Source organism: Canis lupus, chromosome 16 (assembly GCF_011100685.1).
Source record: "Canis lupus familiaris isolate Mischka breed German Shepherd chromosome 16, alternate assembly UU_Cfam_GSD_1.0, whole genome shotgun sequence".
Lineage (NCBI taxonomy): Eukaryota > Metazoa > Chordata > Mammalia > Carnivora > Canidae > Canis > Canis lupus.
In genome coordinates, this window is record NC_049237.1 from 1218347 (window position 1) to 1340242 (window position 121896).

Sequence of the window (121896 nt, forward strand, 5' to 3'; positions counted from 1 at the left end):
AAGAAGCAAATACATGAATATCATCATCGAAACCATAAACCATATCTCTTGCCAACTCTGAACTATCTGGGCAAGGAGCCTCCGAAAGGAAATTTAAACACCAGGACTGACTATAAAAGGCTAAAAAAAACAAGAACAGAACATAGATTATACCAGCCAACTGCAAGGAAGACAGCAACAGGGTTTTGCCTACAATGGCCTTGGGTGGTTAAGAGTCTAGGAGGTAGAACCAAATGAATAGAGGCTCCAAATGCACAGATGACATTGAGAATTCTTTTTTTTTAAGATTTTATTTATTTACTCATGAGAGACACAGACAAAGGCAGAGACACAGGCAGAGGGAGAAGCAGGCGCCATGCAGGGAGCCAGACATGGGACTCGATCCCAGGACTCCAGGATCTGACCCTGGGCTGAAGGCGACTCTAAACCGCTGAGCCACCTGGGCTGCCTGACATCCAGCATTCTAGGAGCATTCTTCAGAGGTGTGTGGCATGAAAAGGTCTGCCTTTATGCATAAGTAACACAGCTGCATCCAACTATTATTAGCACTATCAATTTCCACCCCTATGCCCAGGCTTTTTTAACAGGAAACTGCTTGTGGACCTGTTAGAAGATCCCTTTGGAATACTTCATATATCCCTCTGGATAAATCCCTGAAGACAGATTTTTTTACGTAATATAAAAGAACAGCCCTATACTGATACCTATTGACCTTGCGTGGATCCACATGGGCCACAGAGACAAAGCTTGAACCACAGCTGATCCGAGTCTTGGATGAACATCCTGGATCCTCCCAAAACATTCGTGCATAGAGGCTTGTGAGGAATAAGACCACTTGTCAATCACTCCCGTATCTACCAAAGAGGCTGAAATGCTTTTTCTCAACTCTTCCCAGGTTCTGATGAAGCATGAGGCTTTCTGTCTTCTCTTGTGGAGCAGCTGCAGGGTAAAGAGTGGCTTAGACAAAGCAGAGTGGTGACTCCATAGCAGCAGGAGGGACCATCATTCATGTTGCAATTATCTGGACCCTTTGGTCTTGGTGTTGTCTTACATGAGATAATTAAGAAATGAGATTATCCTTGTAAGAGATATAGAGACTGAAAAAATGAGAGTTTATGTCATTATATTCAGAAGAAACTCATAAAATAACTTAGATTTCAGTAATAATTTTTCCCTGAGGGTCCTACTGATATATAATTATATGTCACTGTTTCTTTAACAGATCAATATTCTTATAAATACCAATGTCTCTGTTTCCATTCTGCTGTTTTATCATACTCGCAATTCTAACTTACACAAGAGTTGATAAAATTTCCCATTTTATAAATGTAATTTTTTTTTCAGGCAAACACATATCTCATCTACCTCTAGGAAAAATAAATAAAAAATAAAACTTAAAAATTTTAAAATCTGACACATAGTTATATAGGGGAATGTTTTATATAATAATCAAGAATGATTCCTTGGGTAAATCAGACTGGTGTAACACTCTTGGCTCAGAAATACCTCTTCTCTCTGACTTTACTAGTATAAAATTATTTTGTGTATTTTCTTGCATTTATTTTCTAATAAAAAGGCTAATGAATTTGAGTTATCTAAATTTCCTCTACTGATTTTATGGTCAAATAAGCTAACTCATACAAGATTATAAAATATTAAAATTATGTGTCAAACTAGATTAAATTACAATAGGTAATTCTTTACAAGAGAGATCCTTACAATGCTATAAATCTTACAGACTTAATATGCCAGCATAAATTATAATACCCAACTCTACGTAAAAATTTAAGCTAATATTAAATTGAGTTAATTATTGAATTATCTTTGAATACCTAGAAATTTTCTAAGTGAAACCACAACAGGCCCAAAACCACAACACAACAACAGGCCCAAAATGGAGTCTCTGATGTCAAGCCTCACCTCAACAAACCAAGACTTAATTACAGTTTCAGCTTTCTCAGAAGTGAAATCTTAAACCAGTCAATCAGGAATCCTCTGATTAGCAGTAGTTAGGTAATCTGCCTCACAAACATCCCCCAACCATCCCCATCCCATCTACTTTTTTCCCTAGTACAAATTCCCTTTTCTTGTTCCCTTCTGCCTATAAAAGTTTTTCATCTTGCACAACTACTTGGTGCTCCTTTCCACCTACTAGATTGGATGCTGCTTGATCCATGAATAGTTTAATAAAGCCAATAAAATCTTTAAAATTTAGTCAGTTGAATTTTGTTTCTTAACCTAAGATAAAATACAGCTAATTGGTCACTAAACATCATTTTAATAGGCCCATCTTATTTTACAAAAACTATAGAATGGTCATCAATTAACAAATTAAAAGATGAAAATGCCTTTCAATGATAATGAGGTCTATTTTTGCCAAGATAAATTTGATAAGATGACAGATAATTAGTATTCATGGACAAACATAACTAGATAGTTCTTATTTTTCTGCCTTTTAATCTTCTCTGTCAGAAGGATACAATAGTTGGTTGCTATAGATGAAGATTTCAAAATCTTTCTCCTGGAAACCAGATCCTCAGTAGGTCTTTTCCTTCCTTAAACAGATACTGCCGCAACTCCCAATCTCTGGCAATTTCTAATGATGCTAAACCTCTTTCAGTAGGGATCCCTGGGTGGCTCAGCAGCTTAGCCCCTGCCTTCAGCCCAGGGGTGTGATCCTGGAGTCCTGGGATCGAGTCCCACGTTGGGCTCCCTGCATGGAGCCTGCCTTCTCCCTCTGCCTGTGTCTCTGCCTCTCTCTTTCTGTGTGTGTGTGTGTGTGTGTGTTTCATGAATGAATAAATAAAATCTTTAAAAATAAATAAATAAATAAACCTCTTTCACTATGCATAAACACTTCTGTTCAGAAAGTTATCTGATACCCAATCATGCCACATTATCAGAGGCTTAAAATTAACATCTATACTTAATAGTAGATATTGTGTCTTCAAAGTTGTATATGAAGTTGCCATGCTATGAAAATCAGGGATTTTTCCCAATTTCTCTGTGAAGTTCAATAAAAATTATTGGAGATAATCCACCATCACCAAAAAATGTCATTTTTAAGCTTAAAACCAGTGAAGAAAATGCATTGATTCCTACTAGTTTGTACCAAACACAGATTAAAGCTTTATAGCCAATAGAAAGACAGTTACTTAATCTAGATTCTGGAAGAAAAAAAAATCTCATTCAATTATTGTCAGAATCTTGCCTTATTCATAATTTTTAGAGACCCCTAAAAAATTGAAACTGTAAGCAAGAACTGAAGCCTACCCAAAAAATAGTTTGAACATTCATAAATGAATATCATATTATTGTTTCAAGCTTTGATATCTAACTTAATCATTATTTATAAGTGAATATCCTTTTTTTTAAGATTTTATTTATTTATTCATGAGAGACACACAGAGAGAGGCAGAGACACACGAGAAGGAGGGAGAAGCAGGCTCCCTGCAAGGAGCCTGATGTGGGACTCAATCCCAGACCCCAGGATCAAGTCCTGAGCAGATGCTCAACTGCTGAGCCACCAAGGCATCCCTATTAAATGAATATTCTGGTTGAATTAAAGTAGTCTCTTGCCAAAAGACTTACATGCTATTATAAAATTTAATATATTTTGTTTTCCTGCCTGGAAATATCTTCAATAATCAAGAAGGATGAAAACTGACTTTACAGATAAAATCTTTTTTTAATGTATGCAAAGTACTCACGCTAAACTGAAACATCCACATCATCCCTGAAGCTCCAAGAAGAAAAAGGCACCTTGTGATATTTTGACCTCATAGAGTATTATTATTTAACTTATTTACGTGGTTCATTATATACAGCAGGTGCCAGCCACATATCCAAAAGGGACACCAACAATACACCTCTACAGATGAGCTATCTAGAAGTACTACAGCTTGGATGAACCTTGAAGACATTCTGCTAAGTGAAATAAGCTAGTCACAAAAGACAAATACTGCATGATTTCACTTACAGGAGGTTCCTAGAGTGGTCAAATTCACAGAAGCAGGAAATAGAATGGTGGTTACAAGGTACTGAGGGAATGAGGAGTTAGCATTTAATGGGTATGGAGTTTCAGTATGGAAAGATGAAAACGTTTTGGAGATGGATGGTGGAGATGATTGCCTAACAATGTGACTGCGTTTACTGTCACTGAACTGTACACATAAAAGTGGTTAAAATGATAAATTTTGTGTTATATGTACATCAGAAAGGAGAAGGGGAGAGAACAACTTAAGATTTTACAACCTGGCCATACAAACTGGCTAGAGACGTGATCCAGAGGCCAACTAAAAGGCCCCAGAAACAGACCACCAGCAAAGAAAACTTCCTGTGAATTCTAGAATTCAAGAATATGTGAATCGGGATGGAAGCATTCCACCACAGCCCTCAAAACACAATTCATAATCAGAATACAAGATTTACATTTGAGTTTAGGTTTTATTTGTTATCTCAACTCCCTTTTCTTCCTTCCTTTCCTTTTTAGCATGGGCACATCACAATTTCCAATTGTTGAATTTATTTTTGGCCTTCCCAAGTACTGAAAACAAAGCCTAACATTGAAAGTTACCAAAAAGGATCTAAGACACTAGATTTCACTGATTTCTACCAAGATTTTACTCTGATGAGAAGTTTCAAAATCCAAAATGTGTGATCCATAAGTTAGCTCTGATGGTGAATCAGGTAAGCAATTCCATTAAGGCACACAAAAAATGGCTCATTTAAAGGTAGGGAAGTTACTTATCTTGCCAAACCATAGGCCCCTGATTTTCTCTTAATATTTATGGTAGTCCTCATACTTTTGTGTCCACTGCCTAATAGCCAGACCCTAAAATGTTACTCCACAGCCATTCCATTATCCCAAGCTAATATCCATAAGAATGTGTCAAGAAGAGACTAACCCCTTCCAGCCAAATCTGCTCCTTTTGGAATTTGGCCAAAATCGGAAGTTGAGAAATTCCTCTGAGCAAAGTGGTACATCCCTGGCCTAACTAAGGGTAGGGCTAACAGGATGACCCAAGCAGACATTACGCATACACAAGGGTTGTACCTAAACTCCCAAATTCTTCTGAAGAATCCACAAACCAGTGAAGTTATTAGATACCCAGAGTTGGCCTTCTCAAGGATGAAACACCCAGACTGACCCCTAGCTAGAGCAAAAACAAAACAAGTTCACTTTATATCTGTTAATTTAGAAAAATTGGGGAAAATTGGTCTTTATGAACTGCTGATACAAGTGTATTGTGCCAATGCAGTCATTCTGGAGAGCAACCTGGAACTTAACCAGATTAAGTCTGTGCACACCCTGTGATCCAGCTATTCCACATCTGAGCATTTATCCAAAAGAAATTTCCACCCATGTCCATAAGGTCATATGCACAAGAATATTCATGGAAGCATTATTTGTTGTTAGTTGGATATTGTAGGTAATCTGAATGACCTTGGCAAGAGACGATGAGTAAAATATGGTAAATACACACCGTGGAGTAACTAGAAAAAGCAACAGGCAACTAGAAAAAGCAACAGACAAATTGGAAACATAGCAATATATGGATCCTTAAAACACAGCACTAAGTGAGAGAAAAAAAGGAAGAAAGAGAATGAGATCCAAAATGTGATAGAGTTTGCATGGGGCCACCCATCCTAAACAACATTACCCATTTACAGCAATGCAAACAAAAGAACATGCATTTAAAATATGTGAGTAGTGGCTTATCTATGTGAGAGAGTCAGAAGATACAAAAAGGGATAAATGACAATACATAAATATAAATATAGTTTTTTAAAAAGGAAAGCCTCATCCACACTAACAATAATGAGCCATAAACTGAAGCATGATTAACTCAATCTCCTATACATGAAGTCCAACTTATTTTATAATAATATATATAATAAAAAAATATATATATATATATAATAAAATGTTATATAGTCAAAACTATCAGTATTTTCCTTTAGATATACTGACATTTTTACCCTATCCTAAAATTACGTTAAAAAACTCTAATTTTTAAATCATCTCTAGTTGTTTTTTTTCTTTTCTTTTCTTTTCTTTTCTTTTTTTTTTTTTTTTTGCTCTTACACTTAGATTTTTATCTCATATGGAAATACTCTTCTATTTGCTATGCAGTACAGTTATAACTTTATTTGTTTAATGGAAATCCAGTTGTCCCAATGCCATTTATTCAAGAAGCCATCTTCTCCTCCCTGATTTTAAATGCCTCATTTATCATATGCTTAACTTCCATATGTACATAAGTCTATTTCTGGGTTCTTTTTTATTCCTCTGATCTACTTGTTTATTTCTCTAACAAAGCTACCAATTACTGTGGCCTTATAATGAATTTTAGTATGTTAGGTCCTCCCTCACTATTACTCTTTTTTTTTTTTTTTTTAGCAATTTTTTGGTTATTATTCTGTTTGGGATTACATGAAATATATATATTATTTATATGTGAGAAATACTGTCAGATTTATTATATTAAATCTTCCCATCTAGAAACATAGTATGTCTCTGTGTTCAGCTTTTATGTCCTTCAGTAAAATTGTGTAGTTCTCCTCAAGAAAGTGTTTCACAAAAAAAAAAAAAAAAAAGAAAGAAAGAAAAGAAAAGAAAGTGTTTTACTGGGAGGTGGGCGGGGGGTTGGGGTGACTGGGTGATGGGCACTGAGGGGGGCACTTGGCAGGATGAGCACTGGGTGTTATGCTATATGTTGGCAAATTGAACTCCAATTAAAAAATTAAAAATTAAAATTAAAAAAAGAGAGTGTTTCACCTTTCTTGTTTAATTTATTCATGATTAATTTATAGATTTGTTGCTACTATAAATTTTCTTCTTAATTTCCATTTCTAACTGGGATACTATTATAAAGAAAAGTCATGATTTTTTACTGCTTTGTATCTAGAGATCATTCTAAATTATCTTTTCATACATAATAGTGTTTTTAAAATTTTGAATATCTTGACATTTCAATTACCAGAAAGTATAGGGTAATTGCGTTGTTTTTTTTTTTTTTTTCAGAGTAGGCAGGAAAAAAAAGATTTCAGAGTGATGCTTTTCTATTTCACACATACACAGGTGAGCAGAATGCTTACAATATTGCTTAAAATTGGAAAATTTTAAAACATTTAGTTCACCGATGCATAAAGTAAATGCTGTATCCAGAAGTAAATATAAACAAATATAAACATAATGAAATGAGGTATTCAGGAAAAAGAAATAATCTATATATAAAACTAAGCAACTTCTATGAGCCAGACACAACAGAAGGTGGAAGTTTAAGGTAGAAAACCAATGACGACATTAAATTCACTTCAATAAAATAAATGCAAAAAAAAAAAAATAAAATAAAATAAAATAAAATAAAATAAAATAAATGCACATAAATGTATACCAAGAAACAACATTATATCAACTATAGGCAATCTTCCCTTTGCATGTGGGAGTTTAGAAAAAAGGCTATGCGGGATCCCTGGGTGGCACAGCGGTTTGGCGCCTGCCTTTGGACCAGGGCGCGATCCTGGAGACCCGGGATCGAATCCCACATCGGGCTCCCGGTGCATGGAGCCTGCTTCTCCCTCTGCCTATGTCTCTGCCTCTCTCTCTCTCTCTCTATCATAAATAAATAAAAATTTTAAAAAAAAAAGAAAAAAGGCTATGCAAAGTGAAACTGCACAGCAATCTTAGTAATCAAGAGAAAACTGATATTCAGTTGTTTGTCAAAACACTTAAAACTATCATACTCTTGATTAAAAATGTATTGCGAAATTTTAAAAAGGAAAACTAATATTTATTCACTAGGCTGTAATTTAAAATTTTTGAAACTTTGAGAAGTAAAGTGTTTTCATTTCTTTGTGAAAACCTTATCAAGAATACTTTGAACAGGTTCTACCTAATTTATTAACCAACAGTTTTCACACCTACTTATTATACAAAGCAAACATCTTTTCTGTTCTTTGGAAAACTGTCATATTTCTTTTAAGTTTGTAACAGATACCAACATTCTATTCTTTGTGATTTCAATACCATAAGATATCTCTAAAAGTTCATTCAATGTGAAGTTTTCTGCTAGCGTCACTTCCTCTGGGATATCTTCAGACTTTTCCTCACAACCACTTTCCAGATTTATGTCAATAAATTTATCTTCACTGAGTTCCTCTGGCTGCATGTCTAGAAGCTCTCATATGGTGACAGTAGCAACAATCCCACTGTCTGATCTCTTTTATAACTCCATTTATGTTTGATTCAAACTTCACTTCGGCATTATCACTTTCGTTTGGTTGTTGGTTTATTTTCTCCATTCATCTTTGTTGGCCGGTTCCCTATTTTAATTTTCCAATTTTGTAAAATGTTGCATGGGTTTATCAGTGGGAAGCAAGGAGGCAATATAATTATGTTTTGCAGTCTGTGTATGATGGGGAAGAAAAAGATGCACAATAACCCATCACTGACTGGCTGATAATAATTATTGATTATGATACACATCTGCTATCAATGTAATGATTTGTGGACTGAAGAACTAGCAGTGAAGTTTATACTTTATGTAATCATTCACGGTTTATTGTATTACCTGAAATTTGGGCCATGTTGTTGGGTGCTGGTGCTGGCTAACCTGTAGTAAATGAAATTTGTACATTTCAGAACCAAACAAAGAAAAGACTGCCAGGATATCTATATCCATTCATGTTTTTCTATCAAAGTACATTCCCAGAGTGTTAAACAGAGTCAGGGAAGTTCAGATCCATGGAGCCTCAGTAAATCTGTTTAAAAATCTTATTGTAGGGGATCCCTGGGTGGCTCAGCAGTTTGGTGTCTGCCTTTGGCCCAGGGTGCAGTCCTGGAGTCCCGGGATCGAGTCCCACATCAGGCTCCCAGCATGGAGTCTTCTTCTCCCTCCTATGTCTCTGTCTCTCTCTCTCTCTCTATGTCTATCATAAATAAATACATCTTTTTAAAAAAATATTATTGTAGGGGATCCCTGGGTGGCTCAGAGTTTAGGGCCTGCCTTAGGCCCAGGGCATGATCCTGGAGTCCCGGGTTCGAGTCCCACATCGGGCTCACTGTATGGAACCTGCTTCTCCCTCTGCCTGTGTCTCTGCCTCTCTCTGTGTGTGTCTCTTGTGAATAAATAAATAAAATCTTTAAAAAAAATCTTATTATAATTTCTTTGAAGAAATTGACAAGCTGATTTTAAAATTCATATGGAAATACAAAGGACTCAGAATAGCCAAAACAATCAAAAAAGAAGAACAAAGTTGGAGGGCTTATAATTCCTGATTTCAAAACTTACTGCAAAGCTACAATAATCATGTGTGTGGTACTGGCCTAAAGACTGACAAGCAGGGCAGCCTGGGTGGCTCAGCGGTTTAGCGCCACCTTCGGCCCAGGGCCTGATCCTGAAGACTCAGGCTTCCTGCATGGAGCCTGCTTCTCCCTCTGCCTGTGTCTCTGGCTCTTTCTCTCTCTCTCTCTCTCTGTATCTCTCGTGAATAAATAAATAAAATCTTAAAAAAAAAAAAAAAAAGACTGACAAGCAGATCAGTGGGATAGAATTGAGAGTTGAGAAGGAAACCTATACATTTATGGCCAGTTGATCTTCAACAAAATGTCAAGTCAATTAAATGGAAGAGGAACATTTTCAACACAGTGATAATACAACTAAAAATCCACATGCAAAAGAATGAATCTGGACCCTACTCCATATTAGCCACAAAAATTAACTCAAAATGGATCAAAGACTTAAATGAAATGGCAAAATCTATTAAACACATGGAAGAAAACACAGGCATAAATCTTCATTATCTTGTGTTCAGGGGTTGGCTTGGATTATGGGGATTGGTTGGCTATACAAGTCCAAAATCCATAGAGCAGGAAGTCAGAAAAGGCAATAGTTTTTTGACATGAAACCTAAGGCATAAGCAATAAAAGATTAATCATTTGGACATCATCAAAATTCACAATTATTGTGCTTCAAAAGACATCATCAAGAAAGTGAAAAGTTACAGAAATGGGGAAAAGCCTTTGCCCATCACATCCAATAAGGGACTTGTATCTCGAATGTAGAAAACTATTATAAGCCAATGAAAAAAAGACAAATAATCCAATTTTTAATGGGTGAATCATCTGAATAAACAATCCCCCCAAAAAAGATATACAAATTGCCAAGAAGTTCATGAAAAGATTCTCAACATCAATAGTGATCAGGGAAATGTAAATCAAAACTACAAGATATCACTTCATACCCACCAAAATGGCTTTCTCCAAAAGATAGAAAATAATAATTGTTGACAAAGATATGAAGAAAATAAACCCCTCATACACTGCTAATGAGAATTAAAATGTAATTATTTTGGAAACAGTTTAGCAGTTCCTCAAAATGTCATAGACTTACTATAGGACCCAGCAATTTTATTCCTAACTATTTAGATAAGACAAATGAAAACAAGTATCTACAGAAAAACTCATACATGAATGTTCATAACAACCATTACAAAAGCCAAAAAGTGGGGAGAAATCTGTGTAGGTCAGAATTCCACTAGAGAAACAACTAGTATGTATACATGTATGTTTATGAAAAGATTTATAGCAAGGAACTGGCTTACTCAATAGTGGGGCTGCCTGGGAAAGTACAAAGTCACTGGGGAGGCTGTGAGGAAGGATAGGCTAGAAACTCTCAGGCAGAAGCTAGCATTGGAGTACCAGAAGAACTTCTTCCTCAGAGAAACCTCACATAACTGACCATCACACAACCTGACTATCCATCAACAGATGAATTGATAAATGTATCAATGGAATATTATGTGGCCATGAGAAGGAATGAAGTATTGATTCATGCTATAACATGGAAAATGGTATGCTAATAATCTAGGCATTGGAGTACCTGGGTTGGCTCAGTTGGTTGAGCACCCGACTCTTGGTTTTGGCTCAGGGTTGTAAGATCAAGAGTATGACAGGCTCCATGCTCAGCAGGAAGTCTCTTTGAGATTCTCTCTCTGTTCCTTTGCCCCTCCCCCCCAACTCACATGTCCTCTCTCTTAGAAATAAATAAATCTTTAAAAAAATAATAATTAAAAATAAATAAATAAATAAAAATTAAAAACTAATAATCTAGGTACCAAAAATCATATATAATTCCATTTATATGAAAAGTTCCAAGTAAGCAAATCCATAAAAACATAAAGTAGATTAGTGGTTGCCTAGAGTTGGGAGATTTAGGAGGGAAAAAAGGAGTGACTACTAACAGAGTTTCTTTTAGGGGTGATTAAAATGACTCCTACTTCTATCTGGACCAGAATAGAAGCAAGATTCCCTGAAATTCCCTCAAATGGTTTGTCTACTGAGACTGGGTCAAATTGCCTCAAAAAAGGTAATTTATGGTCCTTATGTCAATTCTAGTGATTTTCAGACTTCTTTTTAACAGTATTCCATTTTGGGAAAAAAAGATTATATTTTGGGACTCCAATATATAAGAGAAATAAAACCTATTTTCAGTTGGCATAATGCAGTTTACAAATTCAAATTTAGAAATATTATAAATTCAAAACTTATTATAATAAAGACAATTAATTAAAACAATGTGGCTGTTTTGATAAACACCAAAATTTAAAAGGATACTAAATGTTATCCTTACTGTTGCATAACAACAACCTGTGAACATTCTCAAGGAATCCCAAGACAAGTGCCCAAAATCTCTATCTTCCATTGTGAAACAATATAAAAATTTATATATAAATATATAAAATATTTCTATACTTAAATATATATAAATTTTAAATTGTATATAATTTATGTATAATTTATATTTAAATATTAAAATATGTTATATGAAATAACTATATAAAATTCTATATTTTACATAAATAAAATTTGGACACAATTCAACTTAAAATAAAGCCAAAGAGCTATTCTTTGCCATACAGTACTTCTAGAAGGATATAAGAGTACTAAAGATTCTGGATGCCTGAGAATTGATATACTCTAATATTTGGCAATCATTGTACCCAACATTTTGAGTTTGTTGCTATTGCAATATTATATGACCTAGCAGATTTGGGTAGAAAATTTGCTCTGAAAAGAGGACAAAGATTAATCTTTGAGAATGAATGTACATATAGCAGTGTTTCCATGTGAGAATAATTCTTCTTAAAGGGCATATGTTTGTGTTTTCCCCAACTGAACCCCCGCCTTAAATGATAATTCTTAAGCCCCAAAATCTCCTGTCGATGAATAAAATAACACAAACACAGGCCAGTACTGTTTCTCTCAAGAACTATGGCCATCCTAGCTCCATCTCCAATCAAGGACACCACAGACCTGCTTTTTCAGGCTAAGAACACCAGGTGGCATATGGTGGCTGAATCAGAGCCTTGGTAACCATGGTAACCAGCTACCATTCCAGCTCTGCAGCTGCCATCTTTTATCCAAAGCAGTGTTTTGTGCACACTGGGGGTTTTGCTTTGAAATGGCTGTACTGTGTGCTTTTCATTCTTCATACAGTCAGGGTTTCCACTTCTAAGATGGGAATTCCGGTGTCAGAGATAGATAAAATACCTCGGGGCAGTTGCATTAATTTTATTGTCTGCACATTATTTATTTCCTCTACATAAAACAGTCTATGTAAGTGATATTTGAGAAGACCACGCCTTCCACAGCAGGCTTTCTCTAGGAAGGCTAGACTTCATTGGAGGGAAATGCATAATGGAGTGAGTGTCTCCTCACTGGACCAAGGTTAAGAACAAATGTAAATTCCAGCTTAATCCTGGAGGCAGTAGTAGGTACAATGACCCTCAGAGCTGCCTGTACCTCAGGGATGTCTGCTATAACTATCACTGACCTGTAGACGGAAGATGTCTGTCTGCCAACCTATTGGAAGAATATATATATTTTTTTTGGGGGGGGGGAAGAATATATTTGACACACACAGTGTCTTTTTACAAAATGTGTTTTGTGTTTGCCATGCAATAATAAACCAAATATTTATAGATTGGAAACCATCCTTTCCTTTTCTATCAGTCAAAAGCAATAAGATTCTCTAAGTTAATTGTCAGGCATTGCCTCTGGTGATTGGCAGTATATCACAAGCTGAGCTGCCAAAATCCATTCTCTTTGCCATTGGGAAGAAAGCTGAAATGAGTGATGTTATCCAAGTATCTTCCGTAAATTCCAAAAAGGTTCTGGATAGAACAGAGACTCACTTATGGACACATCTATTTTAGCATGGTGTTCTTTCTGGCTGTTAGATAGAAGGGTCGTATCTCAAATATGCACTATTTGGATAAAAGATACTTTTCATAGAACTAAAGTTCTGTTAAAAATGTATGATATCAGAGATCCCTGGGTGGCGCAGTGGTTGGCGCCTGCCTTTGGCCCAGGACATGATCCTGGAGACCTGGGATCGAATCCCATGTCGGGCTCCCGGTGCATGAAGCCTGCTTCTCCCTCTGCCTGTGTCTCTGCCTCTCTCTCTCTCTCTGTGACTATCATAAATAAATTAATTAATTTAAAAAATGTATGATATCACATGAAAAATGAATTCACATTGTACAAGTAATGTAATAATATTCATGGAGGATAAAGGAGAAGGACCTCTGCTTAGAAAATGAAAAGAAATAGAATAAATATTACCACTTGTGAGACTTTGAATGGATTTTTTCCCTCTTTTCCACATTTATGTTTTTTTGCCTTTTAATCAGGAGAATTTACTTTTTTTTAATTTTTATTTATTTATGATAGTCACACAGAGAGAGAGAGAGAGAGAGGCAGAGACACAGGCAGAGGGAGAAGCAGGCTCCATGCACCGGGAGCCCGACGTGGGATTCGATCCCGGGTCTCCAGGATCGCGCCCGAGCCAAAGGCAGGCACTAAACTGCTGCGCCACCCAGGGATCCCGAGAATTTACTTTAATCAGGAGAATTCATTACTATGTCATCAATTTATAAAAACATTAAAATTCTGTATTTTAGAATGCATTTTGGGATCCCTGGGTGGCGCAGCGGTTTGGCGCCTGCCTTTGGCCCAGGGCACGATCCTGGAGACCCGGGATCGAATCCCACGTCGGGCTCCCGGTGCATGGAGCCTGCTTCTCCCTCTGCCTGTGTCTCTGCCTCTCTCTCTCTCTGTGTGTGACTATCATAAATAAATAAAAAATTAAAAAAAAAAAAAGAATGCATTTTAATTTCAGTAAAGCAACCTCACTGCTTTATTTCACTTGTTACATGAATATAACATGTCAAATGCAAAGCTTTTAACATTTTGAAAAAATCATTTGAAAAATCATTTGAATTTCCCAAATAAAATTTTAATTCATTTTAATTAAATTAATTTTTTTATTTTTTTTCATTTTAATTAAATTATTATAAATTTTAAATTATGTTTGCTGTAAAAGAAAAACAATGCTTACAAAAATCTATCAATAAAACTATTCTTAAAATGAGTCTTATCTGAGATCTCTCTGAATTAAAGGATTATTTAAGGGTATCAGGAGAAAGGAGTTATTATATTTGTATGTAAAACTCAGTTTCTTGTTATTTTATGAAAATATCTCTTGACAAGAAGGATGATATCTGCATTTATTGAGAAAGCTGGTTATAATTTGAGAAAATTTATCATGGAGTTTTCACACATTTACTGGTTTCACACTATTTTGTGTTTTTTCACCTTCTGCTTAAAAGGAAAAAAAGAAGAAAGGATTTATTGAATCTGAACCATGGGAAGTAGGCAATACTAGATCATGAGACACAGGCACACCATGCAGCCTCAATATTTGTCTAGCATTTATCTAAAGAAGCCTGTGTGTATCTCTGACTGGGAGAAGGATAGAGGAGGGTCTTTGATGACAGCTCAACTTAGTCTTCTCCCAGAGCAGTGCTATTGCAGTAGCTGCAAATTCTATACCACACACAGCACAGTGGAATTCTGATGGGCTGTTAACAATTATGTTCTAGGAGCATACTTAATAATATGGAAATATATTCAAATTATGTCATTAAATGAGGAAAAATTACAATATTGAAATAGATGACAGATAGACCCACCCTCCAAGTGATTAAGAACCATCATCTCTGTCATCATTTAATTAGTACAATTGCAAGTAATTAATTTTTTCTGATTTTTTTTACATGTTGCAAATATTTTCTGCCAGATTGTTGCTTTTTAACATTTTTCCTAATACCTTTTGTCATACCTCAGTGTTTTGCTTTTATCTAATCAAGTCTCTCAATCTTCTGTTTTTATTTTTTTTTATCCTGGGTTTTATGTCATATTTCAGAAGGCTTTCCTGCCCCCAAGATTATTATAATACTACTAGTTTCCTTTATGACTTTTTAAATTATTTATGTCTATTCCTTCAATACATGGAGAATGTATTTTTGTATATGCTAAGAAGTAGAATTAATTTTGCAATAAGGAAAAAGCTATTATTACTGATGAAGAGGTACAGAACATGCCACCCCAAAATATGCAACTTTGGCAAGTGAATTATTTTGAGCTAAAAGCAATCAAGAAGCAGCATGACAAAAGAAGCTCTTACCCACCCTTTAATTGCCTAAAAATATTTCCCATTTGTAGAGGAAATCTACATTAATAAAGGAAATTTCCATTTGAAAAAGAACCTGTACCAGAAAAAGAGCTACCATCAGAAATACCTTTTTTTCACCTGGGACACTGAAATGCATGACAGGGTAACCTTTGTTTACCATATATTCCCTCCTCTCACCCTTCCATGAATTTTACACTCCCTCCAGCCTCCAACTCTTATCCCTTTCCTTACTTGGCTAAGGAAGGTATAAAAATCCTCTGGCCACTTTTGTAGTTTCTTATCTTTGTATGGCTTTTATACATACATATGTAATTAGATTTTTTTTTCTCCTGGTAATCTGTTTTATGTCAATCCCCTATGCCATTATTATAATAATAATTATTATTGTATTAGTCCTTCTCTGGATTTTCTTTTTCTTTTTTTTTCTTTTTCTTTTCTTCTCTGGATTTTGATCTTTCTCTAATTCTATCAGATTCCATGAATCAGATACATATATTTATTTTTTTAAAGATTTTATTTATTTCCCTATGCCATCATTATAATAATAATTATTATTGTATTAGTCCTTCTCTGGATTTTTATCTTTCTCTAATTCTATCAGATTTCATGAATCAGATACATATATTTATTTACTTATTTTAAAAGATTTTATTTATTTATTCATAGAGACACAGCTAAAGGGAGAGAGGCAGAGACACAGGCAGAGGGAGAAGCAGGCACCATGCAGGGAGCCCGATGCAGGACTTGATCCCTGGTCTCCAGGATCACGCCCTGGGCTGCAGGCGGCGCTAAACCGCTGCGACACTGGGGCTGCCTAGCTACATATATTTAAATTCTAGTTGATGCCATGAAGGAATAATACGAGAAAGAAGAAATTACCTTTAAAACAAATGCAAATATTGTAGATATTAATCTAGTTATCTGCATGCATTTGTGGCCAAACACCATAAACTATATAATGAAGGAGCTGCGGTGCTGTTTCAAATCACTCAAGCCAGTTTGGTCATGCACAGCGATCAGGTGCCTTTTGATAGGTATCCATGACTTCCAATAATTAAAGGCAGGTGACAAATACAGGGTCCTCATTTTCAGATAGTATGTTATAATGAAAGCAGTTTCAAATCTCACTCTGACACATGTATAAATATTTAATAATCAGGCCCCCAAACAATCAAATGGTTTAGTAAGTTTGATGAAGTCTTGGCTTTTCAGCTTTAAGATGCTCCAACTGTACCCTAAAGGCATTAGAGGCAGGAAGAACAATGTTCCAGCTTTGGGGCAGGAGTGAGCTAATTTTCAAGTCAGAATAAAAAATCCTCTCATTACAGCCTTAGATACATTATAGCATTTCAAGCATAGAGAGATAATCCAAAGTGTATAAACTGTTAGTCTGGCTCAATTTTTCTTTACCTCCATTATACAGGGGCAAGAGTATCTGTAAAACATTTTTTTTTCCAATCCACATAAATTAAAACTCATTTCACCAATGAGAAATTCTTTCTAATCTCATTATGCTAATTGCCAAAGCCTTTGGGATAGATATAAATAAAGATGGCTGAAGCCATGACATAACCCCTTTGGAATGTGGCTTCTGAAATAAAAATTTCAAATACTAACCTGCAGTGCCTGCAATGTGTTATCCCAATTAGGGATCTTCAAATATCAAGTAACCATTCCTAAGAAGAGAATAAAACTGAATGAGATGCATCATACCAGTGTTGGGAAGGAAAAATTTTCCTGTTACCCTTTGAGGTTCTTCTGGCTGTTTTAAAAATTAAATTGACAGGTGAAAAGTTAAAAGGAGAGACCCAAACATAAGCTTAATTACATACTATGGCTAATCGACAGAAACATGAAAGATTCCAGAGAGAGGCAAAGTGAAATTTACGAAGAGGTGTAGAAGTCTAGGGATACAAAGGGAAGGGAGACCATTCATAGGAAGGAGAGATGTTTAAAATATGAAGACTACACTGTTATACAGAGAAGTTTCTTAGGTTTAAAGGAAGCTCTGGTAATAGCTCTCATCGTGGTACAGACCCTGCTTTCAATGTAAATTTAGGCAGCTAAGGGAGAGGTAAAGTTTCCCCTCAACCTGTTGGATTTTTGTTTTTAACTCAAAATAACCTTTGCCAAAATGGCATATTCTGGGAAGACCCATCCTGAACCCCTTCAGCCCTTTCTTTAAATGTAAAGATAATCTAATCACGAATGCTCATTTTTCTCTCTTTCGTTTTATATTTCCCAGTCTGACTTAAGCAACACAGTATTTTGGGTCACTACAGAAGATGAGACACATCACCTGCTCTTAAGAAGGACATCTATTTAAGGGCTGGGGATCAATAGGGAGTCCAAGTCCTTTTTTGTCTTATAAACAACACCCTCTTCTCAATATAGTCCACGATTCTCAAAAGGAGGTAGGATATTGGGGAAGGATCCCTGCCAAGTTTGGTTTGTCTGAAATCCTAAAGAAAAGATCTCTCAATCCAGGTAATCACCGCAGGAGGGAAAACAGTTATCATTTTCCCAAGCTCCACCCTCTTAGACTACACATCCATGGGATTACTCTCTGCATTCTATATTTTATCATCCCCTTGACCTTAATAACAAAGGCCTTTGCAGTCCTACCATCACATTGCCCTCAACCCAGGTTTAGAAACTCCTTAGCTCCCTTGCCTCTGGGCAGGTCTGCCTATAGCGTCTCACAAAAGAAAAAAAGAGTTGAAAAAGAATGTCTAGCCCTAAACTTTCTTTTGCATCTGTATGCTTGCTGGCCTCAGAATCCCTGAAGCAGTGAAAGGTAAATAAGCCTCTGGTCTATTCTTCCTTTGTTCTTTGAACTGGGACTTCACTCCCAAAGAGATTTTCTTCTCAGATTAAACTTGAAGAGGTCTTTTTTCTTTGCTTAGATGATTTGAACTGACAATTTGCATCTACAAAGGGAACTAAGAAACACTGAATGGCTACTAGTCCTATAGAAGACGCTGAGGAGGTGCTCTTTATGATAATCTCATCTCTACTTTTAGAATGAAGAGATCTCAAAAGTGAATGGAAACCCAAAAGTAAAATTTTCAATGCCAAATTTTTTCTAATATTGTCTCTGGATGACTCTATGTCAAACAAACTTTAAGTTACCAGCCTTAAACCAGCACTCCCTCTTCCCTGGAAAAAGAATCCAGATAATTTCAATAAAAATAAACAAATAAAAGCATAGGATGAAAAACAAATTAATCTAATATTACAAAATTAGCACAGTAGTACAAGTAATAGAAGAGCAAGATAACAAACGCTTAGTGAAAATCTCTTGCGATTCCACCTCCAATAGAGTTCCTACAAACAGCACAAGATTTCTTAATAAAATAGATGCAGTTTATTCTCAGTGCGGTAAAGGAAAGCAATGCCTTCCTTTATTAGGCCAGAATAGACTTTCATAAGAGAAATAATATAACAAAACACACAGGAGCTGAAATAAAAAGGTAAAATAAAGAATTGATAAAAGTGAAAGAAAAGCAGGCAGTTACCAACGAAATCAGAACAAATAGAGCAGTAGCAAAATCAAAGTAATAACACACACACACACACACACACACACACACATACGCACACACCATTCTATCAAAAGCAAATAGATAATGGATTGGAGAGATCACCATGTTATAGGGGAGGGGTTGTGAACAGAGAGCAATGCTCACACATACCTTGGGAATAGTTTTAAATTCCAAACAAAGGCAGCAGGGACTCAGCCTGCAGGTTTCTATGGAAGAATTTATGAGGTTCCTTAGCCCCTTCATCTAGCACCTAATAACAGAGCCAACTTTACCTGGAAACTCTCCTGTTTCCCTCACATGCAACCATCAGATATATTATAAAAGAAGAGCTTTAGGCTTCAGGAAACACTAGATAATGACAGAGGTCTGCAGAAATCAGAAAGTATTAGCTTTGATTTCCTTAGACTGACAATAATAATAGGTATAAGTTACAGTTATATTTAATAAGCATAGTGAAATCTGAAATGCTGGGTTGGTAGTACAGTGTAAATGAAAAGGAGTTGGCTAAATAATATTGACCTGCCAGTGATAAACATTAAAAAGAAGAAGGAGAAGAAGAAGGAGGAGAGTATGGAGGCTGAGAACAATTAAGGCCATTCCACCTCAAGTTTAGCATTAGCACAAGTACAGCCATCTTAGGCCCCTGTGACTAAGAGCTGAACTTTAAAGGGAAAAACTGCAGAATGTCCTCAGCAGGGAATCCCATATTAGAATGAGAATAGATCTCAATGCCCTTGAAAGCCCCATATCAGAATGTAAACAGAACTTGAGAAATTCCTCCACCCCTTCTGAAAATTGTTGTGCCCAAGACTGCTAATCCGAAGAAACCACCAAGGAGCTGACACTGATGTAAACACACAAGGGTTTATTCACAAGCTCAAGCTTGGGTCAAGTGTACCCGACACAGCAGAGCAGGGACTTGGACCCCGAAGTGGGTTACAGATGGGTTTTTTATAGGCTGGTCTAGGGGATTTCCAGAAGGGATGGAAGAATTAGGCTGGTCTAGGGGATTTTCTACCATGGACATGGGCTCTGTTGTCTTTCTGATATGGGATTCTCTGCTGAGGGCAATTCTGAGCTCTGTTGTCTTTCTTTTTCTTTTTTTTTTTTTTTTTGAACTTTTTTTTTTTAATAATAAATTTAATTTTTATTGGTGTTCAATTTACCAACTTACAGAATAACAGCCAGTGCTCATCCCATCAAGTGCCCCCCTCAGTGCCTGTCACCCATCCACCCCCACCCCCTGCCCTCCTCCCCTTCCACCACCCCTAGTTCGTTTCCCAGAGTTATGAGTCTTTATGTTCTGTCTCCCTTTCTGATATTTCCCACACATTTCTTCTCCCTTCCCTTATATTCCCTTTCTCTATTACTTATATTCCCCAAATGAATGAGAACATACACTGTTTGTCCTTCTCCGATTGACTCATTTCACTCAGCATCATACCCTCCAGTTCCATCCACGTTGAAGCAAATGGTGGGTATTTGTCGTTTCTAATGGGTAATATTCCATTGTATACATAAACCACATCTTCTTTATCCATTCATCTTTCGATGGACACCAATGCTCCTTCCACAGTTTGGCTATTGTGGACATTGCTGCTAGAAACATCGGGGTGCAGGTGTCCCGGTGTTTCATTGCATCTGAATCTTTGGGGTAAATCCTCAACAGTGCAATTGCTGGGTCGTAGGGCAGGTCTATTTTTAACTCTTTGAGGAACCTCCACACAGTTTTCCAGAGTGGCTGCACCAGTTCACATTCCCACCAACAGTGTAAGAGGGTTCCCCTTTCTCCGCATCCTCTCCAACATTTGTGGTTTCCTGCCTTGTTAATTTTCCCCATTCTCACTGGTGTGAGGTGGGTTCTCATTGTGGTTTTGATTTGTATTTCCCTGATGGCAAGTGATGCAGAGCATGTTTTCATGTGCATGTTGGCCATGTCTATGTCTTCCTCTGTGAGATTTCTCTTCATGTCTTTTGCCCATTTCATGATTGGATTGTTTGTTTCTTTGGTGTTGAGTTTAAGAAGTTCTTTATAGATCTTGGAAACTAGCCCTTTATCTGATAGGTCATTTGCAAATATCTTCTCCCATTCTGTAGGTTGTCTTTTAGTTTTGTGGACTGTATCCTTTGCTGTGCAAAAGCTTCTTATCTTGATGAAGTCCCAATAGTTCATTTTTGCTTTTGTTTCTTTTGCCTTCATGGATGTATCTTGCAAGAAGTTACTGTGGCCAAGTTCAAATAGGGTGTTGCCTGTGTTCTCCTCTAGGATTTTGATGGACTCTTGTCTCACATTTAGATCTTTCATCCATTTTGAGTTTACCTTTGTGTATGGTGCAAGAGAGTGGTCTAGTTTCATTCTTCTGCATGTGGATGTCCAATTTTCCCATCACCATTTATTGAAGAAACTGTCTTTCTTCCAATGGATAGTCTTTCCTCCTTTATCGAATATTAGTTGACCTATAAAGTTCAGGGTCCACTTCTGGGTTCTCTATTCTGTTCCATTGATCTATGTGTCTGTTTTTGTGCCAGTACCACACTGTCTTGATGACCACAGCTTTGTAGTACGACCTGAAATCTGGCATTGTGATGCCCCCAGATATGGTTTTTTTTCTTAAAATTCCCCTGGCTATTTGGGGTCTTTTCTGATTCCACACAAATCTTAAAATAATTTGTTCTAACTCTCTGAAGAAAGTCCATGGTATTTTGATAGGGATTGCATTAAACGTGTACATTGCCCTGGGTAACATTGACATTTTCACAATATTAATTCTGCCAATCCATGAGCATGGAATATTTTTCCATCTCTTTGTGTCTTCCTCAATTTCTTTCAGAAGTGTTCTATAGTTTTTAGTGTATAGATCCTTTACCTCTTTGGTGAGGTTTATTCCTAGGTATCTTATGCTTTTGGGTGCAATTGTAAATGGGATTGACTCCTTAATTTCTCTTTCTTCAGTCTCATTGTTAGTGTATAGAAATGCCATTGATTTCTGGGCATTGATTTTGTATCCTGCCACGCTGCCAAATTGCTGTATGAGTTCTAGCAATCTTGGGGTGGAGGCTTTTGGGTTTTCTATGTAGAGTATCATGTCATCTGCGAAGAGGGAGAGTTTGACTTCTTCTTGGCCAATTTGAATGCCTTTAATGTCTTCTTGTTGTCTGATTGCTGAGGCTAGGACTTCCAGTACTATGTTGAATAGCAGTGGTGAGAGTGGACATCCCTATCTTGTTCCTGATCTTAGGGGAAAGGCTCCCAGTGCTTCCCCATTGACAATGATATTTGCTGTGGGCTTTTCGTAGATGGCTTTTAAGATGTCGAGGAATGTTCCCTCTATCTCTACGCTCTGAAGAGTTTTGATCAGGAATGGATGCTGTATTGTGTCAAATGCTTTCTCTGCATCTAATGAGAGGATCATATGGTTCTTGGTTTTTCTCTTGCTGATCTGTTGTCTTTCTGATATGGGATTACCTGATGAGGACATTGAGGACATTCTGCAGTTTTTCCCATAAAGTTCAGCTCTTATTCACAGGGGCCTAAGATGGCTGTACTTGTGCTAATACTAAACTTTAGGTGGGATGGCCTTAATTTTTCTCGGCCTCCATATTTCCCCCTCTCAGAGGAACCTAAGGAAGGACCCAATCATGGGTCCAGGTTGGTCTCAGACTGAGCCAGTGGGAATGATTAAATCATGATTCAAACCAACCTTGTTGCTGTTCTCGCTCCCATTTACATCTAGCCAAACCTTTTCTGACTTTTGCCATAGATTCCCAGACTATTCCTGAAGTGGTCAGTAAAGAAGCAACACTCCTCATTTGGGGCAACACATAACCCCCCCCGCCCTTGCTTGCAAAAGCGTCTCTATAGTTAAGATGCTCCTATCTTTTTAAACCTTAGAAGACTTTAAAAGCAAGGGTGAATTGGGTGCACATTTTTAAATGGCTAATGGGGATTGGTTCTGACACGAAGAGGACAGAGCATAAGGGCGCAGTCTTAACAAGTCCTTGCAGCTGGCCCGGCGTGGGTGTAGTGGACCCAGGGAGTAATCCTGTGACCTTGAGAGCAGTGGGAGTGGTCAGGATCACGAGGTAGGGTCTCTTCCAGCGAGGTTGAAGTGTCTGGTGTCGGTATCTCTGCACGTACACCTAGTCACCCGGCCAGTATCAATGGGGGCCCCGGGGGTGGCCCAGTCTCTAGAGGGCCCTCAGCTTAGGCCACACCTGCTCATGGGTTCCTTTTAACATTTGGAGAGAGAAAAGGAGTTGGTGATCAAACTCAGCAAGCACCTCAGGTTTAGATATGAGTATGGCCCGGCGCGAGACTTACACCCTGTCCCCCGGATTCTCAAGGGCCAGCAAGAGCTCCCCGGGCGCCGCCGAACAGCGACGCTTCCAAGGCACGGTCCCCTCTCTCGGGGGAGCCCATTCCAGGGCGCCCTGCCCTTCACAAAGGAAACAGCTCTCCCGGGGCTCCCGCCGGCTTCCCCGGGATCGGTGCGTTACTGCACTGGACGCCTCGGTGCCCATCTCCGCCACTCCGGATTCGGGGATCTGAACCCGACTCCCTTTCGATGGGTTCCAACATGCCAGAGGCTGTTCACCTTGGAAACCTGCTGCTAAACTGGGGATAACAGGTGGAGGAATACGGAACATGGCCTCACAGGGAGTCAGTCCCATCTTATATGGGGAGTTCCTCACCCTATATAGGGCGAAGGGGAGGAGAGTCACCCAGTCCCCGCCGGTCTCCAGGGCTGATTTAGTTAAGGTCTCCTTTAATGTTGTGTTCATCCTCTCTACCTGTCCTGAGCTAGAGAGGGCCAATGTGCACGATGTCATTTCCAATCTGCCCCAAGTACTAGGGCCATTCCCTGTGTTACCTTAGAGACGAATCCTAGGCCGCTGTCTGATCCAGTCTTAACAGGAAAACCATCCCTCGGTGAGATGTCTTCCAGCAGTTTCTTGGTCATGGTCTGTGCTGTCCTCTGTCTGCAGATCTGGGCTTTTTTAGCTGAGGCCCAGTATCTTAGAGCCACTATGGTTTGTAGCAAGTCCCTGGTGCTTCGCAGGCATGTGTCCTGTTCCTCCACGCCAACAGGACATCAAATGAGGGTGCTGGGAACGGAACTCACCCAAGTAATCATTAGAGTGCGGTTTCCGAACCGGCAGCAAGGGAGTGTTCCATGCCGATTGGCAGGGCCTCAATATGCCCGAGTCCAGTAGTTGCCGTATGTGGGGTGTGATTCCCCTACATGCTACGAGAGGCATGGGGTATTGGCGGACCCTGACAGGGTCTGCCCCTGGCTTTAGTTCTATGTATATGGCCGGTCGATGCTGGGTCAGCCCAATTCCCCCAGTTTCTGCCCATGCTTGGGGAAATTCCCACAGCCAACGGTCAATGTCAGTCATTGGGGCTGAGGGCATTTGGTGGAGACAATATCCATCTTCTAAACTCAGGAGAAGCACCTGAATAGGGTGCCCCTCCTTGTTTAGGATTTTTGCCCCTTCGGGTGGAAACAAATTTGTACCCCCATCTTGGTGAGCAAATCCCAACCTGACCATGAAGGAATGGGATACCCAGCCCATGCTGAGATCCACAGTTCTTCGGGTAGTCCATGAGTACTGTTTGGTGCCCGTGGCCCCTTGCGCCCATGAAGTCTTGTTTGCCAATTTCCCTTGGGGTTGTAATAAAACCGAATGTTGTGCCCCAGTGTCCACTAGGAATTCAACAGGCTGCCCCTCCACTCTGAGAGTTACCCTGGGCTCGGGAAGGGGTGCTGAACCCCGGCTCCCCTAGTCGTCCAGGTCCTCCATCTCCCAAGATCTTGGCAGGAGCCTTAGGTCTTTTGTTAAGACAGTCTTTCACCCAGTGGCCCTCTTCTTTGTAGTAAGCACATTGGTTTTTGTTCGGCTTAGGGCACTCCCGACAGGGACCAGGGCCATCCTCCTTACCTGTCCCTGAAGCCAGCTTCTTGAGGTGCCTCCGTCTTTTATGTGGGTCATCTATGGTTGTGGCCAGCAGGATCTTGGCTAGGATTCAGGTCTGCTGGTCACTTAGTTTGGTTTGTTGCTCTTCCGGACTTTATTATTATTGACTCTTTCTGCTACTATAAGTCCTGCAAGCTCTTCTCTCCTAGTATTCTCTCCAAGAAGGTTGTGAGACTCTCGTCCTTACCCTGTCTTACATAACCATACCTCGGCCAGATTGGTAGGCTTGCGTGGCAGCCTGGAGACCTGCCCCTAGAGTCTGGCGGTGGACCCAGAGTCTCTCCTTACCTTCAGCCGAGTTGTGAGCTTTGGGGAGTAAAAATGGTTTTAGCCAAGGAGGGGAATTCTTGATCATGTCCTGCCAGACCAGGATGTAGGGCACCTGGTCAGGGTGGCCGTCTGGTTTGTCCCTGAAGATCATGGCCTTAACCTGTAAGATAATAGGTAGGTGAAAAGTTCCTTCTCGGGGCCATCCCACGTCAAAGGTTGGCCATTCTGATATGCAATAAATTTGGAATCTCTCTCTCTGTATGTCTATACTCAGAATACGAGCTCTTTCCCTAACATCCGAGAAGTGGGAGAGCGTAAGAGACAAGGGTGTGGTTTGCGTCTACCCCATTATGTCCCCCGTCCACACCAAGGCACAGACAGTTATGACAGTTAAGAAATAACACAGTCAGGGGATCCCTGGGTGGCGCAGCGGTTTGGCGCCTGCCTTTGGCCCAGGGCGCGATCCTGGAGACCCGGGATCGAATCCCATATCGGGCTCCCGGTGCATGGAGCCTGCTTCTCCCTCTGCCTGTGTCTCTGCCTCTCTCTCTCTGTGACTATCATAAATAAATAAAAAATTAAAAAAAAAAAGAAATAACACAGTCAAATGCACAGTTAACAAGAACACAGTAACACAGACCAGCACACAAACAGTCAACACAGATCAGTGTGCAAACAGGTAACAAGAACACAGTAACAGACAAACATTCCATTGCGGCTCCAGAGACAAGACAGAAATCCGAAGGGCTGGCAGCCGGCCCTCCTTACAGATGAGGACCCCCGTCCTCCATACAGACGAGGACCCCCATCCTCCTTACAGACGAGGACCCCAATCCTCCTTACAGACAAGGACCCCCATCCTCCTTACAGACGAGGACCCCGTCCTCCATACAGACGAGGACCCTCGTCCTCCATACAGATGAGGACCCCCGTCCTCCATACAGATGAGGACCCCTGGGTTTTTTATAGGCTGGTCTAGGGGATTTCCAGAAGGGATGGAAGAATTAGGCTGGTCTAGGGGATTTTCTACCATGGACATGGGCTCTGTTGTCTTTCTGATATGGGATTACCTGCCAAGGACATTGAGGACATTCTGCAGTTTTTCCCTTTAAAGTTCAGCTCTTATTCACAGGGGCCTAAGATGGCTGTACTTGTGCTAATGCTAAACTTTAGATGGGATGGCCTTAATTTTTCTCGGCCTCCACAAAAATCCCCTAGACTAGCCCATAAAAAAACCTAGCTGTAACCCACTTCGGGGTCCAAGTCCCTGTTCTGCTGTGTCAGGTATACTTGGACCCAAGCTTGAGCTTGCTAATAAACCCTCGTGCGCTTGCATCGGTGTCGGCTCCTTGGTGGTTTCTCAGATTTGCAATCCTGGGCACAACAGAGACCAAGATTCTCTCCTTGACTGAACTTGGGTGAGGCTTCTCTGAATCCTCCATAGTTATACCTGCAGACCTTGGATTGATTTGTCTGTCTTTGAATTGCCTAATTTTAGCAAGAATCCTGTGAAGTCAGTTTGGGCAAAATCTCCCACCATTGATATCTAATCACTCTATATCTGATCAAATTCCTCATTCCCCTCAACCCCACCACACCCCCACTCCACCCCTCCACCTACTCCCCCCAATCCTTTCAGGGTATATTTTATTACCCTAGCCTGCCTTCAGTAAGAATCCTGTTAGGTCAGTTTAGGGGTAAATTACCTTCTCTGTTGTAGTTTTCCATCTATCATTTATTATCTATAAATCCCCTCATCCTCACTTCATCCATTTCTTGTCTATAAATCCCCATTCTTCCTGGTTGTCTCTCCCTATTGCAAAACCCTATTGCAGTAGCACCTGTACCTATCATGATAGTTCTGAATAAAATCTGCCTTGGTGTCTGTAACAAGTGTCAAATTAGATCAACAAGGAGGCCATTAGACTGAGGTGGTTTTGTCTGTCACCAGCTAGATCCCACATTTTTCCTTAAACTCTTCTTTCCAGTTTATCTCTTAATTCAAGCAAAAGACCTAGCAACCTGTGATGAGAACCAAAACTACCCTCAAGCAATAATGACCAACCTGATGAAATGCTCTGGCACTCCAGAAAAGTTGGAACTTAATTCCAAACTCATACTTATGCAAATAGACCATGGAATGGCAGGTAGTTACCTTTACCTCATTATAATACAAAAATCTCTATCAAGGAGGAGCACAATCTTCATTAACATAACATACAATGTATGTACAGGAAAGTTTCCTTAAGGTTCATGCACCACCTTAAGCCCACCTCACACGATGACAAGGCTTCCCTTTCTAAATATTCATCCTAACCCTAAATTCACTCTTGCTCAGGGAGTCAAGGCTTTGGAAATTATTCCCCGTAATCTCCTTATTTGCTGCAAATTAAGTTTATTTATTTATTTATTTTTGTATGACATCTCCACCTGGTGTAGTTTCTATTTCTATCTGTAACTCACATTAGTTTGATTACAGTTTTAATGGCTTTGTAGCTTACGTAAGTGATAGAAGGCAGAAGAGAGTCAGTAATGTTTCCTCCAGACTGAGAAGGCACTTAAGACAGGTAGAGGAAGCAAGCCCCTCCACACTACTCACACCAAGTTTTATTCAGGGTAACTTACTGAGAGATGGACAGAGGATCCAAAGCTAAACAGCTATTCTAAATCACTCTTCTCCACCCAGACCAGACCCCAAGCCACAGTTTTATAGATGGAGGGGCTTTGTGATGAGGTCAGATAGTTATCTAAAGTAGCACTACCTGTGTGCCAGTCATTTTCACTAGTTACCTAAAGCGGGGCCTTCTGTGCACCTGTAAACACTACTAGTTATCTAAAGTGGAGCCTTCAGTGCACCACATTATGGAAGACCAAGCTTTCTCACATTCTGGTCAGGACATACATTAAGCTCCACAGAGCCTGGAACACATAGCTCCAAGGGAGGTCATTGGGTAGGCATGAACAAGATGGAGGACCAAAAATGGAGTCAGTATTGTTAATACTCCTACAATAAGCAAACCAAAACCTAAGCCTAAAATGCCTGAAGGTTAAGAAATCAAAACTTAAGGACAAACAACCAACTAGGCTTTTCCAAATAAAATAAACACTTAAGCTACAACCAATCAGATAATTTCCTTGCTTTGCTTCCACCTCCTCCCTATAAAAATTTTTCCCCAAATCTTGTTGCTCAAGGGCTTCTGACCACTTCTGGTTTTGGCATTGCCTGAATCTAGTTGATTTTTGTTCAAATAAACTGTAAAAAAAAATTCAATATACCTCAGATTATCTTTCAATATAAAAATTCAATATACCTTAGTTTATCATGTACCATGAATCATTTTTTTCTTTGATACTAGGTAGGGGAAAAACATTTCCAATTGAATACATATTTGTCTTTGCTTATCCAGAAATTTTACTGAGGATAACAGTAAAGGAGTACAAGTCATAAACTGAAAAGGGCAAAGGGAATAGGAAAGTTGGGAGTGGGGAGGAAGATGCCAACCAAGCTTTGGGAGGTGGAATGAAGATGAAAGATTGGTAACTGGCTTACTAGACCAAGAGAACTGAAATCAAAGTGTCAAAAGGAATACAGGTAGGTATATGGATATGGAAAGGAAGCTAATAAGCAAGATGATTCATGATACTGAAACCCAGAGTCACAGGTATTTGTGGCAACAGGACTTCCTCCCCTTTTAGGTGGGTCTAAAAACAAGAGGATTAGTTGAAAGTCTGTTTTAAAAGAGGTTGGAGGAGGGACAACTGGGTGGCTTTCATATTTTTAAATAATTTACCAAGTCTCTTTAAAAAGGGTGAGGGAGGGATCCCTGAGTGGCTCAGTGCATGTAGCACCTGCCTTCAGGGCGGGGCATGATCCTGGGGTCCCAGGATCGAGTCCCAGGATCGAGTCCCACGTCTGGCTCCCTGCATGGAGCCTGCTTCTCCCTCTGCCTGTGTCTCTGCCTCTCTCTCTGTGTGTCTCTCATGAATAAATAAAATCTTTTAAAAAAAATAATAATAAATAAATAAATAAAAGTAGTTGCAAGAAAACACATTTTTTTAAATTAATAAATAAATAAATGTAATTGGGTAAAATCAAGAGAGCCCAAAGTGAACTAGCAGCCTACATAGGTAGGCTACTACTTGTGGAGTTTGCCTCAGTTGTAAGCTGTAATACAATCATGGCTCAGAGCCAGCTAGAAGATGCCTACTATATGGCAGAGAGCTACCTGGAAATGGAAAGAGCCCTAAACTCCTACTTTGAGCTACCTATGAATGATAGAGTCTTGGAAAACCACCTGCAGATGCTCTCAGAACCCAAGCCATGTAAAAGGTGACCTCAAAAGGAAATTGATAGTAAGATTTTAAGACTGAAAAAATACAAACCTTTTTGGTTTTTGTTCCAATATGTAAGGAAGCTTGGAAGTCATCACTCTCATTCTCAGAACAAGAAAAAGTCTGCAGGGCAGCCCCGGTGGCTCAGCAGCTTAGCACCACCTTCAGTCCAGGGTGAGATCCTGGAGACTGGGGATCTGAGTCCCACATCAGGATCCCTGCATGAAACCTGCTTCTCCCTCTGCCTATGTCTCTGCCATGCTCTCTCTCTCTCTCTCTCTCTCTGTATCTCTCATAAATAAATAAAATCTTAAAAAGAAAGAAAAGAAAAAGTCTGCAGAAATCAACAATTCTTCTTAGAATCATCACAAAATTGAGGCCATAAGGCAAATTCCCACTCTAAAAAGAGAACAGGTGGATCACGGCTTACACAGAGCAGAAGCCATTGGTGATGAAGCCTATAAGAACACTTAAAATGTTATTCCCTAGTTCTTAGAAATTGAACAAAGACTAGTGTGAGAGTTAAAAATTCCTTGGGGGCCCAGTCCTAGGATGGAGCCTGATACTTTCATAACTTTACTTCCAAGAACTACATCAGGTTCTGAAGATGAAAATCATAGAAAAACCTTTTCATGCTTAGGGCAGGAGAAAACTAACCACTATGAAATGCACCCAGAGAGTTCTGTCCTCCCTAAAAAAAAGTCTACGCTCAGAGAAAATACTTAATCAGAAACTAATTTGAGTTAGGAGAAGGGAAGTTAGACAAAACAGCCCTCTCTAGCCTTCTTGTCTCACATGAAAGGAGATAGAAAGGCTAAAATAAAATTTCTGAAGGTCATAACCCAGGGACACCATCCCATTTTTTAAAACCTGAGATTTAATTATAAGATTATAGAATGCTTCCCTTCTACAATACTTTACCACCACATCAACACAATTCCAGTATAACAATAGTGAATTACAAATGACAGAGATGCAAAAAGCAGCCTCTATTTAAGAAGGAGCTTCCAAGGAAGCTCAAATGCAACAGGGTAGACAGAAATAAGGACACTAGAGAAAATTGAAGTCTCTGGCACCTCCAGCAACAGCAGACACTAAACACAACCTAAGTCCTAGCCAGATAACATAAAAAATCATATTAACGACAATTTATCTTACTTCCTATTATCCAATACATCATATCCAGTTCAACAAAAAATTACAAAGCATGGTAAAGGCAAGAAAATACATAAAGAGACAAAGCAAGCATTAGAATCAGATTCACATATGGTAAATATTTTGGAATTGTGAGGCAGACATTTTAAATAATTATGACTCATATGCTGTAATGGAAAAAGTAAACAACATGCATGAAGGATAATGTAAGCAGAGAAATGAAACCTCTAAAAAATAACCAACAAGCCATGTTAGAATTTTTTTTAATGTAACAGAAATGGGAGCCCCTGGGTGGTTCAGTCAATTAAGCATCTGTTTTTGGCTCAAGTTATGATCCCAGGGTCCAGAGATCAAGCCCCATGTAGGAAGTCACTTATCAGGAAGTCTGCTCCTCTCTCTCTCTCTCCTGCTCCTCATGCTCTCTCTCTCTCTCTCAAATAAATAAATAAAATCTTTAAAAAAGACCCTCACAGAACTGAAGATTGCCTTTGATGAGGCTCACTGGAGGCACAACCAAGGAAAGTGAGCTTGAAGATGTCAATAAAATTTCCAAAACTAAAAATGCAAAAAGAAAAAAATATAACAGAAAATCCAAGAAATATAGAAAATTTACAAAAGGTGTTGCATATGTAAAATGGAAATATCAGAAGGAGAAGAAAGAAAAGAGCAGAAAAAAATACTTGTAATAATATCTGAAATTTTTCAAAAATTAATGACAATCACCAAACCACAGGTCCAGAAAGTCTCAGTGAACATCAAACAGGATAAATACCAAAAATCTACAATGAGGCATATCATTTAAGCTACAGAAAACAAGACAAAGGAAAAAAATCTTGAAAGAAACCAGAAAACAAGGTACCTTTCCTACAGGGAAACAAGGATAAGAATTGGATCAACTTCTCTCCAGAAACCATGCAAGTGAGAGGAGGGTAGATGAATATTTAAAATGTTGAAAGAACAAAAAAACCAATAGCCTACAGTTCTGTTTCCAGAAAAAAAAAAACCTTCAAAAGTGAAGGAGAGGGGCACCTGAGTGGCACAGCAGCTGAGCATCTTTCTTTGGCTCAGGTTGTGATCCTGGGGTCCTGAGATTGAGCCTCACATCAGGCTCCTCACAGGGAGCCTGCTTCTTTCTGCCTATGTCTCTGCCTCTCTCTGTGTCTCTCATGAATAAATAAATAAAATCCTAAAAAAAAGTGAAGGAGAAATAAAGATTTTCTCAGGCAAACAAAAACAGGGAATTTGTTGCCTGTAGACCTGCCTTTCAAAAAATGTTAAAAGGAGTTCTTGAGAGAAAAGGACATATTATTTATGTCATAAACTCAGATTTACATAAAGAAAGGAAGGTAAAGAAGAAATAAATGAGAAAATAAAATCTTATTCTTATTGGTCTGATAGATCACTGTTCATTTAAAATTATAATAGCAACAATGTATTAAGTGATCATAGTGTATGGATAAGTGAAAAAGAATAACAGCAATGTTATAAGAGAAAGGAGGGAGAAAATGGTACATATATCACTTATGAAGTGGCATAATGTTATCCAAAAGTGGACTTAGACGAATTGCAGATGTACTGTGTAAATTCCGGGCAAGCCCCAAAAAGTTTTTGAAAAGAAAAAGCATAATTGATTTTCTGAGGAAGAAGAGAAAATGGAATCCTATAAGAAAAATTGTATAAAGCAGAAAAGACAGAAAAACAGGGGAAGACAAAGAAACAAGGAAAAAGTACAATGAATATAAAACAGTCATAAATATGGTAGATATCAATCCAACCTAAACAATAACTCCTTTAAATGTGAGTAGTCTAAAATATACCAATTAAAAGACAGAGACTGACAGAGTAGATTAAAAATCAGACCCAACTATATATTGCATACAAAAAACCCACTTTAAAGAGAGACACAAAGAGATTAACGAAGGAAAAGGAAAAGATACATCTTGCTAACACCAATCAAAATAAAAACTGGAGTAGACATATTAATTTCAGACAAAGCAGATATCAGAATAAGAAAAATTATCAGGGATAAGGAAAGGCATTACCTAATGATAGAGGGATTAGTTCTCCAAGAAGACATGGCAATCCTTTATGTGTATGTAGCTAATAACAGAGCATCAAAATATGTGAGACAAAACCTGATAGAGCTACAAGGAGAAATAGACAAATCCACTATTATAGTTGGAGACTTCAACACCCCTTTATCAGGAATTGACAGAAAATCAGTAAGAATATAGTTGAAGTGAATAGCACCATCAATCAACTGGATCTAACTGACAGTTATAGACTACTTCATCCAACAACAGCAAGATGATACATTCTTCTCAAGCTTACGTGGAATATTCACCAAGATGACTACATTCTGGGCCATTAAACATAATTCAACAAATTTAAAAGAATAGAAATCATACAAAATATGCTCTCAGATCACAATGAAACTAAAAATCGGTAACAGTAAAGTAACTACAAAATCTCAAAATATTTAGACATTAAACAACACACCTCTGAATAATAAATGGGTTGGGCAGCCCAGGTGGCTCAGTGGTTTGGCGCCTCCTTCAGCCCAGAGCCTGATCCTGGAGACCTGGGATTGGGTCCCACGTCGGGTTCCCTGCATGGAGCCTGCTTCTCCCTCTGCCTGGGTCTCTGCCTCTCTCTCTCTCTCTCTCTCTCTCTCTCTCAGTGTTCTCTCATGAATAAATAAATAAAATCTAAAAAATAAATAAGTGGGATCCCTGGGTGGCGCAGCGTTTTAGCGCCTGCCTTTGGCCCAGGGCGTGATCCTGGAGACCCAGGATCGAATCCCACGTCGGGCTCCCGGTGCATGGAGCCTGCTTCTTCCTCTGCCTGTGTCTCTGCCTGTCTCTCTCACTGTATGCCTATCATAAATAATAAATAAAATAAATAAATAAAAATTTAAAAAATAAATAAGTAAATGGGTCAAAGAAGAAGTCTCAAAAATTTTTTTCAGTATTTTGAACTAGATGAAAGTGAAAAAATATTTGAGTCTCTACATGTCCTCCCACCACCCCTCATTCACACAAAGGTGGGACATCATAATTCCTCCACCCTGTCAGAAGACTGGAAATGTACTCTGGATGTTGCCTTGAACTCTGGACTTAGGATAACAAGCATAGCTAAGGGTGCTATAGAATAAAGATAACTAATATGCTACACACCACTTTTCTGCTCCACTTCCAAAACCCCTTCTCCTATATTCTACAGAATTATAGTAACCAGAAATATGTCCCTGTAGCAGTGGAAAAATGCCTCCCCGCCCCAAAGATGTCTGTATCCTAATCCACAGAACCTGTGAATATGTTATGTTACATGATAAGAAAAAACTAAGGTTGCTAATAAACCTGGATTATTTGGGTGGGACCAATGTAATGAGAAGGATCCTAGTAAGTGAGTGAGGGTGGCAGGAGCATCAAGATAAGATGCAATATCAAAAAAACTCAACTGACCTTTGTGTCTTTGTAGATGGAAGGGGACCACAGCCAAGGAATGTGGGACAACCTTTAGAAGACACTAGAAAGGGGTGCCTAGGTGGCACAGTTGGTTAAGTGACCAACTCTTGGTTTCAGTTCAGGTCATGATCTCAGGGTCCTGGGATCAAGTCCCACGTTGCGCTCTGCACTCAGTGCAAAGTCTGTCTCTCATTCTCTCTCCCTCTGCCCCTCCTACTCATGCTCTCTCTCTCTCTCTCTCTTTATCTCTCTCTAAAACAAACAAATAAAGCTTTGAAAAATTTTTGAAAAGAAGCTACAGAAAGCCAGAAAATAGATTCTTCCCTTGAGCCTCCAGAAAGGAGCACAACCTTGCTGACACCTTGATTTTAGCCCAGTGAGACTTGTCAGACACCTGACCTCCAGAATTATAAGATATAAGTATATATTGTTTTAAGACAGACATTTGAGGTAATTTGTTACAACAGTAATAGAAAACCAATACAGGGATCCCTGGGTGGCGCAGCAGTTTGGCGCCTGCCTTTGGCCCAGGGCATGATCCTGGAGACCCGGGATCGAATCCCACATCGGGCTCCCGGTGCATGGAGCCTGCTTCTCCCTCTGCCTGTGTCTCTGCCTCTCTCTCTCTCTCTCTGTGTGTGTGACTATCATAAATAAATTTAAAAAATTAAAAAAAAAAAAGAAAAGAAAACCAATACAGTCCCCTTTTCAGAAAGTGTAGACTTTTTCTCTTGAAAAACTGACCAGTCCAAGGGGAAATTTTTATACTTACTGACATTTTGAAGTCTCCTGAAAAATAGCCAAGGGCCTTGGTGATTACCCTATAGTGAAACTTCCCTCTTAAAAGCCACACTCAGCCAGGCAGTACCTAAATCTGAATATAAATGGACAGGTTAGGATCACTAGAACCTTGGGAAAAGCTTTTAACATGAAAAAGATTCTAACAAATACACAGAAAGAAGGAATTTGAGGGAAATAGAGACTGTGTGGAGATAAAATTCATATCAAAACAAACAAAATTGATATCCTCCAAGAGATAAATTATCAAATTTATGAATTAGGATGCTGAACTAGCACAAAGGATAAGCTCATCAAATCAGACATCTTAAAATTTCAAAAGAATCACAGATTTTAGCCACTATCAAGGTTTATTAATGATTGAAAGGATGCAGATAATTATGACATGCAGGCAAAGCATGGAAAAGTTTGAAATGGACAGTGCAGGTCCTCAGGTTCCTCTTGCCACTTCAGGGCACGCTTCAACAAGATTTAACATATAAATTTTGAGATTGTATATACAAAGCATCAGTTACCACAAAAGCTATTTTATTCCCCCCAAAATCTCTGTTTTATATGCTGACAATTTCATAGCAGACGCTGACATTTTCAAGCAGGCCATGCCCCCATAAATCCACATATCCATATTCCATTTACCAAAAGCAATCCAGCCAGACCAGGTATATCCTGGTAAAAAGCATTCCAAAAATGATCGTTCTTTCTGCTTGTTGATACCATCCCATTGGCTTGTTCACAAGAAGATTTGACATGGTCATTTTCCCCCTTTCTTCTGGCATGTCTGAGGAAGGTTGGATAAGTAACAGACCAGCTGCTAACCCTTTTTCTTCCCAGATGGTATAAAAAGAAACATTCAGAAAATCTTGGAAATTAAGAATGTGATAGAGTGGAAATCCTATTTCAACAGAAAGATTGAAATATAATTCCAAGGAGGGCAGCCAGGGTGGCTCAGCAGTTTAGTGCCACCTTCAATACAAGGCCTGATCCTGGAGACCCAGGATCAAGTCCCATGTCAGGCTCCCTACATGGCGCCTGCTTCTCCCTCTGCCTGCATCTCTGTCTCTCTCTCTGTGTATCTCATGAATAAAAAAAATAAAATCTTTAAAAAATAAAAAATAAAATAAAATAATAAAAAAGAAAGAAATATAATGCCAAGAAAATCACCCCTAAGACAGAGCAAGAAGTAGAGATGAAAAATAGAACAACAAGAAATTAAATGATTGACCTAGGAGGCAAGCCAAGTAATAGGAAATCCAGAGAAAGGAAACTAAGCATTAATATGAGGAGGTGATATTGAAATGACAGCAAGTTTTCTTCTAACTAAGGACAGTAAGTTTCTAGCTTGAAAGGGACCTCCAAGAGACCTGCACAATGAATTGGAGGGAGAGATTTTTAAAAATCACATCAGGAATCCCTGGGTGGCGCAGCGGTTTGGCGCCTGCCTTTGGCCCAGGGCGCGATCCCGGAGACCCGGGATCGAATCCCACATTGGGCTCCCGGTGCATGGAGCCTGCTTCTCCCTCTGCCTGTGTCTCTGCCTCTCTCTCTCTCTGTAACTATCATAAATAAAAATTTAAAAAAATTTAAAAAAATAAAAATAAAAATCACATCAAGGGTCATTGTTATGAAATTTCAGAATACCAGAGATAAAGGGAAGATCCTAAAGCTTTCAGAGAAAGTGGGGGGAGGAGGAGAGGATTTGAAAGTGGGAGGAAGGAGAGGATTTCAAATACAAAGGATCAGGAATCCTGATGGCACCAAACTTCCACAAGAACACTGAAAGTCAGAAAACAATGAATCGATGACTTCAGAAATTCTTAGGAGAAATGATTTGCAACTCACAGGCACAAAAAATATTAAATATGAAGGTAGAATGAAAATTATCTCTATGGGACGCCTGGGTGGGTCAGTGGTTGAGCATCTGCCTTTGGCTCGGGTGTGATCCTGGGGTCCCGGGATCGAGTTCTGCATTGGGCTTCCTGTAAAGAGCCTGCTTCTCTCTCTGCCTGTATCTCTCTCTCTCTCTCTCTCTCTCTGTCTTTCATGAATAAATACATAAAATCTTTAAAAAAAAAGAAAAAGAAAACTTTCTTTATATGCCAAATCTTGAAGTGACTAGAAAAAAATCCATCTAAACAGAGAATACTACTGAAAAAAAGACTTAGGGCTTCATAAACTGTGGAGGCCGAGAAAATTAAAGCTATTCCACCTTAAGTTCAGCGTTAGCACAAGTACAGCCATCCCAGGCCCCTGTGAATAAGAGCTGAAATTTACCTTACTTCAGTTACAGGAAGAAAACAGCTTACAGCTTAATGCCCTAGAAAGCCCCATATTAGAATGAGAACAGAGCTCAAGCCAGTGGCAGGAAGACCCATATTAGAATGAGAACAGAGCTCAATGCCCTTGAAAGCCCCATATCAGAATGTAAACAGAACTTGAGAAATTCCTCCAGCCCTTCTGGAGGTCCCCTTGACCAGCCCATAAAACTAAGCTGGAACCCACCTCAGGGTCCTAGTCCCTGCTCCGCTGTGTCGGGTATACATGGACCCAAGCTCGAGCTTATAAATAAACCCTCGTGTGTTTGCATCTGCGTCGGCTCCTTGGTAGTTTCTCGGATACATTAACTTGGGCACAACAAAACAGAGAATCCGGCCCAGAAGAGAGACAATGAAAATTCTGAAAATGATGATGTTGAGACCTTCTAAAATAACTATGAAACAAGTGAGAGAATAAGTCACACAGAATGGAAAAGGAGGAAGGAAAATGTTGGTTTCAGGAGAAACATCTGCAATATATATCTCCAACTGGATATACAGAGAAATGATGGATGGATGGGTGGATAGATGGGTGGTTAGAGACAGAGCAAGGGCAAGAGAAAGAGAAAGGCTGGTAAACTAATCAATATTTATCAAGTTTTATTTTATAGGATAAGTTCTGCATTTGTGTATGTATTATTATGAATTATAATAGGTAGCACATTCATATGATTAAAAAAAAAGCAGGTGAATTCATCAACCCTGACCACCCCCTCCCTCCATATATAAAACTATTTTTATTAGTTTCTTGCATGTCCTCCTAATATTCCTTCATGTAATGAGTAATTTTATATATTTCCCACTATATATCTCTAGGATAAGTTCTTAAGAGTAGGAGTTCCAGGTCAGAGAATAAATGCATCTGTAATGTTGATATTGCCAAATTACCCTGCAGAGATTTTAACATTTTGCAATCAGACTAACAATGTCTGAAAGTGCCTATTTCCCCACAGCTTTGCCAACATCATGCATTGTAAAACTTTTGGATTTTTGCTGATCTCAGAAGTGAAAATGGTATATTCAGCTTTAATTTGCATTTATTGGGACGCCGGGGTGGCTCGGTGGTTGAGTGTCTGCCTTTGTCTCCTCAGGTTGTGATCCTGGGGTCCTGGGATCGAGTCCCATATTGGGCTCCCCACAGGGACCTGCCTCTCCCCCTGCCTATGTCTCTGCCTCTCTGTGGGTCTCTCATGAATAAATTTAAATTTTTTTTACTTTTCATTTATCTAACTATAAATGATATTTACCATCTTTTCATAAATCTTTTCACATTTATATTTCTTTTCTGTGAAGTAACTTTTCATGCCCTTTGCCCTTATTTCTATTGTGTCACTTTTTTTCTCATTGGCTTTTGTGTGTGTGAATGTATTGAGAGAAGATCTATTCTTCTGCAGTGTTCGGACATTAAATAATATTATTTGGGATAGAAAAATAAAATAAAGTGGGGTGGAGGTGGAAGGGTTCCCAGGGCTCTTCCACAATAAGAGGTCAATAAATAATACCTAAAAATCCTAAGTCATTAACTAGAATTATTCCCTGCTATTTTAAAAAGTAGGGAAAAAACATTACACAACAATTGAATGAGTTGAATATGTCTTCCTCTAAAGAATTTGGAAATCAGAGAGAGTGCAAAAATGAAGCTGAAAATGACCATATTCCATTAAGAGATTTAAAAATGAAATGATTTTTAAAAAATCCTTTTTAAAGTTTAATATTTGCATGTTCTCTTTCCTTAGATACAAAATCCTCTTCCTGGGGATCCCTAAGTGGCTCAGCGGTTTGGTGCCTGCCTTTGGCCCAGGCAGTGATCCTGGAGTCCTGGGATCGAATCCCACATCGGGCTCCCGGCTTGGAGCCTGCTTCTCTCTCCTCCTGTGTCTGCCTCTCTCTCTCTCTCTGTCTATCATAAATAACTAAATAACTAACTAAATAAATAAATAATAACTAAATAAATATTTTTTTAAAATCCTCTTCCTATGTTTACTGATAGTTATTGAGAACTGATGAATGTGGTTTGCAAAATATAAATCAGTAAAGAAATGTATCTGCAGGGGGAGGTGGAGAGGGATGGGAGAAATGCATGTTGATAGTCAAAGGGTATAAATTTCCAGTTATAGATGAATAAGTTCTGGGGATCTGATGTACAGCATGGTGACTATAGTTCTCAATGCTGTTTTATATGCTTGAGAATGGCTAAGAGAGTAGATCTTGAAAGTTCTTACCATACACAAAAAACTGGTAACTATGTGAGGTAATGGATGTGTTAACTAACCTTGCTATGGTGATCATTTTGCAATATATATTTACATCTAATCATCATGTTATACACTCTAAACTTACACAATGTCATATGCACTTTTAACTCAATAAAGCTAGGAAAAAGAAAGAACTGCATATGACAGGTCCAAATACAAACATGGTGCAAACTCTCATTTTTCACAGTCTAAATCATGTCATCCAACCCCCTCTCATGGACTTCTCTTCATTCTATTCTAACCCACTGTACTAGTTTCCTAGAGCTGCTGTAACTAAGTACTACAAACTGGGTAGCTTAAAACAATAGAAATGTGTTGTCTCACAGACAAGGAGGCTATAAGCTCCAAAGAAATCAAGGTGTCAACAAGGCTCTAGGGAAGGACCTTTCCTCCCTCTTACTAGTTTCTGGTGGTTGCTGGTACTCCTTGACTTGTAATACATCAATCCAATCTCTGCCTTCATCAGCACATGGTGTTCTGTGGGTCTGTATGCCTAAATTCCCTCTCATTATAAGGACACCAGTCACTGAACTGGGCCCATGCTAATTCACTATGACCTCATTTCATCTTAATTACATCTGCAGACTTTATTTCCAAAGAAGATGACATTCAAAGGTACCAGAGTTAGGACTCGAACATGTTGTTTCAATCCACAATACTGTCCTAGCTAATCATGCTGTTGATTCTGAAGTTTTTTCTTTCTCTTTTCCCACAGACCTACCCCAGCCCCTGCTTCTCTGAAGCCAAACTAGGCTTCTCTCAGTACTACAACTGCTTCAGGAAATACCACTTCTGAATATGCTCCAATCCATCTGTCCCAGGAAATTGTTCACTCCATTAGACTGACCTAGTTCCTCCAAGTGGGCGCCCCACAGTACTCAGTAATTGCCTATTGGATTTGACATGCAAACGATACAAAGATCACAACATAGAAATAGAAGAAATAGTAGTGTAATTGAAAGAATACAGGGTATTAAATCAGAAAACCTGAGCTCCAATTCAGATACAGATACTTAAAAAAAAAAACAAAAACAAAACAAAAAAGGAGCAACCCAGACCTTCTAAATTTTAGTATAATAGTATAATGTCCGTCCCATGATTTAACAGCTAGACAGCCTTGATTGCACTCAATGCAGCAACATCACTGAACTGGAAACATCTGAGGGGAAAACAGAGAGGAAAAGGAGGAGAAAGAAAGAAAAGGAACAGGAAAAAGAGGAAGAGGAAAATAGCAAAATATAGTGTCCACAATGTCTGCTTGAATGATTGTTAAACAAATACACAGAGAAAAATCCCAAAGTCCGACTGCCTCTGAGAGCTTGCCTAAAGATGAATGTAAAGATCTTGACTGCAACCAGTATATGCTTCATGCTATTTTGGTTTGTGGGTGAGTCATACGTGCTGGGGAGCAAATTTCTTAGGCTTTCAAATTTATTTATTTATTTATTTATTTATTTATTTAGGCTTTCAAATTTAAATGGCAGTAAATAGTTCAAGGCATTCACGTCAGCATGGAGTGTTTTCTCCTAATGTTCACAAAAAGAATCCATTGTGTTGTGATTAGGTCATGCTTGATCCACCTTAGAAATGTTTTCAGAGCCACAGAATATTTACTTCTCAGAGACTCCACCAAGGTTCAAGAAGATCTGGTCAGCATATTTACAAAGCTCCTGTGATCCTAAAAAGGCTAAGGCGAATCCTCCCCCTCCTTTGTCCGCCCACTGTTACTGTTATTCCATCTGCACTTGGGTAATGATGCCCACCTTTCCATTTTAAACATAAAAGGAAAGAGTAATTAATAGAGCCTAATTGCACTGAAAGAAACTCTTGCTTTATAAATCTTGCTTCAGAATAATTGTGCCTCACATGTGTTTTGAACAAAAATTTCAGAACTAGAATTAAGCCTATTATTAATGACAAATTGCTATTTTTCTCAACCTATCATAATTCCTCAATAAATACATAAATTTTAACTTTAAATTACATCTAGGGTAATAAATGTACAATAAATGGATTGTACTGCTGGACAGAACCACCACATGTGGTACTATCACAAATTTTGTTGCCAAAACTTTCAAGGATTTATCTCCTAAAAACCAGCAAATCCAGGGCAAAATCAGAAAACCAGCAAATCAAGCACTGAGCTTGACCCAGTGGCTCTGCAGTCACAGTTTGGATTTACACGCAAAAATCAATTATTTCTTCCTAGATTTATTGCCTCGAAGGGGCCTCAAGTCAAAGATTTTTAGATGTGAGTGTGGCAATCAAGTATCTATTAGGGATTAACTTGAATAAGGTGAACAGGATGTTAAAATATCAAACCACAAAAATTGACATATTTCTTGAAACAGAAAACAAAACAACCTTAAGGAAAATTTAAGTTTAATACCATCAATTCATATTTTCATTGTTTCTGTATAAGAATTTTTTTAGATAAGAAGTGTAATTAAGTAACACCCACAATTGACCTAAAGAGAAATGTATGTAGGGTTCCTTTCTTTCACAATAATCTCCTTTAGAGGCAGATCCCTTGGCATAGAGCAACTAAATACAAAAAAAAAAAAATTAATAACATTGTCCTTGGTTTTATAGTAATCAATAAAAAATATTTAGGGGTGCCTGGGTGGGTCAGTTGGTTTAGTGCTCAACTCTTGGTTTCAGCTCAGGTCCTGATCTCAGGGCCATGGGATAGAGCCCTGAGTCAGGTTCCATGCTCAGTAGGCAGTCTGCTTCTCTCCCTGTCTTTCAGTCCCTCCCCACCATTCTCTCTCTCTCTCTCAAATAAATAAATAAATCTTTTAAAAATATATTTAAATTTTCCAATCAAACAAGTTTTCGCAAGGATTATTGCTAGCATTATTTTGTTAAACAGTGATTACAAAATAGCTCAGGGGAAATATAAAGGAGAAAAGTGAGTACCACTAATGGACAAAGCAGGGTATTGGGGGTATTTTGGTTTTAGAGTCTTGTGTTTTCCTACCCATCTCCATTTGGTCAAAATACAACATTGGGCATTTAATTTTAAAAGGGGATTGGGAATGGAGGAGGAGACACCACATCTGCATCCGTATACCAGTTTCTCTCTGTATATTAAAGGAATGGGAGTGGGAGGATGAACGACTAAAGAAAGTTAGTCTGGAGTAGTCAGGATCTCACAGGAAGTTGAGTACATGTCCTTTGAGGGAGCACAGCCTAAAGATATTAAGCCTTCTTTGCAGCACACATCTCCTGTCTGTTGTGGGACATAGCTTCCTAATATCCAGGGTTTTCAAGGGGACAAGTGATCCTTTACATGGATTGTTCCTATCAATCGGTCTCAGTGACAACCTGTGGCATTCTCAATACCTGTTAACTAGTTAATGATTCTGCCTTCAGTTCCTGTGTGTGTGTGTGTGTGTGTGTGTGTGTGTGCGCGCGCGCGCGCACGCGCGCATGGTTTTGAGGAGAGGTCTGGGAGGTTTCTATACCACTGAGCAGTTCTCTGTCCTGTAATTCAACTCGATTCTCATACTACATACCTAGATGTGGCTTCAGATCCCACAAGATCCCCACAAGATGCCGCCGCTCATTTCAGTTGCCAACTGCAAGTCCAGGCTGTTCAGAGGTTTCAAGGACCCCCTCCTTAGATTCAGTTAATGTGCTAGGGTGGCTCATGGAGCTCAGGAACAGTAAGCCCAGTTTACTTACTAGATTATTGGTTTTTTTTATAAAACGATATAACTCAAGAACAGCCAGATGAAAAAGGTGCATAGGGCATGGTATGCAGAAAGGGCACAGAGCTTCCACGCCCTATGAGTGCACCAATCTCCCCTAATTTCCATGTGTTCACCAACCCAGAAGCTCCCTGAACCCCATGCTCTTGGGTTTTTGTGAAGGCTCCATTACACAAGCATGATTGATTAAGTCACTGTCCAATGGTAATTAAACTCAATATCTAGCCCCTCTTCCCTCTGCAGATGTCAGGTGAGTGGGCTGAAAGTTCCAAACATCTGATCACATGGTTGGTTCCCCTGGCAACCAGCCCTCATCCCTCAGTGACCTAGGAGCTCCCCTCCCCCCCCCCAGAGTCGCCTCATTAACATAACAAAGACACTTTAATAGGGCTCTTGTAGAAAATCTGAGTTTTAGTCTGTTTCTGGCAGAAATGGGGACAAAGATCAAATATATGTTTCTTATTCTAAATCACAGTATCACACTAGTTCACTTCATGTTATATACCCTCTGATTTTGGATGGTACCACAAAATCGTCTTGTCCTGTGTTGGCTCACAAACTGCCCTGCACATAGAGAACGAGGACAGACCCAAGAGATTGAGAGCACCCCACGGTAACTTACTTTTGAGGCTTGTCTTGGGCTCCGCAAAAGGAGTAGGTCTTCATACCCACTCAACAAAATCTTAAAAGTTCATATAGGGATCCCTGGGTGATGCAGCGGTTTGGTGCCTGCCTTTGGCCCAGGGGCGATCCTGGAGACCCGGGATCGAATCCCACGTCGGGCTTCCAGTGCATGGAGCCTGCTTCTCCCTCTGCCTATGTCTCTGCCTCTCTCTCTCTCTCTCTCTGTGTGACTATCATAAATAAATACAAATTAAAAAAAAAAAAGTTCACATAGAGGCCTTAACGGGGCTCAGTCACATATTCAGGATATGTGCTCTCAAGGTGACCTAAGTCCTAGAAAAAACAGCTCCCACTGTGGAAACTGTGGGTGAACGCACACTCCAAGGACAGGGGATGGTGACAATCCTCGGATTCTCTGGGTCCAGCTTGCAGGTCGCCCAGGGGTCCTGTCCTTTCAATGACTTCCTGCAACACCCTACCACTTTTGAATTAATATGATCTCTGCTCTTCTCCTTTGTTGGGTTTTTCCTGGGCTGTGACAAGTGCCAGACCTCCCAATCATTTCACAAAATGGGAACCAGGATCACACCCAAGGAACACACATAAGCTGCACCCATGGCAAGCATTTTAAAATACTAATGAGAACAATTGTTATCATATGTTTAGAATAAGATTTAAAGGGATCTCTGGGTGGCTCAGTGGTTGAGCACCTGCTTTCGGCCCAGGGCGTGATCCTGGAGTCCCTGGATCGAGTCCCGCATCGGGCTCTCTGCATGAAGCCTGCTTCTCCCTCTGCCTGTATCTCTGCCTCTCTCTCTCTCTCTGTCTCTCATGAATAAATAAATAAAATCTTAAAAAAGAATAAGATTTAAGGAGATAAAAATTACTCTTAGTTACCTTGCTCTCAATCATAGGATGTTTAACTTGGAAGGGTGCTTGGTGATGAGAGAACAGAGAGATGGGGTGGCATGTCCTGGGTCACACTGGGTGGGTTATGGCATCAAGTGAGCACCCAGGCTTCTAGCCTACTTACCCATTGTTCGCCACCACTTACCTTCTGTCCCATCCACTGCCCCGGATCTTAATCCTCCTCTTGTGTCTTCATGACTTTAAAGAAGAAAATAACCTTCTTCTAATTTAATTCAAGATTAAAAGCCCACCAAAGTCATGCTCAGGTCTTCATATTTAACCATTAGAGTAAAAGGAGAAAAGAAAAAAAAAATGAAGACCCACATAGTGACCTAAGTCCATGCCTGGATATATAGTCCCTGGAGAAAATTGCTCTCATCTGTACCAGGATACCTCAGGAGCTTTTTATGTCTTTTGGCAGGAGTCACACACAGCCGATGCCTCCTTGGCCTCTGCTTCCTCGAGAGGAGACCACAGGTGTGTGCCCAGGCCCGAATCCCAGCTGGAGTCTCACGACTGATCCACAGGTGGATCCTATGGCCTAGAGTGGCTACTACCCTGCTGCAGGACACAGCAGCCTGCTAGTTCCAGCTCTTGGTTTGGTAGCAGCCCTTATGTTCATGATTCCTGAATTGGACAACATCCCATCTAGAAGTAAAAGGGAGCTCCAAAGAGCTACAGAAAGGGAAAAGGCTTTAAAGGCAGAACAAGGAAGCCATAAACAAACCCCAAAAAACATTATTTTGGGTGAGGTCACCTTCCCATGAGGACACAAGGGTCTTACTAGGTAGATGACTTCATCTGGCTTTGGGGGATAGAGAGAGAACCCACGTGACAGATTACCTTACTGGCGCTGACCAGAAAATTCCTGACTGACCAGCTAAAACTACATTGCTGAGAGAGGTTGCAACTGTACTTATGTTAGGTGTTAAGCCCCAGTTTGGTGACATGGCCTAGCATAAGTGACTTCATTTTGGGTCTGTGGTTTTCTTTCCGACAAGGGAAACACATAATCTGGTGGCATATCTGTGGGGATTGGTAGGGTTCCAGAAGTGCCCCAGGTTTCTGGAAAATATGGTAAATCATGTTCTACTGGCCAGTAATTATAATTGGTTGCTTTGTATTAACTTTATGAGAAGAGGTCTTTTGTTTTTCCAATCTTTAAAGTGGCCATGAGATTGAAAATGCCAATATGAGTGAAATCCTTTGCAGATATTTGATTCCACATACACTGTCTTGGTGATTCTCATAATTATTGGATTATCGACCCCATTTGACATATGCAGACACAAAGCTTTGGAGAAATTAAGCGGTCCACTGATTGCCTCTGGTCCCTTAAATAGGCCACCCAGAAAGAGAACCAAAGTCTTTTACTTACCATCCTGAGTGTGTTTGCTTTCTCCCTTTGTCACTTAATCTATGTTTCAGTGCAGCCAGGGCAGCAGGGGTGCCCGAGCACCTGGCTCTGGGCGTCCCAAACAGATCAGGTTCCTCCAGGCAACACTGACAAAATACAAAAGCAGAGAGACAGTGGTGGTGGTGAAACAAGAAAAGAATTTATTTCAGCGAGGCCACCATCAGGAAGATGGCACACTAACATCTCAAAGATTGTCTCCAAAGTGCTGAAAAAACGTACAGGTTTGTATAAGAAAAATGAGGGACAAAGATTGGTGGGCACCTGCAGCTGGGCAGTATAGGTCAGGTCAATGACTGTCTCGGGGTCAATCATGCAGGATCTCGTTGGCTCTGGACAGTCCTTATTGCTTGATGGGGCAGTTTCAGTTCTCAGCAGGATATGTTTTGCCCACAGGGTCTTTTGCCTGAGTTAAGAGATAAGTTGAAATGAACTTAATTAGTAAGTACAGAATGAGGCCATGATGGAGGTCATGTAAGTCCACTTTCATCAACACCGTTATGTTTATAGTTTACACTAAATAGGACTTAGATCTAGTAAGACTTCCCCAGCCACTCTCTAGGCTTCAGCCAATAGCTCAGCTCAAAAGAAGGATCTCTCATCTCACACTGGCTCCTGGTATACATACCAGACATTGTCCAGACAACTAAAAAGACTCCAACTAGGGGATGCCTGGTGGCTCAGTGGTTGAGCATCTACCTTTGGCTCAGGTCGTGATCCCCAGGTCCTGGGATCAAGTTCCACATCAGGCTCCCCATGGGAAGCCTGCTTCTCCCTCTGCCTGTGTCTGTCTTTCATGAATTAAAAAAAAAAAAAAAAAAAAAAAAAAGATTACGACTAGACCAGGATGATTTTTTTTTTTAAGTGAAGAGGACATAGAGCCTCCCCTTTTTAACATTCATTTATTCATTCCTTGGCTGATTCCTTTTCATTCATTCATTGACTCAAATAACTCAAATGATTGACTTAAATACTTATTTGAAAGTCAGATAAGTATAATATTTAATGCCTGTCCCCAAGAAGTTGGCAATCCACACAGGGAGTTTATGTACATACAAAATTTATTAGTAGTATTGTAACCAGGGCCCAAAGGTGTAAGAGCACCTTCATCCCGAAGTCGGAACAGACCAGGTTCAGCCACTCACCATTGACAGAACCAAAGGTCAGAGACATGAGTGGTGGTTGAAACAAGAAAGGAATTTACCTCAATGAAACCTGCCACCCAGTAGACAGTGGACTAGTGTTCCAAAGGCAGTCTTCAAAGGGCTGAAAATACTGCCAGGTTTATATAAGAATGCAGGACAAAGGTTGGCAGGTATGAGCATCTGGGCAGTAAAGGTCAGGTGGTTCACTGTCTTGAGGTCAATCAAGTGGAGTATTTCTGGTTCAGGGCAGCCCTTATTGCTTGAGAGGGTAGTTTTGTTCCCCATCATGGGACTCTTTGCCCGCAGGGTCTTTTGCCTGAGTTAAGAGATGAGCTAGAGAGAACTTAATTATTTAGAAAAGTATGGGGGGAGACTATAGACAGGGGTCAAAATGAAGGTAAAAGTGACAACTGTGTCCTATTTCAGTATCTTGTATTTCAGAGTGTGTAATGTGGGATTTTATTAGACATGTGGATTATATATTTTTTTAAGAGTCTTGGGGCACCTGGGTGGCTCAACTGGTTAAGTGTAGACTCCTGATTTCATTTTTTAAAAAGATTTTTATGTATTTATTCATGAGAGACACAGAGACACGGGCAGAGGGAGAAGCAGGCTCCATGCAAGGAGCCCGGTGTGGGACTCGATCCCGGGACTCCAGGATCATGCCCTGGGCTGAAGGCAGGCACTAAACCACTGAACCACCCAGGCGTCCCAGACTCTTGATTTCAGCTCAGACCATGATCTCAGGGTGATGAGATTGAGTCCGTATTAGGCTCCCGTGCTGGGTGTGGAGGTTGCTGGAAATTCTCTCTCTCCCTCTTACTCTGCTCTTCCCTCCAACCATCCCTCCAACCACTCATGAGTGCACACACATGCTCTCTCTCCAAAAGAAGATAAAAGAATCTTCTCAATGCTATATACTGAGTAATCTTGTAATGCTGTCTTAATCTTAAATTAAATTTGCCTCTGCCTGAAGTTCATTCATTTTCATTCATATATGGTATTTCATTGTATGTATGTATTATAAATACATCAGTGTCTACACTGTATTCAGGAGAGATATTTGTGTTATTTCCAGTTTGAGGTGATTAGGACATAACTCAGTGCTTCCTCTTCCATTGCAGCTCTCATGTTAGGGTACACTCTCCTCAGAGCTCTCTCATGCTTGCTCTGAAATACCTGAGTGTTGATATTTCACACTCTTTTTGCCAGGAATAGCGTCAGCCCCTTAGAAACAGAACCCATTGAATTGTCTGGTTTCCCGGATGACACTCCCACATCCACCAGCTGCCCAACAACACTGGCCACACTGGAAAGAAGTGTGTCACTGGTGAAAAGCTGTAACCCAGGGGACCTTGAATCCACAGTGTAGTTAGCAAGTGTGAGGAAGAGCAAACCCATCTGAGCTGCTTTTGCACAAGGAGATAGAAGACCTTTGGCAGTTGTCAGGGAAATCCCTGCCATAAACCTCTCAGAGCTGCTCTGAAGACAGACTTTCCAGTATCATTAACCTTTAACCTTGGTGCCCAACACATCCCGATAATCTTTTATGTAATTGCCACATGTCCTCAGAGATCATACCTCAATGTCCCAACCTAGTCTGTCACCAAATCCAGGCTGCCTCACCAAAGAACTCTCTGGATCTAGGGCCCCCAGGTACTGAAAAGTTAGTTTAAAGGACCAGTTTGCCCTTAGACTACGTTAGACCCACTAACTGAAAAACAATAGTTTGAAAGTGATGGCAGGGCACCTGGGTGGTGCAGACTGTTCAGTATCCAACTCTTGGTTTCAGCTCAGGTGGTGATCTCAGGGTAATGGGATCAAGCCCTGGGTCTGGCTCTGTGTTTAGCGTGGATCTGCTTAAGACTCTTTCCTTCTCAAAAAAAAAAAAAAGACTTTCCCTCTCTTTGCCCCTTCTCACTGCTCTCTCTCTCTCTCTCTCAAATAAATAAATAGATGTTTCGAAAAGAAAGAAAGAAAGAAAAGAAAGAGAGATGGCTTAAATTTACCATGGCAGGAATATAATATTCAGATATAATGATCATAATTGATTATAGGACATTTCTTTGATCTTTGTTTGCTGTTTGCCATGCAGGCTTGCAACAAATTTTAAAGGATAAAATTGTGTCAATTGATTGTTACAGAGCACAGTTTTAATACACTTTGCCAACTAATACATCGATTGGGAAGTATCATAAAATTCAGACCACAATTCCCTATTGGTGCTATGACCCTGGCTAAAGTTGACATTTGGTATCGTTCATATCATCAGCTATTTGCGTATTGTATAGAAAGGCATTGTTGAGTTTCTAATACAGATCTTGTTTAAAAAAAAGAAAATAACAGGTCCCAAATAGAGTCACTTGTGCTAAGGCACACATCACCTAATCAAGATTTACTACCTAACCTAATTATAGTTTCAGCCTCTCCCAGGAATGTAATCTTAACCAGTCAATCTGGAATTTCCTGGTCAGCACTATTGAGGTAATCCATTTGATAGATCCCTGTTGTCCCCTAAAGGAAGGTGACCTTGCCTGAAACAATCCATCTTCACTGGTAACTTGCTTGTCCTCCCTCCTCCTGCCTATAAGTCTTCCATTTCATACAGCTCCTGGGAGCTTCTTTCTATCTGCTAAATGGAATGTTGCCTGATTCATAAATCATTGAATAAAGCCAACAAGCTCTTTAAATTTATTCAGTTGAATTTTGTTTTTTCAACAATGTCTAAGTTCTTTCACTATGATATAAATCATTATGTAATAACTAGTATTCACACGCCATGAAAAATTCACAAAGCAGTACTTCATAGACATAAATTCGAGGTCACTAAATGATCATCCACTATATATTTTATAGGAAGTGTTTATGATGGAAATTCGTCATTATAAAAATAGCTGCGATTAAAATTTAGAGTGTAAACAAGTATATTATTTTGAACTTATTTCTATTTTTAAATAAATTATATTTAAACTATTATAGATGGTATAAAAGTTTTCCGCATACTCTTCACCACCTTTCCCTGATGTTAATAACTTACATAACTGTCATAAATGATCAAAAATAGGAAACTAACATTCTATTAGCCAATCAAAGACCTTATTCAAATATTACCAATAGTCCTAGTAATGTGCTTTCCTGGTCTAGAAAAAAAAGATCCAATCCAGGGTCCCACATTGCATTTGTTTATTATGACCCCTGAGTCTCTTCCAATACAGAACAGTTTCATTTTGCTTTGTTTTATTGATTTTTTTTTAATGACTTTGACAATTCTTAAAAGCACAGGCCAGGGACATCTGGGTGGCTCAGTCAGTGAAGTGTCTGCCTTCAGCTCAGGTCATGATCTCAGGGTCCTGGGATTGAGCCCCACATCAGGCTTTCTGATCAGCAGGGAGTCTGCTTCTCCCTCTCCCTTTATGTTCTCTCTCTCTCAAATAAACAAATTAAATAAATAAAAAATATATTTTTAAAAAAATAAGCAAATACTCCACTTTGTGGAATGTCACATAATTTGGGGTTGTGCTATATTTAAAAAATATGTTTGGTCTTTGTTCCCTGTTCCTGCCACAGAGCTCTTAAACCCAACCCCACCTCTCCATCCCCAACCCACCCCGGGATTTCTTGAGTGGTAGCAATGTCTTTGTTATATTAATGTGGTTACTCCTAACCCTAGGATGAGGCCAGTTGCCAAAGAAAACAAAAACAAAAATCAGGGCAGCCTCGGGGGCTCAGCGGTTTAGCACCGCTTTCAGCCAAGGGCATGATCCCAGAGTCCCAGGATGGAGTCCCAGGTTGGGCTCCCTGCGTGGAGCCTGCGTCTCCCTCTGCCTATGTCTCTGCCTCTCTCTGTGTGTGTCTCTCATGAATAAATAAATAAATAAAATCTTTAAAAAAAAATCACCAGTAGCCAATGATTTAACTAATCATGCCTATATAATGAAGCCTTGACAAAGAAATTTTTGAATAATGAGGTTCTGGGAATTTCTGGGATGGTGAACAACACATCAATGTGCCAGACAGTGGCATACCTGGAGAGGGCATAGAAGCTCTGCATTCCTCACACCCAATCACCCCTCACTACTTGCACTATATATCTTTTCCATTTGGCTCATCTTGAGTTGTATCCTGTATATAAAACTGTAATTGTGAAGTACAGCACTTTCCTGAGTTCCATAAGCTGTTCTAGACTGAGCCTCCTAACCTATGGGGTCTATGTTAACTCCAGGTACTTAGTATCAGAACTGAATTGAATTGTAAGATACACACCTGGTGTCACAAAATTGGTCTTGGAAGATGACATGCAGGGTGATCTGATGTCTCCTCATGATAAATTTAGGTTATGATATTTTTGTAAGATTTTCAGAGAAGTGATGTTGAGCCCTTCTCAGGACATCATGTCAGGAGGCACATGACGCTGACATCTCATTACTGAGATGTTAACTTTGATCACTACCTCAGTTGAGGTAGTGTCTTCCAGGTTTCTACAATGTAAAGTTATATTTTCCCCAAACCTATTATTTTTAAGTGTTTCACACTGTAAGATAAAATATTAAACTACTCATAACTTCTTTTCAGATGTCAAAAATAATTTTTTTTTCAATTACCAATGATAAGAAAACAAATCCATTAGAGAAAATAAAGGAAACTTCTCTGTATAATTGACTTTTTGGAGAAAATAGATGAAAAGCAGGAGGAAAAAAGAAAAAGATCCAGAATTTAATAGTTTCAGCAGAATGTAGCATTGAATTGTCACTGGTTGGACAGAACACGAATTTACCTTCTTTCTCCACATCAATCATAAGAGATGAATTGCCATTTAAACTCGAAGAGAAAATAAATAAATAAATAAATAAATAAATAAATAAATAAATAAATAAACTTGCAGAGAAAAGAAGCCAACACTCCATTAAACCTAACGTACTTTCTATGAATGCAAGTACACATCCATAAAACTTTAATATTTAGACGACTGGTTGATAATTATCCATCTCAAGTCACAGATAAGTTTTGAGGAACATTACATACAAATTCTTCCAAATGACAAAGAAATAATGCTAAACCTCTTTACTTAAAAGGAGTTTGTATTTTGTCTCTATGTCAATGTCTTAGGGAGTGGAAAAAAATCAACTGGAGCTTGACAATAGTAAAAGATAGGCAGCATTTATCACATGCTCTTAGTTAAGATGAAGAAAATTAAAAATGCATATCAAAAAACAGTGTTAGGCATTTAAAATTGAACTGTGGGATCCCTAGGTGGCACAGCGGTTTGGCGCCTGCCTTTGGCCCAGGGCGCGATCCTGAAGACCAGGGATCGAGTCCCACGTCAGGCTCCCGGTGCATGGAGCCTGCTTCCCCCTCTGCCTGTGTCTCTGCCTCTCTCTCTCTCTCTCTGTGACTATCATAAATAAATAAAAATTTATTAAAAAAAATAAAATTGAACTGTGATTTTATTTTTTTGAACTGTGATTTTAAAAATATAACCATAATTATTAACACTACAAAACAGAAACTACTCCAAAGCAAGATCAAATATCATGTTCAATTTTTATTTTATTTTATTATTTTATTTCTTTAAAGATTTTATTTATTTATTCATAAGAGACACAGGCAGAGGGAGAGGCAGGCTCCATGCAGGGAGCCTGACGTGACTCCATCCCAGGTCTCCAAGATCACAGCCTGGGCTGAAAGCAGTGCTAAACCACTAAGGCACCCAGGCTGCCCCTTGCGCAATTTTTAAACACAATATAGATGATTTTTTTTTATGGTGAAGAAATTCATATTTTTAACCAGCTGGATTCAGTTTAGATGATTCCAATTTTGTTGGCAACATCCAAAGAATCAGTCAGGAACCATTTAAACATATGCATTCTTCTCTCCTTTGGGCTTGATCCAGGTGTTGACCTTGGCCACATCAATGTTGTAGCACTTCTTCACAGCCTGTTTGAGCTGGTGCTTATTGATGTTGACATCCACAACAAACACAAGTGTGTTGTCTTCTGTTTTCTTCATGACTGACTCAGGAATCAGGGGGATCCTGATGATGGCATAGTGGTCAAGTTTGTCTCTTCTGGGGATGCTCTTTCAGAGATAATCTGAGCTGCCTTTGAAAACAATGTCGTGGGTCCAAGTCCCTGCTCCACTCTGTCGGGTATACTTGGACCCAAGCTCGAGCTTGTAAATAAACCCTTGTGTGTTTGCATCAAAAAAAAAAAAAAAAAAGGAAAAGAAAAGAAAGAAAACAAATAGTGTCTTGGGCCATTGGAAGGTACGTGACTTGTGAATCTTCTTTATTTTTATGACACACCTTTCAGTACAGCCATCTTGGCCTTCAAAGACTTTGCTTTAGTTTTGGCTTTGGGAGGAGCAGGGGCTTCTTTCTATTCCTTCAGCACCATCTTTGTAAAGAGAGATGATTCACTTTTGGTGTGGCAATGCTAGTATTCAGAGCATCCAAGAACTTCATGAGCATAATAATGGGAATTTTCTTCATCTGGAAGGAACTGAAAGAAATAATAACATTGAAGACAGAGCATTTTCTTAGAATATAAACATCAGCAGCAAATGATGTGTTGTTTGAATTAGGTAAAAAGTGCTAAATATTTTGCACCTATTTTAGATACGACTCCTGATGCAAGCTGTGTAGAACAGATTAGAATTATTACCAGATTTTTGGATTCCAAAAAAGGCAAACATGTCTGTAGGTGAATATTTTGTGGTAGTTTGTTCAGTAATGACATGAGTAGAAAAGACTATATGTATTTTTAATAATGTTGACTGCTGACTCTCTCAAAAAATTTCCAGAAAAAACTGTTGGTCAAGCAAAATCAAGTGTATTAGGCTTAAGGCAGCAAGGGAGAGCACCATCTTTTTTTTTTTTTTTTTTTTTTTAATGTAGACACATAAAATGTGAGATTTATTATAGGAATTGGCATGAGGGCACTGCTGGGGTTGGGAAGACCTCTTTCTTTCTTCTTTCTTTCTTTCTTTCTTTCTTTCTTTCTTTCTTTCTTTCTTTCTTTCTTTCTTTTTACAGCAAATGTTTAATAAATATTTATGGTACAGTATACAAATTCAGCAATTCATATTTTGTATACCATATGTATTACAGACACACACTGTTGTGCATGTTTTATGTATGTTTTCTTGCACTGGCTTTCTTAAACTAACATTTTAACTAACTCATGAAATCTTCCCTCTATGTATCTTTCTTGCTTTAGTTTTTTTTTTTTTTTTTAGTTTTTTAAAAAAAATTTTTATTGGAGTTCAATTTGCCAACATATAGCATAACACCCAGTGCTCATCTCGCCAAGTGCCCCCCTCAGTGCCCATCACCCAGTCACCCCAACCCCCTGCCCACCTCCCTTTCCACTACCCCTTGTTCATTTCCCAGAGTTAGGTGTCTCTCATGTTTTGTCACCCTCATTGATATTTTCACTCATTTTCTCTCCTTTCCCCTTTATTCCCTTTCACTAATTTTTATATTCCCCAAATGAATGAGACCATATAATGTTTGTCATTCTCCAATTGACTTATTTCACTCAGCATAATACCCTCCAGTTCCATCCACGTTGAAGCAAACAGTGGGTATTTGTCATTTCTAATGGCTGAGTATTATTCCATTGTATACATAAACCACATATTCTTTATCCATTCATCTTTCAGTGGACACCAAGGCTCCTTCCAGTTTGGCTATTGTGGACATGGCTGCTATAAATATGGGAGAGCACCATCTTAACAGAGTTTTAGTGTCTCAGCAGGGGAATGATGTAGGGTCTGGACTCACGTAATTTAAGGCAAGTCCTTCAAGGTAGGAAAATGGCGAAGATTGGCCAAAGTTTATGATGTAAACATTAGGATTGGTGGACACAGCAGGTCTTAAAACAAGTCTGGATAAACAAATTCTTGTCCTGATAAGCAAGCTGTTTGTGCCGGTGAACACACAGGTTTTTTTTTTTTTATAAGACTAGCTGTTTGCCACAGTGAGGCAACTATTCACCTGAATAAATTGGTTTGCAAGAATTTCCTGAAACAAATGATGACGTTAGTTATTTATTGGTTTTCAATCTAATCTTCATGGGCTAGAATCTCTTGGAGAAAAACAATCACATTATGTTGACACAGATAATATCAATTCTCAGCAGAATGTCTACAAAAACTGAATCTAGACAAAACAATTTGAGTGACTAGGAGACATGATGATGCCACAAATATACATGGGAAACAAGGGATTGCAGGAGCAAATCATGAAAAATTTTATAAAACATTCTATATTCCTTGTTTTGTTTCATCCTGATAAAAAACATGCAACATCTTTTTTGGCTTCTGTGTTGGGGTTGATTAAAAATGATTCTAGGAAAGAGAAATTTGAAGCCATTTTTGAAAAAATGATGAGAAAGTCAAGCTGAATCCATCATGACACTAGAAACTCACTGAAGGTGGGTGCCTGGGTGGCTCAGTGGAGTAAGTGTCCAACTTGATTTCAGCTCAGGTCATGATCTCAGGGCCCTGGATCAGGCCCTGCATCTGGCTCCCCCTTTGTGGGGAGTTGTCTTGAGGATTTCCCTTCCTCTTCTTCTGCCCTTCCTCCTCCTCTCTCTCTCAAAAAATAAATAAATCTTCAAAAAAAAAAAAAAAAGGAGAAACTCACTGAAGAGAAGGCAATGCTCTGTTAGAAATTATTGTGACATTAATTGTTACATATTTCTGCAACACAAGTAAAAGCTTGGTCTTAAAAATAACCAGTTTTGGGATCCCTGTGTGGCGCAGCGGTTTGGCGCCTGCCCTTGGCCCAGGGCGCGATCCTGGAGACCCGGGATCAAATCCCACATCGGGCTCCCGGTGCATGGAGCCTGCTTCTCACTCTGCCTATGTCTCTGCCTCTCTCTCTCTCTCTCTCTCTGTGACTATCATAAATAAATAAAAATTAAAAAAAAATAAAAATAACCAGTTTTACATTTATTTGCTCAGTACTCATTTGGCATAATAGCTGGGTAAAATTTGATGTTAAATGCAAAATGACGCAGGAAAAAAGTTCAGTGTACACGATGCACTTGAAAGCATCAAAGGAATTATACATTTAAAAAAAAGATTTTATTTATTTATTCATGAGAAACAGAGAGAGAGAGAAAGAGGCAGAGACACAGGCAGAGGGAGAAGCAGGCTCCATGCAGGGAGCCCGACATGGGACTCGATCCCAGGTCTTCAGGATCACACCCTGGGCTGAAGGCGGCGCTAAACTGCTGAGCCACCAGGGCTGCCCAGAATTATACATTTTTTGAAGACAAAGCAATAATGTTTATGAAAAACATATTGATACTGAACAAATAGCAGACTATCTTGACATAGACGGCAAGTCTCCCAGTATAGACAGTATCAAGGAAGGAATAAGAAGTGTCAACTTAGAATCCCATCTACAATCCAAAACTCAATTCCAAATTCAATTTTCTTTTTTCTAAGCTAGCTATAACAATACCATCTTCAAAGGAAAGTCTGAAAGAACATAATGGCCTCTCAGTGTTACAGATGGCCAGTGTAACCTAAAGAATTCCAATGAATAGGAGCTATTGACGAATAGTTGAAATTTCTTGGTGAACAAAGTAAGGGAAATGATACTGATGGGAATTCAATGTATAGGCAACTAAATACTAAGTTGATTTCTAAAATCTACACTTAGAATACTCCAGGTGAAGAATCTCAATATATTTGCAACAATGATTTACATGACACATTTCCAATAACGCTTTGTAGCTCCCAGGATAAATTTCACCTTGTAGTTGCAATTGCCAATGGACAATTTTATAGCTTTGTGAAAATAAAATTTATTAAAGGTATACAATGTCATGAGAAAAACTGTTAATTTCTTTAGAAAACAAGACACTAAAGCCAAATAGGCACTGAAACTGTCATAAAGAATTTTATCTCTGTAAAAGCAAGATGTAAAGCTATTTTATAACTAATAATGAAATCTTACTGGTTTCTTAAGTATTCTACTGAGTTATTATTGCGATCAAAAATTTGTATTTCCTTTATTGTGTATTCAGTAATTTAATTTGTAGAATTTATATAGAATGACCTCAGGCTTGCTGTAAATTTTATTATTAAAAAATAAATAATACTCTATCTTCTAAAAATTGCACTTGAACATAAGAAAACTAACTGTATTCAAAGAAGGAACACTTTTTCCTAATTCACACAAAGGCTGCATATGGGTACCAAAGCATCATCTCAAGATGTTGAAAATATAATTCTTTTTTTTTTGAAAATATAATTCTTATATAGATAGTAAGTTCATACCAAAGATTAATTAAACCTATTAATAAGGTAACCAGCAGAATGATAAAAACAATTCAAAGGGGAATGTAAGAAACTGAGATGTTTACAATAAAGGAGGAGAAAAGTCATGCTGAAATAAAATTGCTGATTTAGACAAAGGTATACAGTGGTTAAAATCCTACAGGGTAATAAAACCATAGCCTTCAGGTTTATCCTTCCTACTAAACAAAAAAGAATAACATGGCCCCAAATCAGCTTTCAGAATTTTAAAATCTCTGAGTTCTAATGAATTATGCAAACAATTCTAAGTTACCAGAGTCTGATGATCCTTAGGTAGGTTTGTTTGAAACTGTTCTTAGCATGACATTAATCACCCTTTGACTTATTTCCAAGTTTGAGATCATTTTTCTTCACGTGGGCTAATAATACCCCTATATAGTCACACTGAAGCAGGAATCAGCACTAGTGATATTAAAAACTAAACAAACAAATTCTCACCCACAAGTCACAAAGGAGTAACGAAGACTTTACTGATATTTGGTGGTGACATGGAGGAGAGGGGCACACTGCATATCCCAAAGCAAATCATCTCTGAGATCTTGGTAAATACCTGCACCCTGCACTTCTATCCAGCCTTCCCACTGGCCCTCCCCACACATTTTCCCTATCTTCTTTTTCCTAAGGCAAAGAAATATAGCCTTCTGCAGTGTTGCAGCCTCACACCCAGCAGCCTCTAAGCAAAAAATTATATTTCGTACTGATGGGGTCCAAGACATGTCACCCCAAAAAATGGTACCTTGGCACGTCATGTATCTTAAACTGAGTAAGTCTGAGAAAGCAACAGAAAAAGGTCACTGTGACCTCCCCCCTTTTCCCTTCTCGTATGAAACAGGTCATAAATTTCCCAAGTGAAAGGTCCCCTCCCTGTACCAGGATGGAGGAAGCCATTCTTCTCATGAGAGACAGGGAATTGGGGGCTGAGAAATCTGATAAATAAACCTTGTTAAACTAACCCTTATCTCCCTCGTTACTTCTTCACCATTGAACACCCCTAGCCCAAACCTCTCTGTCTTGTCATTTCCTCAGATTCATTATTTCTTTGCCTGAAAGGTTTAAAGCTCTCTACTCTGGTCACTGCTTTGGGTCTTCATTCTCTTGCGAAGGCTCCCATGTACATGTAAAAATTCAATGAAATGTATATGTGTTTCTTCTGTTAATTTGTTTTATGTCCATTTTTAAACCCAGCCAGGGACCCTAAGAGGGTTGAAGAAAGCGTTTTCCTCCCCTACAATATGTGAAGATCCAAAATAAATAATGAATTTTAAATAATTTTTCTTCTTTTTGTCACCATTGGTCAAAACTGACTCACCTTGCTTCAATATAAAATTAAATTTAAAGTCAATAGTTTTTATTTTATTTTATTTTTTATTATTATTATTTTTTTTAAGATTTATTTATTCATGATAGACAGAGAGAGAGAGAAGCAGAGACACAGGCAGAGGGAGAAGCAGGCTCCAGGCTGGGACCCCGACGCGGGACTCGATCCCAGGACCCCAGGATCGCACCCTGGGCCAAAGGCAGGTGCCAAACCGCTGAGCCACCCAGGGATCCCCTAAAGTCAATAGTTTTTAAAATAAAGACAAGACACTTTGGCTTGTTTCCAGTCATTATTTCTTGAACACTGACTGTATTCTGTGATTTCACACGGGTCAGCTCACTCAGTTCAAAGTTGGCTGATTCTACTATAACAAATTAAGCAAGTGAGCCTCAAAGGGGCTGCCGTGTTATAGGTAATAATAAATAGTGAGGCTTAGATGGAGATCCAGGGCCTCAAATTCCAAGTCCAGAGCTGATTACTTATTGCTCTGCTCAGAAGATATAGTCCTTTTGTTCTGTTCATGTAAATCCTTGAATTGATGAGCCACCTAAGGGGCTGCTTAGAATCTTAACTATTTCTTCTACTGCAGGATTTCTTAACCTCAGCACTTTTGACTTTTTTTTTTCCCCAGGAGGCTGTTCTGTGCACCGTAGGATGCTCAGCAGCATCTCTGGCGTCCACTCACTAGATGCCAGTAGCTCTCCCTCCCAGCCTTCCCTACCCCCAGTCATGACACAGTCAGCTCCAATTGAGAACCACTGTTTCACCCTATGCTAAATTCCTTTGCAATTTGCATCTGCCCCATCAGCCTTTCAGTCTGTGAGAACACATGGATTCTCAGACCCAGCATGCCATTGTGAAAAACCTCCCTGCCTGCGCTCTCTACTGGGTCCCTCTGGGCTTCCTGTAGGCCCCATGCCTATGGTACCTGACATCCTTACTGTGAGCCTTTATCCGTTCTTGGAGAGTGTCCAAAATCTACTTACATCAGCTTGATTCTCTGTGCTAGCGCATCCAATCTCCTTGATGCAGTGGCTATCCAAAACCAGGGGTTAAAATAGAATTGGTTGCCCAAGAATGATTTACTGGAGGCTTCTGAAAATGTCTCCTACAACTGGATTAACTATTTTGATTAATTTGACCCATCAGTTTGTTGAGAAGAAAGGGATACTCATTTAATTTATTTATTCACTTAATATTTTCTTTTTTTTTTTTTAACTTTTATTTATTCATGATAGGCACACAGTGAGAGAGAGAGGCAGAGACACAGGCAGAGGGAGAAGCAGGCTCCATGCACCGGGAGCCCGACGTGGGATTCGATCCCGGATCTCCAGGATCGCGCCCTGGGCCAAAGGCAGGCGCCAAACCGCCGCGCCACCCAGGGATCCCTGTCAGGCTTTTATCTTAAATGCAATTGTAAAACCTATGTCATGGACTTTTTAATTTGGAAGAAATGTTAGGGACTATTTTGTATGTGGTGAAACTGTTAGGCTGAGGCTGACAAAACTGCAGTGTAAGTTAGTAACAAATCAGATCCTTCTGGAAATCTTTCCATTCTACTATTCTGTTTTTCTTGTTCTAGGGGGTGGAAAGGCATGGGGGTGGAAAGGCATGTACATGATCTTTCTCATTTAGTACAAAAATATTATTTGGTGCATATTATTAACCTGATGGAAGCAATAAGGAAACTGAGACTCTAAGAAGTTACATAATTTTTCCAAGGTCACACAGCTACTAAAAGAAGTGGAATTTGAACCTCAAATTGTAACCTAATGAATTCTGTGAACAGCTCTGTCCCTTTCACAACCAAGTTCAAACTATTGATGAAAGACATTGAAGAAAAGGAATATTTTCCTGAAGATTGAGGGAAATCCATTAAGGAAGTCACATCACATATCACATTAGACAAAAAACTGATAAAATTCCTCAGATATTTCTGTTATTTCCCCCCAAAGTTTCTTACCCTCAGAAGTAACTGGTTTCTTTCCTCTGATGTTACAGAGAGAAAAAATTATAACTGTTTAATCAATATAAAAGGCAAGGTTTATGTGGAAAGATTGCCTATCACCAAAGCTGCATACATAAAAAAGCCGCAAAAATTTTACTTAAAAAAAAAAAAAAATAGGGAGAGAGGAAAAACATAGCCAAGCTAAAAGCAAAAACTGAAGATGTCAAAAAAAAGAGAGTGAACTTTAACTCTAAGCAGCACAAGGACTCTGAAGTGAAAATGGAGTTTTTGAAGCTAGGAGAACCTTAAATGCTGGGCCTAGAGAGAGGACACCTGTTCGGGAAGGAAAGGGCAGCCCACACCCTGCACACAGGGAGCCGGATCAGAGCCACATGCATTAAGCTAGGAGATCAGGAGGGCTGTTCCAACTCTGCAATAAAGATTTAGAAATATTATCCAATGAAGCTGAGACAAGAATAGACAAGAAAGGAGAGTATCTTTGTGACCTGAGGTGGAGAGCAATTTCATAAACAATTAAAAAATATAAGCCATGGAGGAAAATTTGTTGAACACAATTATATCAAGACAAAGGACTTTCTTTCTTTCTTTCTTTCTTTCTTTCTTTCTTTCTTTCTTTCTTTCTTTCTTTCTTCCTTTCTTAAAAAGATTTTATTTATTTACTCATGAGAGACACATACACACACACACACAGAGAGAGAGAGAGAGAGAGAGAAGCACAGACACAGGGAGAAACAGGCTCCATGCAGAGAGCCTGACTTGATCCCAAGTCTCCAGGATCACACCCTAGGCTTGAAAGCAGTGCTAAACTGCTGAGCCACCCAGGCTGCCCAAGACAAAGGATTTCCATTCAATGAAGGGCACCAGGAATAAAACTATAGAGGAGAGTCCTCCAGCAAGCCAAGATGCCGAAAGGAAAGAAGGCAAAGGGGAAGAAGGTGGCCCCCGCCCCTGCTGTTGTGAAGAAGCAGGAGGCCAGGAAGGTGGTCAATGCCCTGTTCAATAAAAGACCCAAGAATTTTGGCATTGGACAGGACATCCAGGCCAAAAAGTACTTCACCCTCTCAAATGGCCCCATTACATCTGGCTGTAGTGGCAAAGGGTTATTCTCTATAAATGTTTAAAAGTGCCTTCCGCGATCAACCAGTTCACCCAGGCCTTGGATCACCAAACAGCTACTCAACTGCTTAAGATGGCCCACAGGTACAGACCAGAGATGAAGCAAAAGAAGAAGTAGAGATTGTTGGCTCAGGCTGAGAAGAAAACTATGTGCAAAGGGAATGTCCCCACTAAGAGGCCACTTGTCCCTTGAGCTGGGGTTAACACTGTCACCACCTTGGTGGAAAACAGGAAGGCTCAGCTGGTAGTGATCACATGTGATGTGGATCCCACTGAGCTCATTGTCTTCCCGCCTGCCTTGTGTCATAAGATGGGGGTTCCTTACTGCATTATGAAGGGAAGGCCAGGCTGGGGAGTCTGGTCCACAGGAAGACCTGCACCACTGTTGCCTTTACACGGTAACTTGGAAGACAAGCGGCTCTGACTTATCTGGTAGATGCCATCAAGACCAATTACAATGACAGATATGATGAGATCTGGTGTCACTGGGGAGGCAATGTCCTGTGTCCAAAGTCAGTGGCTTGCATCGCCAAGCTGCAAAAAGCAAACGCTAAAGAACTGGCCACCAAACTGGGCTGAATGGACGCTGTTGAATTTTCTGTACATAAAGGTAATAAAAGGTTCTCTTTCCAAAAACAAAACAAAACAAAAAAACAAAAAACAACTACAGAGGAGAATATGCATATATTTGTGTTGTTTATGGCAAGAAAAGGGTTAAGCAGTAAGTCTACAGTTTTTTCCTTTCCATTTATTGGAGGGGAGGGGGAGAGAGTGGGGGCAGAAACCAGGCAGATGTCTAGGCCTAATCTCCTCATGAAAATGTTAATGACTACCTCCTAGCAAAAGAGTTAAAAGTATTTGCTAACAGGGGAGGGCTTATCTTTGGAATGCTTTTAACTGGATGAACCCTGTTGGTTGGATTGCTTATGGTAAATACACCAGGAATCTATACATTTATGGGCATAGCCCATGGGAAAATATCATGTAATGGATACAACCATCTAAGTATAAATTGGAGATGTTTCATGACCTAGATGACAAAATGTTGATTTGTCCCATATCTAATGAACTAAACTTGATCATATAGTCAAGATGGTGTCTGTCAAGTTTCTCCACTATGAAGTTACTATGTTCCCTTTGTAATTAATACATACTTATAGGGAGGTATACTTTGAGATTATACAAATATCCTGTTTGTCATCAAAATCACTCATTCACTTTAGCCTTCCTTGATAATTCTTCCTTAATGTAATTGTTCTATCATGGCTGCCAAATGACGATTTTCTAACTGAATCATTTGCTCTACATTTATTAGTTGACATTTTAATGTGAAGATGACCTTTCCCCTCCTATTTGTTATTTCATTATTTATCTGTATCAGCAGGGACTCATAGATTCTTACTTTATTCCTTAAGTTATGACCTATTATTACCATTATTGACTTTGTTATGTAGCTTATCCGAGATTTGGCAAGTGGGTGTGCCTTGTTTTTTGTTTGTTTTTATAGTAGGTGAAATTATATAAAAGTTAAAAAGAGGGACGCCTATGTGGCTCAGCAGTTTAGTGCCTGCCTTCAGCCCAGGATGTGATCCTAGAGTCCCAGGATTGAGTCCCACATCAGGCTCCCTGCATGGAGCCTGCTTCTCCTTCTGCCTGTGTCTCTGCCTCTCTCTCTGTCTCTCGTGAATAAATAAATAAAATATTTTTATAAAAGGTTAAAAATAAACGAAGAAACAATAATATTCCTAGCAATACATTTTCAAAATGTATAAAGCAAACCACGTAGGAACTCAAATAATATAAAGCTATTGGGATTTTTTTTAACTCTCTGAATCTGATGGATGAAGTAGACCACCCAAACAGATGGATGAAGAGGGCCATTATTAAGGGTATAGGAGATGTGAATAACATAGCTAAAAAGACTCATCTACTACATATAAAATACTGCACCTAACAGAAAATGCACACTCTTTTTGAGGAACCATAAAACACTTTTTACACTTTTTATTTGGAAATAATTTTAAATATACAGAAAGTTAAATCTGGAAAAATATAAATAACAAAAAGAACACCTGTATAGCCTTTACTCTGATTCACCTACTCTAAACATTTTACCGATTTGTATTATCATTTTCTGTGTGTATGAGTGTATAAATTTTTTCCTGAATTATTTGAGTGTAAGTTACACACATTGTCATCATTAACTCTTAAATGCCTCAATGTGTATGTCCTAAAAATAAGAATATTCTCTCATAATACCACTATATAGTTACCAACTTTATAAATTCTTATATTGATACTTTACCATCTAATTTCAAATTTTGTCAGTTGAAATAAAAATAGCCTTTATGGCATTTTCCCCCCTGCAGCACAGATCCAGTTTAGGGGTAACTATTGTATTTAGTTGTTATTATCTTTAGCCTGTAATGAAATACTTGTAAAAATCGACCAAATTCATCCACAGTGTGGTACAATTCAACCTCAAACAAACAAATAAAAAAAGATAATTTCATACATATTTTTAAACAAAGAAATAAAACACATAAGCCATGATTTGAAAAGAAAATCAAAGTGGAAATTAGAAATATTTTATACTGAAATATAAAAATCAACCACACTAACTAGCTAAAATAAAGTGGGGAATAAGAGAATGAAAATAAGCAAGAAAATTAATTAAATCGATAACAACAATGGAGAGATCATCAATGCAGCCCAAAGCAGAGTCATTAAAAAGATGAATATGAAAGATAATACTCTAAATAATCTGAGCAAGAATAAAAGGAAGAAGGTATAAATAAATAATTGAACTAAAATCATGACATTTTTGCACTGCCTGGGTGGCGTACTTGGTGGTACATCAACTCTTGGTTTCAGCTCAGGTCTCTATCTCAGGGTCATGAGATCAGGCCCAACCTTGGTGTGGAGCTCAGCTGGGAGTCTGCTTAAGATTTTCCCTCCCCTTTTACCCCCTCCCCCATGTGAGTGCTCTCTTTTTCCAAAATAAATAAATAAATCTTTAAAATCATGGCATATTTATAGATACTTTAGAGATATGAAAGAAAATAACTTTAAAAAAATTTAAACAATACATTTTAAACCTTAGATGCAGGTAAATTTTCTAAAAAACAAACAAAAATTACAAGTTAACAAATTTGATTGAAAACAAAAGCTGAATGAACTAATAAACATTCAGAAGTTGAAAAGTTGTCAAAATTTCCCCTCCCTATTCCAAAAAACAATTTTTAAGATGAAAATATATGTTTTTATCAAGAAAAATACATAATCTGTATTTCATATAACATGTTTCAAAGAATATAGAGGAAAAGTCACAAAATTCAATTTACCTTGATGTCAAAAAGAACAGGGACTGTATAATTATAATCTTATGGACACAGATGCAAAAATCCTAATTTTCAAAAACAGCAAATCAAATTCTATAGTATACTCAACCTTCTCATTATCTGCAGATTCCTATTTATGAATTCGTCTACTTGTCAAATGTATTTGTAACCCCCAAATCAATACTTAAAATGCTTTCGCGGTCATTTACGGAAATGTGCAGAGTTGCAAAAAATTTGAGTTGCAGGACTCACATGTACCCAGCTAAGGTTAAACAAGATAACATTCTGCCTTCTGTTTTAGTAATTTTGTTGTAAACAAGTATACTTTTTGTGATCTATTTAGTGCCACATTTTTCATATTTTTGTACTTTTTCTTGGTGATTTTGCTGCTTAAAATAGCCTAGCACTAAAGTACTATCTAGTGTTCTTGGCACAAAAGGTTGTGATGTGCCTTACAGAGAAAATACATGTACTAGATAAGCATTATTTGGGCATGAGTTATAGTATTATTGGCCACAAGTTCAATGTTAATGAATCAAGAATATATATTAAATAAGGTATCTTTAGACAAAAACACTTAAAACAAGATTATATATTGATCAGTTGACTAACATGTCTCCAGAGTCCTAGAGGAACCTAATTGTGTATTTCCTCTAGGAACAATGATTCAATATTTATTTATTCAGTGTTTATAGCAAGTTTATAGACCATAACTGTAATGAGTAATGAGAATTAACTGTATGTATAATATAAATACGGTATGTGTAAGTACAAAACAACATATCACCACCAGATAAAGTTTCATCAATGCAAGGATGGTCAACATGAAACTCTCAATATAATTTACCATGTTAGATTTAAAAACAAACAAATCAATATAATCTTTTCAACAGATTGAGATGAAAGCACTCAGTAAAACTCAGTATTCATTCATGATAAAAACTCAGCAAAATAGTAATAGAAGGCAATATCAATGGATTGGTAAATTCATATACAAGAAATAAGAGTCTAGGGATCCCAGGGTGGCGCAGCGGTTTGGCGCCTGCCTTTGGCCCAGGGCGCGATCCTGGAGACCCGGGATCGAATCCCAAGTCGGGCTCCCGGTGCGTGGAGCCTGCTTCTCCCTCTGCCTGTGTCTCTGCCTCTCTCTCTCTCTCTCTCTCTCTCTCTCCCTCCCTTTCTGTCGATCATAAATAAATAAAATTAAAAAAAAAAAAGAAATAAGAGTCTAAAATAATCCTGGAAACTAAAAGGTAAAATACCTAAATTTACTCAGAGTCATATAAATAAAGACAGTATGATATAGGGACCAGTAAATGTATAAAAGACTTTAGGAACAAGCCCAATCAGGGATGAGACCTTCAAATGTTAAAGAGATGTCAATACAATTAACTAGAAAAATAATGGACATGTCGACAAATGGTCCTGAGTCAACTAGATTTCCAAGTGGGAAACATTAAAAGATTTCCCTCTCATACCATAGGTAGGATAAAAACTCCAAAAGAATTATGGACTTAATTGTAAAAATAATTATTTAATAATTTCAGAAGAAAAAATAGGAGAATATGTTTATAGCTTTGGAGTAATAAAGGATTTCTTAACAACAAAATACGTTTTTTAAAAAGAGATCATAGGGCAGCCCGGGTGGCTCAGTGGATTAGCGCTGCCTTCAGCCCAAGGTGTGATCCTGGAGACCCAGGATGGGGTCCTACATCAGGCTCCCAGCATGGAGCCTGCTTCTCCCTCTCCTTGTGTCTCTGTCTCTCTCTCTCTCTCTCTCTCTCTGTGTCTCTCATGAATAAATAAATAAAATCTTTTAAAAAAAGAGATCATAAAAGAAAAAAATGTATGAATTTTGGTACATCAATATTGAAACTTCCAAACAAAATCAATGTCATAAGCATTGTTACAAGACAAGCCACAAAGGATTAGTATTCAGAATATATAAAGGACAAATCAATGAAAAAAGACAAAGAGATCATGGACATTTTTTTTTTTAAGACAAAGAATTGAGCAGGCATTTTACAAGTGAAGAAATATACAAAGATCTTCAGCCTTGTTAGTAACCAAGGAAGTACAAAATGAAACATACTGAAATATTTTATATCTATCAGTGATAAAATTTAAAAAGTTTTAGAATATCATCCTTTACAAGGATGCAAGGAAGGGGAAACTTATAAATTGCTAGGACCTGTTTAAAAAATTACTGTAGCAATAGCTATTAAATTGAAATTAGCATACCCCATGACCCAGAAATTTCACTTTTTTAGTATCTCTGGCACATGTGTACATGGAGACTTAAATATGCTCTATTATTTGTAACAAGGAAAACAATTTTCAAACAACTCATTATTTATCAGTTGGCAGATGGATAAATTGTGGCATATTTATAGAGTGGAATTCTATATGGATTACCATTTCAATGAAACTATGTGCTATCAGCAGATCTCAAAAGATAATGCAGAGCAATAGATGCAGGTTACAGAATCATATGCATAATATGACACCTTTACGTGATTTTTAAGTCAGAAAATATATATTTACAGAAAGTGTAAAAAGATGGATTGGGTTTGCATCAAACTTATAATGAGAAGATGTGGGGGAAAACAAAGTAGAATTCAACTATCTCTGTAGCAACCCATTTCTTTTAGTACAATTTTTGGAGAAAAATGACAAAACATAAGCATTGGTTAATTTTGAGTAATGGATAAAAAGATATTAGTTATATGGTTCTCTGTAGTTGTGTCTATTTTTAAAAAATTAATAAAAGAATTTAAACTAAAGTCATAGGTGTTTAACTGAAATTAGACCAAATAAACATGTATCATTGTCAAACTCTGTGTTACTTACTTATTCCAATTAAGTCCTTAATGATGTCCAGAAATATCCCTTACTCTTGTTCACTTTGGGCTGTAAAAATCTCTTGCCTTGCGCAGCACTTGGAGCTAGCTTCTCTCTGCTAGACTGGATGCAGCCCAATTAATGAAATGCTGAATAAAAGCCTACTATATCAGTACATTGTGGGGAATTTTCTTTTAACACTTAATACCTTGATTTTTTTTAAAGTGGTATATCCATATGATAAACAGTAAAGCTGTACTCAAAAACAGTTCAATGAAGTTATTAGTCATATGAAAAATGCTAATGATTCATAATATTCAGGGAAATGAAGCAAAAATAAAAATGAATATTTAGTAAGTTCTAATTTATTTATTTATTATTTTTTAAAGATTTTATTTATTTATTGACAGACAGAGAGGCAGAGACACAGGCAGAGGAAGAGGGAGAGAAGCAGGCTCCATGTAGGGAGCCCGATGTGGGACTCGAACCCGGGTCTCCAGGATCACACCCCAGGCTGCAGGCAGCGCCAAACTGCTGCACCACTGGGGCTGCCCAGTAAGTTCTAATTTAATACAAATACAAGTGCAAAGACAAGAAGAAAGGTGAAAGAGTTCTAAATTTATATAAGACCACATGGGACCAATGAAAGGAGGGTTTTGAGTAGAGAAATAATGGAACTTGACTCAATGGTTGAATAAATTATCCTAGTTAGAGGGCCCAGCAAGAAGAGAAGCAGATACAGTGGCCATCAGGCAAGAAATGGTATGGTCTAGACCAGAGAAGTAGCAGATTTGGCACACCTACTCCATCCTCGGGGCTCAAATCCATCACCAGCCTTCTCTGCTGAGTGGCAAGTCCCATACTTGCACAAAATGAAAAGCAAGCTCCAATAGTATACTTTCAACATTTCATTCACAACTGTATAGCCACTGCCTAGTGCCTAATGTGTATGAAATATTCAATAAATATTTGTTGAATGAATAAACTAGGAAAAAACTAAATAAATAGCCAGAAAATCATCACCACTGAGGAAAAGACCATGTTTAACCAATTATCTGACCCTGATAATGATATAAATTCTTCTGGCAACATCTCTATTGTTGCCTTTAGATTCCTATAATATGCTCCTAGCTTCTCCTAATAACCAGTATGTCCTAGTGGTTAGTGTTATGGTGTGGACACTTTGATTTCTAACCTGATGCCCAGACTTTGTACCTGCATCCTGCAGTCTCCTTCAGCTAGCCAACAGAATCAAAACAGATACCCAAATGGCCCATAATCCTTCTTAGATTACTGACTTGACAAGCTATCTCTTTGCCTGAAACAACCTCTTCCCTACTAAGCTTTCTTACTAAACCCACAGACTTTTTTTTTAAGATTTTATTTATTTATTCTGACACACACACACACACAGAGAGAGAGAGAGAGAGAGAGAGAGAGAGGCAGAGACACAGGCAGAGGGAGAAGCAGGCCCCATGCAGGGAGCCCAATACGGGACCCGATCCTGGGACTCCAGGATCATGCCCTGGGCTGAAGGCAGGCACTAAACTGCTGAGCCACCTAGGGATCCCCCACACTGACTCTTTAATTCCATTTATCCCCTACAGGAAGGTGGTTATTTTTTTAATTTAAATTCAATTTGCCAACATATAGTGTAACACTCAGTGCTCATCCCATCAAGTGCTCTTCTTAGTGCCCATCATCCAGTCACCCCATCCCCCCATCCACCTCCCCTTCTGCAAGCCTTTGTTTCTTTCCCAGGAGTCTCTCATGGTTTGTCTCCCTCTCTTAATTTTTCCCTCTTAGTTCGACTCCTTTCCATTATAGCTCCTTTCACCATTTCTTATATTCCACATATGAATGAAACCATATGATGATTGTCCTTCTCCAATTGACTTATTTCACTTAGCATAATACCCTCCAGTTCCATCCATGTTATATGTAAATGGTAGGTACTCATCCTTCCTGATGGCTGAGTAATATTCCATTGTATATATAGACATCTTCTTTATCCATTCATCTGTCAATGGACATCAAGGCTCCTTCCACAGTTTGGCTATTGTGGACATTGGTGCTATGAACATTGGGATGCAAGTGTCACAGCGTTTCACTACATCAGTATCTTTGGAGTAAATACCCAGAAGTGCAATTGCTGGGTCATAGGGTAGCTCTATTTTTAACTTCTTGAGGAACCTCCACACTGTTTTCCACAGTGGCTGTACCAGCTTGCATCCCCACCCACAGTACATGAGGGTTCCCCTTTCTCCGCATCCTGTCCAACATGTGTTGTTTCCTGTCTTGTTAATTTTAGCCATCCTCACTGATGTGAGGTGATATCTCATTGTGTTTTTTTATAATAAATTTATTTTTTATTGGTGTTCAATTTGCCAACATACAGAATAACACCCAGTGCTCATCCCGTCAAGTGCCCCCCTCAGTGCCCGTCAGCCATTCACCCCCACCCCTCGCTCTCCTCCCCTTCTACCACCCCTAGTTTGTTTCCCAGAGTTAGGAGTCTTTATGTTCTGTCTCTTTTTTTTTTTTTTTAATTTTTTTAAATTTATTTATGATAGTCACAGAGAGAGGGAGAGAAAGAGAGACAGGCAGAGGGAGAAGCAGGCTCCATGCACCGGGAGCCCGATGTGGGATTCGATCCCGGGTCTCCAGGATCGCGCCCTGGGCCAAAGGCAGGCGCCAAACCGCTGCGCCACCCAGAGATCCCTGTTCTGTCTCTTTTCTGATATTTCCTACCCACTTCTTCTCCCTTCCCCTCTATTCCCTTTCACTATTATTTATATTCCCCAAATGAATGAGAACATACACTGTCCTTCTCCGATTGACTTAATTCACTCAGCATCATACCCTCCAGTTCCATCCACGTTGAAGCAAATGGTGGGTATTTGTCGTTTCTTTTTTTTTTTTTTTTTTTTTTTATGATAGTCATACAGAGAGAGAGAGAGGCAGAGACACAGGCAGAGGGAGAAGCAGGCTCCATTCACCGGGAGCCCGACGTGGGATTCGATCCCGGGTCTCCAGGATCGCGCCCTGGGCCAAAGGCAGGCGCCAAACCGCTGCGCCACCCAGGGATCCCCGTATTTGTCGTTTCTAATGGCTGAGGAATATTCCATTGTATACATAAACCACATCTTCTTTATCCATCATCTTTCGATGGACACCGAGGCCCCTTCCACAGTGTGGCTATCGTGGCCATTGCTGCTAGAAACATCGGGTGCAGGTGTCCCGGCGTTTCATTGCATCTGTATCTTTGAGGTAAATCCCCAACAGTGCAATTGCTGGGTCGTAGGGCAGGTCTATTTTTAACTCTTTGAGGAACCTCCACACAGTTTTCCAGAGTGGCTGCACCAGGTCACATTCCCACCAACAGTGTAAGAGGGTTGGTTCCCTTTTCTCCGCATCCTCTCCAACATTTGTGGTTTCCTGCCTTGTTAATTTTCCCCATTCTCACTGGTGTGAGGTGGTATCTCATTGTGGTTTTGATTTGTATTTCCCTGATGGCAAGTGATGCAGAGCATTTTCTCACGTGCTTGTTGGCCATGTCTATGTCTTCCTCTGTGAGATTTGTTCATGTCTTTTGCCCATTTCATGATTGGATTGTTTGTTTCTTTGGTGTTGAGTTTAAGAAGTTCTTTATAGATCTTGGAAAGTAGCCCTTTATCTGATAGGTCATTTGCAAATATCTTCTCCCATTCTGTAGGTTGTCTTTGAGTTTTGTTGAGTGTTTCTTTTGCTGTGCTAAAGCTTCTTTTTTTTTTTTAAAATTTTATTTATTTATGATAGTCACAGAGAGAGAGAGAGAGAGAGGCAGAGACACAGGCAGAGGGAGAAGCAGGCTCCATGCACCGGGAGCCTGATGTGGGATTCGATCCCGGGTCTCCAGGATCGCGCCCTGGGCCAAAGGCAGGCGCCAAACCACTGCCCCACCCAGGGATCCCCAAAAGCTTCTTATCTTAAAAAAAAAAAGCTTATTATCTTGATGAAGTACCAATAGTTCATTTTTGCTCTTGTTTCTTTCGCCTTCGTGGATGTATCTTGTAAGAAGTTACTATGGCCGAATCATAGAGTGTTGCCTGTGTTCTCCTCTGGGATTTCTTTTTTTTTTTATGATAGGCACACAGTGAGAGAGAGAGAGGCAGAAGGAGAAGCAGGCTCCATGCACCGGAGACCCGACGTGAGACTCGATCCTCGGTCTCCAGGATCGCGCCCTGGGCCAAAGGCAGGCGCCAAACCGCTGCGCCACCCAGGGATCCCCTCCTCTGGGATTTCGATGCAAGTTACTTAATTAACCGCGCTGCGCGCCCGGCGGCGGAGCTCCGCCCCCCGTGGGCGGGGCTAACGCAGGCGGCCCCAATTAGTCCGTCTGTCATTAACAAACGATCCCTTGATCTTCCTAGAGGAGCGCCACGCGCAGCAAGGCCCAATCAGAGGCCGCGGCTGGGGCGGGGGCGGGGCTGGGCAAGCGCCTTCCCACCTCCCAGCCTCCCGCCGCGGCCGGCGGAGCCTCGCGGGCTTGGGCAGGCCCCGCCCCCTGGCCAGGCGCGGCGGCGATTGGGCGGCGCGCTCCTCGCCGGGGCCTCAGCTGCCGGGAGCGGGAGGGCGGGGGCAGGGCGGGGGCGGGGCGGGGGCGGGGCCTGAGGCTGAGGTGGGCCGGCGCTGGCGGGGCGGGCGGGGCCGGAGAGAGCGGCGGGGACGCGAGGGCGGGCTGGGCGCCTGCGACGAGCGCCGAGGCGGTGCGAGGAACATCCCGAGCCGGGCGCCCAGCTGCTGCCCTGCCTGCCCGCGCCCCGGCGCTACCTCATGCTGCCCGCGCCCGTGCTGGGCTCGGCCGAGACCCCGCCGCCCGTCCCCGCCCCCGGCTCGCCGGTCAGCGGCTCTTCGCCGTTCGCCACCCAAGGTGAGAGGCGGCCGAGGTGGGCGCGCGGGGGGGAGGGGAGCCCGGGGCGCCCGGGGAGCCCGAGGAGCCTGAGGAGCGGCCCCCCTCCGGGGCAGGAGGCGGGCGCCCGGGTGCGGCGCGACCCGCTGTCACGTCGCCGCCGCCGGGGGTGCGCGGCGGGGGAGGGGCGAGGAGGAGGGTCCGCGTCGGCGGCGGCGGCGGCGGCCGCGCGCCCCGCGAGCCACTTCCCCGGGCGCCGAGGGCTTGGCGGCGGCGGCTCCGCGTTCTCCTCCGGGGCTGGAGGAGCGCGCCCCGCACTCTGGAAACCTGGGCTGGAGCGGGCTGCGCCGCGTCGCTCGGCTGCTTGGCCCGCTGCGTCCGGCTCACTGCTCTGCCCTCTGCCTCCCCCGGAGCTTTGTCCCGGTCGGTGCGGCCCTCATCACCCGGTTCGGACCCACGTCATTTGAGCCGGGGGTGGTGGGCGGTGGGTGAAGACGAAGCGACGGGTCTTTTCTTCGGGGAGACGCGTGGCAGATCCGGATGCTGTTTTCTGTCCTGCACGTATGTTTCGGCTTCTTTGACGCGTCTCCCCGATTTCTCTCCCTTCTGCCGGGACGGAGGGACCCAGAGAGACGGTATGTGGTTGTGTGTGTGTGTGTGTGTGTGTTTGCATTGGAAGGTTTTCTTTCGCAACGGTAAAGGGTAAAGAGAAATAGAAGGGAGTGATTTTTTTTTTTGGGGGGGGGGCGGGCGGCCCGCAGGGTTTTCTTGTATTTTGTAGACGACAGCTGGGTAATGAGGACGTTGCTGTTCTCTTTGGTGGTGCATTTGTTACTGGGTAATGAGACTTTCGACAGGTCGTTCCCATTGCGAGCGTTAACAGGTTTGAGACCTTTAAAAAGTGAGTCAGAGTAAGCGCAGTAAGCATCCTAGGAGAATGAGGATTGTAAATTGCGACTTTGCGGATTCGGGAGCACCTACCTCCTTTTCAAAAATAGAGAGTAATTAGAAAGGGAATGATGCGTTTTTTTTTTTTTTTTTTGAATGATTCGTTTTTGATGTATACTTTCAGAGGGTCTGGTTGATTAAGTTTGAGATAAAATGCTAAGTAATTGAGCCTATGTTAAGGGGTATATGAAATCGGTGCTATAGACAGACAGTAGTGTTAGACTCTGCATTTGATTCTGTGTTTGGAACAGTATCTGGCCTAGGGAGCCAGTGTTCCAGCGGTCTCTCAGTTTCTGCAGGTCGTGCCAGGGAGGTACTGTGACTGCCCTTTGTTTCTGTTTTTGAAAGATGTTTGTATAAGGATCAGCCTTGGAAGATAGAGATGGTGTCTTCCACCAGAGCAAAGAGCAGGCGTGCGTGTGGTCCAGTGTGATGTCCACTGGAGTTAAAGACAGGCATGCTTAGTACCCACGATACAAGATTGGGGTCCTCTAAGCTTAGGTTTCCTCTGGTGTAACACAATCCATTGCCTGTGCAGGTGTCAGCTGGCCCTTTGACCTTGCCTGGTGGGAACTGGGGTTCCGGGAAGGAGAGCAAAAATGTCGATGCTTCAGTTTATGTTAGCTTTGGCCTACGTTATTATTGTGAGTAGCTAATAAACGTCCCTGGTCTCTCACCCATGAGTCTGCCTTCTACCATGGTAAGCTAGCTTGCAAATAGGCTGAAGTCTCCGATCTTTCACTCTTGTTTTCTCTCATGTGGCCCACCTGTTGGAAATTCAGTACAGGTGAAACAAATCTTAGTTCTTAATGTTTAGACACAGTCTAAGGTCTCTTCTATTTGCATTTTAATTGGTTAAATAGGCTAGTAGCCAATCGGGATCTGAATTTTGCATAATTCTAGAATTAAGGTTTATCGTGTGCCTGGCCATGACATTCAGACCTGAATGAATGAGAACAGGGGGAATAAATGCTCTGAAACTAAACTCTGAGACAGGTTTTAAGTTCCAGATTTCTCAAAATGTTCTATGCGATTCTAGTCTAAATATATTTTATCTTGGTGTTTGTATTACCAGCAAGAATTCAAGAAAGCATATAAATTGGAAGCTAATGGTTTTGTTTTTATACTGAGAAGACAGAGAGTCTCTAACAAATGATTCTTTAAATACACTGTTAAAAAAGAGGGTCATTTTCTATAAATTAGAAATACTACCTATCCTGAATCTTATTAACTTGAATATGTTCTTCCTTCCTCTCTCTCCTTGTGAACTTACTTTAATACTAGGTGAGATAAAACTTTAGCCAGCACGTTTCATAAATAAATAGGGTTCATTTCATCATCTCTGTTCTTCATTCTCCTAATGAACTTGTGGGTACAGTCATCATGGATCAAACTATATAATATCTACAGGAGCTAAGCTAGTTATCTGAGTTGGAGAACTATGAGCTTGGGGGTAAAATAATAAGGAAAGGTGAGGAGTGAAAGGGAGGCGGACAGCAAACTCAGCTCTTGCAGATTGTCATGTAAGAGAAGAGAGGGCCAGTATTTTTTTTTTTTAAGATTTTATTTATTCATGAGAGAAACAGAGAGGCAGAGACACAGGCAGAGGGAGAAGCAGGCTCCCTGCAGGGAGCCGGATGTGGGACTCTATCCCAGGACCTGGATCATGACCTGAACCAAAGGCAGATGCTCAATCGCTGAGCCACCCAGGTGCCCTCAGAGGGCCAGTATTGAAGGATATATATACACACATACACACATATATAAAATATATATCCTATATATTGAAGGATATATATATATATATATATAGTATTTTTTTTTACTGAGAAGTCTGAAGCCCGGATTTTTGTGTGAGCTTTCTCTAGTATTAAATAATGGCAAGTAAATTAAAACACACACACACACACACACACACACACGCGCGCGCGCGCACACACACACGCACACAGGCCCATTCTTTAGGCCAAACAAAACAAGTTTTGTTGAGGCCACAATCATGTTGCAGTTATACTTGTCCCTTTTAGATAGTGGTTTTCAAATTTTAGCTCTACTAGAGGCACTGGTATACTTATTAGACTTTTAGGGGTATCTGGATGGCTCATTTGGTTAAGTGTTGTCTCCCTTCCCCTCAGGTCGTTATCTCACAATCCTGGGATCCCAGGATCGGAGCCCCAAAGGCAGGTTCCCTGCTGAGCAGGGAGCCTACTTTTCCCTCTCCCTCTGCCTCTCCTCCCTGCTTATTCTCTCTCTCAAAGAAATAAAATCTTAAAAAAAAAAATTAGATTTCTAGGCCTAGCCCTCCAGAGAGCCCAACTTGGCATAGTTTTAGAATGCTAGAGTATAATATTAAATTCTAGTGTTTCACTAGCTCAAGCCATGTTATATTCCAAAACAAAATTGATCATAGGAGGATTCCTTAGGAAATTAAGACCAAAATTCAGGGTATAGAATAATAGTTTTCAGCATTATCAAACCTGATATTTCTATAAACCATTTTTTGTGTTCTCTGTTACCCTAATTGGAATTCATAGAAAATAAATCTTCTAAAATATGTTTTTATGCAAAAGAAATAAAGCTAATTTATAATGAAAAAGAATGTATTATAATTTATAAATGCTCAGATACAATTACAGTAACTACCAAGACCCCATTGAGAACATGGGTCAAAACTGTCCTTTGATAAGGCTGCCTGCCAGTTGGAAGGAATGAGGATGAGTGACCACATGCTAAAGTTGGATGAGCTACCTCAGGTATGACTGCCATTTTCTTAGTGTGCAGTTATATCCAGGAAAGAGGGAAGGACTTAGAAAACAGATTTTCTTTAGGTACATTATAGGTACCTGAAGTCAGAAAACAAACTGATCTTGGAGAAATGGTACAACATTGTACAATATTTTGTAGTGTATTCAGCAAAAGAGTAGCAAACTCTAAGCTGTTTTTAAAAGAGTATTGAGCATACCCTTGAAAAGGGTCACATTATTTATCCAGGGAAGAGTAAAAAATAAGAACCCATCAATTTTTTTTAGACTTCTTTACTAACTGGCAGTCTGTAAAATGTAACTGTCGATTTTGGGATTTGATTGCTTTGGGTTCTTGGTGAGAAGTGTAAATCACCTTGTGAGTACAAGATACAATGTCAAAGAATTAATAGTATTTAAGATTGATCCATATTGTCTACCAGTCTTATATAAAACAGTTCTATATACAGTATTCACCTTGTTAATGGAAATCATACTGTTGTTTTCAATTTGTGGCTATTAGGAATAAAACTGTTATAAATATTTGTAGACAAGTGTTTATGTAGTATGTTATCATTTCCTTGGGTAAATACTAAAAATTGGAATTTCTTCTTTGTGTAATAAATGTGTATTTATACTGGATGTACTGTTTTGCATTCCCTCCAGCGATGTATGAGAGTTCCAGTTGGTTTATATCTTTGCCAGTTTGGTTGTTGTTAGTCTTTAATTTTAGGCATTCTAGGATGTGCAAAGGCGAGTCTCATGGTTTTAATTTTCATTTCCCCGATGAATAATGATGAGAGTCTTTTCTTTTTTTTTTTTTAGAATTTATTTATGATAGTCACAGAGAGAGAGAGAGAGAGAGAGGCAGAGACACAGGCAGAGGAAGAAGCAGGCTCCATGCAGGGAGCTGGATGTGGGACTCGATCCAGAACCCCCAGGATCACGCCCTGGGCCAAAGGCAGGCACTGAACCGCTGAGCTACCCAGGGATCTTCCTGTGTGTGTGTTTAAATATTTCATTTATTTATTCATAAGAGACACAGAGCGAGAGAGGCAGAGACATAGGCAGAGGGAGAAGCAGGCTCCATGCACCTGGAGCCCAACGTGGGACTCGATCCTGGGTCTCCAGGATTGCGCCCTGGGCCAAAGGCAGGCGCTAAACCGCTGAGCCATCCAGGGATCCCCTCCCTGGTGTTTTTAAAAATATCATTCCCAACTATTGCTAGTTGAAATACAATCAACTCTTGTATATTGATTGCATCCCATTATCTTGCTAAATTCAGTGATTAAATCTTAGTAGTTTTTTGTGTATTCCTTAAGATTTTCTATGTAGACTATCCTATTGCTAACAGGTAGGTAGTTTTAACTTTTCTTTCAATTCCTAATTAACTTGTCATTTTTTCCCCTTACTGTGCTAGGTAGGACCTCCAGTACAATATTGAGTAGAAGTTTAATTTCACTATTAAATGAGAGATGGCATCCTTGCCTTCTTGATCTTAGGAAGATGTTAGTTGCTCACCATTTATATGTTAGATCTATGAGCCTTTTACAGATTCCATTATCAAAATTAAGATCTTTTCTATTCCTAGTCTGCTGGGTATTTTAATCGTTTTGGATGATGAATTTTGTCAAATGCATTTTCTGTATCTATTAAAATGATCGTGTGGGTTTTCTCCTTTTTTCTCTTAATGTGGTAAATTATGTTGACTTTCAGATGTGAAACTTATCTTGCATTCTGAGGATATGCTGTACTTGGTCACCTTTATGTGTATTTCTGGACTTGATTTGCTAATATTTTGAGAACTTTTTTATGTTTATGAGGAATACTGGTGATGGTTTTCTCATATCTTTATCTGATTTTAGTATCAAGGTAAAACTGGCTTCAAATGTGTAAAGTGTTCCATCTAATTTTCTGAAAGAATTTTGTAAAATTAATATTAGTTCTTCTTTAAACATTTGACAGAATTCAGTGAATCCATCTGTGCTTAGAGTTTTCTGTATGAGAAGGTTTTTGATTAGGGATTCCGTGTCTTGATACAGGGCGATTCAAATTTTATATTTCTTCATGAATCCATTTTGGTAAATTGTTTGAAGAAAATTTTCTGTTTCATCTAATTGGTACATTTTTAGTATATGTTTGTTCACAGTATTCCCCAAACCCTTTTAATGTTTTCAGGGCCTGAGCAATGTCCCAGACCTCTTTTGTTCTATTTGTACTGTGTATTCTTTCTCTTGCTTGCTATTATTGAGGGCTTACCAAATAACTTTTGGCTTTTGTTAATTTTATTTATTGTTTGTCTCTCCTTTTTTTAAAGGTATAATTTTCTCACTAAGCATATGTTGCCACCTCAAATAAATTGTTTTTTTTTTAAGATTTTATTTTTTTTAAATTTTTATTTATTTATGATAGTCACAGAGAGAGAGAGAGAGAGGCAGAGACACAGGCAGAGGGAGAAGCAGGCTCCATGCACCGGGAGCCCTACATGGGATTCGATCCCGGGTCTCCAGGATCGCAGCCCTGGGCCAAAGGCAGGCGCCAAACCGCTGCGCCACCCAGGGATCCCAAATAAATTGTTTTAATTAACATTCTATTAAAATATTTTAGGGATCCCTGGGTGGCGCAGTGGTTTAGTGCCTGCCTTTGGCCCAGGGCGCGATCCTGGAGACCCGGGATCGAATCCCACGTCGGGCTCCCGGTGCATGGAGCCTGCTTCTCCCTCTGCCTGTGTCTCTGCCTCTCTCTCTCACACACACATAGTGTGTGTGTGACTATCATAAATAAATTAAAAAAAATATTTTAAAATTTTTCTTGTGATTTCTTTTGGGTTGCTTAGAAATGTATTAAAGATACATGGGGATTTTCTGGATAGCTTATTCCATTGTAGTAAAAAAACAAAACAAAACTGTGAGACGTAAATCTTTTTTTTTTCCTTAGAGTATTTATTTATTTATTCATGAGAGACACAGAGAGAGATAGGCAGAGGGAGAAGCAGGCTCCATGCTGGGAGCCCAACGTGGGACCTGATCCCAGGATCCTGGGATCACTCCCTGAGCCAAGATGTAGATCTTTCAAAGTTATTGAGACATTTTATGTCCTAACATATTGTCTATCTTGGTGACCATTTATGTGTATTTAAAAAGAAATTAAACTCTATCTACAGTTGTTCTGTGTAGTATTCTGTAAATGTTAGGTGAAGTTGGTTGATAGTGTTGTAAAAATGTTTATTTTATTGGTTTGGTTTTCTTTTTCTTTTTTTTTTTTCTTTTTCGGTCTACTCGTTTTATCAGTTACAGAGAGAAGAATGTTAAAATCTTCTATCATGATTGTTGACTTACCTTTTTATTCCTTTACTCTTGGTTAGTTTTTGCTACAGATATTTTGAAGCTTTATCTTATTGATTAATTGCCTCCCCTTTTTAACACTATGAAATGTTGTTTATCTCTTATACTACTGTTTCATGAAGTCTACATTGTTTTTACATTAATACAGCTACACCAGTCTTCTTACCTCTACTTGAATGGTATGTTTTTTCCATTCTTTTACTTTTAACCGTTCTATTTAAAGTAGGTCTCTTTAAATTGAACACCAATAAAAAATAAATTAAAAAATAATAATAATAAAGTAGGTCTCTTGTAGATAGTGAATAGTGGTGTCTTGCTTTTTTATCCAACCTGTAAATTTTTGCTTTTAATGGTTTAATTCATTTACATGTTAAGTAATTATTAATATGGTCGAGTTTAAGACTACTTCTTAAAAATTTGTTTTCTGTTTCTTCCTGCTGGGCCTCTAGTATCTTTGCTTTTCTCCATCCCTTGGCAGCTGTTCTCTGGTAAGCGTCCCAAAGTCTTGCTGTGCACCTGCATGTTAGCCTTCAGCGAAGGCCTTGGAGAAGCCCTAGAGAGACTACTGGCACCCTCACTCTTTGCAGCTCTCTTCTCTCCAGTGCTTAATTTGCTTCAAGCCCCAAATTCTCTGGCTTTTTAAGCTGTTCTACTTAAGTTCTAGTTCCCTGAATTGTGGCTGAGAGATAGTCCCCAGGTAGAGAATCAAGACCTATTAGGGTTTACCTCCTGAATTTCCCTTTTTTCTTCAGGGAATCACAGTCCTCATTGCCTGTTGTTCAATGCCCAAAGATAGTTGCCTCATATATCTATGCCCGTTACATGTAGTTGTACATGGCAGGCAAACTTGTCTTGGTACTGGTTACTCTGTCCTGGTAGAAAGTTGATGTCAAATACTATTATTACATTGCATTGCACCTTTTTAATATGCTCACATGTAGGTAATTTGGTTCTTAGATCTCTCTATTTTTTTTTTTTTTTAAGATTTCATTTATTCATTCACAAGAGACACAGAGAGAGGCAGAGACACAGGCAGAGGGAGAAGCAGGCTCCTGGTGGGGAGCCCAATGTGGGACTCGATCCTGGGACTCCAGGATCACACCCTGGGCCAAAGGCAGACGCTCAACTGCTGAGCCACCCAGGTGTCCCAGATCTCTAGATTTTTGTCTGATTTTTCTTAGAGATCTCACCAAGTTAAACTATCAACCTACTTGCATGAGCCCTACATTTCTTCCTAAAACCTTGACCCCTTTTTCAAATTTACTCCTGCATTTTCAAGTACATAGTAGACCAGTAGTCTCCAAAATGGGATATATGTGTCCCACATTACGAGGTAACATAATTTATTGAGTTGAGGGGAAAACATTAGAATTTAAGTTAAAGTACTTTGATAAGTAGATTGTCATTAATAAGCATGTCAAATGGCTGCATTTCACATATGGTATACAAAACATTCTAAGAGTGGGGGAATTGAGGCTGCTGTAAGTCTAAAAGTTACTTTGAGTTAGGAATATGTGTTCACTTGTCACCTGTAGTACCAAAGATTACATGCCTTAGGAAGTGGAATGCATATTAATCCCCATTTGCCCTCTTAAATTAAGTAGTCCCTTGTGCTGCACAACCTGTCAAACTGTACACAGCTGCCAGGGAAGTAATAGGATTTCTATACTGCAGACCCTATTGTGACACTCCCCCCTCCAATCTACCCCTAGCTTGCTCGTGCATACACATACATACGTATTGTAATACAATTTACATGTTCTTGGATAAGTTGGCTTATGGGTTGTAGACTCTGTTTTTAACTAAAATGACTGAAAAATTGAAGATCATGGTAGGCCATTATCAGGACCCGGACATAAAACCCTGGGATCTCAGTTCCTAGGGAATTCCCATATGGAAGCCACTCATGAAAGCACCTCAGTTTCAGCAGCCTGGAGAGTCCCTTAGTTATAGGTTGTAGGGTATGTGTAATAATTATAAAAAGTGATCCCTAACTCCAATTAATAGCATAGAGAGTTGTATTTAAAGTGATCCCTAACTCCAATTAATAGCATAGAGAGTTGTATTTAAGTCTGTCATCAAGGTTGGATGCTAATAGCTCAGCTCCTCCCAAGTTTAGGAAAATATGGAAAGCTCCTCAGGGCTCTTCATATCTGATGACTTCTTTAGTGTTATGTACAGATAACATATGTATAGATACTTGTCATTTCCTGGCACCTGAATATGCAGTCAGTGGTAGATTAGCTAGCAAGATCTTTATTCTATGGAAAGCTGTAATTGTTGCTGTTCCATTGTTTTTTTTTTTTTTTATTTTATCAGGTATATGGAGTTGATGGAGTCACGATTTTCCAACCAGCCCTAAATTATTTGAATCTTTGAAGTCTCATTTTTTTAGCTATGATAAAGATAATACTAATTTGTAAGCTAACAGCATTAGAGTGGTAGAACTGATACTTCATAGGCTCTTTATCAGTCTTATTGTGAGGTTAACACAAGTGATTTTCTAACCAAATCTAATACGTGCCTAAAAGTTTCAAAATTACCAAAAACCCTCTTTGAAATTGACATCCTCTGAATTAATGATGAACCATGCCTTAAATGTATATTACATCTTGGACCATTAGAGGATAGTGGTATGAAGCTATCATGACTAGCAAAACATTTAAAAATATTTTACCCTGATTTTGTTCTTTCAGAATGTCTTGTACATGTGATTTGTTGTATATAGGGTACTCTAGTACTGTAGTATATGCACATAATATATACATAGGTGCATGTGTTTAAAACAACATGTGAACATAACTGTCAGCTGAATTGCCTCAGTGTTTTTCCCTGTTTACCTCGTCTTTCAAAAATGGTTTTCAAATCCTGTAAGTTGTAAAAATACAGAATTCTTCAAAGAACTTTGTTCTAATTTCTTCTAAAACACGTTGTCCATAGGTACTCTGGTCACAATACAATAAATTTATTTATTTTTATTTTTATTTTTAAAAGATTTTAAAAATAAAAGCCAGCACCCTGGCTGCCCTACAATAAATTTAAAAGTGGGACTCCTGGGTGGCTCAGCGGTTTAGCGCCACCTTCGGCCCAGGGAGCTATACTGGAGACCAGGGATCCAGTCCGACGTCAGGCCTCCCTGCATGGAGCCTGCTTCTCTGCATGGAGCCTGCTTCTCCATCTGCCTTTGTCTCTGCCTCTCTCTCTCTCTCTCTCTCTCTGTCGGTCTCTCACGAATAAATAAAATCTTAAAAAAAAAAACCCAATAAATTTAAAAGAAAAATGTCATATATAGTAATTGGGAGTTATAACTACTGGAAGATCTTTATTTTATCTTCCTTATGAATGAATAGTCTTTCTGGGATCTCTTGACTGTATTCAACATTAAGGATAACCAGGAGAAGAGCCTATAGCACATGACATTAGTATCTGCCTTTTGTACTGGTGCATGTTGATTTATGTTTCTTCTGTTCCTCATCTTCTAGACTTGACTTGTGTGTCATGTGCCTTAACTTACTTTTACTAACCTCAGCTCATTTCCCCACCCATCTTTTGGTATTAAGGCTTCCATTCCATTTCTCTGACCTTTCCTTTTTGGTGTCCTGTTGTCCTCCCTCTGTTTCTTTCTTTTCTACTCTAGAGATTAGAGTGAGGAGATCACCTAGGACAAGGCCTTAGGAATCTGGATATGTTATGGGTGTGTAGGATGGAAACCTAGAAGGACACTGAGAAGAGGTAGAAGAAAACCAGGAAAATGTAGTGTCATGGAAGCCAAGCAAAGAAAGTATTAACAAAGTGGTGGTTCACAGTGTTGCATTCACGCAAGGTCAAATAAGAGAGGCCAAAAACATTTTTAGAGTTAGAAACATGACAGTTGTAAAAAGCATATTTTGATGGAGAAGTAGTAGGGGAAACTGTTGGGGTTATGCAATAGGTAGAAGTAAAGAGATGTGGATAGAAAGTTAGAACAACTCTAGAGAAATTTAAAGGAATTATGCAGTAGTTGGAGAGAGAAATGGAGTTATGTAAACGGGAAAGGCTTAAGCACGTTTGTTATATGAAAGAAGAGTTCAATCAAACGAGCTATCAAATATACCAAAGAAGGGATTTGTGAGGTGTTCTGAGAAAGCAGGATTGATTGATCCAAGGCATAGATGGAGAGATTGGTGACTTTGAATAGAAGGAGAGACATTTTGTTATGAACAGGAGAGAAGGTAAGAGTAGGTATACACACACACACACACACACACACGCAGAGGGTTTGTCTATATGTGTGCAAAGTGGATTACATTTCCCAGTAAAATGTAGTATGACTGCAGATCTTGTTGAAGCCCACTTGCTACTGGAAATCGTACATTTATAGTGATACTTGTCTGCCTTCTTACAGTGACACTCAGCACTCTCTGAAAAAAAGCAAAGTATTTTAGGGAGTGCTATTCAAAATGTCGTCCACAAACTTCTAATAGGGTCTGAAATGAGATCGTTTGCCACAGGAAAGTATGAGGGAGCAGGGACAGCCTGGTTCCTGAGATTCTTAGAAATATTCAGGAAGCGAACAGAGCCCCACACTGAAAAGAAACTGCTGCAAATAAAAGCTGATGAGAGTAGGAACTTAAGGGTAAAGAGGAGAAAAGACACAGATACATGTGGGAGGGGGCACTGCAGGAGGCAGATCTCAGAAAGTATTAGGGAAGTGGTCACACTTAAGTACCTTAGGTTTGAATACTTTGTGGTAACAATATAAGAGGAAACCTTTGAACTCTGAATCTAAGAAAGCTATCTCAGTCTGTTTACAAATCTTACATAGGAAACTTAAAAGTATAGGAAAAGCCATCCAACTGTATAATAAGGTTTCTAGAAGGTATTGTAATTTTATGTCATTGGAAGATAGTATAAGAAAAAGGACAGTAGTCCTCTGAATAACAGATTTAAAGAAGTGAAGATAGCAGTATACTTTGTCTTAAAGCACAGATATGATTTCTACAAAATAAGCTGGAAAAATAAAACAGTATGTTATGAAAAAACAATATAAACTGAATTAGAAGTTTGTAAATGAGCTCCTATGTTATAGGAGATCATGAAAAACTGACAAGACTTGAGGAATGAATGAGAAATATTTAAGAAATGAAGATAAACCAGAAAGTTCTTGAATGAGTAGACACTCTAGAAAGTACCACAAAAGAAAAAAATGATGGAAAAAGACGAGTGAAAGCAAATCAAGTTAAGAGCTGAAAGAAATTCATAAAGTGACAAGCAGATCTTATATGCATGTGCACATAAGTATATGGACATTAATAAAAGTGCCTGGACTGACAAAAGAAACAGGAAAAAAACAAAATGCTGTTAAAAGATGAACATCTATATTATAAGGGCTCATCATGTGCTTAGGAAAATTGAAACAACAGCCACCACTGAAATGTGTTCTAGGGCTTTTAAAGAAAAAAAAATACTTTGGGCACCTACACAAAAAGACTACATCACTTAGGTGGAAAGAATGCCAGATTATCATTAGACTCTCCAGCATTAGTACTTAAATCTGGAAGACTGGAGTAAAGATTTTTAAGATTTTTCATAGAAAAAAAATGTGAATTGAGGCACACATCCAGCCAACTGATGTTTAAGCATATAAGAACTTTATTTTTTTATTTTTATTTTTTTGCATATAAGAACTTTAAAAGTATTGTTCCTATGAGCCCTTCCTAAGGATACTAGATTTTTGTTACATTTTATTTCTCAAAAAAAAAATTTTTTTTATTTGCGAGGAGTGTAGACATGACCCTTAGCCCCAAACATAGATTCTCTTTTTTAAAAGGTTGTTTATTTTTTAGCTTTACTGAGATAAGATTAACATACAGTAAGCTGCATATATTTAAATGTACTGTTTGATGAGTTTTGATATATGCAAGGATAATCCCCTATAACTGCAGTATAATTAAATTAAAGGAATTTGACATTAGTACAGTGCTATTATCTAATTACATGATCTATATTCAAATTTTGTCAGTTGTCACAATAATGTCCTTCACAGCAGCTTTTTCACCCCCTTTGATGGTGGGGGAAATCCAGGACACAGATTGCCAGCACGTACTATGGAATAGATTTGTGGACAAGTTCCAGAGGGTGAATTTCCAGCAAATCCCACTGGTACAGCACCAAAGTGTGAGTGATGGCTGTTATCTTTTCTAACAAGGTCTGACTATTGAGCTCTGAAGGGAAAATTCTTCCTTGGGTACTCTGTCCTAGCCTTAGCAGTAGTGGCTATTTTGTGTCATATTTATCACATCTGCTGCTGTTATATTCTTGAGCACTGTCTCAGCTTCTTACTGGCCACTCCTAGTTATCCCAGTTCCTTGAGGTAGTTAATAATTATTTCTGTCAAATGTTTTTTCAAACTTAATGTTTGATTTCTCTCCTTATTCATCATTTTTGGCAAAAGTAATGCATCCCCTTCAGTGCTTTACATTAGGAAACCATGATGTCCTCTTGTCCCATTGCTGTTGTTTGGCTTTCATCACTAGTTTGAACTGCCAGATTTCTCCACTTTTCCCCCTTTGTAATTAATAACTTCCTGTGAGATACTTTGGGTCTCTGTCAGTGTTCTGTTCCCAAAAACTGTAGATAGCATCCACTGCTGATTCTTCCCTTCATCATTTATTACTGTGATGTTGCAAAATGGTGATTTTTCTGTCACTCTCAGCTTATTAGCTGATACTGTACTGTATGAATGAGACTTTCCTTTTCCATTTATTGCTGTGGGCATGTGAAATTTTTTTATATTATAAACTATTCCTTTCATTATTTTGATAACCACATTGTTCCAATTTGGGCAGTAGAAACCCCTTCAAGTTGAAATCTTGTCCTTTGACACACATCTATTGATTGTAGAATACTTCTAACTTTCTGGAAAACCAGATAGTTTCTAGGCTTATCTTCTACTTTTACTGTACGAGCCTTGGTTATTTCTCTAAGGAGCCCCAATTCCTTTTTTAGTGAAGTCCAACTTATCTTTTATGAATTTTTCTTTTGTTTGGTATCTAAGAAATCTTTACCTAACATGTTTTCCTCTTGAAGTTTCCAAGCTTTAAGTTTTACATTTAGATCTATGATCCATTTTGAGTTAATTTTCATGTGTGATATGAGGTATGGATCCAAGTTCATTTTACTTGTGGATATTTAATTTTTCCACCACTGCTGTCGAAAAAGCCATCCTTTCTCCTACTGCACTGCCTTTGTCAAGTATCAGTTGTCCACGTATGTCTGGGTTTATTTTTGGGCTTTCTGTTCCATTGATCAGTTTTTTATTACCAATACCGTGCTGTTGAGTCTTGATATTAATGCCAAGAGATCTTTTAGCAGGAAAACAATAGGCAGGATGTTCTGCAGGGAATTTTTTTTTTCATTTTAAAATTTTAATTCCAGTATAGTTAACATACTGTGTTATATTAGTTTCAGGTGTACAATATAGTGATTCAGCATTTCTATACATTATTCAGTGCTCATCATGATAAGTATACTCTTTAATATTAGCTATTTCACCCACCCCCTACTCATCTCTTTCTGGTAGCCATCAGTTTGTTCTCTATAGTTGAGTCTGTTTTTTGGTTTGCCTCTTTTTTTCTTCATTTGTTTTCTTAAATTTCACGAGTGAAATCATACGATAATTTGTCTTCCTCTGACTTCTTTCACTTAGCATTATAATCTCCAGATCCCATCCATGTTTTTTTTTTTTTAATTTTTATTTATTTATGATAGTCACACAGAGAGAGAGAGGCAGAGACACAGGCAGAGGGAGAAGCAGGCTCCATGCACCGGGAGCCCGACATGGGATTCGATCCTGGGTCTCCAGGATTGTGCCCTGGGCCAAAGGCAGGCGCCAAACTGCTGCGCCACCCAGGGATCCCCCCATCCATGTTATTGCAAATGGCAAGCTTCATTCTTTTTATGGCTGAGTAATTTTTCGTGTTTGTGTGTGTGTCTGTACATGTGTACACACCACCTCTTCTTTATCCATTTGTTGATTGATGGACACTTGGGCTGCTTCTATAATTTGGCTATTGTAAATAATGCTGCAGTAAATGTAGGGTTCCATGTATCCTTTCAAATTAATGTTTTTGACTTGTTTGGGTAAATATCCAGTAGTAGAATTACTGGATCATAGGGTAATTCTGTTTTAAAATTTTTAAACAACCTCCATACTGTGTTCCATAGTTAGCTGTTCCCACCAAGAGAGCACAAATGATCCTTTTTCCTCTACATCCTCATCAACACTTGTGGTTTTGATTTTAGCCATTTTGACAGGTGTGAAATAATATCTTATTGTGATATTGATGTCTGTTTCCCTGATGATGAGTGACATGGAGCATCTTTTCATGTGTCTATTGGCTATCTGTGTGTCTTCTTTGGAGAAATGTCTGTTCATCTCTTCTCCCCATTTTTTAATTGGATATATATATTTTTTTAGTATTGAGTTCATATATTTTGGATACTAACTCTGTATCAGGTATGTTGTTTACAAATATCTTCTCCCATTCCCTACATTGCCTTTCAGTTTTGTTGATTGTTTTCTCTGATGTACACAAGCTTTTTATTATGATGTAATCTCAATAATTTATTTTTGCTTTTGTTTTCTTTGCCTCAGGTGACATACCTTAGAAAAATATTGTTGGGGTTGATGTCAGAGAAATTACTGCCTGTACTCTCTTGTAGGATTTTTTATGGTTTCCAGTCTCACATTAGGTCTTTAATCCATTTTGAGTTTATTTTTGTTTATGGTATAAAAAGCAGGCCAGTTTTCATTCTTTTGCACATAGCTGTCTAGTTTTCCCAACACCATTTGTTGAAGAGATGGTCTTTTTTCTCACTGGATATTCTTTCCTGCTTTGTTGAAGATTAATTAACCATATAGTTGTGGGTTAATTTCTGGGTTTTCTATTCTGTTTCATTTATCTAGGTGTTGTTTTTTTGTTTTGTTTTGTTTTTTTGTTTTGTGCCAGTACCATAGTTTTATAGTTTTATGATTGCTACAGCTTCATAATATAACTTAAGGTCTAGAATTGTGATACCTCTGGTTTTGTTTCTTATTTTCAAGATTACTTTTGCTATTTGGGGTCTTTTATGGTTCCATACATAGGATTATGGATTTTAGGATTTTTTTGTTCTAGCTCTGTGAAAAATACTTTGGTATTTTGATAGGGATTGCATTAAATCTGTAGATTGCTTCCATGTGTAGCCAGCTGTTATATCTTCAGTTTCTTTTATTTTTTTTCAAGGATTTATCTATTCATGAGAGACACACACAGAGAGGCAGAGGCATGGGCACAGGGAGAAGCAGGCTCCATGTAGGTAGCCCAGTGTGGGACTCAATCCTGGGACTGGGATCATGCCCTGAGCCAAAGGGAAATGCTCAACTGATGAGCCACCCAAGTGTCCCTCTTTTATCAGTTTTCTATAGTTTTCAGAATACAGATGTTTCACCTCTTTGGTTAAGTTTATTCTTAGGTATTATTTTTGGTGCAATTGTAAATGGGATTGTTTTCTTAATTTCACTTTTTCTGCTGTTTCATTATTATATAGAAATGCAACAAATTTCTGTACATTGATTTTTGTATCCTGTGACTTTACTGAATTCAGTTCTAGTATGTTTTTGGTGGAATCCTTAGGGTTTTCTGTAAGTATTATGTCATCTGCAAGTAGTGAAAGCTGCTTCCTCACCAGTTTGGATGCCTTTTATGTCTTTTTGTTGTCTGATTACTGTGCCTATGACTTCCAGTATGATGTTGAATAAAAGTGTTGAGAGTGGACATCATTGTCTTTTCCTGACCTTATAGGAAAGCTCTGTTTTTCCCTATTGAGTATGATGATCCCTATGGGTTTTTCATATAAGGCCTTAATTATGTTGAGGTATGTTCCCTCTAGACCTAGTTCATTGAAGGTTTTTATTGAGAACGGTTGTTATACTTAGTCAAATGCTTTTTCTGAATCTGTTGAAGTGATCCTTTCTCTTGGTGATGTGGTGTATCACATTGATTGATTTGTGAATATTGAGGCATGCTTGCATCCCAGGAATAAATCCCACTTGATTGAGGTGAATTTTTTTTTAGGTATTGTTGGATTCAGTTTGCTAGTATTTTTTTTTTAGTATTTATTTATTTATTCATAGAGACACAGAGAGAGAGAGAGGCAGAGGCACAGGCAGAGGGGAGAAGCAGGCCCCATGCAGAGAGCCCGACGTGGGATTCGATCCAGGGTCTCCAGGATCACGCCCTGGGCTGCAGGCGGCGCTAAACCACTGCGCCACCGGGGCTGCCCAGTTTGCTAGTATTTTATTGAAGATTTTTGCATCTAATCTACAGCTATTGGCCTGTAGTTCTCTTTTTTGTGTGGTGTCTTTATCTGGTTTTACTATCCAGGGTAATGCTGGTCTCATAGAATAAATTTGAAAATTTTCCTTCCTCTTCTATTTTTTGGAACAGTTTGAGATGAATAGGTGTTAACTCTTTAAATGATTGGTAGAATTCACCCGTGAAGCCATCTGTTCCTGGACTTTTGTTTGTTGAGAGTTTTTTGATTACTGAGTCATTTTCATTGCTGGTTATCAGTCTGTTCATTTTCTGTTCTTCCTATGTCAGTTTTGGTAATTTCTGTTTCTAGGAATTGATCCATTTCTTCCAAATTGTCCAATTTGTTGGCATATAATTCCTCATAATATTCTCTTATAATTTTTTGTATTTCTGTGATGTTGGTTGTTATTTCTCCTCTCCTCATTTGTGATATTTATTTGGGTTCTTTCTCTTTTCTTTTTCATAAATCTAGATAGAGGTTGATCAATTTTATTAAGTGTTTCAAAGAATCAGCTCCTGGTTTCATTGATTGTTTTTCTGTTTAGATGACCTGTCCATTGATGTAAGTGGGATGATAAAGTCCCCTACTATTATTGTTATCGATGAGTTTATGTTTATTGTTTTATATATTTGGGTACTCCTGTGTTAGATGCATAAATATTTATGATTTCTATATCTTCTTGTTGATTTATCCCCTTTATTATTATATAGTGCTCTTCTTTGTCTTGTTACAGTCTTTGTTATAAAGTCTAGTTTGTCCCGTATAAGTATTGCTGCTCCAGCCTTCTTTTGACTTGTATTTGCATGATAATTGTTTCTCTATCTCCTCACTTTCAATCTGGAGGTGTCTTTAGGCCTAAAATGAGTCTCTTTTAGGCAGCATAAATGGGTCTTGTTTTTTTGTTTTTTTGATTTTTTTTTTTAATCCATCTGTCACCTTGTGTCTTTTCCAAAAGTATTTAATTTAGAAAGAGAAAGAGTAAGTGAATGGAGAGTGGAGGAGGAACAGAGGAAGAGGGAGAGAGAAACTCAAGGGAGACTCTGCAGGCTAAGCATGGAGTCCCACATGCGGTTGGATCTCCCCCACCAGAGCCAAAACCAAGGTTCAGTTACTTAACTGACTATGCCACTAGGGTGTCCCACCCTATATCTTTTGATTGGAGTGTTTATTCCACTTACATTCAAAGTAATTATTGATAGATATGCACTTAGTGCCATTTTATTACTTGTTTTGTGGTTGTTCCTGGAGATTTTCTCAGATCCTTTCTTCTCTTTCATGTTCTGCTGATTTTCTTTACTGATATATTTGGAATTCTTTCTCTTTTTTCTTTGCATGTTTGTTAGTGGTTTTTTTAAAAATAGTTGCCATTAGGTTTGTGTGTATAACCTTTTCTCCATGCAGCAGTCTGTATTAAGTTCAAGTTTGAACCCATTTTTGTCTCCTCTCTTCCTCACATTTCAGGTATATGTTACTATATTTTATATCCTTTTTGTGTGTGACTTCCTGGACTGATTTTTGGTTTGTTTGTTTATTTATTTATTAATTATAGAGAGGGAGACATAGACATATAGGCAGAGGGAGAAGCAGGCTCCCTGTGAGAAGCCTAAAGGGGCACTCAGTCCCAGGACCCTGGGATCATGACCTGAGCCAAAAGCAGATGCTCAACCACTGAGTCACCCAGGGGTCCCTCCTGGACTGATTTTTACAGAAATATTCATTGTTACTGCTTTTTGTGTTTGCTGCTTTTATTCTGTCACTTTAGTGTCCCCTTCCCAAAGAATCCCCTTCAATATTTCATGTAGTGCTGTTTAGTGGTCAGGAATTGCTTTAGTTTTTGTTTGGAGATAAATTCTTTATTTCTCCTATTCTAAATGATACCTTGCTGAATAGAGTATTCTTGTCTGTGATTTTTCTCATTCAGCACTTTGAATATATCATGCTGCTCTCTTCTGGCTTGCCAGGTTTCTGTTAGAAATCTCCAGCTAGCCTTATGGGTCTTCCCTTGTAAGTTAAGGACCTCTTTTGTTTTGCTGCTTTTGAGTTTCTTTTGTCACTATATTTTGAAAATTCAATTGCAGTATGTCTTGGAATTGGCCTGCTATTGTTGATTTTGATGGGGGTTCTTTGTGCCTCCTGAATCTGGATGTCTATTTCCTTCTCCAAATTAGGGAATTTTTCAACTATTATTTCCTCAGATAAATTTTCTGCCCCCTTTTCTCTCTTCCTCTTCTGAGACTCCTGTAATATGAGTGTCACTATGTTTGATGGAGTCACTGAGTTCCCTAAATTTGTTCTCATGTTCCATAATTCTTTTTCACTTTTGTTCACCTTGAGTAATTTCCATTACTTTGTCTTCTAGGTCATTCATTTATTCTTCTACTTATACAGCCTGCTGTTCATTGCATTAAGCATGTTTCAAACCTTGTTTATTACACTCTTTGTCTCTGATTGATTCTTTTTTAACTCTTTTTATCTCTGTGGTAAGGTTCTCACTGATGCCTTCTGTTCTTTTCTTAAGCCCGTGAGTGTCCTTACGATCTTGTTTTAAATTGTCTATCAGGCATGCTGCTTATATTTATTTCATTTAGATCTCAGGCCCTGGCCTTATCTTGTTTGCTTATTTGGGATAAATTCCTTTGTTCTCATACTTTGTCTAGGTCTCTGCCTCTTTTTCTGTGTTAGGAAAGTTCAGTTATGTCTCCTGCTTCTAATGGCCTTATGAGGGAGAGATCATGCAGTTCCCAGGGCCTAGTGCTTCAGAAAGTATCTCTGGTGTGTACTGCATGTGGTCTGTTCTTATGTTCTGACTGCTCTGTCCTTCAGGCCTGTCTCCTTGCCTGCCATGGGCAGTATTTGGTCCTTGGCCTGAGTATGGTGAGTTTTAACTGGATGTGCTTTGGTCTGCTTGTGAAATGAGACCTGTTACCACCTCTACCAGAACAGAGGCCCTGCAAAACTCTCTGGTCAGGAGGGGTGGCATGAGCTTTGTGCTGTTCTTCTGAGGGGGAGGAGCCAGCCACCCTGGGACTGAGGGAGTTGTGACTGAGAAGGGCAGTTCTACCAGAGTGCAGGAGGTTGTGCTTGATGTAAGCAAGTTAGGCAGCCAGTGTTGGTACTGTGTGCTGCTTTTCTACATGTGGCTCTGTGTTTATGCTGAGGAGTGGGGGGAGGGAAATGGCACCAGACAGTTCTTTTGTTCTAGAGAAGTGTCTCTGGACTCTGCCTCTCAGGGACCCTCTGAGAGGAACAAATAAACCTCCCTCCCCAGTGTGTGCCTCAGGCACTCTTAAGAACACTCCACACTGTGCTTCTGGGTGGTTTGCCTGCCTTCTCTCCAGGAGCAGCACAGTACCCTCAGGGCTCTATCACAGACAAGCCCACTGTCCTTTAAAACTCCAGGCTTTAAGCCCCGCTGGTTGCAAGAACTCATGAAATTCAGCTCTTCTTGTTTTCTAAGCCAGTGGCTTGGTGGAAATGTTCTTGTGTATTCCCTTGTGTGTATGCCTCTCTCTCTCTCCCTGTCCTCCTCCTTCTCTTTTTAAAAGATTTTATTTATTCATGAGAGATGCAGAGAGAGAGAGAAAGAGGCAGAGACACAGGCAGAGGGAGAAGCAGGCTCCCTGCAGGGAGCCCGATGTGGGATTCCATCCTGGGTCTCCAGGATCATGCCCTGGGCCAAAGTCAGTGCTAAACCTCTGAACTACCCAGGCTGCTCATCTTCTCCCTTTCCCTCTTTAGTCCTCTCACCCTTCTCTGTGACCATGGCTCTCTCCCCTCCGCAGCGGCCATAATCTGTTTCTCCCCTAAGTCACATCTCCACACTTACTACCTTCTTCAGTGTGGCATCTTCTCTCCCTTTAGTTGTGGAGTTCTGTCAAGTCTTCAGGTCATATTCTGGGCTATTTAGGATGATTTCATATTATTAGCTGGGTTCATGGGACAAGGTGAACCTCGAGTCCTCATACTCCAGTGCCATCTTCCTGCTGCTTTGTGATTATCCTTTTTTAGACTACTTTTTTTTAAAGATTTTGTTTATTCATGAGAGACAGAGAGGCAGAGACATGAGCAGAGGGAGAAGCAGGCTCCCTGTGAGGAGCCCGATGTGGGACTTGATCCCAGGACTCTGGGATCACACCCTGAGCCAAAGGCAGATGCTCAACTGCTGAGCCACCCAGGCATCCCTTTTATACTACTCTTATAAGTTTTCCTCTAGAGTTATGTGAGCTTCATATAATGAATTAGAGAGTGCTACCTTTTACAGTTCTCTGAAAGAGTTTGTGTAAGATTGGAATCATTTTTTTTTCTTGAATATATAATAGCAATCAGAACTTGTGCTTTTCTTTGTGGGAAAATTTTGACTCCGGATTCAGTTTTCCTAAAGTTTTATCTATAAGACTCTTCATGTTTTCTGTTTCACTTGAGAAACTTTGGTAGTTAATTGACTTTCTTTAATTCATTGGGGTTGACTCTACTATGCTTTACAAACTCTGAATATTTTTCTTATTATGGTAAAAATGTACACAATGTAAATTTTACCATTTTAACCCCCCCCTCCTTTTTTTTTAAGAAAAACAGAGTATCTGGTTAAGGGGGACAGAGGTGGAGAGGGAGAGGGAGATCTTAGGCTCCATGCCCAGCTCGGAGCCCAACTTGGGGCTCCGTTTCACAACCCTGAGATCAAGATCTGAACTGAAATCAAAGAGTTGGGCATAAAACCATTGAGCCATCCAGGAGCTCCCCATTTTAATCATTTTTAGGCCTACAATTTCATGACTTTAGGTACAATTATAATGTTGTGTAACCATCACTACTATTCCCAAAATATTTTTCATCATCTTAAATAGAAACTACTCATAAGCAGTAATTCATTTCACCCTTCCTGCCCCCTGTAACTTCTATTTCGCTTTCCATCCTTCTGAATTTGTCTATTGTAGATAACTCCTATAAGTACAATTTTTATATGTATATACATATATACATCATATAAGTAGAATTACCTACATATATATGTGTATAATTTGACCTTTTTGTCTGGTTTATTTAGTATTTTCAAGGATTATCATTGTTACAGCATCAGAATTTCATTCTGATTTAATGGTCAAATAATACTCTATTTTATAGACACAGCGCATTTTATTCATTCATCTGTGATGGACAGAGCCACTGTTCCACTCTTATGAATAACACTGCTGTGAGCAAGTATATGCTGAGTTCCATTTTCAGTTCTCCTGGGCATATACCTAGAACTGGAATTGTTAGATCATTTGGTGATTCTATGTTTTTAACTCTTTGAGGAACTACCAAACTCTTTTCTGCATTGGCTGCACCACTGTATCCCACCAGCAATGTATCAGGGTCAGATTTCTCCATATCCTCCATCCTCTGCAACGCTTACATTCCTTTTTTGGATAATAGCCATTCTTGTGGATGTGAAGTGATATCTTACTGTGGTTTTGATTTACATTTCCCTACTGATTAATGATCAGAATCATTTCATATACTTATTTATCATTTGTATATCTTATTTGGAGATAGGTCTATTCGAGTCCTTTGGTACTGGCATTTTCTGTTGTTGAGTTGTAGGGCTTCTTTATATATTCTAGATATTAAAACCTTACTAAATTTTGATTTGCAAATATTTTTCTGTCTCTGTGTTGTTTTTTCACCCTTTTGATAGTGCTGTTAGTGTATAATAGTTTTAAATTCTGGTTAAGTAAAAGTGACATCATGCCTAATGACACGGTAGAACTTCATAGGGTTCGGTCTTTTCAGTGAAACAACCAATAAACTGGAGAAAACGACTAGAATCAACTGTTTTAGACTCTGGACCTTGGTCAAACTCTTAAAAGAACTAGGAGAGTGTTTGATTGAAGGGAAAGGCTGTTGCTCTTTGGTAGAGGGCTCCAAAATTTAAGGTTTTGTGTTTTGATTGGTCTGACAGATTCCTGAGGACTGGACATTGATGTTTGCTGAAATTTGAAGTGACAGTACCTCCTTCACATTTTGGAGTCAGATATTTAAGGAAATCTTTGTCAGGTGATTGGCTGGCCATCAGACTGCATGGAACAGAAACTTCACAAGGAATACATACATACTTTGCAAGATAGTTAATAAAAGTCACAAAGGAACTGTTCCCTCCATCAATAAGCAAAAATCAGCAATCTAGGAGGAGTGGGACAGTTAGAGTTCTAGAGTTACCATAATCGCCAGATCTCTTTGTGTTTAACTTACTTGGGGTTCCCCCCCCACACACACTCCCAACCCCTACTTCTTAGATATGTAGATTCATGACTTCCATCAAATTTAGGCTATTTTCAACCATTATTTTTTTGTATTATCCCACAAGTCCCTCAGATTCTGTTCAATTTTCTTTATCATTATTTTCATTCTAGTCTTCATACTGGATAATTTGAACTGACTTGTCTTCAGGCTTGCTTATTTCTTCTGCCTGTTCAGATCTGCCATCTCTGTCAAATTCTTGCTTCCTACGAATGAATTCTATTTCCTGATTTCTTTAAATACTTTATATTTTTTGTTGTTGAAACCTGGACATTTTGAGTAGTATATTGTGGTAACTTTGGAAGTCAGGTTCTCTTCAGGAATTGATTTTGTTGCTTGTTGAGGTCTTCAGTTGCCTATTTGTATAGTGGCTTTCCTAAACTGTTTTCACAAAGCTTTCCTTGTGCCCATTACTGACCTGTTATCTTGGCACTCAGCCTGTGACATCTCAGAAGTTCTGTTGTTAATGTGTGGAATTTTTTTTAAGTGTATATGCCTCTTTAGATGTTCTGATAGGTGCCACCAAAGAAGCTGCTGTATTCTGGGGGTGCTGAATAAAGCCAGCCATCCTAGCTGACCCTCAGGGGAACCTCGTACTACCCAAATCACAAAACTCCAAAATTAAGTTTAGAGTTCAAGATCCTACTGTCCCTCTGGAACCAGCTAGCCACTTGAGGAATGCAGGCTGCTATACCCACAATGCAATAGGATTCAAGAAGGAGGAATGGTAGCTGGTTTACCCAAGCAGCTCTTTTACCAAAATTCAACAGCCTCTGTCTCTATTAAGCACTTCTCTGGTTGCTATAAGTGTCTGAGTGACTCTAGAGTTCTAAAATAGTGGATTCTGTTAGTGTTTTTCCAGCTTAATGTTTGTTTTGGTAGAGAGACCAACCCTAGAATCTGCCATTTTTTGGACATCTTTTGCTGCCATTTTTACTGCTATTTTAAAAAAGTAAATCACAGATTTGGCATTTCATCTTTAATACTTTAACTTGAATCTTCCAAAATAAGAACAATTGCCTGGATAATCTCATATCATTATCATGGGTAGTTAGCATAGCTGTTGTTTTCTAATATTCTAAGACAAGTGCATCGTTTTCACATTAACTATCTTGTCCTCAAAATGTCCTTTACAGCTGTTTTGTTCAAACCAGAAACCAGTCAAGGATTAACTAAGCACATTTAGTTACTGTGTTTCTTAAGTCTTTCTTAAACTAGAATAGTTTCCTCTCCTCTCCCTATTCTATTATTTGGACTTGTAAAGAACTCATCAGTTGGAGTGATAAAAATGTTCTGCATTTCTGTGGTGTTTCTTCATACATTTTTTAATAATATTTTATTTATTCATGAGAGACAGAGAGAGAGAGAGAGAGAAAGAGAGAGAGAGAGAAGCAGAGACACAGACAGAGGGAAAAGCAGGCTCCATGCAGGGAGCTCGATGTGGGACTCGATCCCGGGACTCCAGGATCTCCCTGAGCCAAAGGCAGATGCTCAACTGCTGAGCCACCCAGGCGTCCCTCCTCATAGGCTCTTTAAGTCATTCCTCTCAACTAGAAGTTTAGGTGATTAAATTCAGGCTGAATCTTGTTTGGTAATAGTATTCCATAGAAGATGCTTCATATTCATATGAAGAATATACTCCATATTGCATCAGGAAGCAAAGAATGTCTAGTAAAGATTTGTTAGTAGAATAGTATTGAGGTTGACTGGCCAGATCACATAAAGTTGTTTATCTTAATTGATCTTTAAAGATATTTCTGCTGGGTTTAGAGGTCCAGCAAGGCAATTATTCTATTTAACACTTGGAAGATGCCTTTCTACTGTTTTCTGATTTACATTGTTGCTGGTGAGAAGTAGGCAATCGGTCTTATTACTTTTGTCTTGTTTGATGATAAGCCATCTGTTTTTTTCTTCTTAGCTTTTAAGATCTTTCTCTTGGTAGGATTTATCACTTCACTTCTGCAAAATTCTTAGTTGTTGTATTTGCTCTCAAGCCTTTCTGAGACAATGATTAAATACTTGTTTTATATTCTATATGTATATATCTATTTCTGGAGTCCATTCTGTTCCATTGTTTGTATTTCTGTCCCTACATAAATACCATCCTGTCTTGATTACTGTAGCTCTATAGTAAGTCTTGAAATCAGATCACATAAGCCCTCCAAATTTATTTTTCAAATTGTTTTTGCTATTCTTGTCCTTTTGCATTTTCATATAAATTTTAGCATCAGTTTGTCAGTTTCTACAAAAAGCCTGGTGGTATTTTAATTGGAGTTGCACTGAATCTTTAGCTCAGTTTGGGGAGAAGGAATATCCTAACCATGTTGAATGTTCCATTCCAGGAACATGTTTAATGTCTCTCTTAAGGGTGATCATTAATTTTTGTTTCTTAGTTTTCATTATACAGGACTAACATGTAATTTGATCAAAAAGGTTCCTGTGTCATGTGTTTTTGTTTGGTTTGTTTTTGTGTGAGTATGCTTTATAATTTTTTACATAGGTGATTGCTCTTGTGACTTTAAACAATTATACTTATCCTTTTCCAACCTGTTTACGCTTTATTTCTTTATCTTGCCTTTTTTGTACTAATTAAAAGAGCTTGGAATAGAAGTTGTGAGTGGAAGTCCTTGATTTCTTCCAAGTCACACCAGAAAGCATTTAGTATTTCATCATTAAATATGTTATGTGTAAGATTTTCAAACATGGCTTTTATCAGGTTGAGGAAGTTTCATTCTATTCCTAGGATACTGAATGTATCTTTATCTTGTATGGTTGCTGAATTTTTCAAGGATGATCATACTAAGACTTTTCTCCTTTGTTAATATAGTGAGTTACTGTAATTGATTTGAATGCTCAACCAGCCTTGCATTTCCATGATAAACTTTATTTAACCATGATGTATAATCCTTTTTATGTGTTTCTTCCCTTGATATTCTGATATTTTGTTAATGATTTTTGTTAATCTTTGTTCATGAGACATACTGATCTGTACTTTTCTGTCCTGCCCTAATGATTGCATCTGATTTTAGTATCAGGACATTATTGGCCTTATAAAATGAGATGAGAAATGTGTTTCTTCTCTGTTTTCTAAGAGTTGTTTATAGCTGATATTATCTTCTTTTTATGTTTGATAGAATTCACCAGTGGTTCCTTCTAGAGCTAGACTTTTCTTTGAGGGAACGTTTGGAAACAACTTCAGTTTCTTTAATTGATACAGGGCTACTCAGGTTTTCTATTTTTTTTTTTTTTAAGATTTGGGGTAATTCTGTCTTTCAAAGAATCAGTACATTTATTGAAGTTGATCACAGTATTCTCCTGTTACTTTAAGGTCCGCAAAGTCTGTACAATGGCCTCTATTTTATTTGATTTTTTTCATTATTAGTTTTTGATAAGTCTAGCTGGAGTATTAATTTTAACAACCCATCCCCCCTCACCTCCCAAACTAACTTCTGTTTCATTGCCTTTCTTGTTTTCCTTTATTTCCGTTTTCTTTTCTTTCCCAGTAGTTTTCTACTCATTATTTCCTTCATTCTGCTTTCTTTGGGATTTCTTTCTTTCTTTTTCTAGATTCTTGACATAGAAGTTTCCTAGATCGTTGATTTTTGTTTTTTTAATCAACATGGAGATAAGTTGTTCAATTTCCACATAGTTGGGGATTTTCCAGTTCCATTTCTAATTTCTAAGTTAATCTCATTGTGATCATGGAACAATGTTGTGTGTTTTTAGTTCTTTTAATTTATTCATACTTGTTTTGTTGCTCAGCGTATGGTATTTCTGGGTATATATTCCAGACACACTTAATATGTATTCTGCTATCATTGGGTATTCTTTAAACATAATTTGCATCAAGTTATTTGATTCTTTTGTTCAAGTTGTTTGTGTCTTTGTAAGGAATTTACCCCTTTATCATTATATATTGTCCCACTTTACATCTGGTAAAGTCTTCCAGTTTTATAGGCTTATTTATTTATAGGACCATGGACAGAGCATCACTTAGTCCTTTTCCTTTAATTTTTTTTTTCTTTTTTTTTTGTCCTTTTCCTTTAAAATGCAGAAAAATATAATACTGAAGTGTTAATTTTTTAATAGGTGATTTCCTTGTTTAGCTTCTCCCCAGCACGTACTCCATATTCTTACTTTTGTTATTAGCTAAAAGAAGCAATTTATAGCATTTCTGAGACCTATTTCCTTTTCTCTTTAAAGTTGACTACCTGCTTGCCTTTTGGATCTCACCTTTTCCTTTCAAAAATGGGAGTTGAATTATGTTCTTATAGTATTCCCATTCTTCCCAGGATAACATGTCAAAAGAACCCCTTTTTTCATATAGGCATTCAGCTACTTACTATATAGTATATAGTGTCTTGTTTTTCTTGTACTCTTAAATTGTGAGGTTGGAATGAAACTTGAGACCCAAATTTAAGATACATTCAGCATTGAGTCCCATTGTTACTTTTAGTTATGCACTTTCTTTTCCTACTGGTACTTTTAGGTAGAGGTGCATTTATTAACCTGAATTCATTTGTAGCATTAGTAGATCATACTTTGAGGAAATCAGATAGATGAAGTCATGCTGATCCTTTCAGAAGGAGTCCCCTGTTATCTGATTTTAATTATAATGCACAGGTTTACTAAGTAACCAGCTTGACATCATTAGGCCCTTTTTATACATTTATTCATAGAATCCTTAGAACAATCCTACCTCAAATTTATTCTGATGAGTGTGAAACATGTAGCACAACTGGAACACAGCAAACTCACAATATGGTAACCATTATTATGATTATCATTTACTGTTGTTTTACAGAAGAGGAAATGGAGGCTCAAAAGGTTTTAGGGGTTATAGAGCAATCAATCCAAAGAAGGCACCTAGGTCTATATGGTTTTAAGCAACATATTCTATTTTTTTAATTTAAATATGTTCCATGTAGAATGTATACAAGATGTGTCATTAGGCTAGATTCAAATCCCAGATTTGCCACTTAGTAGTTGTATGACCCTGGGCAAGTGATGGTGATTAGTTTTCTGATCTGTAAGATGGGGATTATACTTATTAATTTACGAGAGCTGGGTTACTCTGAGGGCTACTAGTACCCTAGCAGCTAGTCTAGAGTTAGAAGAGAGCTCTGAAAAAAGCAAGCAGGTTTTTTACTAGGCCTGAGGTCTCATTTGCACCCATCTTCTCAGCGTTGGAAGCAGTTTAGTTGAACAATACACATGTTTTGAAGTTAGTACTGGAGAGGAGCTGCTACTGCTGCTGCTTTGCTCTTTCCTGGGCCTACCCACTGTCCAGACTTGTATGCTAATCATTCCCATGCTTTTCTTTATAGTTGATCATCTGTGTATGCTTTCCTATATAATAATTTATTTGAATTGTATTGGATTTTTTTTTTTTAACTTGAATGGTGTATGTTTTCTTCTAGGACTTCTTCACTTAATATAATAATTTTTGGGATTCAGTTGTGTTGGTGTCTGTAGTTAAAGTGTAGTGATGTCATTGGTGTATTTTACTTTTTGAATATATCACAGTATTTCGTTTCTACTGTTGATGGACATTTGGATTGTTTCCAGTTGTGGGCTTTTATGAAAAATGCTGTGATGAACATTCTTGAACATCTCTCCTGATGTTCTTGAACATCTCTCCTGATGCTGAAGTATGAGTTTCTCAATGTTGGAATTCTGGATCATAGGGTATGTGTATTACTAAGGGAGTTTATTAGTCATTTACCAAGTATTAATTGAGTGTTCAGGTACATTTTTAGGTTCCTTGGAATATTGCTGAATTAAATAGACACCAATGATTTACATTCTATTTGGGATCGCCTGATAATAAATAATAAATATAAATAAATATAAAGATAAATGCCACGAGGGACAAGGGAGCAGGATAAGGGGATCATTTGTACAGGAAGGTGGGTTGGGGTGCAGGTGTCATTAAAAGTAACATTTTAAAACAGACTTAAAGTTATGTACCACCTAAACATTTTCAAGCTAACCAAAAAAGCAACTGTCACCTTTAAACACACAGCAATGAATGATTAAAGTAAAAATCTCCACAATTCTTAGAGAATTATTTTTTCTTTGTTAATCAGATCTTAATCCTTACAGATTCTGAAGGGACATGTTCTGAGTGCTAAACTCTACTAGTTTGTGCAGGGAACTATAAGTGTACTCAGACTTGGTTGAATAGAAGTTACATTTTCCGGGGCACTTGGCTGACTCAGTCAGTAGAGCATGGGACTCTTGATCTTACAGTTGTGAGTTTGAGCCCCACATTTAAGTATAGAGATTCACTTAAAAAAAATTGAAATCTTTAAAGCAAATGACATTTCCCCCTTAACTTTATGGTTAAAAAGGTATTATTAAGTTAGCATGTATTTGGATTGAAATTCATGTAGGACAAATTCCACACCTTAAACAGATGGGAATCTTTTTGTTTTTAAGTTCTTAGTTTATTAATCCTCTCATGAAAAATTTGCACAATCACCACAGATAGTTACTGCAAAACTTTTGTGCCCTTTTGCCAGCGCCAACATTTTTTTTAATAAATTAATTTTTTATTGGTGTTCAATTTACCAACATACAGAATAACACCCAGTGCTCATCCCGTCAAGTGTCCCCCTCAGTGCCCGTCACCCACTCACCCCCACCCCCCCACCCTCCTCCCCTTCCACCACCCCTAGTTCGTTTCCCAGAGTTAGGAGTCTTTAAGTTCTGTCTACCTTTCTGATATTTCTTTTCTTTTTTTTAATTTATGATAGTCACAGAGAGAGAGAGAGAGAGGCAGAGACATAGGCAGAGGGAGAAGCAGGCTCCATGCACTGGGAGCCCGACGTGGGATTCGATCCCGGGTCTCCAGGATCGCGCCCTGGGCCAAAGGCAGGCGCCAAACCGCTGCGCCACCCAGGGATCCCCCTTTCTGATATTTCCCACACATTTCTTCTCCCTTCCCTTATATTCCCTTTCACTATTATTTATATTCCCCACATGAATGAGAACATACAATGTTTGTCCTTCTCCAATTGACCTACTTCACTCAGCATCATACCTTCCAGTTCCATCCACATTGAAGCAAATGGTGGGTATTTGTCGTTTCTAGTGGCTGAGGAATATTCCATTGTATACATAGACCACATCTTCTTTATCCATTCATCTTTCGATGGACACCGAGGCTCCTTCCACAGTTTGGCTATGCCAACATTCTTTTGCAATCCACCTGATTTTCTTCATTCTGTCCTTGTGCTCCTTTTCAGGTTTTCTTGACATCCTTTTCTTCTCATGGGCTATGTCTTGCATGTCTACGTTTGGGTTTGTTTTTCCTTGCATAATCCACGGAATCACAAATCATGCCAAAGCCAGTTGTCTTGCCACCACCAAAATGAATTCTGAATCCAAATAAAAAGATGACATCTAATGTAGCCTTGTACATTTTGGCTAGTTTTTCTCGAATTTCTGTCTTAGGTACTCTTGCCTTTCTGGGGTGAAGAACATCAATGACTGTCTATTTTTTTATGTTGTTTTTTTTTTTTTTTAAAGATTTTATTTAGTCATGAGAGACAGAGAGAGAGAGAGAGGCAGAGACACAGGCAGAGGGAGAAGCAGGCTCCATGCAGCGAGCCTGACGTGGGACTCCATTCTGGGTCTCCAGGATCACGCCCTGGGCTGAAGGTGGCACTAAACCGCTGAGCCACCCAGGCTGCCCTGTCTATTTCTGCTGAAGTAGTTGGTTCGTTGCAAACTTCCTGGTCCTCCACATAGTTACTGCGTTGTTCATGAGGGCAGCTGAGCTTCAAGCAGCCAGGAAAGAAAAGAGAGCCACAAGTGGATTCTTCATCTGTGGACTAATATCTTATATACCAAAATGATGTGATCAATTAACCTGTGGTTTTCTAAACAGTTTTGTAAAGGGTAGTGGAAGAGCCTACACCTGGATCAGTCAGCTAAGAGTTCAAATCATAATTCCAGATTAACCAGAGTTTCTGATCTGTTTCCTCATCTTTATGAGGGTAATGCACTGCATACAAGGAGAACACTAAATAAATGTCAGTTCGTTTTAGGGTTTGGGTTTGTTTTTTTTTTTTTTTTGACTTTATATTTTGAAATAATAATAGGTTGATGGGAATTTACAGAGAGATCTCATCATGTACCCAGTTTTCCCCTGTGATTACATCTAACGTAACTAGTACAAAACAAAACAAGGAAATTAACATTGGTACAACAGTGCCTATAGTTCTTTGCCACTTTGTCAGGTGTAGATTCATATATTCATCATCACAATCAATACACTTCTGTTCCTGTTTTATTCCATAACCACCAGTGCTCTCTTTGTAGTCATATCTACCCTTTCCTCATTCCATACTCCATCATCCCTAACTTCAGGCAAAGCACTGTTTTCTATCTCTATAGTCTTGTCATTTTAAGAATGCTACATAAATAGAATCATTCATAAGTGACCTTTTGAAATTAGCTTTTTTCCACTCAGAATGCTGCCCTTAAAATCCAATCAATTTGTTGTATGTATTAAAAGTTATTTCCCTTTTATTGCTAACTAGCATTCCATGGTATGGATATAGCACAGTTTACTTAATCATTAACTTATTTCAGGAGATTTGGGTCTTTTCAAGTTTGAGGTGATTATGAATAACGCTGAATTAAGTTTGTGTTCAGATTTTTGTACACTTAAGTTTGTTCCTTTGGAATGCCCTGGAGTGTGATTAATCATATGATAAATATTATGTTTAATTTTTAAGAAATTGCTAAGCTATTTTCTATTCCCCTTGGGAATGTATGAGTGATCCAAAATAAAAAGTAGTGGCAATACCTATGTACTCCTATCTCATCTTGATTTTAAATTTGCATTACCTGATGGCTAGTGATGTGTCCAAAGCAATTGCTTTGTGTTAAGTAATAGCAGGTATGACCTGGAAGAGAGTGGACATTATAAAAGAGCCCAGTTACAATTTGAATGAGATGTGCTCAATTAGTGCTTAGTATATTTGTATTTAAATTTATAATGAGAGCTCATGGATATAGAGAACAAATTGTGATTGCCTAAGATGTAAAGGGTCATGAACGGGTAAAGAATGAGCAGGGTCAAAGGTACAAATTTCCAGTTATAAAATGGAAATTTTATACAGCATGGTGACTGTACAGCATGGTGACTATAGTTAATAATATTATATTGCCTATTTGAAAGTATCTAGAACTATGACCCAGCAATTGCACTACTGGGTATTTACCCCAAAGATACAGATGTAGTGAAATGAGGGGACACCTGCACCCCAATGTTCATAGCAGCAGTGTCCACAATAGCCAAATTGTGGAAGGAGCCACGATGTCCTTTGACAGATGAATGGATAAAGAAGATGTGGTGTATATGTACAATGGAATATTACTCAGCCATCAGAAAGGATAAATACCATTTACATTGACGTGGAAGGAACTGGAGGGTGTTATGCTGAGTGAAATAAGTCAACTGGAGAAAGACAGTTATCACATGTTTTGACTTATGTGTGAAATAAAAGAAATAGTGCAAGGGACTGTAAAGGAAGGAAGGGAAACTGAATGGGGGAAAAATAGAGGAAGACAAACCATGAGAGACTCAACTCTGGGAAACAAGTTTGCTGAAGGGAAAGTGGGTGGGGGGATGCGGTAACTGGGTCACAGGCATTAAGGAGGGCATGTGATGTGATAAGCACTGGTGTTACGCTATATGTTGGCAAATTGAATGTAAATTTTTTTAAAAAGTAGCTAGAAGAGTGAATCTTTAAAATTCTTATCACAGGAAAAAACTTTTGTAACTGCATGGTGGCAGATGTTAACTTACTGCCATGATCATTTTACAGTTATATACAAACAATGAAATCGTTATGCTGTGCAAACCAAAAAAACTTTGAACGCAATTTTGTTTTTCCCAGTTGGAGTCATTCGATGTCCAGTTTGCGGCCAAGAATGTGCAGAGAGACACATCATAGATAACTTTTTTGTGAAGGACACTACTGAGGTTCCCAGCAGTACAGTAGAAAAGTGTAATCAGGTAAGCGTATTAATTAAGTCTTAAATGTTTTGCCTCCTTCTATTGAGACGTCCTAAACTCCTGACAGACTCTAAAATAAAAGGTGTTTGGGATCCCTGGGTGGCGCAGCGGTTTGGCGCCTGCCTTTGGCCCAGGGCGCGATCCTGGAGACCCGGGATTGAATCCCACATCAGGCTCCCGGTGCACGGAGCCTGCTTCTCCCTCTGCCTATGTCTCTGCCTCTCTCTCTTTCTCTCTCTGTGACTATCATAAATAAATAAAAATTAAAAAAAAAATAAAAGGTGTTTGACATTGACCATTATGTCTGTCAATAATTATGTAATATTTTAAACAGGGCTTGGTGCAGGGAATAAACTTTCTAATTGTTGTGAAACCAGCTTTAAAGAATGAAAATGTAATTATGTCAGCTACAGTGTGAAGTACTTAAGACCTCTGAAAGTTCCCCTGTGAATACCAGTGATTTTTCTTTTTTGTCTTCCAGATTGTCATGTCACTTTGCTTCATATGTGATTATACTAGATAAACTTTGTTAGTTACATCACTTTATCAGATGAACTGTAGTAATGCATGTGAATGCTCAGTCCAGGAAATTCAAAAGTAAAGTAGTATAATCAACAGAGTAGTTATTATCCAATATGAATTGATGGTGATAAGATGAGAATTGAAGATATTCTTTTTTTTTTTTTTAAGACTTTATTCATTAATTCATGAGAGATAGAGAGAGAGAGAGAAGCAGAGACACAGGCAGAGGGAGAAGCAGGGAACTTCAGGCTCCATGCAGGGAGCCTGAATTGGGACTTGATCTCAGGACCCCGGGATCACGCACGCCCTGAGCTGAAGGCAGATGCTCAACTGCTAAGCCACCCAGATACCCCAGAGAATAGAAGGGATTCTAATCTGAAGGACAAATTTAAGAGGCTGCTTTATGCCTCTCTATAATATTAGTTTTGGTAAGTTTAGTTACTCTGTTTTTGTCACAGAAACATAATAGGAAGAAGTTATGATCCATTAAACTAGAGACAAAGTCCAAATTGACATGTTTGCTATAGATAAGCGAGGGGGAGTGTGTTAAACCTGGTTCAGGAATAGGGTACTTGGAGGAATATTTTGGGATTATTCATGGGAATATCATGGGAATATTCATGGGAATATCCCATGAAGATGGGAGAGATGATAATGTGGGATGAAGGAAGCACTAGGCAAAAGATAGAGAGATCTGAACTAGTCTGGTGGCAATAAGGAAAGGAAGGGAAGAAGTCCATACAGGGCTTGATATACCTGATTGGATGTGGAAGTGAGAGGAACCCCATTACTAGGATGGTGGTGCTTTTCACAGAGAGAAAGCGGGCAGAGAAGTGGTTAGAGAATTGGTTTTGAATATGATTGAGTTTGCCTGTAAGACTAAGGTAATGTCATCCATGGTCAAACTGGAGCTCTAAGGAAAGTTTGTAGCTGAAGAAGTTTAAAACCTTTTTGTTACAGATAATTTTAAGCATTACCAGGAGAGGGACAGTTTCACTTGACTCCCATGTACAGGTTACCTAGTTAGTAGTCATCAATTCTTGTTTTATGTTTAACCTGATAGCATCCTCCCCCTGACCACACCACACATTATATTTTGTTGAAGTTATTCCCAGACATTATATCCTCTAACCCATAAGTCATTTTCTATGGGAAAATAAGTTTTATAAACATAACCACATTAATTTCAGTATGTAAATAAAATTACAGTAATTCCTTAATATATCAAACATCCAGTGATAACCTATCTAATTGTTGTGGTTTCTTTTTTTAAAACAGTGGTTTGTAAGGATCCAATAAGGTCTACACAATTGACGTCTCAACCCTGTATTTTAATTAATCTCAAATTACCTTTTCACTTTATTGGTTTTCTTTTTCCTCCCTTTTAACCTATTTGTTAGATAAACTGGGTCTTAGTCTTGTAAAGTTAGCCTTATTCTGCATTTTGCTGACCATCTTCATGAAGTCACTTATGTACACTGGCAATAAGAATGTAGAGACTGATTTAGTTTCAGGTTCCATTGGGTGAGGGGTTGGTGGTATAAGAATACTTTCATCTGGGCAGCCCTGGTGGCTCAGCGGTTTAGTGCCACCTTCAGCCTAGGATGTGATCCTGGAGACCCAGGATCGAGTCCCACGTCAGGCTCCCTGCGTGGAGCCTGCTTCTCCCTCTGCCTGTGTCTTTGCCTCTCTCTCTACCTGTGTCTTTCATGAATAAATAAATAAAATATTTTTAAAAAAATACTTTCATCCATATGTCTGAGTGTACTTCAATCAGGAGGCATAGGAGTTGGGTTCTCTTTCTTTTTTCTGATGTCAGTGGCCATTAATTATCACTGCCATGATCCCATATTATATTAGGCACTTGGAAAATTGTGCCATTCTCATTCTGTTATTTCCCCTGTTTTTCTTAACTGGAAGAGAAACCAAAGGTTTCCTTCATTTATTCTTTGGTTATAAAGGAAAGGTAGATTAGACACTTGATTTATTTTTCCTTTATTTGCTGATTTTTAGAGTAGTAACCTAGTTTCTTAGCATTCTGCAGAGGTTGACTAACAAGTGGGTGTGTGTGGAGTGTGTGTTATTATGAATTAATGGATTTTTAACCCAAAATGTGTTGTAGTAGTTGTTCTTATTGATGCTCAAATTGTGCCATCTTGGCAAAAGGAGCCTCACATTGATTCCTGAGTCATTCTGATACAATTGCAGTTAGTCACTGCTGTCTCCCTTCCTTTCTCTTTTCACAAGATATTAGGGGCTTTGATTCCTTTTAGCTGGAAATGCTATCTATCTGGAGACCACAGTATGGGTGCCAAGGGTACTCATCACCACTGAGTTGGTCATATTTCTAGGCCTTGAAGGAGAATGATTTAGCAAATACTTTTTATTGAAAAAAGAGAAGTGACTGCACTTAACTGTATCAAGCACTGAGTGATGTATAGAATTGTTGGATCATAAAATTGTACACCTGAAACTAATATAACACTACGTTAATTACATTTGAATAAAAAAGAATAAACAAGTCCATCAGGTTTGGTCTTGAATTTAGGCCACATAGTATCTCCTGGGGAACAGGCAAAGGATCCTCTCTAAAGCATCTTTTTATTAAGAAGCTCATCAACCTCAAACACATGAAATTTTAAGGACCTGCAATAGAGAGAGTCTCTGAAATCTTTAAGTGTCAGGGAAGGGGATAAACAGAATACAAAGTAAGTATTAGATGATAGAAAGCTGTTAAGCTTAGTAAGGAAGCTAGTGTTTTTAAGAAGGCTAGGATTTTAGAAAAGTGATGTTGCAAATTTTTAACAGAAAAGTAAGCAAGTTTAGTCTTAGTATATTAATATATTAACCAAGTGAACAGATTTCTGGAGCAAAAATGTGAGAAATGACCCGAGAAGCTCTGACAGCAAGTGGCTATACCAAAAAAATTAAAACCATGTCCCCCCTAGTGCCAAAACCACCAGATGATAGTGTAAAAATTCAGTGTACAATTATTCGTTTTATGTGATCCCAAATGTCCAAAGTCATGTTTCTGTTGCTGTTATTTTTTCCACAGAACTAATAGTTTGACCTGGTGTCCTATAGAGTATGTGAGAAATAAGGGTTTTTAGCTATGCAAAGTCTTTAGATGGAGTTTAGGAACAAGATAAGAGTGACAATTCTGACCATTTCATTTAATGTTACACTGTACCACAGTCCCGAAGAGTGCATTATATACAAAGGAAATCCAACAGAATAATTAACTGTGTTCCCCTTTTTTTTCTAATGCTGGCATCCCTATTTAGTGATTTAAGTGACCTTGCACTTTTAAACCACATTATGTAAAGTACTGTAATGAATTTTATGAAAAATTAATAAAACTGGTTATCTTCTACATTACTATTTCCCTGGAGCTACTCTTGAGTTATTTACATGGTTTGTCAGGGGTTATCATGTTCACTTCCAAGTTAAATTTTTTAAAGTGCTATATTTTATGTTGCTTAAAGCTTACTGCATTTAAGGCATAATAACATCAAGAGGTTGTTTTGTTTTTTTGTTTTTAGTTTTTTTTTTTTTTAACTCTTCCCATTTTTCCCAAAGGCATATATTTGTGACCTCTATGATGGCACAACTACCTGATGTTTAAAAGTGATCTTTAAAATATATGTTTACAGGGGCACCTGGGTGGCTCAGTGGTTGAACCTCTGCCTTTCTCAGGTCATGATCCCAGGGTTCTAGGATCAAGTCCCACATCAGGCTCCCTGCATGGAGCCTGCTTCTCCCTCTGCCTCTCTGTCTCTCATGAATAAATAAAATCTTAAAAAAAAATTAAAAAAAAATGCATTGTTTCCTAGTTATGAAATTGTAAAATAATAAATAAATCTGCTTAGATAGATCTGTGATTACTTTTTGCCAGGTTGGCCAAGTGACCTAAGATGCTAAAACCATGCATGATGTTTATCTTTCCAAAATTTCCAAATTAATTTAGAGTATCCATGAATAATATATCATAAAGACTCCCTCTTTCTTAGGGATAATTTGGAAAGCATGAAAAACCTGCCTTCTAGGGATATATTTGAGGGTTTTTTAAGATTATTATTTGTTTTTAATGATATCTTAAATAGTTTCTATTTTGGGGCTTTCTTCATTTTAGATATATTAGCTTGAAATAATTAGCTTGTTTACTTGTCTTTCCAGGTACCATTTTATAGAAGAAGCTTTTCAGAATCAGAAAGTGATCATAGATACACTAATCACCAAACTGATGGAAAAAACAAAATACATAAGATTCACAGGAAATCAGATCCAAAACAGGTACATTTACATTTGTGATATTATAAAAAAAAATCATCTTTATGTAATGTATTAAGTATATTCACCTTTAGAACAGACATTTTACTTAGCTGGTGGTGAAAATAAGCCTGGGTAAGCTGTTAGATGGCTCTAATAACACATAGTTTATCAGACTTCTCTAGAAACTTTTAAGTTCTGGAAAATGGGCTGAAAAGCATTCCTTTCAGCCATGAAATTTGAAAACTGTTACGGTAATAAACTACATTGAGTAATAGCTCATTTACCTAGCAGATATTGAAAATTTATAACTATCTGGTGTTTCAATTTTAAGGGAATACCAGGATTTAAAAACAAAATGAACTATTTTTGCAGGGAGCAAGAGACACGGAGGGAGACACAGAGCCCGAGAGAGGCTTCGTGCCTCCCTGAGCAGGAGTCCCTCGGGACTGAGCCGGCGGGAGGTGGGGGTGAGGGGGGTGGGGGCAAGGCCTCGCGCCCCAGGGCCCCAACCAGACTAGCGGGCGGAGGCGGGGCGGAGGCAGAGGCGGTCTCCGGTCTCCTCTAGGCTCCGCGGAGGGCGGGCCTCTGTGGGGGGGGGGGCGTGGCCGGAGCCTATCCGGCGCCTGACGCCAAGCGGACCCAAAGGGGGCCAGGGCGTGGCCGCGGGAGGAGCTGGGCGCAGAGGCGGCGACCCCGACCCTGACCCAACCCGACCCGACCCGACCCGACCCACCATGGCTGTGGCAGGAGGTTGCGGGGCCGCGCCGCCGCTCCAGGCCCGCGGTTCCCAGCGCTGCGGGCTCCCGGCAGCGGCTCTGCAGGCCTCGGCCCCCGGAGCGCAGGTCGGCGTGGCCCCGGGAGGCGTGAGGGGCCCCGGGGTGGCTGTGCGAGAGGCATCTGGCCCTCGCGTGTGGCGCGGCGGGTGCCTGGGAGGGACCGCGTGGGGGACAGCGGGCCTCGGGGGCCGCACGGAGGCGCCCCCGTGGCGAGCCCGGCGGACACCCTTTGGGCCGCCAGGGTGCCGGGCAGAGGGCTGCGCGGGGGAGGAGTGGTGGGACCTGTTCTCGGAGGGGGGTGGCGGCGGGGCCTCCTCCGGGTCAGGCCAGGTCTCCTCCGGGGCGGCTCAGGGAGGGTGCGGGGCCCCTGCCCCGGGGCCCAGGGAGGGTGCCGCGGAGCCCCTGCGCGTGCGCTCAGAGGGGTTAGGGTGCAGGCACTGTCCACCGTCAGGGCAGGGCCTTGGGGCGGTGGCTTGAGGGTCTGGGCTGCTGGGCCCCAGGAGCCCCCCCAAGGCCCTGGCTCTTCTTCAGCCCCCCGCCCCGCTCCCCCCTCCCCGCTCTCAGGTCCCTCCCTAAGTGCCCCAGCCTGGCCGGGAGCCCGCCCCCCGCCCTGGTCCCTATCCGGTGAGTACGGCTACCTCTGAAAGTTTTGCATTTTGAAAGCGAGCGTTCCCCTTTCTGCACATCCTCTCCAACACTTGTTTCCTGTCCGGACAATGTTGCCCATTCTCACCGCTGTGAGGTGGGATCTCCTTGTGGTTTTGATCTGTATTTCCCTGATGGAAATACAGTGATGTGGCGCACTTTCTCATGGGCTTGTCGGCCACCTCTACGTCTTGCTCTGTGCCGTTGCCATTGGTGTCTTTTGCCCATTTCCGGATTGGATGGTTGGTTTCTCTGCTGTGGAGTTGAATAGGTTCTTTAGAGATCTTGGATGCTGACCCTTTATCCGACGGGTCATTTGCACGTAGCTGCTCCCATTCTGGAGGTTGTCCGTCGGTTTTGTTGAGTGTCTCTTTGGCTGTGCGGAAGCTTCTCATCCTGGTGAAGTCCCAATAGTTCATCTCTGCTTTTGTTTCTCTGGCCTTCATGGGTGTATCTTGCAAGAAGTTGCTGTGGCCAAGTTCGGGAAGGGCGTTGCCTGTGTTCTCCCCCAGGGTTTTGACGGAATCTCGTCTCACATTTACATCTTTCATCAATTTTGAGTTTATCTTTGTGTCTGGTGTGAGACAGTGGTCCAGGTTCACTCCTCTGCATGTGGCTGTCTGGAGTTCCCTGAGGCATTTATGGAAGAGACTTGTCTTTTTTCCAGTGGATGGTCTCTCCTGCTTGATCGAATATATGGTCTTGATTGTCAAGTTGAGGGTCCACTTCTGGATTCCTCTTCTGTTCCATTGATGGATGTGTCTGTTTTTGTGCCTGTACCACACTGTCTTGCTGAGCACAGCTTTGCAGCGCAACCTGAAATCCGGCATTGTGCTGCCCCCCTGCTGTGGTCTTCTTGGCTACTATTCCCGTGGCCATTTGGGGTCCTTTCTGATTCCACACAAATCTTCAGATGATCTGTTCCAGCTCTCTGAGGAGAGTCCGTGGTATTTTTGATAGGGATTCTGTTAATTGTGTAAATTGCCCTGGGTCACGTGGATCCATGAGCATGGAATAGTTTGCCATCTCTTTGTGTCTTCCTCAGTCTCTTTCAGACATGTTCTGTCGTTTTTTGGGTAGAGATCCTTTACCTCTTTGGTTAGGTTTATCCCTAGGTAGTGCATGCTTTTGGGTGCCATCGTAAATGGAGTTAACTCCTTAATTTCTCTTTCTTCAGTCTCATCGTTAGCGTCTAGAAAGGCCACTGATTTCTGGGCATTGATTTTGTACCCTGCCACACTGCCGAATTTGCTGTATGAGTTCTAGCAGTCTTGGGGTGGAGTCTTTTGGGTTTTCTAGGTGTACGGTATCATGTCATCTGCGAAGAGGGAGAGTTTGACTTCTTCTAGGCTGATTTGAATGCCTTCTGTTTCTTTTGTTGCCTGATTCCTGAAGCTACGATGTCTAGTGTTATGTTGAATAGCAGTGGTGAGAGTGGACATCCCTGTCTCGTTCCTGATCTTCTTCGGGGAAAGGCTCCCAGCGTTTGCCCCTTGGGAATGATAATTTGCTGTGGGCTTTTCGTAGATGGCTTTGAAGATGCTGAGGAACGTTCCCTCTATCCCTATACTCTGAAGCATTTGGATCAGGAATGGATGCCGTATTTTGTCAAATGCTTTCTCTGCATCTATTGAGAGGATCATCTGGTTCTTGTTTTTTCTCTTGCAGATCTGATCAGTCACACAGAGTGTTTGCTGAGTGTTGAACCAGCCTTGCGTCCCGGGGATAAATGCCACCTGGTCACGGTGAGTAACTTCTCAATGTACCATTGGATCGTATTGGCTCGTATCTCGTTGAGAACGTTTGCATCCGTGTTCATCGGGGACATCGGTCTATAACTCTCCTTTTTGGTGGGGTGGGGTCTTTGTCTGCTTCTGGACTTCAGGTGATGCTGGCCTCATAGAACGAGTTTGGAAGTATTCCATCTCCAGAAGCTTCAGCTGGCCTCACTGTAGTCTCTGTGGCGGGCTCTTGATTTGGTTCAGGATGTAGCTCAGTGGCCAGAGTCGTTCGCTCCACTGAGGCAGGTGGCTGCTCCGGCATGTGCGGGAACCCAATAGCATGCACCTGGGTGTGCTCTTCCTCCAGGGTGGCCATGGGTACACGTAGCTCTTGCATGTCGGAACAGTGAGTCAGAGGTGTTACCACCACGTGCATTGGTTTGGTCTCAGCAGCTGGCTTCTCGGCTCGAGCCGTGACCAGCTCGATCACCTCTGGCTCTGAAGCTTTAGCAGGCCCCGAGGTAGGAGCTGGGGCCGGTTGTTGAGGTGGTTCAGGATATTGCACAGGGGCAGACACTAGTTGCTCCACTGAGCTGGGTGGCTGCTCCGGCATGTGGTGGACCCTGTGTAGCATGCACGGGGACATGATGTACCACAAGGGTGGCCAAGATTGCAGGTGGGTCCTCCTTGTCGAGAGAGTGAATCAGAGGCGTGACCACCTCGTGCATTGGCTTGGCCTCAGCAGCTGGCATCTGCGCTCTGGCCAAGCACTCAGCACTGACAGCCCTGCCCAGCTCGATCACCTCAGGCCCAGAAGCTTCATCAGGCCCCACCTTCGGAGCTGGGGTGGGCTACTGACGTGGTTCATGATGTTGCTCAGGGACCGAAGCTGGTTGCTGCACTGAGGCAGGTGACCCCTTTGGCATGGCATGCCGGGGACATTGATAGTGGGTGCCCGGGGGAGCTCTTCTTGCAGGGTAGCCAAGTGTGCAGGTGGCTCCTCCAGGTCGGGACAGTGAATCAGAGGTGTGACTGCCATCTAAATTGGCTTGGCCTCAGCAGCTGGCATCTCGGCTCGGGCCAAGCACTCAGCACCAGCTGCCATGCCCGGCTCGAACTGCTCAGGCCCATAAGCTTCAGCTCGCCCCAGTGTAGTAGCTCTGGCGGGCTCTTGATTTCATTTAGAATGTTGCTCAGTGCCCGAAATCGGTACTCCACTGAGGCAGGTGGCTGCTCCGTCATGTGGGGGATCCTGATAGCAGGCCCCTTGGCGTGGTCTTCCTCCAGGGTGGCTGTGGGTACAGGTACTTTTTCACATTTGAAATACATTATTGCCTATTTGCTTATGTTAAAAAAAGAACTGTGTCCAAGACAAAGATTCTTATTTACTGATGCATTTAAATCTTTCTCATAATGGTCTATGGCATTTAATGTAGTAGGGAAATTGTTCATATCGGTGCCTCCAGCAGCTTTTCCTTCTGTACTTGTGGTGTTCCTGTTTATATCATTCGGATATCTTTTGAAAAACAATGACATTCTTTAGAATCCTGAAGATTTACCTGGTGTTTTATTTTTTTTTTTATTTTTTTATTTTTTAGTGTCATACATTTCCATTTATTGGACCTACTGAATACATCAGTTAAATGTTTGCTTATTTTACATAAAGGGCCCGTTTTCTTTTTTTTTTTAATTTTTAATTTTTTATTGGAGTTCACTTTGTCCACATATAGCGCAACACCCAGTGCTCATCCCGCCAAGAGCCCCCCTCATTGCCCATCACCCAGTCACCCCACCCCTTCCACCCACTTCCCCTTCCACTACCCCTTGTTTGTTTCCCAGAGTTAGGTGTCTCCTGTTTTGTCACCCTCACTGATACTTTCACTCATTTTCTCTGCTTTGCCTTTATTCCCTTTCCCTAATTTTTATATTTCCCAAATGAATGAGACCATATAATGTCCTTTTCCGATTGACTGTTTTCACTCAGCATAATAGCCGGGACAGCTGCACCCCAATGTTTATAGCAGCAATGTCCACAATAGGCAAACTGTGGAAGGAGCCTCGGTGTCCATCGAAAGATGATGGGTCAAGAAGCTGTGGTGTGGCGGGCAGTCATGGCGGCTCACCTAAAGAAACGAGTGTACGAGGAATTCACTAAGGTGGTCCAGCAACAACAGGAGGAAATTGCAACCAAGAAACTGCAATTGACAAAACCAAGTAAATCTGCAGCACTCCACGTAGATCGGTGTAAAGCTCCCTCCCCAGCGGATGCTTTGCAGTATCTACTCCAGTTTGCCAGAAAGCCTGTTGAAGCAGAAAGTGTGGAAGTAGTAGTCAGGATTCTCTTGGAACATTGTTACAAGGAGAATGATCCATCTGTGAGACTGAAAATTGCATCATTGTTGGGTTTATTATCAAAGACTGCAGGATTTTCACCAGACTGCATTATGGATGATGCCATTAACATCCTGCAGAATGAAAAGTCTCATCAAGTCCTTGCTCAACTGTTGGACACCTTGCTTGCAATTGGCACCAAACTCCCAGAGAATCAAGCTATCCAGATGGGATTAGTTGATGTAGCCTGCAAGCACCTCACAGATATGTCTCCTGGTGTAAGAAATAAGTGCCTGCAATTACTTGTCAATCTTGGCTCTTTGGAGACAAGTGTCACAAAAGATGGAGAAGGCCTAGCTGTCAGAGATGTCCAGATTATAGGGGATTACTTCAGTGACCAAGACCCACGTGTCAGAACAGCGGCTATAAAAGCCATGTTGCAGCTTCATGAAAGAGGACTGAAATTACACCAAGCAATTTATAATCAGGCCTGTAAATTGTTGCCTGATGACTATGAACAAGTGCGCAGCGCTGCAGTCCAACTTATCTGGGCTGTCAGTCAGCTCTATCCTGAAAGCACTGTCCCCATTCCTTCTTCTAATGAAGAAATTTGCTTAGTTGATGATGCATTTGGAAAAATTTGTCCCATGGTCAGTGATGGCTCCTGGGTGGTTCGAGTCAGGCTGCAAAGCTATTGGGCTCAATGGAACAAGTCAGTTTTCACATCTTGGAGCAGACGCTCGACAAGAAGCTCATGTCAGATCTCAGGAGGAAAACGCACTACACATGCACGTGCCAAGGAACTTTACAGGTCAGGAGAGTTTTCCAGTGGCAGAAAGTGGGGAGGTGATGCTCCCAAAGACGAAATAGATACAGGAGCTGTGAACTTGATTGAGTCAGGAGCTTGTGGACCCTTTGTTCCTGGATTGGAAGATGAGATGTATGAGGTCCGCATTGCTGCTGTGGAGGCTCTCTGCATGCTGGCCCAATCTTCACCTTCTTTTGCGGAGAAGTGCCGCCCTGATTTCCCGGTTGACATGTTTAATGATGAAATTGAGGAAGTATGTCTGCAGTCCATACACAGTATGAGAAAAATTTCTAATAATATCACTCTCCGAGAGGATCAGCAGTGTCCTGGCTGTGTTAGAGGATTCGTCCAGAGATATTCGAGAGGCTGGCTCTTCACGAACTTTTATGCTGTACTAATGTTTCGACTAAAGAAGGGATTCATCTCGCACTGGCGGAGCTGCTGAAAAATTTAACCAAGTACCCTACTGATAGGGACTCTATGTGGAAGTGCTTGAAGTTTCTGGGAAGTCGGCATCGAACCCTGGTGCTTCCCTTGGTGCCAAAGCTCCTGAGCACCCATCCATTTTTTGACACAGCTGAACCAGATATGGATGACCCAGCTTACATTGCAGTTTTGGTTCTTATTTTTAATGCTGCTACAACCTGTCCAACAATGCCAGCACTGTTCTCAGATCATACCTTCAGGCATTATGCCTACCTCCGAGACAGTCTTTCTCATCTTGTTCTTGCCTCAAAGTTATCAGGTAGAAAACTAGTGTCATCGGCCGTTTCTCCCGGTATTGCGCCCCATGAGGACCCGTCCCATCAGTTCCTGCAGCAGAGCCCTGAAAGGGTGTACAGTCTTCAGAGCACCGGGCCCCTCAGGGAACCCAGAAGCTGCTGGAGTTCACCATCCAGGATCTGCAAAGACTTGGAGAAGTTGCTGACTTCTCGGCTACCTATCTTCGGTGTCAGCTTCTTCTCATCAAGGCCTTGCAGGGAAAGCTGTGTAATGTGGCTGCCCCTTTATATTTGAAGCAGAGTGACTTGGCCTCCGCAGCAGCAAAACAGATCATGGAAGAGACCTACAAAATGGAGTTCATGTACAGTTGTGTGGAGAAGAAACAGGTGGTGATTATACATCACATGAGGCTGCAGGCCAAAGCTTTGCAACTTATAGTAACAGCACGGACTACTCGAGGAGTTGACCCCTTATTTGGGATGTGTGAAAACTTTTTACAGGAAGTGGACTTCTTTCAGAGGTGTTTTATTGCTGATTTGCCCCCACCTACAGGACAGCTTTGTGGACAAACTTCTTGACCTTATGCCCCGACTCATGACATCCAAGCCTGTGGAAGTGGTCAAAATTCTACAGACCATGCTGAGGCAGAGTACCTCCTTGCACCTCCCCCTTCCAGAGCAGATCCACACACTTCAGCCACCATCATTGAGCCAGCAGGCGAGTCAGACAACCCTTTGCGGTTTACATCTGGATTGGTTGTGACCCTGGATGTCGATGCGACCCTGGAACATGTGCAGGACCCTGAGAGTGCTGTGAAGGTCCAGGTCTTCTATCCAGATGGCCAGGCTCAGATGATTCATCCTAAGCTGGCAGACTTGCAGAATCCTGGCCCACCCAGGGCGCCACCGGCTTTTCACTCAGGTGTACCTCTCCCATACTGCCTGGACAGAACCATGCCAGGTGGAAGTGAGGCTGCTACTGGCCTACAACTCCAATTCCCGCATTCCAAAATCCCCTGGATTGAAGGTGGCAAAGTGTCCCCCCAGGTGGAAACCAGCATCGAGGGCACCATCCCCTTCAGCAAGTCTGTGAACGTTTACATAATGCCCAAACCCGCAAGGCGCTGAGTCACAAGCATTGTGTAGAGCTGAAGCTGAGAAAGACCTTCTTAGGTAGCAGAGTGAGCCCGAAGCCTAGAGCACTTCACCTGGAGCCGGCATATGGGCATGAGCACCATCACCCTTATCGTCTCATCTGGTATCAAACACAAAATAAATTATTTTGCATTAAAAAATCAAAAACCTTCAAGTCCACACCTCTTCCTTCCCTGACTCCCCCCACCACCTCTATAAGTTGAGAAAACAACAACAACAACAAAAGAAGCTGTGGTCTTACAGCTTACAATGGAATATTACTCAGCCATTAGAAACGACAAACGCCATGAAAGGAGAGTGACGTTTGGTTCTACTTGTTGGGTTCATGCTGTTGTACGTATGTGTGCAGCCAACCAGCAGTGCTCGTTATGTACCAGATCATCTACTAAGAAGGGTCTTTTACTCAAAACCAGGAAAGAGGAGAGAGAAAGAACTAGTTTCGAGAGCTTTTTGATTTGGAAAAAGCATTCCAAAAATCACGATTTTCATTATACAGTAAGGGAGTAGCTTCCTTTCTGTGTTCATTCTCGTGAGGATTAACGATAGAGGGAGTCCTGTGAAATGAAGACCACTTTGTATTCCAATTTACTTCCTGGAATTTCTTAATTGTTTCCTTTTTTTTTGGTTTTTACTGACATTCAAAAACTGAAAAACTTCTGGCTCATAACTTTGTTGCATTTCTAGGTCCCTGCAGCAACAAAAGGAAATCGTCGTATTAGGACTAGAAGTTTAAGTGAGTCCTAAAGTATTGGAAGAAAATTCTAAACTATACATTGAGCTTCTACAAGGAAAAGATTGAGTTTATTTTTTTTTTTAATTTTTTATTTATTTATGATGGTCACAGAGAGAGAGAGAGAGAGAGAGAGAGAGGGAGAGGCAGAGACACAGGCAGAGGGAGAAGCAGGCTCCATGCACTGGCAGCCCGACATGGGATTCGATCCCGGGTCTCCAGGATCACGCCCTGGGCCAAAGGCAGGCACCAAACCGCTGCGCCACCCAGGGATCCCCAAGATTGAGTTTAAACAAAAGAGCCTGAGCTAATTCTTCGAGAAGGTTTGTTACCTTGAATTCAGAGCCCTTTTACGAGTATATTAGAAAAATAAGTAGTCCCACAATGTCCGTCGATTCATGTATTAATGAGATGAGAGCTAACATTAATGAAAGTAACTCTAAAGTAGTTGACTGCCAAGCTGATTGTTAAATTGGTTATTATGGAAACAGGAGAACCAACTCACACACTTAGAAATGAGGTCCCAGACTGGAAGCACTGGGAAATGTAGCTGCTCATAATCTAAGTTAAATAATTCCTTGACAATCTGAGTAGATCTATATCAACATGGCGGTCTTATACGTAATTTAGGGTGTTTAGTAGGAAATTATCGAGTGGACTTCATGATTCCCTAGAGCTTATTTTTGAGAGGTGCTAGTGAATCAGGAGGGAAAAAAAATGAATGCTCAAAAAAGTCCTATTTCCATCTTACACATTTGGGGAAACTGTAAGAATATGTCCAAAAAAATCTTGGTCTTCAATAGTTTTATATACAGTAATAACTAACACCATAAATAGCACTTATTTAGATAGAATTGATGGTAGAACGTGGCAGTACACATCCTTTTCTACAATGTCTGAGCGTTTGTAAGTACTTCAGACCTTTCCATCAGGCGTCAACATTAAATATTGAATACCTCTAGAAAGTGTGAAAATAATTTTGTCTTTGGAAGTAGTTAACGTGAAGGTTTTCCGTGTGTCCCATTGGACTTTTCTAGTGATGATCCTCCTAGGATGCTTTATCAGTAGGTGTCTCGATTTTATGGACTAAAAAACTGATATTTTCTTTTATAGTGAAATCTGTAAAATCATCTTCATACTTAATTTTCTATGTCCTTTCATAGCAAAAAGTAAGCAAAATATGCCAAGACAATGATGGTGCCCCCACCAAACCTTGAGCCATAACCGTTAAGGAACAAGAACTGTCGGAGATCTATGTTGTGTGTA

At 39.7% G+C, this 121896-nt stretch overlaps 1 protein-coding gene and 2 pseudogenes across 1 annotated transcript; all 3 read left to right on the forward strand.

Moving 5' to 3' along the window:
• Positions 1-61972: 61972 nt before the first annotated feature.
• On the forward strand, positions 61973-62771 carry LOC119874717 (annotated as a pseudogene).
• A 10354-nt stretch (positions 62772-73125) lies between these two features.
• On the forward strand, positions 73126-114908 carry LOC119874621 (transcription intermediary factor 1-alpha-like). Its single transcript, XM_038559252.1, has 4 exons — positions 73126-73286; positions 106830-106948; positions 111647-111763; positions 114832-114908. The coding sequence occupies exons 1-4, from the start codon at positions 73190-73192 to the stop codon at positions 114835-114837; spliced, it is 339 nt and encodes a 112-aa protein (XP_038415180.1). The 5' UTR covers positions 73126-73189; the 3' UTR covers positions 114838-114908.
• Positions 114909-116995: 2087 nt separating this feature from the next.
• LOC119877084 lies at positions 116996-120089 on the forward strand (annotated as a pseudogene).
• Positions 120090-121896: the final 1807 nt, after the last annotated feature.

Bases quoted from the DNA above. Each gene is read 5' to 3' on its own strand.
- LOC119874621 (XM_038559252.1), top strand. From the start codon at position 73,190: ATGCTGCCCGCGCCCGTGCTGGGCTCGGCCGAGACCCCGCCGCCCGTC. The intron at 73,287-106,829 runs GTGAGAGGCGGC...TGTTTTTCCCAG, and splicing joins TTCGCCGTTCGCCACCCAAG to TTGGAGTCATTCGATGTCCA. The intron at 106,949-111,646 runs GTAAGCGTATTA...TTGTCTTTCCAG, and splicing joins CAGTAGAAAAGTGTAATCAG to GTACCATTTTATAGAAGAAG.